The 118,940-nt window shown below is 42.1% G+C and overlaps 15 protein-coding genes, 4 non-coding genes and 2 pseudogenes across 21 annotated transcripts; 9 read left to right on the top strand and 12 right to left on the bottom strand.

Annotated features, from left to right (window-relative positions):
* Nucleotides 1-6,363: 6,363 nt before the first annotated feature.
* H4cl3 (histone H4C like 3) lies at nucleotides 6,364-11,269 on the top strand. 3 transcript variants are annotated; one of them, XM_087591853.1, is made up of 2 exons: nucleotides 6,364-6,848; nucleotides 9,327-11,269. In XM_087591853.1, exon 1 carries the CDS (start codon nucleotides 6,398-6,400, stop codon nucleotides 6,707-6,709), a length of 312 nt encoding a protein of 103 aa, XP_087447979.1. In that variant the 5' UTR covers nucleotides 6,364-6,397; the 3' UTR covers nucleotides 6,710-6,848; nucleotides 9,327-11,269. The 3 variants fall into 3 exon arrangements, with proteins under 3 accessions (XP_087447979.1, XP_087447981.1, XP_087447980.1); XM_087591855.1 differs by having other exon boundaries at nucleotides 6,364-6,772; nucleotides 9,327-11,268; XM_087591854.1 differs by having other exon boundaries at nucleotides 9,339-10,384.
* Nucleotides 11,270-23,574: 12,305 nt separating this feature from the next.
* LOC148000155 (histone H4) lies at nucleotides 23,575-24,476 on the bottom strand. Its single transcript, XM_087591856.1, has one exon. It carries the CDS (start codon nucleotides 24,440-24,442, stop codon nucleotides 24,131-24,133), a length of 312 nt encoding a protein of 103 aa, XP_087447982.1. The 5' UTR covers nucleotides 24,443-24,476; the 3' UTR covers nucleotides 23,575-24,130.
* A 959-nt stretch (nucleotides 24,477-25,435) lies between these two features.
* LOC148000154 (dolichyl-diphosphooligosaccharide--protein glycosyltransferase subunit 4-like) lies at nucleotides 25,436-25,688 on the top strand (annotated as a pseudogene).
* Nucleotides 25,689-27,720: 2,032 nt separating this feature from the next.
* hist1h2ail2 (histone cluster 1, H2ai-like2) lies at nucleotides 27,721-28,181 on the bottom strand. The gene is given in 1 exon segment (NM_001408761.1): nucleotides 27,721-28,181. A coding segment is annotated over 1 exon segment (393 nt). The 5' UTR covers nucleotides 28,150-28,181; the 3' UTR covers nucleotides 27,721-27,756.
* Nucleotides 28,182-28,399: 218 nt separating this feature from the next.
* Nucleotides 28,400-28,870, top strand: H2bcl1 (H2B clustered histone like 1). Its single transcript, NM_001409088.1, is given in 1 exon segment — nucleotides 28,400-28,870. A coding segment is annotated over 1 exon segment (381 nt). The 5' UTR covers nucleotides 28,400-28,442; the 3' UTR covers nucleotides 28,824-28,870.
* Nucleotides 28,871-54,155: 25,285 nt separating this feature from the next.
* On the bottom strand, nucleotides 54,156-55,186 carry H1f5 (H1.5 linker histone, cluster member). The gene has a single exon (NM_001109417.2). The coding sequence runs from the start codon at nucleotides 55,127-55,129 to the stop codon at nucleotides 54,461-54,463; it is 669 nt and encodes a 222-aa protein (NP_001102887.1). The 5' UTR covers nucleotides 55,130-55,186; the 3' UTR covers nucleotides 54,156-54,460.
* Nucleotides 55,187-57,392: 2,206 nt separating this feature from the next.
* Nucleotides 57,393-57,865, bottom strand: Hist1h3b (histone cluster 1, H3b). Its single transcript, NM_001408765.1, has one exon. It carries the CDS (start codon nucleotides 57,842-57,844, stop codon nucleotides 57,434-57,436), a length of 411 nt encoding a protein of 136 aa, NP_001395694.1. The 5' UTR covers nucleotides 57,845-57,865; the 3' UTR covers nucleotides 57,393-57,433.
* Nucleotides 57,866-60,981: 3,116 nt separating this feature from the next.
* LOC148000153 (histone H3) lies at nucleotides 60,982-61,412 on the bottom strand. The gene has a single exon (XM_087591849.1). It carries the CDS (start codon nucleotides 61,390-61,392, stop codon nucleotides 60,982-60,984), a length of 411 nt encoding a protein of 136 aa, XP_087447975.1. The 5' UTR covers nucleotides 61,393-61,412.
* A 1,114-nt stretch (nucleotides 61,413-62,526) lies between these two features.
* On the bottom strand, nucleotides 62,527-63,014 carry Hist1h2ai (histone cluster 1, H2ai). Its single transcript, NM_001408670.1, has one exon. The coding sequence runs from the start codon at nucleotides 62,986-62,988 to the stop codon at nucleotides 62,596-62,598; it is 393 nt and encodes a 130-aa protein (NP_001395599.1). The 5' UTR covers nucleotides 62,989-63,014; the 3' UTR covers nucleotides 62,527-62,595.
* Nucleotides 63,015-63,274: 260 nt separating this feature from the next.
* Hist1h2bo (histone cluster 1 H2B family member O) lies at nucleotides 63,275-64,889 on the top strand. The gene is made up of 2 exons (NM_001106114.1): nucleotides 63,275-63,651; nucleotides 64,702-64,889. The coding sequence occupies exons 1-2, from the start codon at nucleotides 63,275-63,277 to the stop codon at nucleotides 64,739-64,741; spliced, it is 417 nt and encodes a 138-aa protein (NP_001099584.1). The 3' UTR covers nucleotides 64,742-64,889.
* Nucleotides 64,890-71,911: 7,022 nt separating this feature from the next.
* On the bottom strand, nucleotides 71,912-72,662 carry H2bc8 (H2B clustered histone 8). The gene is given in 1 exon segment (NM_001408754.1): nucleotides 71,912-72,662. A coding segment is annotated over 1 exon segment (381 nt). The 5' UTR covers nucleotides 72,635-72,662; the 3' UTR covers nucleotides 71,912-72,253.
* Nucleotides 72,663-72,899: 237 nt separating this feature from the next.
* Hist1h2al1 (histone cluster 1 H2A family like 1) lies at nucleotides 72,900-73,366 on the top strand. The gene is given in 1 exon segment (NM_001409012.1): nucleotides 72,900-73,366. A coding segment is annotated over 1 exon segment (393 nt). The 5' UTR covers nucleotides 72,900-72,924; the 3' UTR covers nucleotides 73,318-73,366.
* Nucleotides 73,367-74,153: 787 nt separating this feature from the next.
* Nucleotides 74,154-74,981, top strand: Ung-ps1 (uracil-DNA glycosylase, pseudogene 1; annotated as a pseudogene).
* Nucleotides 74,982-76,176: 1,195 nt separating this feature from the next.
* On the top strand, nucleotides 76,177-76,567 carry Hist1h2ao (histone cluster 1, H2ao). Its single transcript, NM_001408759.1, is given in 1 exon segment — nucleotides 76,177-76,567. A coding segment is annotated over 1 exon segment (312 nt). The 5' UTR covers nucleotides 76,177-76,198; the 3' UTR covers nucleotides 76,511-76,567.
* A 6,330-nt stretch (nucleotides 76,568-82,897) lies between these two features.
* H4c1 (H4 clustered histone 1) lies at nucleotides 82,898-83,302 on the bottom strand. The gene has a single exon (NM_001271221.2). The coding sequence runs from the start codon at nucleotides 83,262-83,264 to the stop codon at nucleotides 82,953-82,955; it is 312 nt and encodes a 103-aa protein (NP_001258150.1). The 5' UTR covers nucleotides 83,265-83,302; the 3' UTR covers nucleotides 82,898-82,952.
* A 591-nt stretch (nucleotides 83,303-83,893) lies between these two features.
* LOC100910554 (histone H2A type 1-like) lies at nucleotides 83,894-84,476 on the bottom strand. Its single transcript, XM_087591851.1, has one exon. It carries the CDS (start codon nucleotides 84,444-84,446, stop codon nucleotides 84,054-84,056), a length of 393 nt encoding a protein of 130 aa, XP_087447977.1. The 5' UTR covers nucleotides 84,447-84,476; the 3' UTR covers nucleotides 83,894-84,053.
* Nucleotides 84,477-84,715: 239 nt separating this feature from the next.
* On the top strand, nucleotides 84,716-89,003 carry H2bc4 (H2B clustered histone 4). Its single transcript, NM_001408764.2, is given in 2 exon segments — nucleotides 84,716-85,135; nucleotides 86,529-89,003. Coding segments are annotated over 2 exon segments (405 nt in total). The 5' UTR covers nucleotides 84,716-84,758; the 3' UTR covers nucleotides 86,557-89,003.
* A 6,265-nt stretch (nucleotides 89,004-95,268) lies between these two features.
* Nucleotides 95,269-95,342, bottom strand: Trnai-aau11 (transfer RNA isoleucine (anticodon AAU) 11). Its single transcript has one exon. It is a non-coding gene; the product is annotated as a tRNA-Ile (tRNA).
* Nucleotides 95,343-96,044: 702 nt separating this feature from the next.
* On the top strand, nucleotides 96,045-96,118 carry Trnat-agu14 (transfer RNA threonine (anticodon AGU) 14). The gene has a single exon. It is a non-coding gene; the product is annotated as a tRNA-Thr (tRNA).
* A 19,457-nt stretch (nucleotides 96,119-115,575) lies between these two features.
* Nucleotides 115,576-115,649, bottom strand: Trnai-aau10 (transfer RNA isoleucine (anticodon AAU) 10). The gene has a single exon. It is a non-coding gene; the product is annotated as a tRNA-Ile (tRNA).
* Nucleotides 115,650-116,375: 726 nt separating this feature from the next.
* On the bottom strand, nucleotides 116,376-116,448 carry Trnaf-gaa6 (transfer RNA phenylalanine (anticodon GAA) 6). The gene has a single exon. It is a non-coding gene; the product is annotated as a tRNA-Phe (tRNA).
* Between the last annotated feature and the right edge of the window lie 2,492 nt (nucleotides 116,449-118,940).

Here is a 118,940-nt window from a genome sequence, read left to right as displayed (position 1 = left end):
CCTCAGGTCAAGATTAGGCCAAGTACCAGCTTCCTGCCTTGGGTCAAGGCTAGGCCAAGTTCCATTCTCCACCCATAGTTCTTGGGAGGAGCAGGGACATACTTGAAAAACTGCAGAATGTACTGACTTGATAGTCACCTGACCCTCTGGTCCTAGATAGAGTTCGAATGCATGTCATATGCTTGCTAGTCAATAGATTCAAAGGTCAATACGCTCAGCCAGTAAGTTTAAACTGTAACCTTGCAGATGTAACCTGTAGCCCTAAAATGTATAAAAACCAACTAGTTATAGCCATTCAGGGTCACCTTCTAGTCACTTGCCACGAGGGACTGATTGAAGGTCGACCCCAGCATGCCGGAAAATAACTCCATTCTCATGTCTCACTTGGGGGGTCTCTGGGTAGTTAAGACTCACTTTGAGCCTTACACCAGCATGAGCTTTAATATGGTTAGCCATAGGTAACCATAGATCCTGTTAGCATTCTGTCTAAGCTCTGCCCCACAGTTATCCGGCAATAGCCAGATGTGCCTGACTCACTATAAAAGGGGCTGCCTGTCCCCCACCCCCAGCTCTCTTCCTGTCTTACCAGCTTCCCCCTTTGTCCCTTCTCTCCCCATTATTTCTCTATTTTTCTATTTCTCTCCTCTCCTCTCCTCTTCTTCCTCTTCCTCTTCCTCTTCCTCTTCCTCTTCCTCCTCCTCCTCCTCCTCCTCCTCCTCCTCCTCCTCCTCCTCCTCCTCCTCCTCCTCCTCCTCCTCCTCCTCCTCCTCTTCTTCTTCTTCTTCTTCTTCTTCTTCTTCTTCTTCTTCTTCTTCTTCTTCTTCCTCTCTCTCTCTCTCTCTCTCTCTCTCTCTCTCTCTCTCTCTCTCTCTCTCCCTTCCTCTGCCTCTACTATCCTTCTAACTCCCCTCCTCTCCAGGCCCTGAATAAACTCTATTCTATACTATAGAGTATAGTATAGTGGCTGATCCCTTCCCCTATATCTCGCTACACCTCCATAGAACATATCCCTCCCTCTCTTTATCTTTTTAGAAACACATCAGGTCCCTTCTGCCAAAGGTAAGAAAAATGACTCCTTTTGGCCTTGGGAGCCAGTTTGACAAGTTCCTGAGAAATGTTGGTTTTTATCTAACCAATAAAATCCTCTTTAGGTTGGGCTCATTATGAGGTATGTGGACAAGCTATTGGAATTTTAAGTAATGGAGATTTTTTGAACCTGACAATGATTTCATATATACACTAATATATTTTTAAGTGCCTTGAGTTATAATTTTCTTAGTTCTGTTACTATAAAAAAAATTCAAGAAATAGCTACTTCATTGAATGTGGAATTTGGAGCAGCTAAAGCTACATTTTGGGAGTCACAGTCATTCATATTTGGCTCCATAATAAAGAATCTCTTCCCCACTGTGATGAAAAGTTGTTTTTTGGTCAAAAATACCAATTCTCCCAGTTAAAATATTTAAATTTGAGAGTATGGTCAGAAATACTTTATACTAGGAAAAGATTTCATTAACATGTTTTGATTAAATGTATGAGCTTTCTCAAAATATATCTTAAATAGTTGAGATGGAATATTAAGTGCACATCATCACTTTTTAATTTTTTTCCACACCAGTTTAAACTGTTTCACTGTAGGGTCCCTCTGCCAAGAAATATTGATTAAAGAATAGAATTTTCCTCGGTGTGACTGGTGATACTCAGCCTAGGACTGTCAAGAGAACTAAAATAAATTTTTTTAAATTTAAGTTGTTAATAATAGGTTTTCTGCAAATGCAATATGGGCCAGACTAGATGGAACTAAAAAATAAAGACAGGTTTATTAAACATAGTTCCCAAGCAGGTTCACAGAATCCAAGGAAGAGGGCCAGGGAAATCATGCACCCAGGCCAAGGCATGACTTATAGGTCTTAGGTGAGGGATGATGACTGTCAGCTGGAACTGCTATTGTGCCCTTATTTGATCCAAAGCTGAGCCCCAACACAGGCATACTTGAGTAGGTGACAGTTTAGCTCTAAGTCTTCTCCCTGCACGCAGGACTGAGGGAAAGAAAGCAGAAAACACAAGCAGGCTTCCCTACCAAACATCTTTGGTTATAGGGACGTTGATTCAGATGAGCTACTTCCTGTTGAAGAGAGATGGCCTGGAGTGGGAGAGTCAGGAGTCAGTGGACCCATGCTCAATCAGTTCCTGAAAAAAAAAGTGATGATGCAAAGTGCTAGGAGAAAAAATAGAAGATCACTACCAGCCCTATGAGCAGGGCTAGCCATGTGAAGACTGACAGAAGGAGTGGAGCAGGATGTGCCTTGCCTGTATTTGCTTCAGACAACTTGTGGAGCTCAATATAGTTTCTAACAGACCATCTACGCTGATAGAGTAACAGCAATCTTCTCCCAAGTACATGCAGGTGCTCCTTTGTCTGCTGTGGCAAGGTCCAATGCCCTCACATTTTACATGAGCACCTGGACCCCGAAAGTGATCTGACACTGGAGGGAGACCAATGACACCACTGAGTTGTCGATGACCCTTGAGAAACAGTCAGACACCCCTTTGATCCCAACCACCGAATATCCCATGGTGCCTGCTTCTGAGAAAGAATAAGGCCATCATCCATCTTTTCCCTTTGCCAAAGAATTTGTTTCTTTCCTCCATCTGGTACTGAGGTTTGTAGGAGGATATCAGAAAGAGGATGTGACTCCATGGGTCTGGAGGAACTGGCACCTGAATCAGTCCCGGAATTAGCCAGAGCCACTGGGTCCGTTGAGGTGCCCCTGGCATTGGATTATGTCCACTTCTGCTGGGAGATGGTGGACCTCTAAGACCCTGGCTGTAAGGACACCAGGGCACAACAGGAGTGCCCTTGTGGGTGAGGAAACCCATTTCCTTCCATAGGACAGAGTGGCTATGACCTATTATTAGAAAAGCATACTTCAAATCAGTGTAGATGTTACCGTGTTATTCTTTGGCAATATGGAACACCCTGGGTAGAGTCTTTTGTGAAGAGGTTGCCATTGGGAGGAAGTTTGCCTCAACCAGTTCAGCTGAGGTGACATAAGTTAACTGGGGTGTTCCTGAATTATCTAAGAGAGAACTTCCACAAAAAGAATGAGTTGTGAGTTTGTGAGAGGGTCTAGGAGGCCAGATCAGGGTGAATGTAGGGGCTCCATTCTTCTAGGAGTAAGAAGTGGAATTGGAAGAGAAGGGAACAGGAAGGGTGACCAGGTTTAAAGCAGGTCTATAGGCCAGGGTGACCTGGGAGTTTTCAGGGGATCAGAGAGGTGTTGGGGGGAGTATAAAGTAATAGGCTGGAGAAGTGTGATCTTGAGGGCCTCATGGGAGAATCAGCTATCACTGCTAGGGCCCGCAGAAATGGTTGCCACCTGGACACAGTAGGGTCCAATTGCTTACATGGAAAAGCAATAGCTCAATGGGAGGACATGACAGGTTGGGCCAGGACACCAATTGCTACCCCCTCCCCCAGACTCTCATCTACAAAGAGGTAGTAGGACCAAGAAGACTCTGAAAGAACTATATAGGTACATGAGTGAGAGTCCCTTTGGGGGTTTCCTTGGCCACTTGGTATAGTGGCTTAGCCATAATAGCAAAGTTGGGGATTCAATGTTTGAAGAACCCCACGATGAAAGAATCTAATCCACCATAGTTGGGGGCTGTGGGTCCCTTGGAGGCCCCACACAGTTGGAGATGAAGGTCTTAGAGTCCTGGCTAAGTTGAATGCCCAAGAATATTACTGCAGGAGAGCATAATTGAGCTTTAAAAGGAGATGCATTGTCTTAGGTTTTCTGCTCCTGTAAGCAAACAGGGTGACTGAAACACAAATTGAGGAGGAGAGGGTTTATTTGGTTTACACATCAAGATCATAATCAATCATTGGAGGAAGTCAAGATAGGAACTCAAGCAGGGCTGAGAGCAGGAGCTGATGTCGAGGCCATGGAGGGATGCTGCTTACTGGCTTGCTTCTCATGGGTTGCTCAGCCTGCTTTCTATAGAACCCAGGACCACCAGCCCGGAGATGACACCACCCACAATGAGCTGGGCCCTCCCCTACTGATCATTGAGAAAATGCCTTACAGCTAGATCTTATGGGGGCATTTTCTCAACTGAAGTCCCTTCCTCTCTGATGACTCTCACTTATGTCAAGTTAACACACCAAACCAGGTAATACAACTGCTCCTTGTCAACTTGACTCATAAACACACTATTAATCCAGAACTGTGGCTGAATCAAGGAGTGAGTATATTGGATCATAGTTCTCTTGCAATATAGAAAAATGGTGAAATTTTCTTCAGCTTGCTACATAATTTCACAGGATTTATCAAAGTTTGAGACCATTTCTGCTGTGTCATCCACAGGAACTATAATAGTTTTAACATGCTTGGACCAGGGAGTGGCACTATTTAGAGGTGTGGCCTTGTTGGAGTAGGTGTGTCACTGTGGGCATGGGCTTAAGACCCTTATCCTAGCTGCCTGGAAGTCACTATTCTGCTCCCAGCCTTCAGATGAAGATGTAGAACTCTCAGCAACCCCTGCACCATTCCTATCCGGATGCTGCCATGCTCCCGCCTTGATGATAATAGACTGAGCCTCTGAACCTAAAAGCCAGCCCCAATTAAATGTCGTCCTTATAAGACTTCCCTTGGCCATGGTGTCTGTTCACAGCAGTAAAAGCCTAAGACAGGGGGCATATCGTCTACTAAGAGAGTCTGGACTACGTACTGCCTGGCTGGTGCATGAACGCATCCAAGCTGTGTGAGGGTGAGAGTGGAGGCCTGGATGGCATAAAGGTCGTGCCATGTTAATGACAGGCAAATGGACCAGAATGCCTTAACATCGGCGGGTGGGTTAGCAGAGAAGAAGCCTATTGATTTTCCAGTCTGGGAGAGGTCTTAACTCCTCGAACAACACCCTCACTCTGACTGCTTCCTGGAGAAGGCAGAAGGGAGCATAGGTTTGTTGGGACCCTGTATGAGAGGCTGCAGGGGAGTATCCAGTATCCAGGAGTAGTAGGCCAGTGTGTGGAAGGGGCCAGGATGTGGATTGCAGCATTGCAGAAGAGGCTAGAGGCAAAGGCAAGGACGGTGGAGGCGGATAAAGGGTTTACCATTAGGTGGAGCCTGTAAGAATAAGGAGGGGCAGGAGGAGAGGGGAAGAAAAAGACTGGTAAGGGGAGGAGGCTGACTGCTCATGGCCTTTGTCACAGAGGGGAAGACCGAAGGCGTTGGTATAGGGAAGACTTTTCAGTAAGCGGAGCATGTAATAAGGTGGATTTTGGGGAGGGAGAGGAGAGTTAGTTGGAAAAGGAGGAAGGCTTGGGTACTAAACAAAGCTCGCAGCGTTGTAGGAGGGGGAGAGATAGACAAGGCTTGGAGGAGCGGTGGGGGACCCAGTGGTTCAAGCGGCTCAGTAAAGGATGATGGTGGCTCGAGGTCTGAGACCCTGTATGTCTGGAGGTGCTGCAACCTTGGCCAATGAGACCTGAGCCATCGAGTGCTGGCTATAGAGAGACAGGAATTCAATTCCCCAAAAACGTGGACAAAAGGGAGTTCAGACCATTTGTTCCTACAGCAGCAGTAGTTTTCAGGATCACGAAAGATGTTATAGTCAGGTGTGTCCTCTAGTGACCATCCAGACTAGTACGCGTGTACTGAGGCCAGGCCAAAGAACAAAGGAAAGTCAGGCATTTTGGATTTGAAAATCGGAGACTGCCCCACTTTGGGTACATTTTGCAGCAGGAACCCCAAGAGCGACTGAGGACAAAGCCTGTGTTGGTTACCAGAAACTTGGGCGAGGGTTAGCCAGGAATTTTCTCCAAGCATATGAGGTTGAGGAAAAGGAGGGTAGACTGGGTTTCCCAGCTTGTGTGGTGCTAACAGGGTTCCAACCTGTGAAGTCGACTTTAAAGTTTCTATGAACTCTTATGAACATTAAACTGGCCTCGTGAAAGTTTTAGCTAATGGAAATTATTTGAAATGTAATCACTGTAGAAAACGAGGTAATTCATAGCACGTTTTACATGTTAGGAAATGCACTGACGACCAACGCGCCTCAGCAGCCGCCTGCAGCGTCCACTGGAAGGAATAGGATAATGGGTTCTTAGGAGACCGCTTGGCGTTTTCTATCTTATACAACGTCAGTGTATTGTGCGCTCGATTATCCAAACTCTTAAATCATGGTGAGGAGCTAGTTCCCTTAGAAAGCACATAAAGGAAAACAAGAGGCGCATTTATTTTTTTTTAAGTCTTCCCTTCCCCCATGGCGGCGGGCGCAAATTCCCGCCTCCTCCTTGCAGGTTCTCATTTCGGTCCGCCCCCTGCCGTATAAAAGCGGGCGCCCAGGCTCGGTGTTAGCATAGCTGCTCTGGGCTCTTCAGAGTGCAGTCATGTCTGGCCGAGGCAAGGGCGGGAAGGGTCTGGGCAAAGGCGGCGCTAAGCGCCACCGCAAAGTCCTGCGCGACAACATCCAGGGCATCACCAAGCCCGCCATCCGCCGCCTGGCCCGGCGGGGAGGAGTGAAGCGCATCTCCGGCCTCATCTACGAGGAGACCCGCGGTGTGCTGAAGGTGTTCCTGGAGAACGTGATCCGCGACGCCGTCACCTACACGGAGCACGCCAAGCGCAAGACCGTCACCGCCATGGACGTGGTCTACGCGCTCAAGCGCCAGGGCCGTACCCTCTATGGCTTCGGTGGCTAAGGTGCTCAGAAGCAAACATCCCTAAAGGTCCTTTTCAGGACCACTACATGTTTTACTAAGGAGGTAACACTTGCGCAAACGTTGATCATCAAAAGTAAAGATTTAACTTCAGAGCCATTCGTAGGAATGACAGTGCCTAGTAAGTTGTCCAATGAGGGCGAACCTATGTATGCACTTAATTTGCAAGTGGGTTTTTTGAGTCAGGAAAGCTGCACAGTCTTGCAAACTATTGAGTTCACTTTTTGTTCAGATGTTCTCATGGTTTTCTTTTTCTAGGCTGTTCTTAGGCACTTCTATTTGCTTACATTTACATTATAGTAGTTACCCCCTCACCCAAATTTATCCAGTCACCTTCCCGCAGCATCTTAGGGTGCTTCCCTATCCTCCCAAGTCATTTCATACCTTGCCACACAGACCACTTATTAACACTCGGAATTTGTAAGTTCAGCTATGTAGAAGAGGTTCTGGCTTTGTAAACTACATTGCTACCTCAGATGCAGTAAAAGTTCTGAATGACACTCTGCCACGTTTTGGGAACGAATTTGTGAATTGGGTTTTTTAATAAGCTATAAATAAAACTTCAAATTAAAAATTCACATAACACGCCCAAGAGTTATGTGAAGATACACTGTTAGAATATACACTCAGAACAGAAGGATTACTTTTTACACTTCGATAGGAATATCAATAGACAATTAGTTTAACTTGTGCAGTGCCTGCATTGAGTCTATTCTACCATTTTCTTATCTACATCTTTACATATTTACATTGGTTACATTCCACCCACATGTGGGGATTTTTTTTAATTTCTGAGATTGTGTATTTTGCTTAATATACATTTTAATTCCATGGATTTTTCTGCATGTTTTATTGCTTCATTTTTCTTCAGATCTGAGTAATATTCAAATATGTTTGTTTACAAATTTTTCATTATCCATTTCTCTGTAAATGGGTAACCAGGTTGGTTCCGATTCTTTGTTATTGTGAATAAAGCAGTAATTAACACTGAGGTAAAAAAATACCTTAACAGTATGTATGGAGTTCTTTGAGTATATGCTCCGGTATAAATTAGCTTTGCCATATTGGAGTTCTATTTTTAATTTTTTAAGCAATCTCCAAACTTTTCCACAGTATCTGTATTGATTTGTACCCACCCCACCCCCACCCCCACTAACAGTGAATCAGAATTTCCTTCCACATCCTGCCACCATTTGTTGATGGTTTTCATCCTAACTGAAGTGGTATCTCAAAGCAGCTTTAATGTGTATATCCGGATGTCTCGGGTTCTTGAGCACTTCAAAATAGTTACTGGCCATTTTTTGCTTTGAGAACTATTGATTCAATTTATTTGCTGATTGGCAGCTTTATTTTTCTAGCATTCAATTCCTGAATTCTTTGTAAATCCTGGACATAGTCTTCAGTCCGAAATTTAGCTGGCACACATTTGATCCCACTTTGTAGGTTGTCTGTTTGCTGTTCTGATTGTTTGCTTTGCAACAAAGAAACTTTATTTTCATGTTGTTCCATCTGTTGTAACTTGACCTTAGTTCCTCTGCTGTTTGTGTTTTATTTGAGAGTTTACCTACCATAATATCTTCAAGGGCATCCCTGCATGTTCTTCTAAAAGTTTAAATGTTTCAGAGCTTTGATCCATTTTGCACAAAGTTTTGCACAAGACGAAAGATACAAATTCAATTTCATTCTTCTACAGTTAAAAATCCAGCTTTACCAGAACTATTGAACAGGCTTTTCCCGAAGTATGCTTTTCCCACTATGTCATAAATCAGGTGGGAATAGTTTTGCCTTTTTATTTCTAGGCCCTCTATTCTATTCCACTCTCTATTCCATTGGACTGTGTACATGTCTATTTTTATGCCAGCACCAAGCTGTCTTTTATCACCATAGCTTGTGGTCAGGTGATGACTCCAGCATTCTTCCTACTCACTACAATTGCTTTGGATCTTTTTTGTTCCATATGGATTTTTGCATTATTTTTTCTAAGCCTGTAAAATATGACATGGACATTTTCATAGGTATTTTATTAATTCTATATATTAATTTTGGTACTTGTAGATATTTTTACAATATTATTTCTGTATAAAAAGTTTTATTTTACACTTTCTGGTATCTTCTGTTGTATTTTAGGTGAGAAAGTTATAGACCACCATAATTATACATATAAGGCCAAATTAAAAGATTTTTTTTTAATTTTTGGCCAGCAACCAAGACTGGGGCTAGTGCCTAAGAAAGTCTCTTGGTGTTGGAAACTCAGGGAACTATGTTTTTAAAAGCAAAAAACCACACAGACCACCACAATTACATCAATCTTATGTGAGAGTCATAGTAGACTTACATCTGTTTGGGAAGAACAAACGTAATCATTTTGATTTATGTCTTAGCAGTTGTTTTGAGTTTGTGTTTAGTTTGTACAAACATTAATTATTTTGGTTAATACATCTGGATAGTGGTCAAGGTCATCAACAATGCAAATGTGTTCCCAAGCCAGAGAAGACCATAATGGAGGTAGAGGACTGAGAAGTGTCTACAGACAGAGTCATAACAAAAACAGCAGTACTCTACTCGCTTCACTGTGGTTTCCTTTTGCACTATCTTACAGTTTTTGTTGCAGAAGTCTTGGATTTTTGTTGTTCTTGCTGCTTCTGCTGCTGCTGCTGCTGCTGCTGCTGCTGCTGCTGCTGCTGCTGCTGATGATGATGATGATGATGGTGGTGATGGTGATGATGATGATGATGATGATGACAATGATGACAATGATGATAATGATGATGATGAAGAATAATGATGTATGAATACTTAATTGGGAGTGTTTTGAAGGAAATGTTTTTTCTTACTACCTGGGAGAGTGTGATGGCTATTCTTGATTGTCAGCTTGACTCTATGTGGAATGAACTAAAATCCAGAAATGGAGGACACATATGTAACCCTTTGATCCAGATATTGAGGCTGGACGACATAAGCTTTTGATCCAGGTCTTGAGGTGGGATGGCCCATACCCTTAATCCTGATCAACACAAACCTTTAATCCAAATCTTGAAGCAGTCTTTATCTGTGCTATACTTTCTGCCAGAAGCCTGCATAAGAACAACAGGAAAAGGAAGGGTTTTTTCTTCTATGCCTGCTTACACCTGGCCAGCACATCTGTTGGAGCCTACTTCATCAGGATTCCAGCTTATACAGAAGAACAGCTAAGACACCCAGCCTTGTGGGACTGAGCAACTACTAGATTCTTGGAATTTTTATTCACAGCTGGCCATTGTTAGGTTAGTTGAACTAAAGACTATAAGTCATTCATTCCAAAAAAATTTATATAGAGAGATATTCCATAAGTTCTGTGACTCTAGAGAACCCTGACTAATAGTACCAGGAGAAATTGGTACCAGGAGTATAAGGATGAATCTTTTAAGTATTTGGGATAGGCCTTTATTTTGCCAGCACCTTCTAACTCACCAGCACAGTCAGCTACTGAAGAAACCCATCACTCAGTCTTTCTCCTGGGAGCTTGGAGAGTATTGAAAGCCTACGGTAGAAACTATATTTCAAACTTGAAGAGGTAAAATTATCTTGAACCATGTTGTGTGTGGCAACAGATTTGGAGACCAGCTACACGAAGCTTTCTACAGTTTGGAGGGAAATAAAGAAAATGCTTTTGCTCTTTAGTTGTTCTTAGCATCTCTGGATAAATTGTTAAAGGGGAGGAATGGTCTCAAAGAGTTCCAGGTGCAAATAAACACTCTAAAGGTTTCTAAGAGTGCCCTTGGAGAGAATCTTCTCTCCAGCAGCCATAGAGCTCAGGTTGCAGAAAATCAAACCAAAGCTCTCATTATAAAGTTGCCTGGATTACAGCGAAAATTTGAGTCTCAGTCTCAGAGGGGTCAGCAGTTAAAGTAAGTGCATTAATTGGCAGAGTGGGATCCTATAACTTGGGGTGGTGATGTGTGGGAGGACCCTATTGAAGCTGAGAACTTTGAATCCTCAAATTCTCAGAGTTTACCTCACCTAAGGAAGTAGTACCCTCAGACCCCCTGCTTTTTACACCTGAGAAAATTAAGCCTTCATTGTCTGATTTTTCTCTGAAGGAAATATCAGGCAAGATAAATCTGATGTCTGCCAAGTCTTCCCTCTAGACCGAAAACCAAGGCAATGCCCCTAAATAGGATAAATAAGAAAGTAAGGGTTAGAACTTAACAGTGATACAATTGTGTGTCAAGCTGACAAGGGGTGCGTTGTATTGACTTGGTTTGTGTGTCAGCTTGACACAAGCTAAAGTCATCAGCCAGGAGGGAACCTCAGAAGAAGAAAAAAAATGCCTCCATGAGATCCAGCTGTAATGCATTTTCTCAATTAGCAAGCAATGAGGGCAGGCTCAGCTCATAGTAGATGATTCCATTCCTGGGCTTGTAATCCTGGTTTCTGTGAGAAAGCATCTGTCCAATGGCCTCTGCATCAGCCCCTGCTTCCAGGAACCCTGTCTGAGTTTCTGTCCTAACTTCTTTGGTGATAAACAGCAATGTGTAAGCTGAATAAATTCTTTCCTCCCCAACTTGCTGTTTGGTGGTTTGTTTTGTTGCAGCAGTAATAACCCTAAGACTCTCAAAAGCCATTGAGGATAGACTAAAGGCTAGTGGGTAAATTTCTGAAGGTGGGCCACCATATTTTTCATGGTGTGGGATGAGTGAGCTCTAAGAGGCAAGGCCCAAAAGAGACTTAATCTCAGGATTGATTCTTACCCCGAATATGCCTTTTCCTGTCATTATTAAACTAGTATAATACTCCCTGAACATTACTCTGAAAGAGCCAGAGCTGGGGTCAGTCTAAGGCCAGTGGGAAAATTCCACCACAAACCTCCGAACACAAAAGCCCCTCCCTCCCAGAAAGAAAAAAGAAAAGCTAGTTTAGTTCCTGGAACAGCTGTAGGCCAAACTATCGCACACCCAACCAACCCACCTTGGGAAAGTCTTGAACTGTACACTGCATCAATCTGAACATTGTTTTGCTCCATCACATGTGCATAGAACTCCGCCTAGTTACCATTGTGCAAATTCTGCCCCAATTGTTTGAATTTTGCCCCAATTGTTTGCAAGGTATATAACTCCCTTTTAGAGTCTGCTCAGGATCATCTCTCCCTTGAAGTGAGATGTCTCCAACATGTTGGAATGATTAAACTCCTCTTGCTTTTGTGAGTCTCATTTCAGGAGGTCCTGGTAGAGGTCCAATTCGAACCTCACAAGCCCACCCTACTGGGAAGATTTTCTGCAGATCAACAAAAATGTACTGTTTTGTAGTGATGTTATCTAGACAAATTGATGATTTCACAATTCCTAATAGTGATTCTATAGAATTCCTACCTTTATACAAGTAATTTTTGAGCCCTTTTTAATAAAACTGCAATTAGGACTCTATAATCTGTCGTGAGTCACGAACTATTTGTACTAGGACAGAAAGCAGGCATGAAACAGATTGACTATCAAGAAAAATATTCATTTTAGGCTGTAAAACCATTACCTGATAACTGAAGTCATAAAACAGAATGAACGATTTATTGTAGGTGCAAGGACAGAAGGTAAATTGTTGACTGGATTTAGCTATAAAAAGTTTGATACAAATGAGACATTGGGCAGATGATTCTCCCCTTAGCAAAATTGTGCAAATTTACACATATGGATTTGCCTAGGTCTATACAGGAAGAAGGACAAGTGACTTTAGAACTCATGGAATGCAGCCCACATGTTACCATAGCCATGTGGATGAGCCTCAGTGTGACACAGCCCCGATGACCATGTGTCCTGAGAACTTCACGCTTTTATGGAGTTCTGCTTGCTGCCCTCACATCTCTCTCAATCTAAGAATTATATGAAAACCTTAAAGGGGCCTCCAGTCACTCACTGGACAGTGTCTCTGGCATTCACAGTACTTGATCTCTTTCAGGCCCCGTGCTGAAGCAGACTCAATCACCAACCTAGGACAGAATTTAGAGACAGATTGTCAAGAATGACCACCACCCTTACAAAAATTTGGAAAAATAAAATTGTTAGTGAAGCTAGGTTAAGATGTTTTTGCTACTGACTCTGATGTAGAACTCTTAGGAACAATATGAAGTTCAGAAAGGCACACTCTTATTAGTTAAGTTAGGGACCTTTATGGTCAGGGAAAAAGAACAATGGCAGCGATGGCTGCCAATGGCACTGAGGCTGGATTGGTGAGGATTGATTTCTTTCTTTCTTTCTTTTTTTTTTTTAATTAACTTGAGTATTTCTTATTTACATTTCGAGTGTTATTCCCTTTCCCGGTTTCCGGGCCAACATCCCCCTAGCCCTTCCCCCTCCCCTTCTGTCTGGGTGTTCCCCTCCCCATCCTCCCCCCATTGCCGCCCTCCCCCCAACAGTCACGTTCACTGGGGGTTCAGTCTTAGCAGGACCCAGAGCTTCCCCTTCCACTGGTGATCTTACTAAGATATACAATGCTACCTATGAGGTCAGAGTTCAGGGTCAGTCCATGTATAGTCTTTAGGTAGTGGCTTAGTCCCTGGAAGCTCTGGTTGCTTGGCATTGTTGTTCATATGGGGTCTCGAGCCCCTTCAAGCTCTTCCAGTTCTTTCTCTGATTCCTTCAACGGGGGTCCTGTTCTCAGTTGAGTGGTTTGCTGCTGGCATTCGCCTCTGTATTTGCTGTATTCTGGCTGTGTCTCTCAGGAGAGGATTGATTTCTTATCCCCATTTTTGACCTCAGCTTCCTGATATGATTTAATAAGAATTGCTGATGAGTAGATATGCATTCTGAGGATTTACTGTAGATATGACTGATTTTTATATAAAAGTTTAGACTTGGGATTCTTTTAAGATTCTTCCAAGATTCCTCCTGAAGATAAATAAAATAATCACTTCTTTCTTTGTAAGTGGAAATTGCTGCCTGCCAGTAACAGAAAATGGCTGAAAAAACTACTTTGCTTGAAATTACACATTGTTAATCTGTAACATGTTGCTTGGTTACAAACGTATGTGAATTTTGGGGACTATCACTAGAAGAAAATTAAAATGTAATCACATAATTATATAATGGTTGAAACATTTTCCTGGGATATATAAGTTATGGAAGAAAGAATAAATTATGAGGATTGGGGCCATCAACCCTGTATACGTGTAAGGTTTGTTTGAGTGGTGGCTTGCTACATTGTTCCTTCCATCCATCAATTACATATGTATGTATATATGTAAAGTTTCCATGAATGGGGTGGAACACACTGCTCCTTCCACTCATCAACTGTGTGTGTGTGTGTGTGTATGTGTGTGTGTGTGTGTGTGTGTGTGTGTGTGTGTGTGTGTGTGTAGAGAGAGAGAGAGAGAGAGAGAGAAAGAGAGAACTTGTTTATGTGTGTCTTACAGGGAATGACAGCACTAGTAATTTAAGCTTTTTTCCCCACAGAAAAGTCTGCCAAGTAATTTCGCTAGTCCCTGTCTGTGTTTTGCAGCAGCCCCTGTAGTTGTCTGGATCCACCACCATCAGTGGCTCTAAGCACTGACCCCCCAATAACTGCCTGCCTCAGTTTACCCACCACATGGATGACAAAGCAAGGATAATTGTTCAAACTAAACTCTTAATGGACCTTTGTAGCTCATGGCAGATAATAACTGTTTCATTGGATAACTAGTATTTTACTTTTTTCTTTTCTCCATCTTTATTAAATTGGGTATTTCTTATTTACATTTCAATTGTTATTACCTTTCCCGGTTTCCAGGCAAACATCCCCCTGACCCCTCCCCCTCCCCTTCTATATGGGTGTTCTCCTCCCCATCCTCCCCCCATTACCGCCCGCCCCCCAACAATCCTGTTCACTGGGGGTTCAGTCTTGGCAGGACCAAGGGCTTCCCCTTCCACTGGTGCTCTTACTAGGCTATTCATTGCTACCTATGAGGTTGGAGCCCAGGGTCAGTCCATGTATATTCTTTGTGTAGTGGCTTAGTCCCTGGATGGATAACTAGTCTTAGTGGAAGCACATGTAAGCATCTCCGTTGTAACTCCTTATGCAACTTATGATTGGAATTTTTACATGAACTTATTGTGAACGTTTGAAAAAAAGATGCTTGGAACACCATGTATCCTAAAAAAGTACAAGAGCTAGGAACTATGACGATAAGAGCAGAGCAGGACAGCAGAGACAGCAGTCAGAGTTCTTCTTACTGTGCAACTACTTCCTTTTACTTAGGAGCCTTTTCTTTAGGATCTTTTTTACTCGCAGAAATAAAAAAGTATAAGTTTTTCATTCCCTGAGCAATAAAGGTTGGAGCATATTTTTCATCGAGAATGAGTGAGTTCTCTCTGCACTGGTGCTTGCTCAATGAAACCTGCTCATGGGAGCTTTTGCCCCATCCACCAAACTAAAAAGTGTGTGTGTGTCTGTGTGTGTGTGTGTTTGTGTGTGTGTGTGTGTGTGTGTGTGTGTGTGTTTGCTTGTATAAAAGTTTTTCTTTCTGTGAGAGAGATATGGTTCAATAAAAGTTAATTGCTTCAGGCCTCTCTCACACCTGGCAAGGTAAATCTCCTGACAAAAGAGAAAGAAACCCTAGCTCCTTTACTTAATTCCTCCACTCCTCACTCTTAAGCAACAGGTATTAATACTCGGAAGCCATCAGCTTCTGGGCCCAGACTAAAAAGAATCAAAGAGAGTCAATATTATGTAATACTACACAAGTAAGTATTAAGTAACATTACGCAAGTTTTACTTTCACAAAACCAAGTTTTGCCCCCCCCCCACTGATGCTCCACCCCCTCTGCTGGTATCCAGTGAGAAATGGTGTGCTGGGGGTCCAACCTCACTCAACTTAGGATCTGGGTTCTCAACAGGAATTTCTGGAAGGCACCTAATAAACACACAGAGAACTTTTCAGGTACAAACTGACATGTATTTTTTTTTTAAGGCTTAAAGTTCTCTCTCTCTCTCTCTCTCTCTCTCTCTCTCTCTCTCTCTCTCTGGTAGCTTGAAGCTACATGTACTTTTGCTCTCTCTTTGGGCTTCAGGTCATGCTATCTTTCATTCCTTTCTCACACTCACACACAGAGTGTGTTCTTTTTCTTCTTCTACAGACACAGTCCACAGACACTCATTCTCACTACATTCACTCACCTGGCTCTCCACACCACACACCTCACATTCTCACATCCACTCACTCACTCACTCACTCACTCACTCAACCCACACTCTCTCTTCTCACTCACTTTCCACACCACACACTCTACATGCACCTCCCACACACCTCATGTGTGCACTCTGTCACCTTTTTCTTGCTCCAGTCTTTTATTGTTACTCCAAAAGCAAGTAGAAAAAAAGACATTGTATAATTGTTGCCAAATCAAATTCAAAAGAATACCCACATCCCACAAAGAATTAAGAATTATAATCGTTCCCCAAAATTTCAAGCTTCTCCTATTCCCAGGCCTATGGGCAAAATAATAATAATTGCAAGCTTATCATTATTTAAACTTTCATATTTGACTTATTATAGAGCAAGTCAGCTACTTGCATTTTCCTGTGAAGCTCTAGTGATAAATGACCTGGGCAAAGCTGCCAGGCAGTGGCCAGAAAGAATCAAGTTAACCCTTAACTCAGCAGTTCCACTACTTTCTGCTTCTTTACACTGCACAGAATGGCTCTAAGAATCCCAGTGTATTGACTTAGCTTTACTAGTATATAACTTTATGCATTTTATACTTTATATCCATACATATCCAAAGGAGACCAGGAACGACTCTCAAACATTATGCAAAATTTATTTCATAGCATGAGTAGTTTTTTTTTTTCCTTTCTGAATTAAAGTATCCCATGTTTGTGTCTCTCATACTAATGCTTTTTCATGTTTCCAGCAAATTCCTTCAGTTTCTGGTAAAGGATCCTGTATGACTCTAGCAGTAGTGGCTCTGTTTCATTTTCTAAAATTTCTAAACATTATCTCTTCAAACTTTCTTTGCAAATCAGACATTAACCTAGAATGACCATTGTGCATTTATTACATTGTTTCAAAGGTGAGAGCTCACAGCATGCACCTGGGCCGTTAAGACTGTACTGTGCTGGGGTTGGGGATTTAGCTCAGTGGTAGAGCGCTTGCCTACCAAGCCCAAGGCCCTGGGTTCGGTCCCCAGCTCCGAAAAAAGAAAAAAAGAAAGGAAAAAAGAAAAAAAGACTGTACTGTGCTGTACAGTGCCCCTGTGCCTCAGTTTTTAATTGTTTAAGAAGCATTACATCAAGGATCATCTAGTTTCACAGAATTCGCCAGAGCAGAAGGAGAAGGGAAGAGGAAAGTCCCTCTTCCCTTACGCACACCAAGGCCAACTGAAAAGCAGTCATGTACAAATGAAACCTATACAGCCGTTGTCCAGGGCTAAGGTTAGGAGAAATGTTAACAACCCTGGGCTTCTGAGATGTCTCCATCCTGGCCTGTTGTGGGCAGTCCCTGTCACAGTATGCTGTCCCCAGCACTAGCATAAGACAGAGAATCAACCGTTAGTAACATGAAGACTACTGTTTTGTTTCTTTCTTTGTTTTTGTTTTTAATTGATTTTTGTATACTGCAACTTTACTATGTCTTTATTGGGCCCATGAGGTTTCTAGTAGACTCCACATAGTCTTTTAAGTAAAGAATCCTATCTTTAGATAGGAAGAGTTTTACTTCTTTGCTTTCTAGCATTATGTCTTATATGTCTCTCTCTTATGTGGTTGCTATAGGTAAGAAGACATTCACCATTATATTGATTAAGAGGGGAGAACTGTCCTCTTTGTTCCTGACTTTAAAGGAAATTCTCCAAGTTTGTCTCCATTTAATACAATGATAGCTATAGGTTTGTTGTATTTAGCCTTTAATATGTTGAGGTATGTTCCATCTATGCCCCAAATCCCCCAAACTTTTATCATGAAGGCATGTTGAACTTTAACAAATGCTTTTATAGAGTCAATCGAAATAATTATGTGTTTTCTGTCCTTGAGTTTATTTCCATCTCTTTTTTAGAATTTAATATTTCCTCAATATCCAATTACAGTTTAATATGCACTTGTGATAACTTTCCAATGAGTTATTGAATAACTTTTATTTTGAATATCTAAATAAAAAAAAGTCATTTACTGTGTAAAACTCAATTCATCATCTGATAGCCAGTTTTAATATCAGGAGCCAACATAGGACAAGCTAATTAAACTACTAAGTGAACTTCCGGAGATGAGTCTGCCTTGGATTTTTAATCCATGACAGATTTGCTGTCAATAGCCAATGCCCCTTAGAAATTCATTTTAGGAAAGATTCCTGCTACTAATATGTTTTCCTGTTATTATTAAATATATATAACGATCACTATGTATTAGCCCACTCCTTTGAGTAGGCTCTGTAGAACTACAAAGATGTACTGTCTTGTGCTGATGCTATATAGATAAATAGAGCACTTCTTAATTTTTAATGATGATCCTATAAGAATTCCTAAAACTATATCACTATTTATTAAGCTCTTTTACCCTGGAACTACTATCAGGTTCTTTCTGATAATCAAAACTGCAATGAGGGCTGAGGAGATGTCTCAGTGGTGAAGAGCACTGACTGCTCTTCCAGAGGTCCTGAGTTCAAATCCCAGCAACAACATGGTGGCTCACAACAATCTGTAATGAGATCTGATGCCCTCTTCTGGTGTGTCTGAAGATAGCTACAGTGTACTTATATATAATAAATAAATAAATCTTAAAAAAAAAAAAAACTGCAATGAGAACTCTGCCAGTCTGCAAGTGTCACCACTTAATTGCTTCTAAGATAGTAAGCAGTCCTTCTATTACTCAGAGCACATTCCAAAAGATTGTAAAACCATTTTCAAAGGTCTTGAAAGGGGAATTAATGATCTCTAATATGTTCTAGGACAGAAGATAAAATTTTGTTTGGGTTTATCTATATAAAACATCACTACTAACTTAGTTATGACTTTCCCTGAACTTGTGGAGCTGTGACAGGTGATGAATGTGTAGTCAGATAATTAGTCCTAGTGGATATGCAGGTAAACATTCTCTGTTGTAAACTTCTTGCTTGATTTATGATTGAAATTTATGTTTAAACTTGTGGTGAACGTTTTAGCATGCAATCAGGCATTCTGAAAGATGTATAAGTACTGAGGACAAAGAGAAGAGACAGAACTGAGCTGGTGGAGAACACTTTAGACAGGACACTTTATAGACAGATCTGAACAGAATTTTCTAGAACAGAACCAGATAATTTTTTAGTCAGGACACAAGAGAACTTTTTAGACAGAACTGAACTCAATAAGAACTTGAAGTAAAGGCTCTGAGAGAAAAGGCATTAAGAGTAAGAGCATTATTGTGACCTCAGAGCAGGAGAGGAGAACAAGATTAGAAGTAGAGTGCAGAGCAGAATAAGTTAGAAACTATAAGGAATAAAAAAAAAACTAAAAGAGCAATATGCTGAATGCAGAAAAGAGGGAAAAAGAAGAAACTGCAGAGAGCAGAAGGAGCAGGCAGTCTTCTCCTTACCATAGGACAGAACAGGTCCTTTCTTAATAACGAGGCAGGCTTAATCTTATTAAATGGAACAAAGCTTTCTTCTTGCAAACTCAGGTTTAATTCATTTAGCATTAAAAGGGTTTTAGCAGTAAAAGGGTATAAGCTTTTTCTTTCTCTATGCAATAAAAACTGGAGCTCATTTTTCATCCGGAATGAATGAGTTTTTTCTGCACTGGCACTTAGTCTTTTGCTCCAAATGCATATGTAAGTAAGTAAGAGTGTGTGTGTGTGTGTGTGTGTGTGTGTGTGTGTGTGTGTGTGTGTGTGAGAGAGAGAGAGAGAGAGAGAGAGAGAAAGAGAGAGAGAGAGAGGGAGGTAATTATGAGAATGCATACAAGGTGGACCCAACTGGTTTGAGTGGAATGGAATTGTATAAGTGGGTATGTGTGAATCTGTTTATGAATGCATATGAGTTTATGAGTATTTGCTTATGTAAAAGGTTTTTTTCCTCTTCTACCATCATGATTCCTTCTCCTGGTTCAATAGGTTATTGTTCCAAACTTCCCCCTAGTCTGACAAGTAAGGCATCTGGACAAAAGGCAAAAGGCAATTAATCCTTTAACTTGATAGCCTTTCTCATATTGATGTCAATTCATGCAAGGCATATTCTGTCTCATCAACAACAGTTTTATGATAAGGTGCTAAATGCCAGGGACTGCAGTTTCTGGTCTCAAAGGGACTCAGGCAGGTCAGCTAAAGTAACAAAGTGACTTCGAATTAGATAAGTAAATATTTGTATTATTGTACAACAACCCTAAATATCACAAAGCCAAGTCTTATTCCCATATCTCGTAAAACTAATAACTCTTAACCCCCGCTGACATTGACACTCTTCCCACTCCACTGCCTTACTTAGAGATACATGACTAAACTTTTTATTATTACTTCTTTTTCCAGTTAAAGGATACATTTTGAAAGAGGAAGCATTAAAGTGTTGGTTATAATTGATATTTTTAAAGTTTACCAAGTAAGCACAGGCCACATATTGTTTCATCATTTATAGAAGACAATTTGGAAATAGTCATATACATATGCTATATACATTGTGAAAACTGCTATTATACATTGTTTATAGAAAATTGAAGAGAAACTATACACCCCTCAATTAACAAATAGAATTTCATTAATATGAAGGTTTACCAACTCTTTTTAAAGATGTTTTAATATAAAACATATTTTATATTCTTCATTAAGAAGATGAAACATAAAAATGCCAAAAGATTAGTTTTGTCCCTATGTGTATTATGATTATTTGACTGCATTAATAGCCAACACATCTTGGACTTTAACATTATCCATAATATTGATTCTGGAATATCTAATAGACAACATTACCCTTTCTCATATTGATGTAAATTCATGAAAGGTATATTCTGTTTCATCAACAACAAACAGTTCTTTTCCATGTATTTGTCAAAGACCCATGAAACAAAGTTCAGACTGACAACCAATTTTTGCAGAGGCATCAGACCTTTAATTCAGCAGCATGAGAATACAGCCAAAGACTTCAGATGGTAGGTCGGGTTCCAGGGTAGAAAAAGTACAGATGTTGAGGGTAGGCCCAGATTTAAAGAGAGTTCCAACTACTTGTCTGTCTCTGAAGGTCATCTTCAACAAAGATCTGCAATGCCAGAGACCTGGGACTGAAACAGAAAGACTGAGGAAACACTAGAGTTTATCCTGAAGAACCCTACAACCTAAGAAAGAAGGACACTTGTCACACAGCACTTGGACTTGTTTTACATTTTCTATGCCCTAACAGAAGCCCAGTTCTTCACTCAAGACAACACAGCACTAATTATTTTGGACTGAAAATGCCAAGTCTATAGTGTTCTTCTATCAACAGATGCGCTCTTCTCTGCCACACTCCCACTTGCTTTTGACAATTATATTCTCAAACTTTACAAAAATATTTTATTAAGCATCTTCCAGTACTAGCAAGAACACTTAAGAATAACACTTAAGAATTTTTGTGGAAAATGTGATTCATATTTTTATCCCTGTTCACAAAACAACACAGAAGAGTAAGCACATTTTCTACAAAATGTTCTATTAAGTTCCATTTCACAGGGATAAAGTTATTGCCATTATTAAAACGAGCAAGTTGTTATCTTTTGATAACTTTATCATTGAAGCATGCAGAAGTAAACATTAGATGCATTAGACCATATCATTACAAATCTGTTCCAGAAGTGAACCATATTTGGAGAAATTCATGGTCTTAGTATCCTGGCATTATTAATGTGACTTCTTGGTACTATTTGAAACTACAAGTGTGATAGGTAAAACAAAATCCTAAAATGTGTTTGGTATAGATAAGGAGTAAGCTGTGCAATTGTGTTAATGCACATGAGATAAAGATCCAAGAGGTTGATGGTATCTGTGAAGTACTATTTAAACATAAAATACCTCAATGCTGAAATTCATGATACTCTAAATTTATCTGGTATATGGAATGCCCAAATCCAGTCATTCAGTGGTGCTATTCATTGTGGAACTATGTACACTTAGCTGCCAAACTACACATAAAACTTCAGAGTGTTCCAATATTTGTGTTGAGCCATAACAGTGACCAGGCCTATTTGTCTGCCTACTTGAGTCATTGGTGCAGCTACCGTCCACGTTGTCCAAATGGGGACCCTTGTCTTTATAACCAGTGAAGAAGCCTGATCCAGCAATAAGGAAAATAAGCCAGAGATGTTGTAAGTTGTAATTCAGGCACTCCAGAGATGAAATCAGGAAACTCAGTCAGGAGTTCAAGGCCAGCTGTGAGACCTCATCTCAGGAAGATAAAGAAAACAAGAAACAAAGACAAAACAAAATAAACAAAAAATTTAATAAAATCTCTTTGCTCCACTTCTTTTCCTTTGCTGTAGGATTTGCATTTAAAATGATTCAGTTTTTTTTCATTATTTATTTAATGAATGAGTGTGATGTGTACATCAGCAGTGTGGGATTCAGAAGGGGTAATCAGATATTCTTTAGTTGGATTGAGTTATGAGTTGCTCAAAGTGGGTACCGGGAAGTGAACTATTATTCTTTTTAAGAAAGTTGTATTTATATTATTTATTTAAATACACTGTAGCTGCCTTTAGACACACCAGAAGAGGACATCAGAGCCCATTACAGATGGTTGTGAGCCAACATGTGTTTACTGGGAATTGAACTCAGGACCTCTGGAAAAGCAGTCAGTGCTCTTAACCAATGAGCCATCTCTCCAGGAAGTGAATTCTTAACCTAAAAAATAGCAAGTGCTCTTAACCACTGAGCCATTGCTCCAGCCATAAATTGAATTAATAAACTATATTTGCATATAAATGTTATCCAAGTTGTTATATACCGTTGGAGTGCTTACTTTGCAGTGCATTTGGGTGATTATATACTGTTATGGAGAATAAGAGGTTGAGCTTTTTTGTTGGTGCTTAGTTATGTCTTCATTTTCAAGTAAAAATGAAAAACTGGTTAAGGTGTCCTGTTAGGATACTGTTGGGGGATACTGTGTTGTATTTACTAGCCTTAGGCTATTAAACATTCATGAAGAGTTAGATTATTTCAGAAGCTAGATAAGAAAACTTAAGCTGCAGATATAAAATTAGAAGTCATTAAGGAATAGATACTATTTAAGACCCCAGTGGATGGGATCTCCAAAGGACTGAGTGTGGGCAAAAATAGTTTGTTGCCTAAAAGTTCTGCAGTCACCTGATGTTTTAGTATTGACTGAAAAGGCACTGTCAGACATTGGGATTTCAATGTTGCCTGGAGGACCACAACCCACAGGAAGTGTTAATAAGTCATATTTGTGGTGAAACCGCTCAGCTATACACAAATGGTGCTTCCCTGTTGGAAGGGAAAAAGAATCAGCTCTGAAACCTGATCTGGTAGCTAATACCTGTAACCCTGGCCACTTCTGAGGCAGAGGCAGAAAGATCACAGGTTTGAGACCAGCCAAGACAAAGGGAAGGTTATGGGATGCTGGGATGTGGTGCCTAGATATGGTACTTCAATAGCCAGCTCTCCCACAAACGTATCAGACGTTTACTAACTGAAAACTATGACATATCTGTACTCCACAGCTGGACAACCAGCTGGGGTTTTTTTGGTTTGGGGCTTTTGGGGAGGGTGGGGGGTTAATCAATTATTATAACTTAATTTTTACTATCAATGAGATCGCAGAAAAGATTGTGTCCTAAGCACAAGTCAGAAAAATGGTGTTTACTAATTATGTAACATTTTCAAAAGCTCTCAGAAACTCCAATCTGTTCAAGTGAATATTAAGAAACATGGCATTTACCAAGTAGGACACCTTAATCTTTAATCTTTTGTCATAACCCAATGAAGACAAACAAACCAAAGTAACCATTGAAAACTTCATAAAAACTGCTCTTAGAAGCGCAGAAACGCTTTACGAGGGAGCAATGACTAAATGGTCACTGAAGGGACAAAAACTAACCTTAGGGGTCTATATTAGACTATAGAATATGAACTAGATGTATTCCTTCCCAGTCTTAAGACAAGACAAAACAAAAAACTCCACAAACTATAGGGACAAAATGAAAGCTTCTAAGTGAATCAAGACATTCAGTGTGGCAAACAGTAATCATGTAATTTTAGAATCTTGCTTTCAAATAACATTGGGCGTTTGACAACTACAGGAAATAAATTGCTGCACGTTAATTTAAACCATCTTTCGGTTTATCTTTATGCTTACCAAAAAAAAAAAGGCTACAAAGGACAAATCACATAGCAACTATTTCCCATCCTCACTGGATACTGCACATCAAAAACTACGCTACAGCGCTTCAGGGAGTTATGTGGGTGGCCCTGAAAAGGGCCTTTAGCAGTAATGGAGGAAAGCACTGGGGTTTAGCCGCCAAAGCCGTAGAGGGTGCGGCCCTGGCGTTTAAGCGCGTAGACCACGTCCATGGCGGTGACGGTCTTGCGCTTGGCGTGCTCCGTGTAGGTGACGGCGTCGCGGATCACGTTCTCCAGGAACACCTTCAGCACACCGCGGGTCTCCTCGTAGATGAGGCCGGAGATGCGCTTCACTCCTCCCCGCCGGGCCAGGCGGCGGATGGCGGGCTTGGTGATGCCCTGGATGTTGTCGCGCAGAACTTTGCGGTGGCGCTTAGCGCCGCCTTTGCCCAGACCCTTCCCGCCCTTGCCTCGGCCCGACATGACTGCACTCTGAGGAGCCCAGAGCAGCTATGCTAACACCGAGCCTGGGCGCCCGCTTTTATACGGCAGGGGGCGGACCGAAATGAGAACCTGCAAGGAGGAGGCGGCAATTTGCGCCCGCCGCCATGGGGGAAGGGAAGACTTAAAAAACAAAAAAAGGACTTTCTAACATGTAAAACGTGCTGTGAATTGCCTTGTGTTCTTTCTCTAACAGTGACCACATTTCAAATGATATTTTTAGTTAAAACTTTCAAAAAGCTATCGCATAAACCGGTGAATTATTCATCTGCATGACTTGGTGAGTCCTTTTAAATTTAAAGTCATTTTTCACATGTAAGTGAATTTTTCTTCACTATACTTAGGGTCGTTACTGAAATTCTATTGTGACCATATTAAATTAATTTTTATACTAAAATTTCATCGTCCCTATTGCCAACCTCATTTCTTCTCAAATATTTTCTATTTAATCAACTTTCACCAAATATTTTCAAGAAAATATCCAAGTGATAGTTTTGTGAAGTTTGAGCAAAATTTTTGAGGCTGGGGATTCAGCTGTGACTGCTACGCACAATACTGTATGTACAGTACAAGTAAAATGAACACTTTGTTTTTTAATCCCTGTAAAATTTTCCCCACAACTTCTAAATTAGTATCTATCAAGAAAATTCATGGAAAGAAACTGTATCTTCAAAGACTGGTTGACAAGAACTACATATATGAGAGGGATGCAAACTTAACAGTGAAACTGCAGTGTCATTTGTCCTGAGGCTGGTTGGCTTCTCTTTGGTACCTTTATGCTCCTGAATGTGATCCTCTATGTCTAACACTATGTGACTAATAGATAAAAACCGTTTGCAACCTCAACATAGCAGCCCAGTAGTTTCCACCAATCCAAAAGCCAAGAATGTCATCAGATAGTATCTGAGATCTATAGAAAATATTCTCCCACATGGCTGTAAATATCTCTCTGATGGGCTCAGGTCGCCTACCTCAAGTTAGTGTGGCAGTAGGGTCGGAGTCGGGTGGAGCTAGTCAGGATGATCACAAACGTGCAGCTCACCATCTTCCGCCAACAAGCTGGGCGTGTCGCTTTTCTTGCTTGTGGTCCTCTATCACTATGTGGCCGTAAATAACCCCAAGAAGCAGGAATGAAAGTGGCATTTTCTCCACCCCAGGCTTCCAGGGCAAGATGGAGGGTGTGAGGGGCCCTCACACTTCACTTCATCTCTCCTATCACAGCATACAAAGCAACTGCACCTGGATTTTTCCAAACAACTTTTATTTCCTCAAAGTCTTCCTTAACCCTATGGAACAAGAAGCTGCCACTGAATAGGGCCCAGTATAGAGGCTGCTTTCTTTTCTACTCCTTCCCCCAGTACAAATATTTATATATATATATATATATATATATATATATATATACATATATATATATATATATATACATATATATATATATATATATATATATATATATCTGATGTACCCATCAATGTGTTTAAACCCATCTTTACTCGTGGCATTGTTCTCTAACTTCATAAAACGTCCACGTTGGAGCATAAAATTTGGAGAAACCTCTAGAATACAGTGTTTCTTATTCCCTTTCAGGTGAGAGTTGTGTGGATTTTTGTTTTGTTTGTTGTTTTTCTGCCAGTCTCTCTGTCTCTGCCACCACCACCACCCCCCCCCCGTGTGTGTGTGTGTGTGTGTGTGTGTGTGTGTGTGTGTGTGTGTGTGTTTTCAACTATGCAGGCATTACGACCCAAAGTCACAGGGAGGTAGGAAGGGACAAACCATGAAGAGTCTTAGGGCTGTATCAGAGAGCAGTGAGGAGGCACATTAAGAGCCTGTCTTCTCCACTCAGTAGAGAAAACAAGGACTACACTGAAGACTGACTTTGGTGAGCCTGGAAGCAAGCAAATGGCTATTTTAGGAATCCAGGTAAAATGATGAGTTTGGCCTGAAAGCAAATGCTGGCACTTCTCCCTAGGTGTCCTGGAGGTAATATCATATCTCTGCTTTCTCTGAGGAAGACCAAGTCTCATGAGAAAAAGAAATTAACAATAAAAAGTGACAAAGCTAGAGTTTCTTACTCCTCTGAGTTTCAAATTTGTCATTTGAATACTATCAAACATGAAGATTTGATTATAGAATACCAAGCAAGCTGGGAGATGCAACAGGATATCTACATTTTTTGATTGGTGGTCTGATCATGTCTTCCATCAAGTTCCACATGTACAAGAATGATGTGTGTTCTATTTAGTCCATGTAACCGGAGTTTGGCTCAGGACATAACAGGTACTCAACATGTGAGATGACAGGAGATGGCCTTTGATTCTAGCTTCTCTCTGCCCTTTATTTCATTTTTTGATTTCATGTGCAAATTTGATGTCTCAGTGTCAGTGCCCAGGATGCCAAAACAGGATGTGTGACACCTAACTCTAACCCTGCAGGACTGGCCGCTTCTCTAGGCCCCCAAATGACTCTTTCAAAGTAACTACTATCCACATGTACTGAAAGTTGGCTTCAGATAAAATATAACTCTACTAATAAATTTAGTACATGATTTTAAAACATTTCCTTTCCAGAATTGCTAATTTCTACCTTTAGAAATACACTGAATTGTTTTTAAGTCCCTTGACAGCAGAGACTTTATTTTAAACTTTCTTTTCTTTAACCTCAGGCTCCTTAAAGCCTGTACCACCATAGTAAACTTTAACATGTGCATCCCAAGGTTCACTCAGTACCAACCCACGAAATACTTGCCCTAAACGCTTTACAAAACAAAGGCCAAGATGAAAAGGGGTAAAAGACTGAACAAAAGGCTGAGGCTAAAGGGTTGGAGATTTGGCTCAGTGGTAGAGCACTTGGCTAGCAAGCGCAAGGCCCTGGGTTCGGTCCCCAGCTCCGAAAAAAAGAAAAAAAAAAACGTTTTAAAATGGCTGAGGCTTAAAGAAATGACAGATTTTAACATAAGTCATTCTGTAAATGCTGAGTGAAAGAACAATCTATTAGATAACTTGCTATTCCTCCTAGAATGCTATACAAGAACAAACAATGATCTTTTAATAATACAGGGAACGTTCCTGGCCTGAAGCATTAGAACTTAAGAGGTACTAATACTTACTGGGCAGTAAATTAAAACTTGGCAGTTTGATTCATTAATCCTTGAGAATAAACCTAGGACTGGCTTAACTTAATGTTTCTCTGTCCATAGTGTTGCACTCATTGACCCAACTACCATTCTAATTAGCACAGCTCCTCCGTGTGTTCTTATAGGTGGCTCTGAAAAGAGCCTTTGGTGATCCCTGGTCTTACTTCCCCTTAGCCTTGTGGTGGCTCTCGGTCTTCTTGGGCAGCAGCACCGCCTGGATGTTTGGCAGAACGCCGCCCTGTGCGATGGTCACGCGGCCCAGCAGCTTGTTGAGCTCCTCGTCGTTGCGGATGGCCAGCTGCAGGTGGCGCGGGATGATGCGCGTCTTCTTGTTGTCCCTCGCTGCGTTGCCCGCCAGCTCCAGGATCTCGGCCGTCAGGTACTCCAGCACGGCCGCCAGGTACACCGGGGCGCCGGCGCCCACCCGCTCCGAATAGTTGCCCTTGCGCAGCAGACGGTGCACGCGGCCCACGGGAAACTGCAGGCCCGCCCGGGAGGACCGGGTCTTGGCCTTGGCGCGAGCCTTGCCGCCCTGCTTCCCACGTCCAGACATAGCAAAGAAACGAAAGCTAGAATCTACTCACTGAGAGAAGATACCGCTATGCTGTGGCACTTATACGCAACGCAGGGCGTGAAAAAGTAGCAATTTCATTGGTTACATGGAACTATTCGCCTAGACCAATAACACAGTTGGTTAGAAAAACCCTTGCTATGATTGGGTATTTAGTGGATGACGATTGTTAGTTCGCGCTAACCAAAGCCACAAGTTTCTTTAAAAGTCAGCCTGTGCAGAAACCGTACAGTTGTTCGGTCCTATTTTCCTTTGTTTGGTGGTTCATTTTCGCTATGCCTGAGCCCGCGAAGTCCGCTCCCGCCCCGAAGAAGGGCTCCAAGAAGGCCGTGACCAAGGCGCAGAAGAAGGACGGCAAGAAGCGCAAGCGCAGCCGCAAGGAGAGCTACTCGGTGTACGTGTACAAGGTGCTGAAGCAAGTGCACCCGGACACGGGCATCTCTTCTAAGGCCATGGGCATCATGAACTCGTTCGTGAACGACATCTTCGAGCGCATCGCGGGCGAGGCGTCGCGTCTAGCGCATTACAACAAGCGCTCGACCATCACGTCCCGGGAGATCCAGACGGCCGTGCGCCTGCTGCTGCCCGGGGAGCTGGCCAAGCACGCTGTGTCCGAGGGCACCAAGGCGGTCACCAAGTACACCAGCTCCAAGTGAGTTCATCTTAACTCACTCCTAACCCAAAGGCTCTTTTCAGAGCCACTCACCTTACTGAAAGAATGTTGCACTTCGAGTTTGCTTAGAAAGCTAAAGACTAAAGGAAGGTGACAATTGAAGAGGTTCGGTGAAATGCATGCCTAAGGGCCGAGTACAGACAACACTGCGTTTGAGTACAGTGCTCCGTAAACTTTTTCCTTTGGATTAATTTACCAAAACTGAAAGTTAGACTCATCTTTACAGTGTCCTGATTTGTGGCTTCGCTAGCCAATCGGCGTTTCGCGGGCAGTTTCAAAATTAAACGCCAGAGATAGTCGCGTTTGTTTCCCCATCATTCTTGGGGTTCTTCCTGCTCAGTGTTTCAACTGTTTCTGGTACTTAGGACAAATTTTAAAAAGGAAAAATCAGAAAGCCTTTCCCTGCTCATTCCGTAGTCTCACCTTGGATAATAAAAACGGGCTTTTCAGTTTAAAATATGCAATAGCTTAATTGAAACATTTTGAATCTTTTCTGGAATTTATATGAAAATGCTTCAAGTTTATTTTGCTCAATTCTTTTAGTAGTACATTTTTATATGGTTAATGTATTCTAGTGACTCCCAGATGTTCTCATTCTGAGCACATAAGCAATGGGAGATAATTTTGAATTTTTGTGCTTTTTTTTTTTTTTTTTTCCGGGGCTGGGGATTGAACCCAGGACCTTGCGCTTCCTAGGCAAGCGCTCTACCACTGAGCCAAATCCCCAACCCCATAATTTTGAATTTTTAAGGGATATGGCATTCTTTCAGACAAACTAGTAGAAATAGTTACATGTTCCTTTATTTTCTTTAAATGAATTAATCGGGGTAAATTAACAATGCATGTCATAAACAGAAGAAAACAGCTGAATAAATTATTTAATTTCAGAGTCGTGTTTCAGGAGGTCCACATAACAATAAATAGCATTTAATAAAATCAAAACCAAGTTAGTTTTGAAGTTCACTTAGATACGTCTGTGATTGCAAACTTTAATAATATTGATAAAGGAAAATGTAAAAATATTACGCGAAACTACTTTAACAAGTTCGGCTCAGATGACTGGGAAGCACAGAGCCTTTGAAATCTCTTTTTGGGAACAAATTTGCTTGTGGGTGTCTGACTTAATTTGTCATCTTTTTTGTCAGAAACGATATAGTATACATACAATAGAAAGGGAAAGAACCTGAGTAAAACTTCTAAGCTTCATATTTTTCATAAAGAAAAATTAATGAGAACCTAGTTTCTCTAAGTAGTCTTGTTTTCTTTTAGTAGGAGGAGGAAGAGAAGGTACTGATAGAGGCCAATAACATGGCTCATGGGTTCAGGTTTGAGCTAAAATTATGTGTGAAAGATCAGGATTAAGAAGAGGAAAGGACTCATCTTATGTGGGAAGCAGAGTACAAAGGCTTTATTTTTAACCATATTGTACCATTACAGTGCTGATTACAAAATAAATAGTACATAAGGTACCAAATATAGGGCTGGAGAGATGGCTCAGTGGTTAAGAGTACTGACTGCCCTTCCAGAGGTCCTGAGTGCAATTCCCAGCACATGGTGGTTTATAACCAGCTATTTGAGATCCGATGCCCTCTTCTGGTGTGTCTGAAGAGAACAACAGTGTAGTTGCATACATAAAATAAACAAGGACTTTAAAAAAAAAGGGTATCATGTCTTGTTTGTCTTTTGTTTTTCTTTTTTTTTTAACTGAACAAAAAGTAGTTTTTTCTATTACTAATTGATCCTTTTCCCAGAAAATAAATGAGAAAAACATGATGACTGGTCAAGGAAATACTTGCTGGAGTAGGAAGGTAGTAGACTTCCATAATTATACAAGCATCCTCCTTTTTTCCAGGGATGTCTGGCAAGTGTATTGTCCTGGCCTGATGTTAATTCAGCAAATCTTCATTTCCCCCTTTTCTGTTTAACGGTACTTTGTAATATAATGTTGAATAAAGACAATCGATGTTGAATTACTTTTTTGATGGTGGGAGAGGTTTTTTGGTCAGACTATTAAAAAAATAACAAAAACAAATATAACATAATCAATATAAACACTCTAAGATAGGAAGAGCTTGCAATCTTAAATCGATCCAATGCATTTGACTTAACCAAAGCACCAGTAATAAACACTTACCAATAATTTATCACCCGATAGTTTACACAATGTTGTACAAATATGTAATATCAGATTATAATTTAATATTTCCTGATCAAGGCTTCCATAAGTTAGTAAATGTTTTATAACCTTATCCCAGGGGATAAGGTCTCATTTCAATGCACAGGAGAAATAAAATTGCGCCACATTCCAATCATGTCTTAATAACAGTTGTCACCTAACATAATCATGGCTGACGCCAAGTCAGTGATTCCAGCATGCAGTGTACTGTCTAAATGTCTGTGCATGTTGCAGAAGTTTTCTGAGTCAGAATGAAGTCTTTGAATATAATGTGCATTCTGATTGCTTTGGTGTAGGTCTAGGCCAGCAGTGGTGGTGGTGGTAGAGATGTCAGTCATTCCCACCAGGATGACAATAATCAGTCCTTTCCTTCATTTGATCCAGTATGTGATAAACCATAGGCATGGAAGGAGGTCCTTGCCAAGCTCCAGCCATCTGTCCATCTGTCCATCTGTCCACACAGCCAAACACGAATCCAAGCTCAAAGGACAGAAATTCTCTGGGCACTCAAATTAACAATAGTTCCAGCATATAAACATGTTTATAAAGAACAACTGAAACAAGATACATATTTTTCAAACTGATTTCAAGTAGATTCTCCAGTCATGAACAAATAAGGAAGAGGAACACTTGCCACACTAAGATACATTTTTTTATACGTAAAAGAGAACATAGTCTTGTGGCTAATAGCATTTTTCCATATATTCCCTTTCAGGACCAAAAGTTATACAATGCCAATAATAATTTCCAAAGATATTCTTGAGTAGCTCCTCCCTCCATATGAGCAGAGGAAGGGGATATCCACCCCTATCATACTAAAACTTCAGACCAATTACTATGGATGGATGGTGTTATTATTGTTGTGAAGCTATCTTAATTCTTTGCCTTTCTGTTTGGTGTGAGAAAAACCTACAGGGCTCCAATCTATGAGCTGCCATAAGAACTCGCACCTCTGGTCCTCTACTTTGTTCCCAGTGTTTCTATTCACTTAACTCAGAGACAGACAACAGGAGTGTGGCAAGGGGGAAAATGAGGTGGGATGAAAAGTAGTAATGTTTCCTTTGAACCCTTCAGCTACTAAAATGAACAGCTTCTTCCCTTCAGTTTTTGTTCCAATTCAAATAATAGATAACCATCCCCTAGATATATTTTTCAAACAATGAGCCTCATGCCCAATATAAATATGAAGTATTTCAAGCCCTATTTCTTATGATGAATTCAAATCTGAATACACTTCAATGAGAAATAAAGAACCTCTACTGTCATGGGGTCCTGGAATTCAATTACAGACATTAATGTGGGTAGCCTTCCTGGGGGGTCTTACTCAGCACAGAGAGGAGAGCTTTCTTTCATTTCAGATAATGAACCATCTTTTCTCCTGCACTGACTAATTTTTTCAACTGCCCCCAGGTAGGAAACATCCACTATGGAAGGTAGTGGTTTCCCAATTTGTATTAGATGTCTGACCCAAAGTCAGATAAGCCGTTTGTTGAGAAGGCAAGTCAGGGACAAACTGGTCACATGTGGATTTCATCTGCCTTTCTGGAAATCAATGATCACCTGGATCTGTGTAAACATAAACAAACCCTTTCCCCATTTTATAACATTAATTTTTTCCATTTCTAAGTCTTCCTCATTATACCAAATAGATTGTAATATATTACCCGCAACACTTTCGCCAATAACAGTTGAATTTTAGCAAGCATAAAATCATCATTTTTACAATGCAAAAATTTTAAAGTAAATAATGAATCTAAAATGATGTTTGTAGAATTAAAGTCTATCTTTCTCCTTTTGTTTCACATCTCCTTTAATGTTCTGTTAGAAGTTTCAATGCTGGCCTGTCCTTGAGAGTCCTAAGGGATACTCATAATATATTTAATATTCCAATGTTGTAAAAATTCTTTAAGGTTCTGTGACATATAAACTAACATTCACCATTTTATTTTGTTAAGGAATACTAATAATATTAAAAGCTCCTTTTAAACATAATATAACTGATAAAGCCTTTTCATTATTTAATGCAGTAGTCTCTTGAAATGCTGAAAATGTATCTATAGAATTATGTATATATTGCAATTTCAAAAATTTTAATGTAGATTACATCCAATTGCTATATCTCATCTGATATTACCAGAAAGCAATCAGGGTCTATGAAATGTTTGACAAGTTTCACAATTTAAAGTTATTACTTACCATGCCTTGAGTTACAGGAAATGTTCTTTGTAAAGCTCACCAGTTAGCATGTGTATACAGGCATGAAACTTAGTAGCTTCAGGCAAAAAGTACAAGAATATAATTGAAATATATTAATTAAAAGAATCTGAGAATTGATTAGCATTGACCACAGAGCCCTGGAGATTGGTATATACTCTGATATGCATAATAAAATGTGGATTAATGTGATAAATTAGTAGTTGTTACAACTGTCAAAACAAATGTTTCTGTATCATCACGATAAAGAAAAAGAGTGTGAACATTTTGAAAAGTATATGATGCATATTGTGAGTCTGTAATAATGTTTAAGGGTTTCAAAAATCTGACAAGGAGGTAATAATAGCTGGAAACTTGGCCTTTTGCACAGATAAGGATGGGTTTATAATACTTTAGAAATATCTCTTCTTTTCATAAGAATATCCAATAATTCTAAATATATTAGCATCAGTAAATAAAATATATACTTCAATCAAAAGGTCTATGCTTAGTGATAGGACCAATAATAACACGTTTATTTTAAAAACTAAAGACATTTGTATTCGAATATTGATTATTTCTGGGTCCGGCATGGTCTTGGTGGGGACAGAATGACACAGTTCCTGCCCCTGGGACAGGGCCAGTGGAATGGACTCCAAGAGTGTGGATGGCAGACATGGACATAAAGCTTGTTCGTATAGTTTTGTACTTATTTTCACATTCCTCCGAGGAATGTCCTGTTAACGTTAATGAGTCCAGGAGGCAAAGGTGTGGCTAATATCTCAGCAAAATGGTAAACGCTGGGACCTTCAGGATAGCCCTTAAGGCTGTGAAAAAGAATTCTAAAAGCATGAGTTCAAAAATGTATAATTTCTCAACTATACAAAAAACATAAGGATGCAATATGTATTGTATAGGGAGCTTCACAGATCTAAAGGAACAAAGGCCACTACACTACAAACCAGCTTATCAGAAAGATACAAAGGCAAGGAGATTCCTGAGTTCAAGGTCAGCCTGGGACACAGCAAGGTTAGGCCTAGGTGTAGTAGAAATGGTAATTTCAAGACAGGGTCCCACCCAGCTATCTCACCACTTGTGTTTAACAGAGGAGCAGGCAGCTCTCTAAATTCTTTTGCAATATTAAAAGAAAATGTGTGTTTGCTATTCCCTATTCTTAGGATAATCAAAAGGAAAACCAGAGTAAATGACTGGATTGATATGTAAAAATAAGTAAAAGACTGGGCTTGTGACCTGTGGTAATGAGCTATCAAGAGAAAGTTTTTAGAATAGCAAAAGAGAACCACTTGGAGAACTGTGTCCAGCAGAATAAAACTAGAGTACTGTCTAGAAGTCTCCAGAGAAAAAGCAGGTCAGAGAGAAAGTAGAACAGAGAGGAAGCAAGCTGGAAAGCAGTCGTAGGCTGCCAGCTTGGACCCATGGCTTAACTTGAGTCGCTTGTCTCGCCGCTCCCAAACACTCCATGTCTCAGAACCCCTCTCCAGGACATGGCTAGTCTTTGTCAAATTATTAATTTTTTATATAATCACTTAAAGCAATCTGCTAATTTTCATTAATTTTCCAAAGAACCTGTTGTTACTTTCTTAGTTTAAATAAGAGATACGATTTTAAAAAGGAGCAGAGGATTTAACAGGGCTAATACGTTTTAAGTTAACTTTTTGTTATTGATTTTACAAACACTTTTAACCATACACAATAAGTTTACAAGTCCTTAGGTAAGTTTATATTTTTTAAAATGTTTCAGAGAGTTAAAGCCAAAAGTATGAGCAAAGCAAAGGTGATTTCCATGTAAGGGTCCGAACATCGCTGAAAGAAGCCCAGATAGTATACAAAACAAAGAGTGAATATTCTGTGAAAACAACCAACATTGGGGGGGTTGAAGGGTGGGAGGGGGGGTCAACTGATGAGAGAGGCTAACTCCATGACAGGCTTCAAATTGGCAGTTCAGGAGATTAGATAGACCTAAACCTCCAGGCTTCGGACATCTAGTCAGAAACTGCCCCACCACCTGGCCTACAGTAAGGACAATGGATCAGCAGTTTCCAGCCAGCCCTGAGCCTGGTAATAGAATATACTTAGGGATAAAGTAAGACAAAGTCTGCCTACCTCGGGATTCCCTAAAGGTGCTTTAAATTGGAACTGGGACCTCACTGGGGGGGGGGGGGGGGGGGGGTCTTGGTAATGGGAGACCCCAGCATGCTGGATACCCGCAGAATAAAACACTCATCGTGTTTATCTACTATTAGGGCATGGACCCTACACAACCATTCTTTAAATGGAGACACCAGACAAAGGCATGAAAGCCTTCTTATATGGAAGCGGAGAACTCTCTAGAAGGATAGGTAATCTAAAATTTCATTGGTGAGTGCTAGGGGTGGGGAGGTCACAGGTGATCAGTGGTCTACATTCCTATGTCATGAATGTTCAACCATGTTTTAAAAAAAAAATGGGGCTGCCCAGTCCAGATGTCCCATTGAGATAAGATATCTCCCCATTTTTGTGGTTATCCCCAGGCTGTTCTTTGGGAGAGAGTTTTATAATCTTGTTCTGGATTTTATGGTCTATTCCTGAAGCTGCTGCCTTACTGCCTTTTTTGAAATCAGGCCTGGTCCTCAAAATGGAGACAAATGGGGTTTATATTACCCTTTCATCTATTGAGAATAGTCTACCATTTGCTTGGTTTGATTTGGTTTGGTTTGGTTTTGGCTTTGGTTTTTGAGACAGGGTTTTCCTGTCCTGGAACTCACTCTGTAGACTAGGCTGGCCTGAAACTCAGAGATCCATCTGCCTCTGCTTCCCAAGTGATAAATAAAATTCTTTCCGGCTGTTGTGATGTTTTGTTTTGTTTTGTCTCAGTCCCAGAGTCAAATGACCTTTTGACCTATGACAGACATTTGAGGAAACTTTTTAAACTTGCTTAAGTCTGGAGAGGGGGAGCCATAACCCAACTCCAGAGCCAGCTGTTTAATAAAGTAGAACAGCATAAAACAATACTGTCCTCACCCAAAATACATCTGAATCCCTGCAAAATCAAGGGACCAGAAGGATGAACCAGTACAAAGAGAGAACAAAGGAGGCTGGGAAATGAGATTTTGTGGAACTTAAACAGTAGACTTGATTGAATGAACAAGCCAACTAGGGGACAGAGACTGAGCAAGCTCTAGGAAGCAGACAGAACTACAATAAAACTTATACATACAGACAAATACCAGACAACATAACTACATTTTAAGGGGTCCCAACTGGGATTCACTTGACCTTAACAAATATAAATAGTAATAATCAGACAATGTCAGGGCCCTCAACCAACATGGAACACTGATAAGCAAGGGCATCAAGAGATGCAGAGTTCCCCACTCTAGAGTCAACAGGGTGTCCCTGATTTAACCTACAGTGACAGTATCATCATTTCCTTGACTTTTCTCCAGCTGTAATACTAGCTTTTGCCACCATGCTCAGAATTATAAATAGCTCCAGCTTCTAGAAGTCATATGACGTTAAGCAGTAATTAGAGGTGAGTCTTTGTAACATTCTTTTAATGTAAATGAATGTATTCCATAAGTAACTACTAGATGTTTAAAATCTGTAAAAGTTTCATAAGTTAATAGAATATGGCTATAGTGTATTTATCCTTGAGAGCTTGGAGTAATTTGAGTCACAGTTACAGAAAATGTTTTTATATCTTTTTTGGGGGGAGGGGCTTCTTTTTATTGATTTTTTTTCATAAGGATTATAAGCAGGAGATCTGACATTACATTCCTTATTTATATCAGAAAATTAGGAGCTAATTGTTCAATTTTCATAATCCTTTATATTGACTTTTAGATGCTACTCTCCATTATCTGATTCATAACTTACAGATTTGTTATCAATTTCTATATTAAACTTCATTATTTGACTGCTTCATAATTACCACCCTATCCTTAAACTGATGCATATTTATTTTCTTTGTTCAGAAGAGGTTCTTGGTGTTTGGGGAAGGGAAGGTAATGGTTGAGATTACAACAGACACATAACCATCATTATTGTCTCTCTCTTGTTGTAACCATTTCAGGATTTGTCTGATTATTATTCCTTTCTATTATGTTATTTTATAATGGCTTTAAAGCCTAGAACATGTGAGCAAAGAGACCACTCAGGTATGGAAATGTCATGTACAGAGCCTGTTTAAAGGCTTTCAAAACCTAGTTCCATGTCTTACAATTAAGGACCACCCCCCTTCCATTCTGGATGAACCTGTAGCAATGTTTATGTACTTGCTGAAATAATTCTTTAGATATAGAATATTTTACCTTACCACCTAATCCTTTAATTGGGTCTTTTAATAAAACTATGTACTAGTTTTCAACAAAATTCCCCATAATTACCTTTGTTAGCATTCTAAGCTCCACCCCTCAGTTACTTAGCAACAGCCAGGTATGCCTGACACTATAAAAGGGGCTGCTCACTCCCTCCTCACTATTTTGCCCTCTTCTCCTCTTCCCCCTTTGTCCCTTCTCTCCCCATTCCCCTCCCTACTTTCTTTCTCTCCACATGTTCATGGCTGGCCTCTATTTCTCTTCTTCTCTCCTCTCCTCTCCTCTCCCCTCCCCTCCCCTCCGCTCTCCTCCCCTCCCCTCTCTTCTCTCTCTCTCTCTCTCTCTCTCTCTCTCTCTCTCTCTCTCTCTCTCCCCCTCTCTCCCTCTCTCTCTCTTTCTGCCTTTCTCTTCCCTACTACCCTCTTAACTCTCCTCCCCAAGCCCTGAATAAACTCTATTCTACACTATACCATCGTGTAGTTGATCCCTCAGGGGAAGAGATGTCTCAGCATAGGCCTACCGAGGCACCCCCTTCCCCATACCTCACCACACCTCCATAGAATATATCCCCCCGCCCCCGTTTATATAAACACATGAACCTGCCTTTTAAAAGCTTTTAAAACCTGATTCCATATTTTATCATTAAGACCCATCCTTCCATTCTGGTGGAGCCAATAGCAATGTTTCTTAACCTATTTAAAAAATTGTGGGAAAGTTTCATTTCTTACACATCCTCCATGTCCGTTAAATAGAGCATTGAACAGGTATACATACTGGTCTTCAATTGATGGAAAATTTCACATTTCTTTTCTTTTGATGCCGAAAGTTGTGATTACCTCTGAGCAGACTATTTCCCTTTGCTTTCTGGTGTTTTTCTCTCAGGCAGCATTGTTGGAGGTATTCTTGTTTTCTTTTAAAAGGAGGAAGAAAAGTAAAATTCTGGCAGAGGCCAGTAAAAAAAAAAAATGCTCATAGGCTCAGATTTCAGCTTAAAATAGGATTTAATGGCAATTCTAACATATCCTCCACAGTCTACAGACACTTAAGATGCCTTGACTAAGAATTCTGAGTCCCAGAAAGTGCTCTGATTATCCAAACATAGCTTAATTTCCATTGGTTTCTTCACAGTATTAGACGTGTGGGACTTATGCGTAGAGTATCAAGACATCTGTTCCTTTAGAGAATCCTAACACAGCTTCTATAGTCTGTGCCTGCTCCTACCCATCCCTGTCCTGCATATATTCTATCCTTTACAGCTCCATGAAACCTCATAAAACCTTCCAATACAATCATCATCTGTTCCTGTCAGTACCAGCTGGTTTCGTATGTCAACTTGACACAAGCTGGAGTTATCACAGAGAAAGGAGCCACCTTTGAGGAAATGCCTCTATGAGATCCAGCTGTAAAGCATTTTCTCAATTAGTAATTAAAGGTGGGTGGGCCCAGCCCATTGTGGGTGGTGCCATCTCTGGGCTGATAGTCTTGGGTTCCGTTAGAAAGCAGGCTGAGCAAACCAGGGGAAGCAAGCCAGTAAACAGCATCCCTCCATGGCCTCTGCATCAGCTCCTGCCTCCAAGGTCATGCCCTGTGTGAGTTCCTATCCTGACTTCCTTTGGTGATGAACAGCAACAGTGTAAGCTGAATAAACCCTTTCCTCCCCAACTTACTTCTTAGTCATGATGTTTTGTGCAGGAATACAAGTCCTGACTAAGACACTGTTTCAGACTTGCTGAACCCTTACAACCGCTTCTGAGGTTTTATGTGCTATGTCTCCTGTCCCTGGAGGTACCTTAAGCATGCTGTGCACCTCAAGCTTTGAGTCTTTCCCTGTGACTGAAATGCCTCTCTTCTTTTCCTCACTTCCTGCAGATTGTACCTAGATGACTACCCCACATAACCTAGCAAGCTTAATGGTAGCAATGAGTGAGTCTTCCTGTTGCAAAATTCCAAATTGTAACAACTTAGGGGGAGGGTTTATTTTCACTCCTGGTTTGAAGTGGTGTAATCCATCAGAGCAGAGGCGGCATGGTAACCATCCATCCCCATCCCGGCAGAAACACTCAAGACTTCCCTAGAGACCTCAGGCTACTGAAACTATGGGAAACTCCACCCCCAATTAAAACTGCCCTTTCGACCCCACCCTCCGGCCCCAAGGCTCATGCTGGGGAAAGGAAAGGTTAAAGTCCTTGTACCAGCTCTAGAAGAAACTTGGCTCCTTAGAAGAGGTTTTAAATAGTTCTGACAATGTATCAGCCACCTTATGGCAGCCAAGATAGTGATGGGCCCAGTGTTGACTAGGATACATTTTGATTAGGACTGCATATGTAGGTGAAAGGAAAATTATACAAATTTAAGGTTTAAAAATATAAAATTAAAAGAGTAAGCCCCAAAAGCCACAAACTCAGGAGTAGCAGGCCATAAAGATAAAGAAACGAAATACAAGAGAACTACTTTGCTTATCACCCGGTGTGAGTAACTGTTCTTTGTTCTGCCCCTGTGATGTTTATTTAAGCCCCTACTTGTGCTTTCCAGCCACTGCATCCTATAGAGAGCACTCCTGGAAACCGGCTGCCCAAGCCTAACCAGAGGTGTTTCAAATACAGATGCTTCATCAATTTTGACAAACTTTTAAAAATAATGAGGACCTGAAGACCCTACCCTTCTCCTGATTTAGTAACTCTGTTCCAGGAACCAGGGGGCCATAAAACCTTCTGGCGTCCCCTTAGCTCCTGGAGCCATAAAACAATCCTGTAACTTGTGGTGCCTTCCCCTTTGACATCCCCCATCCCCTGGGCTCACAGCCTCTGCCTTTAAATACTCTTTCTCCCAGCCTCTCAGGGTCGACACCTCTGTCTCCTGCGTGGGATATGTGTTGGCCCAGAGATCTCTGTAATAGGTCTCCGTAATAAACCTCGCCTTTGCTTATTACATCCAAAATGGTCTCTCTGTGTCTGGGGTCCGAGATTTCCCAAGACTTGAGTAAGGGTCTCTCTGCGTGGGATTTTTCATAGGCATATCCCTTCCCTTCTGTTTAAAACTTGCATCAGACAGGGGTTGGGGATTTAGCTCAGTGGTATAGCGCTTGCCTAGCAAGTGCAAGGCCCTGGGTTCGGTCCCCAGCTCTGAAAAAAAAGAAAAAAAAAAAAAAAAAAAAACTTGCATCAGACAATTTGAAAGGTTGCTGGACCTCCTCATTTGTTCCTCTTGCCAGTGTGGCCACAGTGAACAATCTTTCTCTGCAATTCTCTATGACAGTCCTTAATTATATGGAGAATGGATGGCCATGTCCACCTTGTTGTGGCCCAGGCTCTAACCATAAAGAGACAAATACTAAATAAACATAGTGTTCAAAATATGAAGTGTGTGTGGTATCGAAACTGGATAGGGCTCAGTGAACAACAAGGGAGGTTTCCATGCCACCACAATAGTAAAAGTGCCCATGTCCTCTGGCATACTGTGTGACACAAAATAGAAGTTCCTAGTAAACTAGTGGAAACTCAGAATGGTCCCAGGACAGGGTGGTGTCTGCTCTCCCACCACCACCACCACCCATCCCACCTGTCTTTATGAAAGTCCCCTCGAGTGCTGGCAGCCTGGCACACCCGCCCCCCATAGTGCCAGAGGGATGTTTGGCTACTCAAGAGCTCATGCTGATTCCCCAGTTGCCCAAAGGCTGTTAAAAAAAAAAAGGAAGGGGGGGGGGGAAATGAAGGAAAAGGAAAAAAAAGAAAAGAAAGAAGGAAGGAAGGAAGCTTGCTGCTTCGCAATAGAGTAGATCTGTGCCTCAATGCTGGTCTCCAGAGTCTGCTTCCTGGATTTGTGACTTTACATCCCAGGGCCCCTCCTGATCCCATTTCCCACAGTGAAGTAGCTGTCAGACTACATCCACACAGAAGCAGAAAGATTCATGCTAGTATTCACCTTGTTTTCTTGCTTTTATTTTTATTCAGTCTAAGACCCAGACCAAGCTTGGATTGGTACAACCCACATTCCAGATGTCACTATCCTCCTCAGACAAATGCTAGAAACCCAATCTCAGACACACATGGGGCAAGCCCCTTGGGTGATTCCAAATGCAGCCCTTCTGAAAATTAGCAGGAACCATAAGCATTGCATAGAAGTTTCCTTACATCCTTTAAACACAGCTTGCTGGAAGGCACTGAACAGAAAGTGGTTAGATAACCAAGCAGCTGCTTATTAAATCAACTTAAAACACAGATCAAGAATGGGGTTGAGGAGGGAGAATGAGCAAATTTACAGCTTCAGGCACAGATGGGTGAGATGGGTCAGCTCTCAGAATCAGGAGTTTGGAATTGTCCTGAATCTGCTGCTCTGCCATAATTTGCAGTTACCTTGAGGGAGACACAAGATGAATAGGCCTGACCACAGTTGTGCAATAGCTAGGGTGTTCTGTTGTACTACTCTTTTCCTCCTCCTTCTCCATCTTCCTCCTCCCTCTAGTTCCTGTTGTTGTAAAAATATAAAAATAAAAAAAAAAGTATGGTTGTCTTTTACCTCACTATAGGTCCCGCACCACAGTGCCCCAAGATTATCTGCTAGATATCTTGGCAGAAACACATCCCAACTCCTCGGCGACCCAGAGTCTCCTGCCACCGCACACTTTCCTACACTCAAACCGTCACATAAAAGAACACACAACACAATAATCTTTGACCCAACTGATAAGATATAATTGCCCACCTAAACATACAAAGCACAGTACCATCTATCCCTTAGGAACATTTGTAACAACCGGTAAAGGTACAGCATGGAATCTTAACGTCACCAGCCATCCCACCATATTGTCCTGCCATAGCTTCTCTCTCTCTCCTCTCCTGTCTCTTCCTTTCTGTTCTCATCTCCTCTTCCTTCAAACTTCTCTCCCACCCATCCTTCCTTCTCCTCCAATGACAGGCCTCCTTCTATCCTGTACCTGCCCCTCACCTGTACTTTACAAATTCAATGCAGAGAAGGTTCTGGTTAAGTCACCTGATTCCTGAGTACAAGACTAGGCAGCTGTCCTTGGGGCAGTGGAATTAGCATCAAAATACAGATAAGTTCAGGGCAAACCACAACATTTCCCCCTTTTTTGTCCAGTTAAAAAGCCTTTTCACTTACATATAAATTGAGCACAATTATTACCATTCTACAATTTATAAAGCATATGATATTCTCAACACCCAGTCTACCGCTATATCAGTTAAACAGAACATTTAGTTATTCATTCCAGCTTAAGAAAGGCTTAAAATCTGTATTATATCTTGGCTAGCTTGTATACTATCTGATAACTATCCAATAAAATATCTATATTCAGAGCTAACAGCCTGGTAGGCTATGAGACTATAATCAGTCCTCAACCCCATCAGAAATCTGAGAATGACCAAATATCTATACATATAGGAAGCCTAACATGGCTTCCAGAACTGAGAGGTTGTAGAGACAAATCTCCACTAGCACAGTCCCGTGTTAGCAACATGTGAGGACAAGTCTTCAGCCTTCTGGCCCAAAATCAACTGACAGACTCTTGAAATGCAGATTTTGAAGGGCTGATCACGAAGTCAAGGCAGAGTTTATCAGTCAACTATTCTGCATAATGTGTCTTTTTCTGGACAGTATTAGTCTGCAGATGAAACAGGCAGTTTTGTCTAGTGGCTGCCTAGCCACAAAGTATTGCCTCGCCTGGAGGTAGAGATGTTCAAATTCTTCGTTAAATCCTCCAAAGGGGAACTGTAGGGGCAGATATGTCTCAACAAAAGCTAAATAACTTTAAATCTCAAATTTTGTGGATTTCTGACATTTTTGAAAACCATCTATCCATATAAGATAATCTGGACCATTGTCTTTATATCTTAATAATATCTTGAAAGTTCTCTCACAAAGTCAGTAATATGTTTGCTATTTAGCCCTTAACTCACATGTATAATCAACTCAGAAGTTTGTAATGACATCAATAGAAGGATTGGCTCTAAACCTTGTACTTTTAAACTTTTAACAAATATATTCCATATCAAAGCAAAGATATGATTTTAGCTTAGTTAACAAATGAGATTACAACTGTATAACTCAATCTAGCTAATTCCTCCCTGTTAAATTACAACCATTATTAAATTCCTCATAAAAACAACTTTAGAATAACCACTTCCAGTCCCCCAAAAGTCCAGGGAATTGGGATGATGACTCCTCTATAACTTCTTCAAGCTGTACATGGGCATTGAGATATCCTTAAGGGTAAGGGGATAGGAAGAATGAAGCAAATGCTATAGCCAATGTAGAACTAGAGTTTCATAAAGGTTATTCATTGTCAGAGCCCGAATGTGCAGAACTAGAGTTTCATAAAGGTTGCTCATTGTCAGAGTCCGGATGTGCAGGGCCGGACGTGCCTGAGGGTGAGCCAGAGATAGGACTTGCCAAACCAGCTATCAGCCCCAAGGACATTGATCATCCGTAGCCACCCCCTCCCCTTCCTTCACTCCCCTGAGTGAGATGAGCCACCCTACCTGCCTGCTGAGCTGCTAGATAACACATACTCCTTGCTGATGTCATTTCGCACCGAAAGTAACCGTGCACCTTTTGAATTGACCAATCATGTGTAACCTCGAGAATGCCCCTTACCTCCCCTATATAAACCCCCGAGTTTGGAAGCTCGGGGTCGATTCCTCTGTCTCCTGTGTGAGATACGTGTCGACCCGGGATCCCGCTAAGACCCGGGATCTCGTTAATAAAGCTACCTCTTGCTGTTACATCAAGAATGGCTCCTCGTGATTCCTGGGGGCACCCCACCCTGCGATCAGAGCGAGAGACGCGGCTCCCCGTTTTGGGGTACGCTCTTTCACCAATGTGTCCTGACTGGACCCAGCTGAAAGTCCTTGAGACCAGGAATCCAAGTAGGCACATTCTGCAAAATACAACTCTCAAGACAAAAGTTTAGACTTGAGATATCTTTTTGTTTGAGTCTCCTGAATAAATTTTTCAGGTGGTCTACCTCTATCAAATCTGATCAGTATGACTCTGTAAGGTTTCCAGAGCCAAATCACACTTTTTAAAACCACAAAGACAAAATCTTTCTCCCAAAATACTGTGTTCCTTAGTCTGAAACCAGAAAAGCTTGTATCTTGCACTCTATCCCAGAGTAATAATATAACCATAAAATTCAAAGTCATACCCATCATGAAGACTAAACATTTTTTTAAAAAGGAAGTAAGCTAAACAATGAGCCTGGTAGACTTTTGTACTCTGTGATATCAGGAAATTAACCAAAAATTCCAGTGGAGCCCACGTTAAGAGAATCCGAGCTTCCTGTTGTGATAAATATCAAAAGTAACCACAAACCCTTGCTAGCCAGCATCAACGAGCCATATGGCCTTTAGCAGGGTAATTCATAAAACAAACCAAATACTTTCTATCAATTCCAATATCAATAAGCAGAATATTGAAAGACCCCCTGGATCGGGGAGACTCTCACTCAAGTCTCGGGATGACGTGACACCCCCCCCCCCAAGAACTCACACAAGACCATCCTTGCTGTAATCACATGAGGTTTATTGATAGGAACCAGTGCACTGGGGTCGAGACTCTTATCCCACGCAGGGGCAGTGGAGTTTGAGCCCAAGAGGCTGGGAGAAAGGGTATTTAAAGGGAGAAACCACAAGGAGGGGGCAAGGATGGCGTCATTGGAAAGTGTTGAGAATACCAGTGAAAAATCACAAGGAGGAGCTTCCTGTCTCTCAAAATTGCTTAATTTTGTGTTCCCTTTAGTTCCTAGGAGAAGCTCCCTGCTTCTCAAGGTTGTTTTTTAAGATTTTAATCTAACTTTACTGTCAGCTAGTTCCTGGGAGGAGAGGAGGAGGGCAGGGGAGGGGAGGGGAGGGGAGGGGAGGAGGAGGGGAGGGGAGGGGAGGAGGAGGGGAGGGGAGGAGGAGAGGAGAGGAGAGGAGAGGAGAGGAGAGGAGAGGAGAGGAGAGGAGAGGAGAGGAGAGGAGAGGAGAGGAGAGGAGAGGAGAGGAGAGGAGAGGAGAGGAGAGGAGAGAGAAGCTGTGGCAGGACAATGGAGGCTGATGTTAAGATTTCACTCTATATTTACAGGTTGTTACAAATGTTCCTAAGGGATGGATGGTACTGGGCTTTGTATGTTTAGGTGGGCAATTATATTTTACCAATTGGGTCAAAGATTATTGTGTTGTGTGTTCTTTTATGTGACAGTTTGAGTGTAAGAAAAGTGTGTGGCGTTGGAGTTGGGATGTGTTTCCGCCAAGACATCTAGCAGATATCTTGGGGCACTGTGGTGCTGGACCTAGAGCAAGGTAAAAGCCAACAATACTTTTTTTATTTTTTATATTTTTACAACAACAAGTTCCCTCCCCTCTTCCTCCTCCACATATAGTGCAGGATACCCTGAAGCTAGCTAGCTATGTAGCCCAGACTAGCCTCAATCACATAATCCAATTCAGACTCTGAATACAGGAAAGATAGGCCCTACTACCATGCCCTGATTGTATTATTTCTTGATTGCAGAATTATGGTATCCAGGTATGTGTATGTGTTTTAAAAGTCTATGAATTGTTAATGTTTAAGAGTGTCCTTTCTGTTAATTCTGACTATTTACTGTTTCCCATTTTGTGCAATGAACATTAGCTGTCGCTTGATATTAAGACCCTTCTTGCTACATTAGATTTACTGAGTACTTAACAGTATATAAAATATCATAAGTGACTTTGCCTATCGCTTACTAATTAAAAATATATTTATTTTTTTACAGCAAAATTGTGACAAGCCAAGCATAGTGGCACATACCTTTAATCCCTGTAGTTGACAGAGGGAGGTGTATCTCTATGAGTTGAAGGCCAGTCTGGACTACATAGTAAGAATGAAACAGAAAACAGACATAGTAATTTTTTTAATCTAAAGACATGCTGCAATATAAAAAGCACATGATGGTATGATTTGTCACATCACATTTTATTAATTGTACATATGTAAAAGTTTATAACTTAAATGAATAGCAAATTTTATTGTTGTCAATCACAGAATGAGTCAAAGCCATAAAATTCTGTGTCTTACATATATGAATATTCTGCAGATGGCTAAATGGCTATCTCTTCAGAGTCATTTTGAAACAGTGTCACATTGGAGAATTATAGAAATTTAAAAAAAAAATGCTGTTAGAAACTTGAATTCATTTTTGCTGTTTTTAAATTTACAGCCAAAACAAATGGGTTTCATAATGGCATTTTCATACATACAGGTCATTGTTCCAGTATGGTACCCTGCTTAGTGGGTACTTTTCCCCTGTCTCTGGGACTGTCTTAGTCACTATTCTCTTGCTGTGGAGAGACACCACAATCAAGACAAATACTTACCAAAGAAAGTATTTACTTGTAGGTTTGCTGTCACTTTCAGAGGATGAGTTCATGACCAGAATGGTGGGGAACATGGCAGCAGGCAGATAAGCATGGCCCTGGAGTGAGCTGAGAGCTCACTCACGTCTAATCAACAAGGGGGAGACAGAGAGAGATAGACAGACACAGACACACAGAGAGCGACAGAGACAGAGAGATAGAGAGACAGACAGACAGAGACACAGAGACACTCAGAGAGACAGAGAAAGACAGAGAGAGAATATTATTTCTCAAAGCCCACCCCTAAAGACACACCCCTCCAAACCCACATTGTCTAATCCTTCCCAAAACAGTTCCACCAAATAAGGACCAAACACTCGAATATATGAGCCTATGGGAGCCATTCTCCTTCAAACCACCACAAAGAGGAAATTTAATTATCACATTATTTTGACCAGAACACTATATAATCAAAATAATGTAAACTCAACATATTTTTAATGAAAAATGTTCACATAGAATATGGTTAAGATGTGGGAAAGGACTGTAAGAGTGAAAATTTTCTTCATTGTAAATTAATGTACAACAAATGATTAAATAAATCAATAATAATGGAACTGGGCATGGTGTCACATACCTATACTCCCAGCACTCAGGAGGCTGAGAAAGGAGTACCATGCTTGGCAGGCCTGCTAGTTACAAATACCAAGCAACAGGGGCTGGAGAGATGGGTCAGTGGTTGATTTAGAGCATATAATGTTCTTGTACTGAACCCAATTTCAATTGATCAGATCCCATTTTTTCTACTCGAAAGCACACACACACACACACACACACACACACACACACACACACACAGGAAGGGGGGAAAGGAGGGGCAGAGGGACAGAGACAGAGTAAATCTTTTTCTTAAAAACAAAACAAAAAGTAGTATATTAGTTACTTCCCTTCTGCTGTGATAAAACACCAAAATGAACTCAACTTATAGAAGAAAGTTCACTTTGGTCCACCATTCCAGGGGGCCAGAGTCCATGATAGAAGGACCATGCATGGCACTTGGAGCTGAAAGCTGGAAGCTGTGGCCTCATACATCAACCACAAGAATGAAACTAAGAGCAAACTATAGGTGGGGCTAGGCCTTAGGGTCTCAGACCTGGCCCCCAGGGACAACTCTCCCAGCAAGGCCTCACCTTCTAAACCTCTCCAAAGAACATCAGCAACAGAGAACAAGTATTTGAATACCAGTGACAGTGGAGGACACTTTCATTGAAAACTGCTATAAGTAGTAAGCTTTTTTTTCTTTGTCTCTCTAGCTCACATTTCTAACTTTTATATTTACCATTTCAACACTTATTAAACATGTCCTTAGAGTCATGTTCACAAGTCAGCAGTGGAATCAGTCTCATCCTCCTGCACCTGACGGTCTGAAGACTAAGGTGGATGCTGCAGGATATGAGCAGAAAGTGACAATGGCTGAGACAGAAATAAGCAGGTGCAAGGGAAAGTCTCCTTAGGGTCCCTACGTGGTGGCGCAGGTTTCGTGAAGTCAAGCACATAAGTTTTGAGGCAGGTCCTGAAGAGAAAGGAGAACTGGAAAACAGGAGGTAAAAGGTCTGCCAAGAAAGTTCTACTTTGTGAACTTGGTCACTTAGCTATCTTAGTGCTTCCATACTACTCACACTAACTGGTATTTCCATTGCTTTTTCTCATTCTTTATCAATTGCAATAAAATACCTGAAGAAGGATATTTGTAAAGGAAAGAAGTTTGACTGGCTTACGGTATTGGATACTAATAGTCTAAAGATAGTGAAGGCCCCATTATAAATGGTTGAGGAACCCTGAAAAAAAAATCACTTCTTCAAATAGAAGAGGCAGGGGAAGGCGGACCCTTCTTCTGTTTATGAGCCTTTCTTCAGAATTAACTTAGAGCTTTCCACAACTATTTTTATCACTTCCAAGTTCATGGTCCACAGTGCCCTATGAGCTTCCCAAAAGGTAGACGTCTGGACTGTCTCCCACATAACCGTACCGGGGAACAAATTCCCAACACAATGACAATTGTAAGCCAATCACAACAAAGCCAAACAACAGCACTATCCATTATCTACCCACACCTGTTGGGGACCAGACGGGACTGCCGGACTAGGCAAAGCTAGAGCCCTGCCCAGAGCAGATTCCTGAGAAGGGCTTGACCTTTTCAAAGAAAGAACAGGTTCCCACAAGACTGTTGCCTCATTGTCTAAGGAGAATATCTAGCCGTTTAATGATTCACCTAATGTCTTTGGGCACTTCCCAGTACTCCGCCCGCCCTATGCTTCAGTCCCTGCTTCAACTCCTGCTTCAGAGCTTTAAATGCTGTACACTCCTCTCAATAAACAGACCTCGACAAGGACACTGCTTGGTCTCCCTCCTTTTTCTTGCCCGTTCGCCCGCAGGTATGGGTCCCCCTCGACCCTCACAAATAACTGGGTCCCTGCTGGCAGGGGGCACACACCCAGCAATCCACCCATTCGTCCGTGATTCTACTCACTCATCTATCCATCCATGCCAAACATACATGGCAGTTCGTCCAATCACCATCCTCTCATCTATCCTTATTCTTTCATGGGTCTTCTGTATGACCATTTACCTAACCGCCACATATTCACTGATGTCTTTTGTACAACCAAGCTGGCCAGCTCTGATCTCCAGGCTCCAATTCTTTACAGTAACTGTGGCTGGATTGGTGAGAGGTTAGAGTCCATACACTGTGGATTGCTTACCCAAGTCACTCTAAAGGCAGGAAGAGGGGCCTACAGCCATTCACCCAGGGGCATCATTCTAGAGGCCATGCCCTAGTTTTCTCACTTGGATTTTCCCTTTTTCTATACTGCTTACACTCAAGCCTTTAGTCTTGATGGTGAGTGAAGTTGTAGGTTCTTTCAGTTTTGTTCTTTTTGGGAAATTTACACAGAAGATCAGCAGTTTACTGATCTGCCTTGCAGCCGCATGATGTAGTTAGTGTGAATGAATTCCAAGTACGAGTTAGGTGAAAGGGTCCCAGACACTGCATTTAAAAAACAGTTGGGGCTGGAGAGCTGGCTTCATAGTTTAAAAATGTTGCTGATCTTGCATAAGACCCTGGTTTCAGTTACCGGGATCTACAGAGTGGTTCACAACCATATTTAATTCTAGTTTGGGAGGATCTGCCTCCCCCTTCTGGTTTCCAGAGGTACTACATACAGATGGTTCACATACAGGCTGGCAGGACACTTACATATATAAAATAAAAATAAATATTTCATAGATTTTATTTTACAATTTAGTATGGATGTGTGTGTGTGTGTGTGTGTGTGTGTGTGTGTGTGTGTGTGTGTGTGTGTCTCCACACGTGTGTGTACATCCTTGGCAGCCAGAGTCATCAGATTCTCCCTGGAGCTGGAGTTCCAGATATGTTTGCTGGCTAATGGGAATACTGGAAACTGAATTTGGCTCCTCTGCAAGAGCAGTATCTGCTCAATAAACTACCAAATCATCTCTCTACAGCCCCATATAATAGGAGAACTCTTTTGTTCATTCTTTGTAATATTTTCTGTCTTTAGATGCAGATACAATGGCTGGAGGCAAAACAACTATTTTGGACACGACTTAGAGGTCAAGATAAAAAGAGCTTGACTCCCAAACCGTAAAACATATAAAAAGGTCTCTGCTGCATTTTAAGAACTTTCCAGGACTGGAGAAATGGTTCAGTGGTTAAGAACACTGACTGCTCTTCCAGAGGTCCTGAGTTCAAATCCCAGCAACCACATAGGGGCTCACGACAATGTGTAACGATATCTGATGCCCTCTTCTGGTGTGTATGAAAACTACAGTGTACTCATATGTAATAAGTAAATAAATCTTAAAAAGAAAAAAAAAATTAGGAGTTTTCCAGCAAGTTGGGCCAGAAATTCCAACTTTGATAAATGCATAATTCAAAGCTTTGAAGTGAAAAGACTGTGTCTCTATCTTAAGTGTCTCTATCTTGCAGCCCCATGCAAGATAGAAAGCTGTGGTTCTCCTGTTCCTGCTCCCAATCTCTGGCATTCTAGTAACATGCCTGCATGCAGCAGTTGAACCTGATCAAACCTGAGGTTTTCTATGATTATCTTTCTGGGTAAAAATGATTTCCAATTTTATTAATGCACAACACATTTTAAATGCTATCTGAAATCTAAGGGCACATATGATGACCAAAATAGTCTAGTCAGGAGAGTCAGAGAATGTGTCTAGATTTCTCTCAATTACTGTAGAATGATTCTATCAAGGTTTCAAATGGCATTTATCCCTTCCTGGATCTTAAACCCTTCTACCAAGAGACCCAGAGATACCAAACTCAGTTTACCTCAGCCCCAAAAGCTTTTAAGAAATATTGAGACATGGGTTGGTACAAGTCCATCCTCAAGAAAACTCCTGCTATGCAATTAGTCCCCAAAGAAGCAGAATGGAGTGTATCCCAGTACGTTTCAATCAAGGGCCCTCTCCTGACCCAATTGGGAAACTCTGAGTTACTCCATTTCCTTTATGTCTCATATTCTGCCCCTTCCCTCTCAGTCTGCTTCTCCTCTCTGTTGTATTTTGATGCTCTGATTTACTGTCTCCTGTGTCTCAGAGTCTGTCTGTCCTCTCAGAGCTAAGCCAAACTGTCCTACATAGCTTTCTGCAACACTACAACTTAGCACTGTAGATAATAGGCTTAACTCAGTCCTGAAGGAACTCTTAAGCAGCGTGCCTCCCATACTGCAACACACAAGACATGTGTCTGGAAATGTCACCTATGAACACACTTCGTGTAGATCACACCACACCCTATCAAAGCGCCCCCACCCATAATGGCAGGCATAGAAGGGCAGAGGGTAGACATGGTAGGCAAGCATGACAGCAGAGATTGCCTTTCCCAGCTGTACATGTTCCTGTGTCCCTTCAAACCCACAGGTTCATCAGGAGAGAAGCCGTGATTTAGCTTTTTCGTGGTCCTAGTTGGATTGATGAGAGTCGAAGGCCACCCAGGGCTTAGTGTTACAGGCTCAATGGTATTCATTGCAGAAGAGGCCCTGTAAACCTCAGTTGCCTACTGTCCATCCTTATCCCCTATCAAATATTAGATCACCACAGGCACTGGGGTGAAGAAATAGGCTCTTCTCCTGATTTGGGTCAAACTATAAATGAATCCATTTCTCTTAACCAATTTCTTTTCCATGATTTCTTTTACAATACAGCAAAACTAAGGCAGAGGTGGAGAGGGCAGACCTAAATGCCACATAATAGTTGTGGCAAGGACCAGAAAATGCCAGCACTGGGAGAGACAGCGGCAGGGATGCAGGTGAGCATGGGCATTAAGAGCGAAGGCTGTTCAGACTTGTATTAACCAGACTGGCCAAGAATTTCATCGCTAGGGTATTCTATCCTCTGCTCTGGGTCTCTGTGATGCATCTTAGGCCAAGCGTGTTCAAAACACTCTGAAGTCTCCTGTGTTGCCCATCACCATTGCTAGAGGGTCCCTGTCCAGATCCAAAGATGGAGGAAAGCTTCCCTGCAAGGTAAACGTGAATTCTACACATAGGAATCTACAGAAGATTAAAAATGCAAATACTGAAAGTGATAACAAAGTCAAAGCAATAAAATATTTACAAATATAATCACAAAACTTTTCAGAGTTCTCTTTTAAATTACTAAATAAATAGAATAGCATTCCTATGAAGAGATATCAATACAGAAGAATTCAGACATTCAACATTTGCCTATTTCCTGTCTCTCTAGCAAATTTATGAAATACCATTGTTACTGAAGAAAAAAAATACTATTTACCAATTACCTACTTGATGTCCAATTTTCTATTTGTTTAAAATATATATGGAAATGTGTGCAGACAACCTAAAGTATTTAGTTTGCAATTTGTGTTTAATTTGTACTCAAGCTGGTCATTTAACCTCTCAGGAATGAGGACTTGAGGTGGGAGTAAGAGGGCATTTTAAATCTTTGCTGAAGGCAGCTCATTCAGAAATATATAAAAATGAGACAGAGCTAATTCTAAGAGAATGAACTGCATTATAGATGAAGGAAAATCCGAACCCTGAGGAATTAATGACAATCAAGCAAGATGGTGTCTGCATTCTAACACACACTTATCCCAGCACTGAGACTCAGCAAACATTGCCTTCAGTAGAAGGGCACCCTGTGCTGGTCTGTGACACTATCTGAAAATAATTACAAATACTATTTTTTGGAAGAGGCAAAACATTAAGAGGCAAATAAAACCGAAGAGGCAAAATGAAGCTGCCATTTTCATTGTAGAAAAATCATAGAAAAGTCTGACTATGGGAATAAATACAGATACTTTGAGATATATAGATACTCCCAGATATACAGATTGACAGAGGGGGAAAAAAATCGAACTACCAACATAGTGTGTACACAAGAAGCCAATTCCACGTTAAGCCTGTGGGGTGTCTTAACTCTGTAATTTAACTTCTGGATAGCATTCAGGCATTCACACAAATTTAGCCTGCCGTGAGCAATACTTAATATTGCTAAAAATAAATAAATTAAATAAATAAATAAGTGGCTTAAAACTTCCCTTTAAAACTTTTCTCAGAGCATTCCTACCTGTGCCACTGGGAAGCTTGAAGTGACAGTGAAAACTAATTACCAATTAGTAATATTGGCAATAATCTAACCTTAAAGGTGAAAATGCTACACCATCTTTAACACTTAAAACTGATCTAATGTTAAACAAATACAGTGAAAGTCCTATGTAGGGGAGTGTCACACCCATTACTACATTAACAAACCTTTAACACAAAAGGACCGTTCATTAAGGGACTTCAGTGTCTGGGTGCTTCCAATGGAAGAACTGAGCAAAAAGGCTCCAAAAAAAGCGTAAATGACTTGAGAGTGGAAATTTGTACACAGCCTTTGGAAAAGATGCCCGTGTTGGGGGGCCTGCTTCAGGACCTTGCAGCTTTGGCTCCACCTCTTGCTGTTCTGCATACTTGTCCCTCGCCTTCTACGAGCCCTTCCAGTCGGACCGAGACTTCCACCAGCTCAAGCTCTGTTAAGGAAACTCTAAAGGAGGGGGAGGGAAGATGGTCTCCGCACTGGCTTCATTTTAAACAGACTATGGCGATGAATACCGCGTTATCTGTAAACGTCTTCTAATGACTGTCCAATCAAGTTTAAAGTCAGTAATAAACCAGAGTACCATTGGTTTAGGTAATACGACACAGCCAATGAGTTATTTTTCGCGCGAGGTCTCACTTAATCCTAAGTGAATGTTGGCTACTAACAACGCTTTTATTCCACACTGGGCAGTTATGGCCCACGTACAGGTCCCAAGTGACCATAGTGGGCCGCGAGACTACCAACAGCCAACATAACCAATTTATCCATAGGTAAGACTAAACCGTCTTACCTTGTAGATTGAGCACAGGGCCCAAATCAGGGCGGGAAGGTGTTCCAGTTGGTTGGCCCAATTGGGAGATAACAACCCGGGAGAGCTTAAAGTGTGTACAGCTACATTCACAGAGTTCTCTGGGTGGCTCTGAAAAGAGCCTTTGGGGCTTTGCTGCTGTTACAAGCAAGCTTACTTCTTCTTGGAAACAGCCTTCTTTACCTTGGCAGCCTTAGGCTTAGCTGCCTTGGGCTTGGTAACTTTAGGCTTGGACGCCTTAGATTTCACCGCCTTGGGCCTTGCCGGGCTCTTAGTCGCCTTTTTAGGCTTGGCAGCAGCCTTGGCCTTCTTAGGGCTCTTGGTAACTTTCTTTACTCCAGCCGCTGCAGGCTTCTTTGCTTTCTTTGGAGTTTTCTTCACGGTCTTCTTGGCCCCGGCAGTCTTCTTGGGCTTCTTCGGGGTGGCACCTGTAGGTTTCTTGGCCTTGGCAGCCCCAGTCTTCTTAGCCTTGGGCTTGGCTTCGCCGGAAGCCACCTTTTTGTTAAGCTTGAAGGAACCAGAGGCGCCAGTACCTTTTGTTTGCACCAGGGTACCTTTGCTCACCAAACTCTTGAGCCCAAGCTTGATGCGGCTGTTGTTCTTCTCCACATCGTAGCCACCAGCAGCCAATGCCTTCTTCAGAGCAGGCAGGGACACGCCGCCGCGCTCTTTAGAGGCAGAAACAGCCTTAGTTATGAGCTCAGATACCGGGGGGCCAGTGGCCTTGCGCTTTGCCGCGCCAGCTTTTTTTGTCTTCTTCTTGGCGGGAGACTTCTCTACAGGAGCGGGAGCCGTAGTCTCGGCGGGAGCAGTTTCAGACATGGCGAGAATAAAATCTGCAAGAAAAGGAAACCTAACGCGAAGAGCAAATTTTGCAATGCTCCTTTGCTCAGGCTCCGGGTTTATATAAGCCGGTGCTGGGCTGTGATTGGTGGAACGTCCAATCCACCGCCCTCTGGCCGCAGCGACTCAAGGTTACAATCCCAAATTGTGTTTGTTAGTCACCAAATTTTTACTTACTGCCGAAAATAATGCCACAGAAATTGGCAGTTTGGAGTTCCAAAGGAGAACAGCCTTCGGATTCACGTACCTGGTTGTGCTTTTTTGAATCCCACGCAACTGACCAAAGGTATTTTTAAAAATCCCTCCAGTGTTTACTAAAAATCCACCGAGCAGAGAGCATCCTGAGAGTTACTTGCATGTTTCCGTAAACTTATACGAAGGATGCAAGGAACATTACTTAAGAGGATTTGTACAAAGATACCGCCTTTAATTTTTTCAAGAGTAAAACTAATAGTTCTTTTGGTTTGGGCAAAAACGTTGTTTGTATCTGTAGCAAATAACACAGGCCTAGGGGCTACAAACTGAAATTAACCACTTTAAATATCTCTCTTTAAAATAGTTCAAACTCCTAGTACTTTGTACAGGGTTGATATCTTTAATGGAAAATGCAATATTTCTAGTGTGAGAGTGACTTCTTTGAAGTAGAGAGATTGAAAATCATTATATTTAGGAGCTGTAGAGACAGCCTAGCATTTAAGACCACTTGCTACTCTTGGAGATTTGGGTTTAGTTTCCAACACCCACAGGACAGCTTGCAACTGATTATAACTCCAGTCCCAGGGGATTTCAGGCTTCTGCTAGTATTAGACATATAAGTGATGCACATATATACATGTAGGCAAACCCTCATGTACATAAATAATTAAAACATATCTCAAACACATAAAAAGGAATCACTAACTTCAGATGCCAATCACCTTAATTCTAAGTAAAAATAAATTAGATATGGTTCTGATCAATGGGCTTTCACAATTTCCTAGGGATATTTGGAGACAGAAAATACTTACCTTAAAAAATATTTTACCTAAGAAAAATTCTAAAACTTTCAGAAGAATTTTCAAGGAGATTCTACCGCCCTTGAATGAGATAGATGGCCAGTGAGATTTTGAAAGTAAAACAACAGCACAATCACTCACACTCTTTATAAATAGCCAATAACAACATTGGTAGTTTTTGCATGTTTAAATGACAAGAAGGCCAGTATTTTAGAATACTGTTGAGGAACCTACATTTATACAAATTAAAAGATTTTGAGAAACTGGGAAGTGGTGGCACACAGCTTTAATCCAGGAATTCGGGAGGCAGAAGTAGGTGGATCTCTGTGAGTTCAAGACCAGTCTGGAGTCTATAGCTTAAGTTCTAGGACTTGTTTACACAGGATTACAGATAGGATTACACAGAGAAACCTTGTCTTGAATTAAGGAGAAAAAAAAAAAAGACTGAGGAAAATAAAAGGTAAAGAGAAAGTGAAATTTGCTAAGCTATGTGAGTGTTGCTTTGGTGAGGAAAAAAGTACAAGATTTGTAATTGTTTAATAAAGTCCATCAGAATGGTTCAGATGGATAGATCACAAAGAATATTGTTTTACACAGAGAAACCTTGTAAAAGAAACACAGTTTGGAGTTGTGTGTCTTTTGTTCCAAACAATAGTCTTTCTGGAGTAAGGTTTACTGGAGCATACCTATAATCCTATCAACTATGTAACTGGAGCAAGACTACTATTACAAGGTCTTTTATTGCTACTTATTCGTGAGTCCAACATGGAACACTGAGCTACTTTAGCCCTTATCTCGATAAAATAAAATGGAATAAAGGCCGTCTTACCAATGCAGAGGTCGGCAAGGACGCTAAAGAAGTCAACATTATTTGCTACAAATAATGTAGGAATGGTGTACAAAACAGCCAAACCTACCAACTATAATGGGTACTTCCATGAACTAGTAGCGTTACATAATGGTTATCAAAAAGGCATGGATTTACAGACTTACCATAGGATTTAATTTCCGCAGACTTTAGATGCCTGCCACCCTGGGGTCAGGAAGTTTAAGGCATATATGCCTCTGGAGGGTAAAACTACCTAGCAATGGCCTAAGCCTATGTTGGAGGCAACAAAAACTGGAGATAGGCTAGAAGGTTTATGGCTTCTGCAAAGCACAAGGGCTTCTCATGGGTTGCAGTTAGCATCCTAGATACTAACTTAGGATACGAGTGAGGTAAACAGCTCCTTTCTGGTGATAATGGAGGGGCTCTGAAAAGAGCCTTTTGTAGAAATGGGGAGGGGAACTACGCCCTCTCACCCCGGATGCGCCGGGCAAGCTGGATGTCCTTGGGCATGATGGTCACACGCTTGGCGTGGATGGCGCACAGGTTGGTGTCCTCAAATAGACCCACAAGGTAGGCCTCACAGGCCTCCTGCAGGGCCATGACCGCCGAGCTCTGGAAGCGCAAGTCGGTCTTGAAGTCCTGCGCGATCTCGCGCACCAGGCGCTGGAAAGGCAGCTTGCGGATCAGCAGCTCTGTCGACTTCTGGTAGCGCCGGATCTCGCGCAGAGCCACGGTGCCAGGACGGTAGCGGTGGGGCTTCTTCACGCCGCCGGTAGCCGGAGCGCTCTTGCGGGCAGCTTTGGTGGCCAGCTGCTTCCGCGGGGCTTTGCCACCGGTGGACTTGCGAGCGGTCTGCTTAGTACGGGCCATTTGAGAACGTTGAGAGGAATGTAGAATGAGGTGTGTGCAGAGAAAATTCAAGTATATATATAACAAGCCACCTTCTTGGATTGGACGGTAAGTTGATGATGTCATGTTCCAAACAGGGGATTGGTGCGCGTTTAAATCAAGGAATGAAAGGGAAAACATTGCCTACATTTTATATTAAATGTACAATTTTCGTTTTCTGCGGATAAAATACTCTAGCAACTCCCAGGAATTATCATCTCGAGAAGATGTTGGCTTTGGAGTCCAAAGGACCTCCTCGTTATTTATTTAAGCAAGGGCGTTGTTATTTGGAGCAAAAATTTAATGGAAAAAATCTGAAAGGAAAATTAACAAAAGAATTAGTTATTCCTGGAGTCGTCAACACTTCTTACATTTGATTTCACCCAAGAACCGCTGGAACAGTTTTATGACCGGAAACTTTTAGAAGTTGTAATTGATACTGCTGCGATTTTGGCGCGAAAAAAAATCAAAATGGGTGAACCCTCAACTTACTGGAGTTCCAACCCCAGAAGGCATTGAGATTCTACTACTATATCATAGCAACACTGTAAGGTACATGTGGTTCGTGGTTGGCATTCATTTACAAGTTACAAAGATATACCATTAAGGTAGGAAGGGAAGGTGGGAATTCGCAGAGACAGCAGGCTACACAAAAACAATGTATAAAGTTCTAGGAGACTAAGGCAGCCTCTGGAGTAGCTAAGCCAAGGATGGTCTTGCTGCTGCTGCTGCTGCTGCTGCTGCTGCTGCTGCTGCTGCTGCTGCTGCTGCTGCTGCTGCTGCTGCTATTGCGCCAGGCAGAAGATGGCAGGCTTGCTGATATTCAGTATGATGCACGTGACTATTGGGTAGTGTTTGACGCGGCTTTTGCCCAGGCCCCCACTTAATGTGGTCATATTTGCCAGCAATAAAAGTAGTAAGATCAGACAGTAGGCGCGTTGTTTTATGATCAGGCTTTTTGCCTAATTGGGAATATCTGGCACAAGCAATAATTACTTGGTGTTTACCAGAGAACCATATTAAGATTTTCAGAGAAAAAGAAAGAACTGCTGAAACTCCAGATTCTAAAGAGGCTTATTTGAAAATAGCTCCATCCACCTCACATTCAGAGCTACCCACTGCTACTGGGTCATCCTTGTTTATAAGTCAGGCTCCTAGCCTGCCTTCACTCACAGCATAGTCTTTGTGATTGGTTGATATGAAACTCACAACTTAAGAGGGCTGATGACAAATATTTCTGACAATGTCAGGTTATAAAGAATGCTTTCTTTATAACAGGAGCTAACCAGCCTGCAAATTAAGAGTGTTGCAGGTGTATCAGTGTAGTTGAAGCTTAGATGAATGTGCGCTGCGCGCGCACACACACACTTGCCAAAATGTGGTTCTTTGTGTTTTTTCCATATATAATTATTTGGGAAAGAGAGATTCAAACTCCAGCTCTGTGCTGCTTTCCTCTGTGCTTTCTCAGACTTGCCATATTTCTGCTGAAAAGTGATTCGAGTTTTCTTCATTCCAAAAACATTCAAGAATCAGAGCTGCTGCTCCATATTTCTTCACACTGGGAAGAGATTAAAAAGGGCTGTTCAGAATTCACTCCTGTCCTCTTTATTTACCCATGGAAATCAACTACACCCAGACATCCTCTTTCTTACATTTAGAAATAAGAGGTGCAACGCAGAAGCCAAAGATGACTTTATTGAAGAAAAGATCATTGGCAAGTCAACATAGTTACTTGGTTCTCAAGACTCCAGCTGTTTAAAAAGAGTTACCAAACGCCCTATACTATCTTCCAGAGCAAATTAGTTTTCTCCCACTCTCCTTCTCTCTTACCTGCAATGTCAGTGAAAAAACTTTAATTTTAATAGTTTGTGTAAGGACATCTTGAAGTGCACAAGCTCTTGTGAGGTAATGACTCTACTCTTCAGTGCTCGCTCATAGGTTGTGAGTGATCTTGGTCTCTTGCAGAAAACCCTCAACAATCTGCTTTCCTTGGAACAATTATTTTAAAACCAAGAATCATTCTACCTGGGGGAAAAGCACAGGCTCTGGGCACATTATTTGAAATTTTATAACACAAAACTCTTGGGTCCAATTCTCTCTTTAATGAAGAGTTGAAAACAGGAAAAAACCTTCATCTAACCTTAAGTTTGGTCCCTAGGGCCTCCAAATTGAGCTGACAAATGGTTTTTAACATGGAAAGTGATTAATGAAATATATAGAGAAATGCCTTGCAGCAAGCAAGCTCAAGAAAATTAAAACTAAAGTTTATCGGCTCTTTTAAGGATCTGGGGAATAAGTATATGGGAAGGAAAAGACATAGAGTAAATTAGTAATGGGAAGAGGCTAACCCAATAGGACTCCTCCGTGGTGGGCATTATTTTTTGGTATGTTAGAGCACAATAACAGGGAAATTCTCCTTTATGGCATTCTAAAGGGAAACTTCTGTCAGATGTGAAGTGTCATCTTCAGTTAATCCTTATACCCAAGTGACATACTTGGCATCAAACACTAAGTCCTATGTATGAGATGTTTTGAAATTCGGCTAGTTTGGTTGCTTTGGTCATGTCTTATCCTGCTAATAGTCTCCCTGATGATGCTCACTGATGGAGATTGTGCATGTGAAGGAAATCCCTGGCATACTCTCTCCTGGAGCCTTTTCTCCCAAAGATTAAATACTTAAGACAGAATTCAGCAAAGGGAGTAGAAACTACGACTACACTCCTGCAAACTTAAGTGATGTGGGAGCGCTCATTACCCTTTCAGTAGCCTTGTTCCATACTTGAGAATGCTTCTGCACACAGCTCAAGAAACTGGGCAGAGCAGGACTGTTGGAATTTGGCTTTTTGCTAGACCAAATAGGTCAAGCCCTGGAGCTTCCAGACTAATCTTAACCCAGAAGAGGTTCTTCATTTTGCCTATTTGCACACTCATGGCACTGTAAGTCGGCTCCAAACCTTCTGTATATTAGTTATGTATTGAAAAGAAAGGATACTTGAAGACCTAAAAACTAAGACTTCAGGTTTGCAACCTACTTGCAAGTCCAAAGCTAGTGAAACAGCCACTTATGTGAAAAGGTGTTGGCTCTAAAAAGAGCCTTTGAAAAAGAGATTAGTAGAGTATTAAGCCCTCTCTCCGCGGATACGGCGGGCCAGCTGGATGTCCTTGGGCATGATGGTCACACGCTTGGCGTGGATGGCGCACAGGTTGGTGTCCTCAAATAGACCCACAAGGTAGGCCTCACTCGCTTCCTGCAGGGCCATGACGGCCGAGCTCTGGAAGCGCAGGTCGGTCTTGAAGTCCTGAGCAATCTCACGCACCAAACGCTGGAAAGGCAACTTGCGGATCAGCAACTCTGTCGACTTCTGGTAGCGCCGGATCTCACGCAGAGCCACGGTGCCAGGACGGTAGCGGTGGGGTTTCTTCACGCCACCGGTTGCCGGAGCGCTCTTGCGGGCGGCCTTAGTGGCAAGCTGCTTGCGCGGGGCCTTACCACCAGTGGACTTGCGAGCGGTCTGCTTTGTGCGAGCCATAGCCTCACAGATAAGTGCTCGATGGTGTGGAACCGAAGGCCTATTTATAATAAGCATCTGAAGCTGATTGGACAAAACCACACCACGCCTCCCGAACTCTAAAGTTATTGGCCAACTATCCCTTCCGTATTGAGTTTTTGTTTTTTGTCTTTTTTAAATCTTTAAGTCATGCGGAACAGCTTCAGATTCATTTAAATCCTGCCTTTCCTTTTGAAATGTAGGTAGTACAATTGTAAGCCAAGCACTCTAGAAGCTGAGAAAGGAGAATTGCTACTTAGTGGCCAGCCTGGACTATATAACAACAGAATACATGTGCAACTTTGAGTCTTTTAGTAATCTACAGACTGAATTTTCTTTCCTCGGATAGATTGTTTAGTTCCTTTTTTTTCCCCCAGTACAGATAACAAGAAGTGGAATAATTTGTCGTAGGAAGTACACTGAAACAGGGTACATTGATATGCTAGGTAATGTGTCCACAGAAATGCATTTGGAAATTCTTTCATACATTTTAGTAATCTCCATGCTGTGTTTGCCTTCTCACATATGGGTTCTTCTATTTGTTTTTACCAGATAACGGCTAGTAACATTTCTCTTTATTCCAAAGTACACTAAAACAGGATAAAATGTCAGGTGATGTGTCCTTAATTATCACAAATATTTTACTACACCTTGAAAATTCAATGCGTTTTACATCAGTTGAGTCTAACAAAATTCGACATACGTAGAAATGAATAATGGCCACCACTGGTTCAATTCTGTAAACTTAGATATTTTATATTTCTACTCTATATCATTTATTTACAAAAGAAATTCAAAGAATGCCTTCTCTATGGAACCTAAATGATGCCAAATTTTCAATCCAAAGGAGTCACCTGGTGTTATCAATTCTCAACTTAAAAAAATCGAAGTACTAAGACAAAAGTTGTATCCTAGTTTTCCTTTTTGAATTTATGAAGACTATGAAATTTAAGGTAGTTAAAGCCTTCAAAACACAAAATTCATGAACCTCTAATCTACCAAACTGAAGACTTCTAGAATGTTACCAAAAACTGCATTATCAAGGACGACAGAAACTGAGATTACTTCTACAAATAAAGGACAAATTTTTAGTGACTAAAAATGGTCCAAAAAAACGTTTAAGCTCCTTAAGTGAAATGAGTGGTTGGCTCTGAAAAGAGCCTTTGTATCTAGGATGACTGATATTTACTTTCCCTTGGCCTTATGGTGGCTCTCTGTCTTCTTGGGCAGCAGCACCGCCTGGATGTTGGGCAGGACGCCGCCCTGTGCGATGGTCACGCGGCCCAGCAGCTTGTTGAGCTCCTCGTCGTTGCGGATGGCCAGCTGCAGGTGGCGCGGGATGATGCGCGTCTTCTTGTTGTCCCTCGCTGCGTTGCCCGCCAGCTCCAGGATCTCGGCCGTCAGGTACTCCAGCACGGCCGCCAGGTACACCGGGGCGCCGGCGCCCACCCGCTCCGAGTAGTTGCCCTTGCGCAGCAGACGGTGCACGCGGCCCACGGGGAACTGCAGGCCCGCCCGGGAGGACCGGGTCTTGGCCTTGGCGCGAGCCTTGCCGCCCTGCTTCCCACGTCCAGACATTCCGAAAGATACTCAAGTTATGACACTTATGCTGAAGTGTGAGGAGCTTGATTTTTATAGGATTCTCTGGTCGCGAAAAAGAGCCTATGCGATTGGCTGGTTTCTTCTTTTATTCTAGACCAATGAGAACCGTTTTTGCGGTGGGCAATGGAAATTTGAAATTTTTAACCAATTAGAAATGGGCTTGCTTAAGCCTCATTTGAATAACGCCTTATTAAAAAAAAAAAAAAAAAAAAACCAAAGAGTCACTGCCTAAGTTGTTGAGCGTTAGACTTCCTATCTAAAAATGCCTGATCCGGTTAAGTCCGCCCCCGCCCCGAAGAAGGGCTCCAAGAAGGCCGTGACCAAGGCGCAGAAGAAGGACGGCAAGAAGCGCAAGCGCAGCCGCAAAGAGAGCTACTCGGTGTACGTGTACAAGGTACTGAAGCAAGTGCACCCGGACACCGGCATCTCTTCCAAGGCCATGGGCATAATGAACTCGTTCGTGAACGACATCTTCGAGCGCATCGCGGGCGAGGCGTCGCGCCTGGCGCATTACAACAAGCGCTCGACCATCACGTCCCGGGAGATCCAGACGGCCGTGCGCCTGCTGCTGCCCGGGGAGCTGGCCAAGCACGCTGTGTCCGAGGGCACCAAGGCGGTCACCAAGTACACCAGCTCCAAGTGAGTTCCTTTAACTCACTAACCCAAAGGCTCTTTTCAGAGCCAAGCACATTCTCAAAACAGAGTTCAATTGCTTGTACTGGTTCCTGCTGAAACAGTTACTATTACTGATAACATTGTAGCAATGTTTCACTGACCCCCGGCTCTCCTTGAATTCTCTATGTGTAGGTCAGGTTAACTTCGGAGACTAAGGACTTCCTGAGTGCTGGGTTTTAACACCTCTACCCACACTGGCTTTAACATTCATTTTAGAATTCCAGAGTCTATGAGGAATGCTTAGTTGACATTTAGCCTATCTTGTTAGTGTTATAACCCAGTGTATTAAGTATGCTTTTGAACTCCTAAAGCTAAGACGTCACAGTAGCTTCTGTTCAATAAAACACCTTGTGTTCTTTCTGGAACTAGGGTATGGAACTAGGGTACGTACAAAAGTCACAAATCGTCTTTTGGATCCCGGAGCTCTACATGGTCAGGCGCAGCTTAACTTGATTGGGTCCCATTTTCTTGGTCGTTTAGTTTAAGTGTTTTGTTTTCGGAGCGAATTTCACTGATAATAGCAGTCTGTTCTCAAACTAATTCTAGCCAGGCTATCCTCAAGATGGGACTTACTGCCTCAGTTTCATGAGTCGCTGGATTCACAGGCCTATTGAACCAGACTTGTTCTTACAAGATAGAAAACTTATTTCCGTTTTTTCTAAATTCTGTTACACCGTCATGGTCTACTGGTATGGTGATGACAGAAAATAGATTGTGGGAGGGGGGAAAAAAGAAACTAAAGGACATATTGTATTTTACTGTGATTTTTTTTTTTTTACTTCGGATTGTCCTGGAATTTTTCAGAGGATAAACTACTAAGATTAAATCAAACAATTTTAAAGAAGTTTAAAGCCCTATTTCTGTAAGTCCTACAAGTTACTAAATGCAAATATTGTCGACTTAAGTGGAATATCAATGAGATGTTAGTATGCAGCCGCTAAAAGGAATGTATGACTAGTAAGGTCTTAATAAAGCCTAACTGTTTTCCTTAACCATCTCCATTAATCTCTATAGAATCCTGTGGAACAAATTCTATTATCTTCCTTCCTTTTAAAGTTGAGGAAATTAAAATGATTGAACTGAAGCTGCAACATAAATACAGACTTATCTGAGTGGAGACTGAACTGTGAACTACCCTCCAAAATATGATCCTGAAAAAGAAATATTTCATACATTATAAAATAAATGTTTTAATTTATCCCATTATATAATAGTCTCTTACTTTTTTCTTTTCTTTCTTTTTTTTTTTTTTTTTTTTAAGCCATTTGGGTTTTCCAGGGAGGGTTGGTAGCTTTGGTTTTTTGATGTTTTGTGTGCAAAAAACTTGAATCTTACTCTGTAGCAAGGCTTAAGTAGAAAGTCTCCTTCTTCAGCCTCACACTATGCTTACAAGGTTGTTCATCAGCTGTTTTTGAGTTAGAAGAATTTCAGACTGAATTCTTGTGAGGGAAAATAAGGTTTCGTCTCAGTGACCCATGATTAAGAATATGGTGGTAAACACATTAGCCAGAGAACTACATTGTTATTAAATCTCCATACCTTACAAGAGTTAAGTTTGTTTTCCATGCCTAATGTATCCTGCAAAACATGCCTTTCAGTTTACTAATCTTGTGACCCCATAATGTATGATGCCCACCCCTTTGTGTTGCTAAACTCCTGAACCTGTGATGTATGATTGCCTTCTAGCCTTACTAAAATGTGTCTTCCCAGATACCTTGATGTCATCCCCTGATGACATGATGTATTTTTACAACTTATCTACCTCACAGGCAGCCTTGAGCCCTGAGTCCCCCATTCTTCTGTCTTGGTGCTAACAGCACAACTCTTTTCTTTCAGCCCTCATGTTTCCTCATAAAATGTAACTCAAAACCCAGTGAGGGGGCTGCTCTCTGAAATCTTAATTTTGGGAGAGGCAGCAGACTTCCCAGTTCTAAATATAAAGCTTGCTTTAATCAAGACAGCTGTGGGTTTTGTCAGGTCTAACAAAGTGTGTAGGCATATTACATGAAAGAAAACCAAATACCCTGATCAGAGAAATCTTGAAATTTATATTCCTTTCTAGTGGAGAATGGAAGACTTACAGGCAAATTAGTAGAAGGAAGTGAGCTAGGCAACAGCCTTGAGGAAACAAACCACTTGTGCTAAGTCTGTAGGAGCAAGGAGTTGATGCAGTCTCTACTTACGACAATTTTTGGAAGAAAATCTTGATATTGCAGTAGTTTCTGGATATTTGTCTTTGGACAGTTTGTCTTATAAGAGAACGTCAAACCAAGTTTAGGATTGAGTTTAGGATTATGCAACAGGCATAATTGGGGTAGCATTTAGCTAATTCCTTTACCTTCTGTATGAATATAAAACAATGTGAATCCTCCTATTAGAACACATACTGTTAGTCTAGGGGCAGCAGAGAAACATTCTAGCCATGGTGTTTTATCACAGCAACAAAAGCATTCTGAAGTCTCAGGATGAATTTCCCTGGGATGTAGGGTTAGCAAATAGGCTATAACGCCAGCTTTTGAGGTTGAGATAGGATGAGTGCTGTGAGTGTCAGGACAGCCTGGGCTACACAGAGACCCCAGGAGTTCAGCTGGCACAGTGCTTTCTTAATACACAAGAAGCTGGATACCTAGTACCACATATAGTTCCCATAATGTTTTGGAGGGGCCAAATCATCTGCTATGAATTCCTTGGCTTTCTTGCAGGAAGGAATGTCAAGGTCACACAGAGAACACAAACCCAAAGGCAAAGCATCTCCTTAAGGCAATTTACTTTATGCAAAACAGTGCACCAGGCAGAAGACTTGGTCCCACCAGCTTTACTCTGAGCAGCTGGGAGGCAGGCAGATCCCTATGAGTGTGAAATTGGCCTGACCTCCAAGGCAGCAAGAGCTTCATGAAACCCTTTCTTGTCTCAAAACAAAACGGGGGGTTGGGGGGGACAGAAAGTAAACTGAGTAACCAGCATACAGGTACAGGAAATTCACTTGACTTTTACTGTAATGAAGTGGTTAATAGTAGCTTTTCTCCTTTGGCTGGACTCCCACCTCAAAATCTGTCAAGAATGTCTTGTTTAAAAGGAACTGGTGTAAAAGAATAGAAGAAAAAGGGAAATCTGCCTTCTTCAGGCAATCACCATATTCTGGAAATGTACTGGAGATGGGTGGATTCGATAGCTCTATGTAAACAAATTTTATTCCTGGTGACAGTAAAAGATTTGCATAAAAGTTATGCAAGGTCTGAGACATTAAAGGTATAATGTATTTATGGAATAGTGGTACATGACAAGCCAGGTACTTTCGATTAAAAAAAAAAAAATCACAATTGTTAGCCACCATTAAAAATGAGTTAAGATCGATTTAAAAAAAAATGTTATACAACTCTCACTTGTTTATTTTGTAGTAGGAGGGTTAAGAGAAGGAAACCTGGGAAATTGTAATACACTCAGAATCAGAATGTATGGGTAGACTTATGTCTTGAGAACAGTGTGCCTTGTTATGTTTGTCACTATTGCCATATGTTATGACTTCACAAGATGTGGTAGGTGTTGTTGTTGTTGTTGTTGTTGTTGCTGTTGTTGTATTTGGGTTTTTTGGTTGATTTGGTTTCTTTTACAGTTGTTGGTTTGGGACTTTGCTGTGGGGGGGGATGCGGGGCAGGGAGGTTGAGGGAAAGGTTGGTGGGAGGCGGGGGGGGGGTTGGCGGTGGGAGTGGGTGGGAGGTGTAGGCATGAGTACTTATGGGTTTGTTTGTTTTTTTGGTTCTTTTTTTTTTCTTTTGATTGCTTGGTTTGTTTGTTTGCTTGTTTGTTTGTTTGTAACAAGGTTTCTTACTCTGTGTAGCCCTAGCTGTTCTGGAACTAACTCCCTAGACCAGGCTGGCCTCAAACTCAGAGATCCTCCTGCCTCTGCCTCCAGAGTACTGGTATTAAAAGCATGGGCTACCACCACCTGGCCATATTCTTCAGTTTTCCTTTCTGGTATTAAATCATTCAGTCCTTAAACTATGTCTTTATAGCTAAATGGCATACTTATGCCCAAACAGTGGGAAGACTATGAATGCAAAGGCCATGATTTTTCTTTGTACATTCTGTAATAAATTTTGTTTTATAAGGCTGTCAGTCATGGTCATGTGCATTCACACAGCAGGGAAAAAAATGTGACAGTGGGCTAAGTTTGCAACATTGTCCTGGTTGGTTCTTTGTCAACCTAACAGGAACTGTAACCACCAGTACAAAAAGAGGAACTTCCAATGAGGAATGCCTCCATCAGATTAGTGTGAGGGGGCATCAGATTGATATAGGAGGGGCAAGCTCATTGTAGGCAGATGCCCTCAGAGGCCTGTATAATCTGGCTGAATATGAAGAATTGAAGAAAGCCATAAAGCAGCATGCCTCTATGGTCTTTGCTTTAGTTCCTGCCAGCAAGTTCCTACTTTGAATTCTAGACCAAACTTCCCTCAAGCTTGACCTACCTATAACCGGTAAGGTGAGAACAAGCCTTTTCCTTCCCAAGTTGCTTTGGTCATGGTGTTTTATCACAGCAACAAAAGCATTCTTAAGTCTCAGGATGAATTCTCCTAGGATGTAGGGTTAACAAATAGGCTATAACGCCAGCTTTTGAGGTTGAGATAGGATGAGTGCTGTGAGTTTCAGGACAGCCTGGGCTACAGAGAGACTCCAGGAGCTCAGCTGGCACAGTGTTTCTTAATACACAAGAAGCTGGATACCTAGTAACACATAAAACCCTGCACCATGGCTCAGGCCTATAACCTGGGACACAGAATCAAAGGCAGAAAATTGGAAGTTCAAGGCTGCCCAAGCTACCTGAGGTCCTCTCTCAAAAAGCAAACAGAAAAGCAAACACAAAGGCATGGCCATCTTTTTACCAGGAGTGACCACGTTCATAGGACTCCTGCTTCACAACCAAACCCACAGAGTGTACACGAATACATTGAGTACAGTCGCTTTTAACTTACTCATTGACAACATTCAGTGTGCAGTGTGGGTCGGTAAGGAATGTTTTCCAAGCAAGGATAAGAGATTCCCCCATCCTCCTGCAACCCACCCCCTAGTTTCTTCTTGGCTTAGAATGCATCTCAGCTGGCAGTGATTGTCTGTAGTGTTCTTGCTTTGCTTTGCTGAGGCCCTGTGCTTAATGCCCTGTACTGAGAGTAGAGGTGGGGTGAGCCAGCTGTCAGAATGCACGCCTGTAATTCCAGCACACAGAAGGCCAAGACAAGAGGATTGGTGAGAGTTAGAGGCCAGCCTGGGCTACAAAGCAAGACCATACCTCAAAACAGAAGGAAGCAACCTCACCCCAAACTAAAAACAAACAGAAAGAGGAGGGAGGAAAATTGAGGACATAAAAGAAGGGATCAAACTCTCCACCACTGAGTTTACAAACCTATTTACACGTGCTGAACTAAAGGAACACAGGAACAAAACTACATTGCTTTCTTATTTACCTGTGTTAGTAAAGTAATTTTGTTTTGTTTTGTTTTGTTGTGAGGGGGAAGCAGAGTTTTGCTGTGTAACCTTGAACACCTGCCTCAGTCTCCCAAAGGCTGACATGAGCCACCACAGCTGCCATTTCTTTTTTAAAATGTCCTTTTCGTTTATTTTTATTTCTGTATGTGTTTGTGTGCCTCAGTGAATGTATGTCTACCATGTGCTTCAGGGGCTCAGATGGCTCAAAATAGTGCATCTGATCCCCAAAACTGGAGTAACAAGATGTTGTGTGTCACTGTTGTGGAGGTCCACTTAAATCCAACATAACTCAAACACCAGGTAAATGCACATGAATTTATTGTAATCAGCCACTACTCACTGATCAGTGCCAAAGCCCAGACTTGGGACTGAAATGTGACCTTGAAAAAACATTGTGCGGCATACTTAAAGGATGAAGCCATAAAGCGAGGGAGAGCAGGGTGGTCTGTAGCATTGTCCAGTCATATTTTGACATAGAGTTTAAGCAAAGGAGTTTTCATCAGTCATGATAGAAATAGGTTCCTGGGCCTGAGAAAATAAACCTAGTTTATCCTACCAGGAAGATGAAGAAGCTGTCTTTGAAGGCTAGACTCAGACAACTGTTTCCTTCCTTATAATTGAAGCTGTTCAGCTATTAGAAAGCCCCCAGTATTCTAAAGCCTGGATCCTAGAATTTAGTTTCTCCCTATGATTAAATGGAGTCTAAAAATGAAGTGATAGCATTTAACATACATTTCTTTTGCTTGTTCCCAACAGTCACATGTGGGTTCTGGGAAATAAATGTGGGTCAAGGAGCAGTAAGTCATTCTCAGCTACAAAGACACTGTCTCAAAAGAACAAAAGAAAAAAGAAAAGGTAAACACATAATTTGAGCAATCAGCAGATCTCTCTGACTCCCAATATAACCTGGTAATGTAGTGAGTTCTAGGACACAAGGACTGCATAATGAACCTCTGGCAAAAGAAAGAAGAAATGTTTAAGTTTAAAAGCGGGGTTGTGTTCGCATCAGTCTGGCAGCTAGTGGAACAATAATACAAATAAGTGAGAGGAGGCAGTTATAGAATGTAGTACTTTAAAGACACATTCCAGTATCAAATGAAAGAGTATTCCAATTGTTCTCTGACTGCTCACATAGGCCATACAACACTTGTGTGTATACAGACACACACACACACACACACACACACACACAGAAAGAGAGAGAGAGAGAGAGAGAGAGAGAGAGAGAGAGAGAGTCACTAAACATCTGAACCCTTTGTCAGCCCCTGCGGGTTAATTATAGAGGACTTCCTTGGGATTTTGGAGCAAGGCTCTACTATCATCTGCAGAAAACTGTTCTTTCTAGAAACAGCTCTTAGCCTGCTATTGAACCTTAATGGAAACTGAATACTTGACAATGGGACACCAAGTTACCAAGTGACTGAATTGCCCATCAGCAACTGGGTATTATCTGACTGATGAGGCCATGAAGGTGGATGTGCACAGGACAATTCTTGCCAACTACAAATTGAATGTATGTTTGTGACTGAGCCTAAGCAGGTCCTGCAGGCTTAAGCAAGTCACATGAAGTAGTTTGCCAAAGGCCTATGGTTTCTACTTCTCAAACATGCAGGTGTAACCTTGTGGGATTCGCTCTATAATGGACTGAGAAAAAACCAGGGCCTGGCTTACTGATGGTTCTGAATGTTAAGTAGAACACATCCAGAAGTGGACAGCTACAGCGCTCCAACCTCCTTTTAAGTCAGCTTTCAAAGACCCTGGTGAAGGGAAACCATCAGGATGGGTAGAACATGACATGGTACACATGGTCATATATCTTGCTAGGAGAGAGATGTGGCCATAAGTAAGACTTTTTTAACTGACTCCTGAGTCACACAGCCAGTGAATTGGCTAGATAGATTCATTTTTTTTTTTTTAATAAAAAGTGTGAATGGAAATTTGTTCAGAAAGACCTTTGGGCAAGATGTATTGAGCAATGGATGTGAAGAGACTGTGTCCCATGATAATGCTCATTGAAAGGTGACTTTAGCAGAGGAGAAGCTAATAATCAAGTTAGATAGGAGTGCCCGTTCTTTGAACAGTACTGGAGAATGACATTCTGTTGATAACAACAAACTGTTTCAAATTTTGTGAAAAAAAATTTTCCTTTGGGTCAGGAATAGGCTCCAGATTTCACCACTCTGTATCTTAGAGACACTCATCACTCCTCGGTGTTTAGACAGGCTGTGCCAATACTCTGTGGTTACAGCCATACATTCTGAAACTCCTTATAAAGGAGTTACTATTTACTAACTGAGGAAATTCAGGAAATTTGTTAATGGCCACTGACATGTGCCTTGTGATCTGTAGTATAGGCACAAATGTAATTTGTATTGTAAGGTTGCTACAAAATAACATGACATAAACTGGATGTGTCCCTACACATCTTTAATCCCACAACGCCAGACAGGCAGACTTCTGAGTTCCAAGCCAGCCTGGAATAGCATAAGTTCCAGGACAGACAGGGCTACAGACTGTCAAGAAAAACTAAAACAAAAAGAAAAACGACTTAATATAAAGTTCTTTAAAAATACTTAGCACTGTTACTGTGGTTACCTTTAGGTTTTTCCATACAGAATGTGACATTGTAATTAGCTCCTGATCAGATGGCTTCTAGTCTTTTGCATTACAAACTACACTGCTAAAAGAAAATAAAACCTTAACACACATTATATACTCAAAAACAGTAATATCTACAGGTTTAATTCCAGGTTGATATTTACATACTTAAGTCAAAGAGATGTTAAATTGTCATTCATAAAAATATCCCTGTATACAATAAAGCCAAAGGAATAACCGAAAACCCAAAACATGATTGGCTGTCCCAATAGCATTCGACTTAGGAATGACACTAGGAGCTGCTTGTAAAGTACCTGGAGAGGGAAGGGTCCACAAAAAGAAAACGCTGAGCGGCAAAAACTAGATGTCCACATCCACCACCCCAAATTGACTACATGGGAGGACGCATGTGCAACAGACTTTTTGACTGAAAGTGTAGGTGGCTCTGAAAAGAGCCTTTGGGTTAGGAGTGAGTTAGAGGAACTCACTTGGAGCTGGTGTACTTGGTGACCGCCTTGGTGCCCTCGGACACAGCGTGCTTGGCCAGCTCCCCGGGAAGCAGCAGGCGCACGGCCGTCTGGATCTCCCGGGACGTGATGGTCGAGCGCTTGTTGTAATGCGCCAGGCGCGACGCCTCGCCCGCGATGCGCTCGAAGATGTCGTTCACGAACGAGTTCATTATGCCCATGGCCTTGGAAGAGATGCCCGTGTCCGGATGCACTTGCTTAAGGACCTTGTACACGTACACCGAGTAGCTCTCCTTGCGGCTGCGCTTGCGCTTCTTGCCATCCTTCTTCTGCGCCTTGGTTACGGCCTTCTTGGAGCCCTTCTTCGGGGCGGGAGCGGACTTCGCAGTTTCAGGCATGTTAAGACTGGAACACTATGATTCTAGCAACCAGGACCCTGGGCCCGTCTATTTTTTATGAGTTCTCATTCAAATAGGGCATAAAAACTCGCACCTATGATTGGTTTATGATGTCTATGCTGTCACCAACTCTTGCCCAATCGAAACGCGCTCTGGAATGTTTCCTATTGGCCTAGAAGAAAAGAAGATATCAGCCAATTGCATAGGCTCGTTTTCGCGCCCATAGACAACTATAAGAACCAAGCTCTTGCTCTTTTTCGCGTTGTAGTTGTGACAACTTGCTGTTTGTCGTGTCTGGACGCGGCAAGCAGGGCGGCAAGGCTCGCGCCAAGGCGAAGACGCGCTCTTCCCGAGCTGGCCTGCAGTTCCCCGTGGGCCGCGTGCACCGGCTGCTTCGCAAGGGCAACTACGCGGAGCGGGTGGGAGCCGGCGCCCCGGTGTACCTGGCGGCCGTGCTGGAGTACCTGACGGCCGAGATCTTGGAGCTCGCAGGCAACGCGGCGAGGGACAACAAAAAGACACGCATCATTCCGCGTCACCTGCAGCTGGCCATCCGCAACGACGAGGAGCTCAACAAGCTGCTGGGCCGCGTGACTATTGCGCAGGGTGGCGTCCTGCCCAACATCCAAGCCGTGCTGCTGCCCAAGAAGACCGAGAGCCACCACAAGGCCAAGGGGAAATAAGACCAGCCGTTCACTCATCCAGAACCAAAGGCTCTTTTCAGAGCCATCCACAATGTCTTTTAAGAAGCTGTTGACTCAATACCAAACCAAGGCACGCGGCCGCGTAATCCTGACACAAAAGTGGCCTGGAAGGGCTGCATCTAGGTGTAGGTGTTTGAAAGCTATTGTTGAATCTTCACCATCCGGGTTTCTACATTTATATCATCATTTGCACTCTTAACTCTTTCTTGTACTTAAGTTGTACCTACTTTAACTGAGATTGAAATTTAAATACTGCCAATATTGATAACTATCTAGATACTCCCTTTAATTTTAAGGTTCAGAAGCTTTTTGTTTTGGATTTTTGTGTTTCTGGTCACCGTGTCCTGACAGCCCTGTCCGCCTTTCAACTCATTTTGTAAAAACAAGCTGACCTTGAACTCGGTGTGCCAGGCCGAGTCTGGAGTGCTGAGGATTAAGAGTGTGCACGATCACCCAGCTGTGTAGTTCAATCCTTTTTTTCAGCATCAAATCATTCAGTTTAAAACTTAACTTTACAGCTTAAAATGCATACTTAGTCCCAAGTAGTGAAAATAGTATAAATGCAAATGGTGCAATTTTCCTTTGTATATAGTTTTAATTTATAAGGACATGGTAGGAATCACAGTAACTGAAGCCCGCACGCATTAAGAATGAGCAACATTACTTATGCTGTTCTGGTCCTATACGAATAGGGCTAAAGAAAACTGGAAGTGTGGGGAGTTGATGGAATTCGCTTCCTTTCCATTTAAGAACTGTAGCATTAAACGAGCCCCTGTAGGCTGGCGAAGTGCGTCCCCGGCTTGGATGGACCATAGATGTCTTCCGGCCTAGGCCTTAGGTTGGCTCGGAGCCTGAGCACGCGGACTCCTGGCAGGCCAGCCCCGCCCAAGAAGGCCGGGGTGGAGCAGAATGAGCAGGCCACGCCGCCCTCTTCGCCGCTCAATGCGGAGCAGCCAGAAGAAAAAGGCCGAAGTGTTGCTCAGGCTCGCCACCTGCAACGTGGCCCCCGGCCTCCGCAAAAGCTGGAAGCAGCAGTTGTATGGAGAGTTCGAGAAGCCTTACTTCGTCAAGATGCTGGGATTTGTTGCTTTAGAAAGGAAACACCACAAGGTCTATCCACCCCCGGAGCAGGTGTTCACGTGGACCCAGATGGGCGAGGCGACATAGGTGATGTGGGACAAGAGCCCTATCACGGACCTAATCAAGCTCACAGGCTCTGCTTCGGTGTCCAAAAAGCAGTTCCACCTCCGCCAGTTTGGAAAACATTTTTAAAGAGCTGTCTACAGACATTGATGTTTTTGTTCACCCTAGCCAAAAAAAAATTTGTCAGGGTGGGCCAGACAAGGAGTCCTCCTCCTCACCGCCATCCTCACTTTCCGGGCACACCAAGTCAATTCCCATAAGGAGAGAGGCTGGGAGCAGTTCACGGACACAGTCGTGTACTGATTAAATGAGAAGCTTCTATGGAGCGCTCATGCTCAGAAAGGCAGTGCCATGACAGGAAGCATCACCATGTCCTGCAAACAGTTCATCCCTCCCCGTTGTCGGTGAACAGGGGATTCTTTGGAGGTAGACATTTTTCTAAAGCCAATGAACTGCTCCAGAAGTCTGGCAAGAAACCCATCAACTGGAAGGAGCTGTGACCCTGCGGGACAGTGTCTATCTACAGAGGTGCTTTCAGATGCTGCTGCTGCTGAAGCATTTGCCAGTTAGGAAGTCACAGCAAATGTCCCTGCTCTTAAGTTGCTTGTGTGAGCAGAGCAAGATCTATGTAGAACCACCATGAGCCAGCCAGGACCCAGAAACTGCAGTTTTACCACGCAGAACCTCTTGACTGGCACTAGGTTTGTACTCTCCAGGCCTGGCAAAATGGCGGTCGAAACACACCTACTTCTCAGAGACCAGCGGCCACATTCTCCCCCGTGAAGTCGGGGGAGAGCTCTGCAAATTTGACCAGCAGTTCAGTGCCTGCTGCTGTTCTATTTATCCTTTAGAATTGGAGATTACTAAGTGTCCGGGTGCGTGTCTCGAAAGGAACCCTTGTGTGTGCCGAATTCACAGATTATGTTCTTCTGCAACAATGGATAATGTTGGATCTTTTACAAGGTAGGCAGGTACTGATGTGTTTATAAGAAGATAAACAGAATATTGGTCCTGGGTTTCAGCACCAATGTTGTGTTTATAGAAAGGTAAGGAGGTGGGGGGGAATGTTCTATGGGAGTCTGGGGGCAGGGAATGCCTCAGCTTAGGCTGAGACATTCCTTCCTCCTGAGGGACCAGATACACGACAGCTATAGTATAGAATAGTTTATTCAGGGTTTGGGGAGGTAGTAGGGCAAAGAGAGAAGTAGAGAAAGAGGAGAGTAGAGGCCTGCAATGAGCACTTGGAAAGACTAGGAGAGGGGAATGAGAGAAAAAGACAAAGGGGGGAAGGGAATAAGAGCAAGAAAGAACAAGAGGGAGCAAGAGAGTGAGGAGGGGCAAGCAGCCCCTTTTATAGTGTCAGGCATACCTGGTTGTTGCCAGATAACTGTAAGTGTGGAGCTTACACAGAATGCTAACAGGTACTTTTTTTTTTTTTTTTTTTTTTTTGGCCCTTTTTAAGAGACAACCTACTGAGTTTACACCTGGATTCCGTGGACCCAGCTGGTTAGAGAAGTGGCCTGCCTGAGCAGGATAATGGATGGTTGAAGCTTAGCGTTGTGCAAACCAAAAAAAAAAAAAAAAATTGAGCTGAGTGTCCCTCCCCTCAAAATACCCAGTTCCGCCCCAGCACTTCCTGTTTTCACTCCGGTCCGCAAATTCCCTATAAGTGGGAACTGCTTTTCCAGAGAGGTCATCTGCTCCTTTGTAGGACATCATGTCTGGACGTGGTAAAGGTGGGAAGGGTCTGGGCAAAGGCGGCGCTAAGCGCCACCGCAAAGTCCTGCGCGACAACATCCAGGGCATCACTAAGCCCGCCATCCGCCGCCTGGCCCGGCGCGGAGGAGTGAAGCGCATCTCCGGCCTCATCTACGAGGAGACCCGCGGTGTGCTGAAGGTGTTCCTGGAGAACGTGATCCGCGACGCCGTCACCTACACGGAGCACGCCAAGCGCAAGACCGTCACCGCCATGGATGTGGTCTACGCACTGAAACGCCAGGGCCGCACCCTCTACGGCTTCGGCGGCTAAGCTGCTCAATTACATAAACATCCGGATCATCCTTAAAGGTCCTTTTCAGGGCCACTACATGTTTTGTGAAGGAGGTAACGCTTGTTCAGATTTTACTCATCAGAATGTACATTTAACTTTAACAGAACTAGTCACAGTACTGATAAAGCTTAGTACGTTGTCCAATCAGGGCAAACCTACGTATGCACCTAGTTTGCATGTCGGTTTTCGATTCGCGAAAGCCTACAGTCCTGCCAACTGGTGTATAGATGTTCTCTCGGGTATCTTGTCTTAAGCTGTTAGGCAAATATATGTGCTTACATTTACACTACAGTAGTTACCATTCATGTAACTTTAAAGGACTGCAACATTAGTTTCCAGTATTGGTAATATGTCCAATATTTTTGTATAAACAAGAGAGGAACTGGCCGGTGATCCTTTCTCTCCTCTTACCTCTGGGAAGTCTTCGTAAAAATTTAATGTTCCTTTATGCCCTCTGATAATATAAGGGCAACTTACAACATAACTGGCTTTAAAAGAACTCAGCCTGAAGAGTTCCAATTGAGCTGTCCTATGGGTACTGCGAATTGAACTCTGAGAAAGCAGCCTGTCTGGCCGCTTTGTACTACTTTTTCCCTCTAAAACGGATCACTTCAGGACTACCACGCGTTTCGGAAAGCTCGTCTTCTGTGGTTCGGATATACCTTGCTCTGTAGTTTATATGGCTGTGATGATAAACTTAACCCTTGGCCCTGTTACTAATCACAATTTGTCACCACAGTCGATATATAATAAGCCTATTAGCCCTATGTCTTAGTCTCTCACTTGGTTCAATAGTAATGCATGGTATACTTCCTATCTATTTTATTAGAAGTGTTTCATGCATAAAACATGCATACGTATCACATGGAAGAATTTAAGAAGTCGCCTAGGGTTTTGAATTTCAGTTTTTGAGCTTCAGTTCTAACTTCATAAAAATACCATTGTGAGTTTCAAGCTAGTGAAGGAAACATAGTAAGGCCTGGTCTCAAAAAACAAAACAACCCCCAAACAAAAAAACTGTTTCTCCTCAACCCAACAACCTCTGCACTCAAGAGACAGGCATGTGGATTTGTGGGTTGAAGGCCAGCCTGGTCAGCCAGAGCTACGCAGCAGTAAGACCCAGTTTTAAACCAAAATAAAGAAAAGAACCTAGAGAAATATCATTACCAATGTAGCAAAGGAAAAATTAAAGTTTTATTTTTATTTACTGTTAGCTGGGCACTTGGGAGGCAGATCAGGAGGAGGATCTCCAAATTTGAGATTTAGGTAATGAATATCAGGACAGCCAGAGCAAAATAAGGGAGCTTGTCTCAAAACAGACTTATTTTTTAATGTATATGTATCTGTATACAGGTGTCCAGAGAGACAAGAAAGGGGTGTCAGGTCCCTTAGAACTCAAGTTACAGAAGGTTATGAGTACCTGACAGGGGTGCTGGGAACTGAACTCAGGTAGCTCTTCAGCCCCTTCATAAATGGGGGGGGGGGGGGGGGTTTAATATAAACTCATCAATAAGAATGCTTACCCATTTTTATAACACATAACAAAGTACTCATTCGTTCATTTATTAAAAACATCTCAAGCTAGCCTTGAATCCATAGGTAGCCAAGGATCACCTTGAAGTTTTAAGCTTTTTTTATGTTTGTGTTTATAGGCTAATGGTGGTGGTGCAAGATCCCTTGGTTGCTAGAGCCGCTGGATCTCCTGGAACTAGAGTTGCAGGCAGTTGTGAGATCCTCCTTCCTCTCCAAAGGTGCTGGGGATTTAACTTGGGTCATGTGAAAGAACAAGTTCTTAACTACTACAGGCCACAACCTTAAAATCTTGACCCTCCTGCCTCATCAGAATGCCAGGATTACCACTGTGTGCCACCCACCATTCCTGGCTTATGTAGTTCTGAATGTCAAGCTCAGAACTTCATGCTAGGCAGACACTGCCACTGGAGCCTGAGACACATACATACCCACAATAAAAAGGAACATAAAAGTGCAAGCAGATTAAATTTGCTCTTGTGTGGTTTGGGCTTTGTTATTGTTGTTTGTTTGCTGTGGTTGCAATACATTTTGGGAATAATCAGAAGCTCTGTCTGCGCCGCTGATCCTGTGTTACCTAGAGATCGCTACTTCACAATGATAAAACAAGAATGCAGTAAATTAACAAGACAAATTCTGCTGTTATCAATAAATGACTCTTCTTTTCCATGTACTTATCAAAAGGCCCATACCACAAATTACTGACCACTAGTTGAGTTTTCCTGAGACATCAGAATAAGACTGTCAACGATACTTATGAAACTCAACCTATGCCATAGTTTTAAATTTTGTGGGTCATAAGAGAGACAGTGCTTCACCCAAAATCATTTTATGTATTTAGGAATGAACAGATTCTTCCATAACTGAGCTCACCGTGATAGCACAGACCTTCTCATCCAACACACTTTCCATTGCTTTCAATTCCAAACTGTCCTCTCAAACTTTAGAAAAATATTCTGTGAAATTTTGTCCAATATGTCAGGGATTTTAGAACAATGACTGTGGCTGGAAGTGATGATTATGTACCTTAATTCCAGCCCGTGGGAGACAAAGGCAGCCAAACTTCTGAGTTTGCAGCTACCCTGGTCTAAAAATATAGTAAGTTCAAGGCTAGCCAAGGCTACATAATAGGAAACTTATTCGGAAAGAAAAAAAAAGGAAGGAAGGAAGGAAGGCAGGCAGGCAGGCAGGAAGGAAGGAAGGAAAAGAAAAGAAAAGAATAGAAAAGAAAAGAAAAGAAAAGAAAAGAAAAGAAAAGAAAAGAGAAAAGAGAAGAAAAGAAAAGAAAGGGAGGTGTTGTGGGATGTTCACCAGAGAAGACTAAATCAGACATGGGTTTAAGCCAATAGAAAGTCTTTATTAGGCACCACATTGGGCATTTGGTATAACAGTAGAGTCCCAACCCTTTCTCAAGTGGGCTTTTCAACACACAAAAAAAAAAACATATCCTGGGTTGATAGACTTCACTTAACAAAAACAGCTGGGCAGAGAACTACAGAAGCTGAAAAGCAAAGTTGCTACCTTTAGAGGCTTTCCCAGCCTTGTGGGCTTTGTTGGATTAGGCCCTTGCTTTAGTTTCAGCAGGTGGTGCTGTCTATGTGCTGAGTTTTACAGCCTGAATGGCGTTTCTACCATGGAGTCATTTGTGCTAAGGTCTCTGGGCCTACTAAGGTCTGGAGGCCCATTACAGAAGGAAAAGAAAGAAAGAATATTTGTAGAAAATATATAATTTAGGAGCCGGAGAAACAGCTCAGTGTTTTAAGAGCATTTTCTGTTCCTCTGGAGAATCCCAAGTTCAGTAATCAGTGACCCACATGGCAGCTCACAACCTTCTGTAAGTCTAGTTCAGAACCTCTAGTAACCCCCTTCTCCCTAACAGCAAGCACATACACATGTGGCAGACACACAATCACAGAAAATACTCATTGGCCCGGTCCACACAAAAATACAGAACGGTAGTAAGTAGATTTTACACAAAAAGTTTTATTAGGTCTCATTACTTTTCACAGGGATGAATTTGTTCCCATGGATACAACGTGAATGAATGAACGTCAAGTTCCAGGCTAGTGAGGCAACAGTGGCAAACACCTTTAATCTCAGCTATTGAAACTCAGAGGCCAGCCTGGTTTGCATTGTGAGGTCCATGACAGTCTGAGCTATATAGTGAGACCTTGTGCTCAAAAAAATGTGCTTACTACACAAGATGATGATGTGTGTTCGGTCCCTGAAACCTACTGAAAGGTGAAAGGAAAAAAGTGATTCCTTAAGGTTGCCTTCATCCATGAGCTCACCACATATATGATACACAAAAATTAATGCTTTCAAACAAACAAGCTATCTATCATTTGATAACCGCATCGTTAAAATAGAGTAGATCAAAAGATTAGATTTAGCCTACCATATTGTTATACACCTGTTCCAGGACTGGATCATATTTGGAACAATTTATGGTCTTGGTTTCCTAATATTTTGAAATATACCTTCCTGGTACTGTTTGAAATCCTATAGTTCTGTTATTGAGAAATATGTGACAGATGCAGCAAGGAGAGGAACAAAATACATGAACACTGTCACCCACGAGCTTACTGCTGTGTGTGGTGCAGCTGCATACACTCTGACCTCAAGTGCTAAGTTGCCCCATGTCTTTCTCTTTGACATGTGCTTTGTGTTTGAATTGACTTAATGGACAGGAACTTATGGAATGATCTTATGAGCAAATTCTTTATTTGGGCAATTATCAATGCTATCTATAGTACAGTTGAAAATCAAGAGTGGAAGCAGGGTAACAAGTAAATTTGAAAAACCAGCAGTATAGAAGAGTGAGATTATATATACATGGAGGTACTGAGAATTTGTCAGTCCATGTTACTCTTTTTTTTTTTTTAAAGATAAATCAAGGGAGTTTCGTAAGTGTAGCTAGCATAGTTTTGTGTGTGTGTGTGTGTGTGTGTGTGTGTGTGTGTGTGTGTGTGTGTGCGCGCGCGCGTGCGTGCGCGTGTGCTCACATGTGTTTGCTTGACAGGGTTTCTCTCTGTAGCCCTGGCTGGCCTGGAACTCAGGGATCTTCCTACCCAAGTGCTAGGATTAAAGATGTTGCAGGGCAAGATCTTATCAACTCAGCAGGATAGTTTGGTTGTTTATTTAACAATTGCCCTGGATACTATTTTATGTCTACTTGACAGGAGTGTAGTCATTAGATAGGAGGGAGTCTCAATTGAGAAAATGCCTCCATTTGTATGCAAGCCTATAAGGCATTTTCTCAATTAGTGATTAATGGGGGAAGGCATGGACCATTGTGAGTGGTACCAGCCCTAGGTTGGTTGTCCTAGGTTCTACAAAGAAAAAAAAAAAAAAAAATTGGGATGATGTGGGAGGGTGTCTACATGAACCTGGATTCTTCAGGGTCTCCAGCACCCCTACATACAAAGCAAAAACAAAAACAAAAATAAAGGGGGCTGGAAGATGGTTTAGTGGATAAGAGCACTGACTGCTCTTCCAATAGGACATGGGTTCAATTCCCAGCACCCACATGGCAGCTCATTAACTGTGTAACTCCCAATCCAGGGGTCTGACACTCACATGGACATACATGTGGGCAAAACACTAATATACATTAAGTAAAAATATATAAATCACCTAAAAAAAAAAAGCAAAACCAAGTTTTGATATTTAAACAAGAAAACTAGCTAAACTTCACATTTTCAGCCCAAATAAGACACATCTGCACTCCATATTTTGGACTACAAGCTTTCTCTTTTAGATGTATCTTATCCACATTACAGTAAATAACTCCTTTTTTTGGCAAAGCACCAAAAGCATTCATAACCAGTAAGGAATCTCTTTTATGCTCAAAATAAAAATCAGTTAAGTATTTACTAATTTTACATAGTAATTTAACTAGCTTCCATGAAGACAATGTATTACCAGAATAAACTGATTTTTTTTTAATGTGTTACTATACATTTTACAAGATTACACTTCCCACTAAGGAAATCCTACTTTACTATAACCTTAATGAACCAAAATAAAATACCAAGTAAACCAGGCACAGGGTGAGGGTTGGGACAGATAACTAATAATATCAAATACTTCTGCATGCTGGGGCAGATTTGAGGGTTAGGGGTGGTTAGCCAAAAGCACATGTTCTTGACATCTGTTGTACAGTAAGGTGATATAAGCCACACCTTAATACTTGAGCAGTGTAGATCTCACTTTTATATCCCATATACATGCAAAATGTGATGAGCTGTTAAGACAAAATTAACATGAATCATTGAAAGGTATTCAGCCATGCTTGTGTTCACTTTGTCAAAAGGCAGGAAAAGTCCTCAGGTAGCAGGCGAAAACCCCTAAATCCTGAATGCAGCAGAATCAAGCGCCTTAAACAGGAGCTTACAGGGAGCAGAAGAGGAAAACACTTTAAACTGATGCAGAAAAAAAATTCTTGGAGGGTTGGGGGTTGGACACTGGGAAGCCTCACAATCTACGTTCCCAGGGATTCGATTTCCGTCTCCGAATTTATAGCTGCACCACGTACACAAGGCCTGCCTGTTAATTTGTTGCCAAGTTCACTGGAGGAACGAAAATAGCTAAAGGAAGTCACGCTGCTAAGTTCATCTAAGTTAAGTGATCAGCCAAAGATTCCACTAATTGTATATTGAAGGTACCTCACCTCCAGACGTAGCATAAAATACTTGCACGGGTAAGAACACGAGACGGGAGTCTCAGCACTTAGGCAAGAAAGCACTATATACACAATCAGTAATTCCCAGACTGCTAACATGACAAATGTGCAAATTCCAACTATAGCAATAACGGTACAGCCCTTTAGAAAAGTGGGTGGCCCTGAAAAGGGCCTTTATATACTTGTGTTGTGAAGGTGTGGATGCCATCAACCACCGAAGCCGTAGAGAGTGCGGCCCTGGCGCTTAAGCGCATAGACAACATCCATGGCAGTGACAGTCTTGCGCTTGGCGTGCTCTGTGTAGGTGACGGCGTCGCGGATCACGTTCTCCAGGAACACCTTCAGCACACCGCGGGTCTCCTCGTAGATGAGGCCGGAGATGCGCTTCACTCCTCCCCGCCGAGCCAAGCGGCGGATGGCGGGCTTAGTGATGCCCTGGATGTTGTCGCGCAGGACTTTGCGGTGGCGCTTAGCGCCGCCTTTGCCCAGACCCTTCCCGCCCTTACCTCGGCCAGACATGATGACACAAAACACGTTCTGCTCTAAAGAGAAACAGATAGCGTCTCCAAGAAGCAGTTCCCTCTTATAGGGAACTTGCGGACCGGAGTGAAAACAGGAGCGCAGTGAAAGTGGGTGTGGCAAGGGGAGGGGCTTAGAGCAAATTTAATACAACAAATTCTCAAATAGAAAGGACCCTAATTCCATCACCCCCTGCATCACCCATCCATTCTCACACTCAAACACTTCGGTTTTTCCTTAGCACTTTTTTTTTACTTAGGTACATCAAACAACGCAAGATGCAGATGCACACTCATAACTACAGGTTTTCACCTTATTCAATGTGATCTTCGTTCTTATGAAACAAAATTCACTATAGTACACTATGTTTAAAGACAAGGTTCCGGGTCTGAATAATTTATGTCCCTTCGCTCCTACACACATACAAAATGTGCATAGCGCTGGGCAGTGGTGGTGACACATACCTTTCAACTCTGCAGTAAGAGTTCAAGGCTGGACTGGCATACAGGAGTTCCAGGACACCTAGGGAACGTAGAAACCCTGTCTCGTAAAGGGGCGGGGTTACAATGGCCAATTGTCAATACGTACCACCACCTAGTTTAGGGGGAAACTAGTTTATACTTAGGGTCATACGTGCAAGTCTCTTTTAATTAAAACTTACAGAACGCTGGTTTACTTTCACCATTAAACCGCACATGACACTTTTTGCTTAAAGTGTTCGGTTCTTTAAAAGACACTGTGGATGGCTCTGAAAAGAGCCTTTGTTCTCGGATGAGTGAACCGCTGGTCTTACTTCCCCTTAGCCTTGTGGTAGCTCTCCGTCTTCTTGGGCAGCAGCACCGCCTGGATGTTGGGCAGGACGCCGCCCTGCGCGATGGTCACACGGCCCAGCAGTTTGTTGAGCTCCTCGTCGTTGCGGATGGCCAGCTGCAGGTGGCGCGGGATGATGCGCGTCTTCTTGTTGTCCCTCGCAGCGTTGCCCGCCAGCTCCAGGATCTCGGCCGTCAGGTACTCCATCACGGCCGCCAGGTACACCGGGGCGCCGGCGCCCACGCGCTCAGAGTAGCTGCCCTTTCGGAGCAGACGGTGCACGCGACCCACCGGGAACTGCAGGCCGGCCCGTGAAGAACGGGTCTTGGCTTTGGCGCGAGCCTTGCCGCCCTGCTTGCCGCGTCCAGACATACTTAAATATGACTAGCCTCTGACAACTGAACAGAAAGTGGGTAAAAAAGGGCTTTTTGTCTCATAGTTTTCTCTGGGCGCGAAAACGGGCCTATGCAATTGGCTGACTTTTCTTCTAGACCAATGGGAAACATTCCGGAACGCGCTTCGATTGGGCAAGAGTTTGGGTGACAGCATAGACATCATAAACCAATCATAAGTGTGCGTTTCTATGCCTCATTTGAATGAGTACTCATAAAATAGACAGGACCTGTGGCTTCAGTGCTAGAGATCTAGAGTTCGGAACTGCAGGTCAAGAGTCCCAGTGACAACATGCCTGAGCCTGCGAAGTCCGCTCCCGCCCCGAAGAAGGGCTCCAAGAAGGCCGTGACCAAGGCGCAGAAGAAGGACGGCAAAAAGCGCAAGCGCAGCCGCAAGGAGAGCTACTCGGTGTACGTGTACAAGGTGCTGAAGCAAGTACACCCGGACACGGGCATCTCTTCCAAGGCCATGGGCATCATGAACTCGTTCGTGAACGACATCTTCGAGCGCATCGCGGGCGAGGCGTCGCGCCTGGCGCATTACAACAAGCGCTCGACCATCACGTCCCGGGAGATCCAGACGGCCGTGCGCCTGCTGCTTCCCGGGGAGTTGGCCAAGCACGCGGTGTCCGAGGGCACCAAGGCGGTCACCAAGTACACCAGCTCCAAGTGAGTTCTCTAACTCACTCCTACCTAACCCAAAGGCTCTTTTCAGAGCCACCTATACTTTCAGTGGAAAAGGCTGTTGCATATGCATCCTCCTCCCATGTAGCCAATTTGGGGTGCTGGACGTGGAGATCTTTAGTTTTAGCCACTCACGGGTATTTTGAATGGGCTCTGCCCACCGAGAGCCTCTTCTGCCAAGAAGGGAAAGAAAACAATAAGGAGAAAGCAGGTAAGTTCCTGGTCTTCCGTTTAGCTGTTGAACCAAATTGAAAACATCCTCCAAATTAAAGGGTAGAGCAAAGAAGGCAATTGTCATTTTAGTGGGGATGCTTTTGGGCCCTGCAAAGTCCCGTGCCAGGAGAGGGCATCAAAATTAATATGCAGGCACTTAATAAATAATCCGTCCTGAAGGATCAGTACTTTAGCTCAAAAGCATTGAGTATTTGTCTGGCTTTCTTGAGCATACGGGGACATACTATCTGGGCATTCCTGTCCTAATTTGTTCTAGAGCTCGACTAGGGAATGTAGATGAGTTGGCCCCCGAATGTCTATTTCTAGGGTAAGAACATGCTTGATGTAGGCTCAGAGATGTCAGTGTTAGCCAAGAAAAGATCCATCAAGATGTTTTTTTCGATTGCTACCTATCAAGTTGCATATGCTAACTGAAATTTTCAGTTTACAACTTAGGTTGGGTTAAAGGAAAGACTAATTTTAGGCCTCAGCTTTAGTATCGACTGGACATTCATCTGTAGAACGAATATGCTGTTAGCACATCACACACCATCACAGGTTTTTTTGTTTTTGTTTTGTTTTTTTCCCAAAAGGACCAATAAAGTTAACATCTCACTTTCTTACAACTAATGATTTTTCAAGATACTAAAGCAAAAAATTTAATTTTTCCCTCACAAGCACCAAAGCCACCTGTTTTCCTAAACCATTTCAATATCTTATTCACCTAGTAAGCTTGGTAGGATGAGACTGGAAAACCGTGACTAGGCCTCCCTGACCTTAGTCACTTAGTCACTGCCCGTAGCCTGTAAATTGGGAAAACTTTGAAGGAAGATTTAGTATATTACTGTTGGGAGTTACATATATAAATATCTTTTCTAAACTGAAATTCTACATATAGAAATGTACTGTCTCTGGAAAAGTGTGTAAGACATATGTTCAATGTTAGGATTCCTTCTAGGCTCGGTCCCACCTGTTTTGTTTCTTTCAGCAGCAGTTTAAAATTCAAAGGCAAATACAATAGCAATTTACAATACAACATTGTGTTTGGTGGGAAAAGACACAAAAGTAACTTTTCACAATAAAGATTAATTCTTATGCTAGATGATGCTTTTTAAAGCCCTTTATAAGAATTAAATCGTTTCTTTTTCTTTGTGTTTTGTTTTAGTTCTTCAAGACAAAGTTTCTCTGTGTAGCCCTGGCTCAAACTGCTTTCTGGAGAACTCTGACATGACCTTGCAGGCTCTCGACACCTAACTGATACTGTAATTGTGTTTTCAAAAGGCTATTCCAAACTAGCTCCTTTAGGGTCATGGAAAACTTGGTAAGACCAGTTGGTTCCATGAGTGTGGGCCCACTGTTTCACTTCTCCGGCCTTGCTTCTTGGTCAGAAACAATGCTGTGTAGACCATCATGATAGTGTGTAAGGCATTCTATAGGTCAGTGGATGGAGGTTTGGGCAAATGCCTTACATGAGGGAAAGGCAAATCCATAACTAGAATAAATACCTAGTCCAATAAAGACAAACTACTGTCGTTTGCCTGGAGAATGTGGTACAATGCAGTCAACCTGCCACCAGCTCTCTGATGGTCATCCTTTGTATCAGTACTGTATCAACAACTGGTCAGGTCAGCCTTGTTGTGTGGGAGTACAGGTTTTGAAGCCATATGTAACCTCCATCTCTGCCACCATAGCACTTTTTTTATAAGTCCAGGATGCTCTAGCACTAGTTTTCTGCAGATGATGGCAGAGCCTTGCTCCAAAATCCCAAGGGTGTCCTCTGTGATTAACACCACAAGGGACTGCCAAAGGTTCCAAACAGTGTCCATATGTGTCCCTGACACCTCCAGAACCACTGGGTATGCTGGATCATACGGCCCAAATGCTAGAGCAGCCAGGACAGCAGCCAAGATCTGTTGAAGAGACTTCTCCTATGCCAGATCCCACTGAGGGATAGCAGCTTTCCCAATCACTTAATATGTAGGCTGGAGTAACATACCCAAATGAAAAGAGTGTGCTGTCTCCAGAATCCAAATCAGGCAGTAACTGTTGTGCTTTCTGCATGCCCCATATCACCAATTCCTAGAAATTTCACTGAGGTAGAAGGAAGGCCTGTGGATTTTGAGTTTTATCTCCTATCCTTTCACATGCATATGTATTCCTAACAAATCCTCCTATGCACTTAGTCCAGTCAGCAGAACACCATCTACCATTATGATTTTGTGGAAGAGACAGACGATCAAGATCCTTTCTAACTAAATTACAACACAGGCTGGAAAGTTAATACAGCTTGGGGGAAGTCTATATAGGCCTTCTGCTGGCCTTGCCAACCAAAAGCAAATTGCTTCTGGTGGTCCTTGTGGAGAGGTACAAGAAAAGGGAATTTTCTAGAACAATAGCTGCATGTCACTTACCAGGAGATGTGCTGACCTACTGAAGTAAGGATATAGCATCTGGTATAGCAGCTGCAATCGGAGTCACTATTCGATTAAGTGTGTGATTAGTCAACTGTCATTTCTTCAGGATCCACCTGTCTTCTGCACAAGACAGATAGAGTTAAAGACAGATATGCTGGAAACCACCACCCCTACATTTTTCAAGTTCTTGATGTAGGCACTAACTTCTTTAATCCTTCCAGGGATGCAATATTGGTTTTTGAGGTGCTGTTTTCCTTGGTAAAGGCAACTCCAATGGCTTCTACTTAACCTTTCCAACCACAATAGCTTTCACTCTAAAAGTTATGGACCCACTGTCAAGATTCTGCCAACTTCTAAGCACATATATATATATATATATATATATATATATATATATATATATATATATATATATATAGAGAGAGAGAGAGAGAGAGAGAGAGAGAGAGAGAGAGAGAAATGATTGAGGATGAGTAAGTTGGACTTCAGCCAAAGCTCCATTAACCATTTGGCCTCTCTAAGTCCCTGCTGTAACTGAAGGAGTACATGCTTCATGTCGATTCAGAACCAGTATTAAATAGCTCCTAGAAAGTTCAGTTGTTTCTTTCCCCAATATACAGTTACACTAATATAGGGACATAGATTCCCTGTGAGGAAGAATGAGGGAAAAGCTAACAGTAAAATGTTTATTAAATATTTTAGCAAGGTCCCATTTTAGCACAGGGCCTGGCCTTTTCTTTCATTCTGGGAATCCTGGGTCTGCAAACTTCAGAGAACCAGAGTTTATTTCCATAAAGACAAAAGGTATAAAGGTTTGGCCAATCCTCTTGGAATGTTAAAAGCTCAGGCAAAATGGTGGATAGATTTTCCTCTTGTTGGAAACCTGAGACTTGTTGAAAACTATCGACAAACCACTGCCTGTGAAGACAGAGCCACTATTTCCCAATGCAGCCTGTGCTACCAGGTTGTGTTGTAAAGTAAATAAACACAAAAAATATTCCCTTGTGGGGTGGGTATGTAATTGTATTTCAAAACTACTTTGAAAACCCTCACAAACCCTCCAGCTACTGGGAGTGTGGTTCGAACCCACAAAGGCCATTGAATCTTAAGTCCAATGCCTTAATCACTTGACCGTCCCAGTCCTGTTGATTACTCTCCTAAGATCATTCTATATTCAAATGCATAAACCTACGCTGAACTATTAAAGATTTCTTGAAATATGGTGATCTTGATAGTGAAAATTTTCTCTATGCTTTAAGAAATCACTTTTTATGATTACCTCTAATATTCCAAAGAAATCTTTGTTTTTCCTTGATATGCAAAGGAAAGCACTGGTGTGGGGTTGGGGGGGGGAGTGTGAGCCTCCTGCTCCACATGACTGGTATTTCAGGAGGGTTCTACCACATGCTACATGTACACCAGGTTGACCTCAATTTTAGAGGTCCCCTGCCTTTGCTTCTCTAGTGTTGGCACAAAAGTGTGCCAGCAGGCCATGATCAAACCCAGGGCTTTGAGCAAGCTAGGCAAAGACGATGTTAGGTCATCTCAAAATTGAATTCTTTACTGTTTCCAGGTGTTGGGATTATAGGTGTACCATTACTATAAACCATTTTTGCTTGTTCATTTGTTTTGCTTCATTTTGTTTTGTTTTTTTATGATTCATCTCCTTTTGTTGGGGACTTGAACTTTCGTCTTAAATATTTGGATATTCAGAAGAATCGTATTTGACATTTCCTACCCAAGAAATTTAACTCAAGGAAACCCACCTGTTAATCTGGCTTAAATAATGTCATCCCAATACCAAATCTGAGTTAGGGAGGATCAAAGACCCAGTTGGAGGTGAGATAGCATCTACGTCTTTGTCTGTGTCTTTGTGTTTTGTGCCAGCTAAACTCTGGGTCTGTATTTGCTTGGGAGTTCTGGAGTTCTGGTTTTGCAGTCGCTCCCATCTCGGGCTGAGAGGGAGGCTCATGTCTCAGGAGAGACGTGAATGTGAGCGGTAGATGTGCCAGGGGCTCACCGATTGCGCTGCCCTGGGAGACATCCCAGGAGGTGAGAAGGGACCCCAGGGACACCTAGGAGATTCTGGTCTGGGTGCTGGTGAGGATTCGGTGATTCTCCTGGATTGGAGAAAAGACCCGCCCTCCTGGCCGTCTGTATTTTCAGAGTAGTCTTTGTCTGTGTGTCTTAGGTCTTGTTTTGTGTTACTGAAGTTAGGGCTAGAACACACAACTTGTTAGTTGAGATTCTAGTTGAGAAGGAGGAGTGATGTGGAATCTGCTCCCCTTCACCTGTTTTTGGTGAGCTCACCGAAGCTCCCATCTGAATCAGTTCGGTTTTGTGGTGATCTCTCGGCGGCTGCTTGTTTTTTGTTTTTATGCACACTTCTATTTTTTTGTCTGTTAATCTTTTGATTGTCTTTCTATGTGACTGAATGCTTTTGTCCTTTTCGGCGGACCTCTATTTTCTCTTCTTATTTTCTCACCATCCCACTTGAGATGCTTGTTAGTAGCTGTTACAGGAAATACAGAATCCTACTAGAGGCCAGAAAAAATGTTCCAGACACGGATGGAAGGCCCTCACTTCTGCCTGTTGACTTCAATATGCCTGAAGGTAGGGAATGCTACAAGTCTTATACCAGGCTCCAATGGTGGGTCTCTGAGGGGCTGAAAAAACACCCCACCAATTTGACTAAAGTAAGAAAAATATATAAAGAAAAAGTTGAAGAAACTTGAAGGGTTAAGCTAAGTCGCTGAGAGAGTTAGTGTAAGTTGCAGAGAAAATCTGTGCACATAAATGGACAGCATCAGTAGCTGTAAAAAAAGAGATTAAAAAAAAAAAGCTAGAGAGCTAACGAGAGATAAAAAGCAGGGGAAAAACTTATACTGGCCACAGTAGTTAGAGAGACTAGGAAGACAGTACCTGGCAACAGAAGAGAATTCCTGGCTAAAAATCAGAATGCCTATTGTAAAAAAAAAAAAAAAAAAAAAAAGGACACTGGGTCAGGGACTGCCCCAGGATAGATGGGAAGTCCAATCAGTGTTTTGTGGATACAGGAACCCAACACTCTGTGCTCCTATGCCCCAGTGGGCCAGTATCCATCAAAGACCTTGGGTACAGGGGGCTACCAGCAACAAACAATACTCATGGACTACCCGAAGAACAGTGGACCTTAGCATGGGCCAGGTAACCCACTAGTTCATGGTCATCCCTGACTGCCCCTATCCCTTGCTCATGAGAAATTTGCTCTCCAAAATGGCTTGTGTGGGCTGAAATGGCTGGGTGAGGCCATGTATATACATATCTGCAGACTGTGTATATGGAGCTTAAGACCTGTCTCAGTGCACCAGTACCTGATGCTGGGAGATGTGAGATGTGTGGTTTAGTGTCATTCTGCCTGGAACACACCACTCCTGCCAGCCAGGCACTAACAATTATCACCCAATCCAGAACTTAAACTGTGGTAGAGTGGCTGATGTTTTGTATCATACTTTAGGAGGACAAAAAAAAATCAATATTATAAAGATACAGAAATTTAGTTCTATGATTAGAACTAGCCAGGGTTGGGGATTTAGCTCAGTGGTAGAGCACTTGCCTAGCAAGCACAAGGCCCTGGGTTCGGTCCCCAGCTCCAAAAAAAAAGAAAAAAAAAAGAACTAGCCACTAGAAGAAGTGGGGAATGAAAGGTAAAAGTTTGAAAGTTGCCCCCCTAGACACAAAGTTTAGAGCAGAAGAAAGAAACCGGTTAGGCCCTGGGATTGTATGTTCCAGGAAGCTTCTCCTAGGACCATAGAATGGGTAATTACATCAGCCGGTTCAACAGCTTTCTCCCAAGAACTAGCTGACCATGAAGTTAGATTAGAATCTTAGCGAACAATCTTGAGAAGCAGGAAGCAGCTTCTCCCAGGAACTAGCAGACCATAAAGTTGAACAATCTTGAGAAACAGGGAGTTTCTCCTTGTGATTTTTCACTGGTATTCTTCACACTTTTCCAATAATGCCATCCCTGCCCCCTCGGGTTGTGGTTTCTCCCTTTAAATACCCTTTCTCCCAGCCTCTCGGGGTCGAACTCTACTGCCCCTGCGTGGGATATGAGTCTCGACCCCAGAGCACTGGTTCCTATCTATAAACCTCATGTGATTACAAGGACGGTCTTGTGTGAGTTCTTGAGGGGTCGTGTCACCCCGAGATTTGAGTGAGGGTCTCCCCACTCTGGGGGTCTTTCACAGCTAGCATACATTTTCCTCCACTATCCCTGGCTTAACACCTTGTAAACTCTATATTTCATTCTGCTACCCTGTTACCTTTTGGAACCAACACACATACACACACACACACACACACACACACACACACACTTCCACATTCCCTTTCTATGTTGCTGGATGGTTTCTCTCCTGCAGCTCTTAAATTTGATCCTTCTCCCTCAAGTCATGGTGATTCCTCTTCCCTCCCCCCCCCCCCCCCCCCCCCGCTCCTCAGTCTCTTGCCCAAGCAATTTAAAACTCCGCTCCAAGCAATTTAAAAGTCTGCTCCATCTCCCTGCTGACTGGCAATTCTTTATTATCAATCGAAGCCAGCTGGTGACAGGGACCTTCAGGTCTGGAAGCTCAGCTTTTTGGGAGACAAAGCATTAGAACCAGTTCCTAATATTCTGTGACTCTAGAAAACTCTGAGTAATACACAGGCCTATCATGTAATCCTCCATCTCAGGGAATTTAACCCTGAGACTCAAGTTTGCTTTTGTTGCTGTGATAAAACACCACAACCAAAAACAACTTGAGGGAGGAAACGAGCTTGTTCTCACCTTATAGGTTATACATAGGTCATGCTTGCAGGATGACGGCCCTGGAATTCAAAGTAGGAACTTGCTGGCAGGACCTAGAGCAAAGACCATAGAGGCATGCTGCTTTCTGGCTTGCTTCAATTCTTTGTGCTCAGCCAGCTTTCTTATACAGCCTAGAGCCACCTGTCCAAGATGGCGTTGCCCACAGTGAACTTGGCCCTCCCACATCATAAACCAATCTAAAGTCCCTACAGACCAATCTAATGGAAGCAATTCCTCAACTGAAATTCCCTTTGTTTCAAGTGATTACAGTTAGTGTCAAGTTGACAAGAACTAACCAGTACAAGATTGGAACCGTCAAGCTGTTTCCCTGCTGCGTGAATACAAATGACCATGACTGACAGCTCAATTGTATATATAATTTCAGTGCAGTCAAGTATTACTTTATGGACGTATTTACATTTCTTCTCTGGATTTTACTTCATACACAAATAAAATATAATGAGGACTTCAACCTTTTTTATTTTTATGTATATGGGTGTTTTGCCTGCATGTGTGTCTAGTGCCCTTCATACAGCAAAAACATATGGACTCTACCTATTATACATCAGCACTAAAGATCTAACACTTAAAACATGAGAATGACCCAAAGCTTCACTTCTCAAGAAATAAATTATTACCTTACTGGTATGAAGATGAAAGCAAAAATAAGAGGAAGGGATGATGCTCGAGGTGATGCTCGAGGTTTGGAGCTATCAGGCAGGAGAGCATTCTAAAGCAATAACGAACAAACATACTGATGTCCAGGTCCAGTGGACAAGAAGACAGTCAAGTGCCAATAATGAGTACAGATAAAGAGGCAGTAAATGAAGTAGAAATTTTAGCTTAAGAAAGACTGAGGTATGGGATCTCATAAAACTGCAAAGCTTCTGTAAGGCAAAGGACACTGTGGTTAGGACAAAACGGCAACCAACGGATTGGGAAAAGATCTTTACCAATCCTACAACAGATAGAGGCCTTATATCCAAAATATACAAAGAACTCAAGAAGTTAGACCGCAGGGAGACAAATAACCCTACTAAAAAATGGGGTTCAGAACTAAACAAAGAATTCACAGCTGAGGAATGCCAAATGGCTGAGAAACACCTAAAGAAATGTTCAACATCTTTAGTCATAAGGGAAATGCAAATCAAAACAACCCTGAGATTTCACCTCACACCAGTGAGAATGGCTAAGATCAAAAACTCAGGTGACAACAAATGCTGGCGAGGATGTGGAGAAGGAGGAACGCTCCTCCATTGTTGGTGGGATTGCGGACTGGTACAACCATTCTGGAAATCAGTCTGGAGGTTCCTCAGAAAATTGGACATTGGACTACCTGAGGATCCAGCTATACCTCTCTTGGGCATATACCCAAAAGATGCCCCAACATATAAAAAAGACACGTGCTCCACTATGTTCATAGCAGCCTTATTTATAATAGCCAGAAGCTGGAAAGAACCCAGATGCCCTTCAACAGAGAAATGGATACAGAAAATGTGGTACATCTACACAATGGAATATTACTCAGCTATCAAAAACAATGCCTTTATGAAATTCATAGACAAATGGTTGGAACTGGAAAATATCATCCTGAGTGAGGTAACCCAATCACAGAAAAACACACATGGTATGCACTCATTGATAAGTGGCTATTAGCCCAAATGCTTGAATTACCCTAGATGCCTAGAACACATGAAACTCAAGACAGATGATCAAAATGTGAATGCTTCACTCCTTCTTTAAAAGGGGAACAAGAATACCCTTGGCAGGGAAGAGAGAGGCAAAGATTAAAACAGACACAGGAGGAACACCCATTCAGAGCCTGCCCCACATGTGGCCCACACATATACAGCCACCCAATTAGACAAGATGGATGAAGCAAAGAAGTGCAGACCGACAGGAGCCGGATGTAGATCGCTCCTGAGAGACACAGCCAGAATACAGCAAATACATAGGCGAATGCCAGCAGCAAACCACTGAACTGATAATAGGACCCCCGTTGAAGGAATCAGAGAAAGAACTGGAAGAGCTTGAAGGGGCTCGAGACCCCTTATGAACAACAATTCCAAGCAACCAGAGCTTCCAGGGACTAAGCCACTACCTAAAGACTATACATGGACTGACCCTGGACTCTGACCTCATAGGTAGCAATGAATATCCTAGTAAGATCACCAGTGAAAGGGGAAGCCCTTGGTCCTGCTAGGACTGAACCCCCAGTGAACGTGATTGTTGGGGGGAGGGCGGCAATGGGGGGAGGATGGGGAGGGGAACACCCATAAAGAAGGGGAGGGGGAGGGATTGGGGGGATGTTTGCCCGGAGGCCGGGAAAGGGAATGGCACTCGAAATGTAAATGGGAAATACTCGGGTTGATAAAGAAGGGGAAAAAAGAAAGAAAAAAGAAAGAAAGAAAGAAAGAAAGAAAGAAAGAAAGAAAGAAAGAAAGAAAGAAAGAAAGAAAAAAGAGAGACTGAGGTGATCAGAAAGGCATGGCAGTTGCCTAGCATATATAAGGACCATACTTGATAATCAGTACAAAAGTGGTGAGTGAACATGTGTCACTTATCCAAGGTTCAGATAACAAAGCATTGGTAGGATGAACTATGCTTTATTTAGAGAGAATAGACCTGTCCAAGCCAGGGGTTGTAAAATTTGGATACCTTACTGGCCCGTACGGGGTTCGAACCCGCGACCTTGGCGTTATTAGCACCACGCTCTAACCAGCTGAGCTAACCGGCCATATATTATAGAGTTGCTTTCCTCACTTCTTACAAAAGATTTCAAACAGGCATTTTTCTTTTTTTTTTTTTTCTTTTCTTTTCTTTCCTTTCCTCTTCTTTTCTTTTCTTTTTCTCTTTTCTTTTCTCTTCTCTTTTTCTTTTATTGGATATTTTTTAAATTTACATCTCAAATATTATCTCCTTTCCCGTTTTTCCCCTCCAGGAAGCCTGCCCATCCCCCACTCTCCCCTTCTTTTCTTTCCTTCTTTCTTCTTTGACCTTTCTTTTTTAGAATAAGAAATCGCATTGATTTATCTTGTTTGGGATTCTGCCTCAAGGAGCGCTATGTCATCCGAAGAAATATTTGGGGTTTGTTTTATTTTCCCTTAAACCAGGTGAACCGCGCCCAGGAAAGGGCTTTCTTCGCTCCTCCTGGGACGCCCACGTAAACTACACTGCCGCATGTGCGGCTCCTGTATATTGCGATGCACCCATCGCAGACAAGATTCTTTTCTCTGGCTTTAGCAAAAGCCTTTGCCAACGGAAAGTCGCTCCTTCAATCCAGCTACGATATACAGCCATTTTAAGAGAAAGTTCTTCTTTGGCTGTGATTGGTATTTCTGATCTTTTTCATTTCTAAACTAATTTCCAGGATGGCTGAGCCGTACAAACATGTTAGATCGTATTCAAATAATGTATAACTACACTATCCCTCAGTTCTGGCTCCGTGGCTTAGCTGGTTAAAGCGCCTGTCTAGTAAACAGGAGATCCTGGGTTCAAATCCCAGCGGGGCCTTTTTTTTTTTTTTTTTTAACTCTTTCACTTGTTTCTACTCAATCCCACCAGTTATTTGCACTAATTAAGTGGGAGCGTTTTTTATTCACATCTTATGAGTTGGAACATATCCCGTCTATTAAACTTTGCTGAGAAACGGAACAGCCTTGAGTTGGAATATGTAGATAGGAAATGAAGTAGTTTGACAAAAACTTTCCAGTAACTTATATAAAACACTACAGAACTTTAGTTTTGAGATCATGAGATTAGAGATGCAGTCGGTCTAGACTAGTGTGCTCCTTTGCACACTGTGTGTAGACACTGAAAAGAAGCGATAATAATTTATGAACTTTAAACATGTTAGGAATGATGGTGCACATTTGCAATGATTTGAGTTTGGGATGAGGCAGAGGCTAGACAACTCTGATGAATAGTGAGATACTATTTTTTAAAATGATTAGTAACAAAACATATATAATCTAACTGACAGACTGACCACAGGTAATTGAAAAAACATTATCCTATGACTTGATGTCTTTGAGTTTTTTTCTACCAGATTTTTCATAGAATAACTGCAAAAGACATCGAACTCCAAAAAATTATTCATTCATGTTTTGTTTTCTATTTCTTTTCCTACTTTTGATATTCTAAAATGTATTTTCGGATTGTGCTAGACTCTGTAAAAGTCTAACCTCCCTTCTTCAATAAAGTTCACAGAATTCTACAGAGAACTAGATTTTATGAAGTTTGGAAGGTTTTTTTTTTTCCTTTGTTTTTTGTTTTGGGGGGGGATTTGAGGGGAGTTTGTTTTTGTTTTTGTTTTGTTTTTTTTTCGGAGCTGGGGACTGAACACAGGGCCTTGTGTTTGCTAGGCAAGCGCTCTATCACTGAGCCAAATCCCCAACCCCGGGAGTTTGTTTTTGTTTTTGTTTTTGTTTTTTCGTATTTTGTTTTGGGGAGTTTTTTTTGGTTTGGGGGGTTTTTTTGGGTTTTTGTTTTTTTTTTTTTGTTTTTTTGTTTTTTTGTTTTTTTGTTTTTTTTTTTTTTTTTTTTGGTTGGTTGGTTAGTTGGTTTTTGGGGGTTTTTTGTTTTGTTTTTTGTTTTTTGGGTTTTTTGTTGTTGTTTTGTTTTGTTTTTTGGGTTTTTTGTTGTTGTTTTGTTTTGTTTTTTTGGTTTTGTTTGTTTGTCTTCTCTCTCTGAGACTTATGTTATAGCTGAGGCTAGTCTCTGGAGCCCAGGCTGACTCTGCATTTGTTAGAGTTCTCCTACCTCAGCCTCTAAGAAGCTGAGATTACAGGCACATACCACCAGGTCTGCTTCTCCTCAGTGTCTTTCCGTTGTGTTTGTCCCTCCTCACTTCCTTCTTTCTTTCTTTCCCCTATGTCTCTTTGGAGACAGGGTCCGATTCTGTAGCCTAGATTTGCCTGGAACTGGCAGCAGCCCTGTCTCTGTCTGCTGGGATTTGAGATGAACATGCATACTATTATGGGATTCTGATCCAAGAGACAGAACTTTAAGGCTTCTTCAGGAAAACAGATATAATGTTCATTTTCAGTCTCAGGTGAAGTATTGTTTGTAAACAAACAATGGTGCTTTTGTATGTGGCTTTTGCTTCTTTATCTCTAAATTTGGTAAGTTATTAGTTGTTTTAAAACCTTAAAGTAGGATTCTAAAGATGGCTTGGATGTGGAGGAAGGGAGGGCTGCTTGGAGTATGTAGGAAGATCTCACAGCATTTTGGCAGAGACTAAATCACGAAGCAGCCTCCCTGTTCCTCCTTCAAGGTCTCTGAAAAGCCGTACTAAGGAAGGAGGGAGGTGTAAGAAAGGTTTGCTCAAGGACCCTGCCTAGCCTAGGCAGCTATTTCTGTTTTTCTATTCTGTGAATCTTACAGGCCCCAACCATACCACCTCATCTGGGCTCTTAGGGTGCTTCCTGAAGCAAGCTGTAACTGGCTCCTTCCTTTTGCTTTATTAGAATCCAGCCCAACAATCTCTGGGTTTGAATTCCCTGTCTCATTTACATTTGACTTAATTATTCATAGGACTGTATTGTGAGTAGTTCATTTTTCGTATCCCATTCAGAAACTAAGCCATGGACCATTTAGACCATTCACTATCTATCCTGGGTGAAAGGTATTCTGCTTCTGCCGCTCTACTGCTGATCCACCTGACCAAGTCATTTTAAGGCTGGCTTCTGCAGCCTTCAGTTAGAACTCAAAGTGGCACAGCAGGAGGCTAGGCAAAGCCTGGCAGGGTGTTGCTCTTCTCTGAGTCATCACTGTCACCATGAGGAAAGGGGAGGGAGACTTACCTCTGCCCTTTTTCTCAGTATTTGTAAGACTGAGAACATGTGTTCACATGGTAAAAAAGCTCACTGCAGGTCTGCACATAAAGTCAATCCTAGATTGAATAAGAGGTTATAACAGACAATACCTTTGTGCATGCACACTAGGAGCAATTTCTTGGCTTACCTTTCACCATTTGCTACTAGCTTGCAGGATCATGGAAGAGATTTAGACTCTAACTAAGCTGTCCTTGAAGTTCTGACAAACTCAATCAATAACTAATCTCCTGGATTTTGTTGTTGTTTTGTTTGGTTTGGTTTTTGTTTCTTTGTTTGTTGGTACCTGGAGTCCTGTAGTATATGTCTTCTTTATGACCTTCCGTTAGAGATTTCTGTAACCCCTTGGAATGTGCCCTAAGTTTTAGAAGTCTGCTGTGATCTCAGAAGCAATTAAGCAGTCCTGTTACAAAAGGAACTCGATGCACTTGGAAACAATGGAAACCCTGTCATGCTAGCTGTTTCTGCAGATTAAACCCTTTTTGTCTTTGTATACTATCTGAGTCTGGGGTCTTCCTTCATCGATTTTTAGACCCTTACAACTTAACCTATCGTTTCTACTGGTCTTTCCTGCTCATGTTTCCTGTTGAATTTTATGTGTCCTTTGTTCCTTCCATCTTCTTTTGAATTAATGTTTATTTTTCATTTTAACCTAATTTTTTTCTTTGCATCCACTTTTTTTTAAAAAGAGAGGTATTTATTTGTTTTTTTATGTAAGTACACTGTTGCGGTCTTCAGACACACCAGAAAAGGGCATCTGACTCCATTACAGATGGTTGTGAGCCACAATGCAGTTGCTGGGAATTGAACTCAGGACCTTTGAAGAATAGTCTGTGCTTTTAACTGCTGAGCCATCTCTCCAGCCCCTGCATCCACTTCTTTAAAGATTTATTTTGTTTTTAATCATGCATATGGGTGGGTGGTATGTGTGTGCATATGAGTGTGGGTATATAGGAGACCAGAAGAGGACATTAGATCCCCTAGACTAGAGTAACGAGAGAGAGTTACTGAACATTGATTTTGGGAACTGAAATCAGGCCCTCTGCAAGAACAGTATATGCTCTTAACCACTGTTCCACTGTTTCATCTCTCTGGTCCCTCCATCCACTTTATTAAAAAAAAAAAAAAAGGGTATCACTAAGTTTCTCAGGCTCTCTTGAACTCACTCCATGACTTAGGCAAGCCTCAAACTATTGATCCTCTTCTCTTGACTTCCTGAGTAGCTATGATTATGGGCCAGAGCTGCAAGACCCAGCCAGCTTCTGCCTTTAATATTGTCATATACATCTTTAGTTTCAACTAAGGGTGAGTGTTGGGGGTGGAGTCCTGATTGTTAATTGATACAGGAGGGCTTATCCCATTGTGGGTGTAGTCATTCCCTCAGCCCGTGGGTCTGATTTTGTAGATGGTTAGTTAGACTGGAGCCAGAAGCAGTCAAGTGTTCCTTCCTGGCTTCTGCTGGGTAAGGGCATGTGACCTTCAGTTATGAACTGAAAGAAGACCTTTCCTCTACTAACTTGCTTTCGGTCACAGGATATGTCACAGCAACAGAATGACACTAAGACAGAATTTAATCTGAAAGCTGTCAGAAATCATATCTTGGTTGATTGTTGCTTTCTAGAATTGAAAGTTGGTCTTTGACCATGCCAATTTTTCTCCCCACTATCAGAATAAAAAGTACTGTGGCTTCTATAGATTTCCTTTCTCTATGAGGCAATTCATAAATTCCCATTTAAACTATTTCTTTCTGTGTCCTGCTTCCAAACAACAGTTCCTCCTGTTATAGTCAGTGACACATTCCTTTTCTGACAACACACTCTTCTTTTTGAAGACTCAGATCCAAAATTGTTTTTCTCCTGGACCCTGTAAGGCTCGAAGTGAGTCTTAACTACCAGGAGACGCCGCAAGTGAGACACGAGAACGGAGGTCGATGCAAATGCAAGAGGTTTATTTTCTGTCATGTCAGGGTCAACCTTCAATCAGCCCCTCATGGCAAGTGACTAGAAGGCAACTCCGAATGGCTACAACAAACAGTTCTTATACTTTTTAGGGGTACAGGTTACATCAGCAAGGTTACAGTTTAAAAATATTGGCTAAGCATATTGACCTTTAAATCTATTGGCTAGCAAGATCTGACATACATTTGAACTGTTTCTGGGACCAGAGGGTCAGGTGACTGTCAGTCAGTACATTCTGCAGTTTTTCAGGGTGGAGAATGGCCTAGCCTTGACCAGAGGCGGGAAACTGGTACTTGTCCTAATCTTGACCTGAGGAAGTGGGTGTAAGGCTGGTGAAAGCCCTCAGAGTCCTTCATAGGAACTCCATAACCTAATTACCTTCTACCAGGCCAAACCTCTTAACAGCTCTTACACTTCAGTAAGAACTAGGGTCCTTCAACACCAGGATTATTTCCCAGTTTACTAACTATGGACACGCTGCTCTGAACAGTCCACACATTTCATTGGACACTCTTGGTTAAGGCATTTCTGCCAGTGACTGTCCAGCCTTTGTTTGGAGACAGGGTGGCAGAAGTCCTGGCTGCCCTGGAACTCTTCAGGTAGACCAAGCTAGGCTCAAACTTAAACAAATCTACTACCTCTGCCTCCCACACACTGGGATTAAAGTCAAGAGCTGCTATAGCCTGAAGTGGAAACTTAACGTTTCTTTGAAAAAGAACCCGTTGGATGGTGTTTTGCTGGGAATATTTTATTAAAGTAGACACAGGTGTGAAAGGCTAAGGCCGACTCTTGGAGGAATGCATCACTGAAGCAGACACAGGAGAGAGGATGTTCTGCTAAGGCAAGCACATGAAAGGACACATGATGAAAGATTCTTTGCTAACAACACACATGTATTAGTCCGCTGTAGGATTGTGGTCCCCACGTCTGCTCCAACACAGAGCTCCACCGCTCAGAGGTGGGACTCCGGGAGTTTGACTGCATAACCCGCATTAGGCAGGTGCTGGGCCATAGGAAAGCTCGGAGGCACCGCTGGGGGGTTGGGGGAGGGGTGTCTCAAGCTGGTTCTCAGGCTCTCTGACTCTCCTATACCCCAGTGCTGCTGGAAGTGGTGGAAGAGCTGAGAGAGAATGGAGTTGAGACCCTCAGACAGACAGTGGAGCAGGGGGCTGGGGGGAAGTTTCGGGGGAGCTCCGGCTGGTCCCACAACGATTCTCCTTGGCTTGATGATCCCAGGCTTAGTGGTGGTTATGGCTGGGAGTGCAGAGAGGCCTTCTACAGAAGATGAGACAGAGGCTTTGTAGATAAAGGCCTTCTCCATAGCTCCCCATGGCAGATCCCAATGAAAAGAGACAGTTCATGGTTCTGAATTATTTATTGCCATAATGGAAAGTGAATGTGTAAAACCATACACCCTTCCCCACTCAGGGTGGACCTGAGATTAAATACCTTTGTCCGGGAGGAATGTCTGAGAAGTGAAGTTTATTGGCTATGCCCTCCAGGCCTCTATGTACCTCATTAGCATGGAGATCTCTGGCCATGTCTTTTTTCCTATTGTCTTAGTCTGGCATGTTAGGAATGCCTCATCTACACATAGAAGGCTTGAGGCATTGCCCTTACTTGACTGATGGCCAAGCCGGGACTGTGGCTAGTGACAGGGGCCTGGTGCCTGCGAGCAGGCGAAGCTCCTATGTGGGGACTAAGTTACCTCTCATGGTCCACTTCCCCATAGTCCACCTTATATTGCATAGTTGTGCTGCTTTTGTCAGGACACCACAGAGAGAACACACCAAAAAAACTGGTGGTGTGCTGCAGCTTGTTGCTGCTTCCAAGGACTCGGACTGATTGGATGGATGTACTCGTGCTGAGGCAAGAGCTGAGCTGAGGCAAGGCACATGGAAGACACATGATGTTTGGAGGGTATAAATAGGACTCCAGAGTGAGAGAGACAGACCTTGGTTTGCTGGTACAGCTAGCTGTACAACACTTGTGGGTTTCACATCTTCCCTGATCTTTGATTCTCTGAGACAGGCACGGCTGAGAACCTCTCCTGGTGTCCATCAGGGTCCTTTCTGTTGATTCCAGCTGAGGTTGAGACCTGGCTGTCTCTGATAGGTCATTGTCACCACTATTACTAACCTGACTCTACCAAACTGGGCTGCTAGTGTATCTGTGAGGTGTTTGTGAATAGATCAAGCTGCAGCTGCCTGCTAACCTGTGAACTGAACTGCTGATTTCCAGGCAACACAGACTGGAGTTGCTCCAAAGAACCTTTCTAAACAGTCCTACTTCCCCCATAATCCCACCCCCCCATTATCCTTTCTTTTCCACTACTTCTGGTGGGTGGTGGGTTACAAGGAAGGTTAAAGAGTTTAAGAACCATCGTTAAAAATAGAATTTAAAAAATTAAAGTTACAATACCGGGTACCCAAGGCTGTACATTTTTAAATCCATTCAATTTCTGCAACAATCATTAAATACAACAGCCCTGGATGGCCTGGAATAGCTGGACTTGTGACTCACCCTTGAAATATCAGCACTTGGGATGGCAAAGGCAGGGGGATCACAGCCTAGCTTGAGCTTCAGAATGAGACCCTGTATCTCCCTCTCTCTGGAGTCTGGTATGTACTGCTATATACCTGGCCACAGACCACAAGTCACAGGACACTGTCTCTTGAAGCTTGTACCTGGAGATGGGGCCCTGAACTGAGCTCTTCCTGCCAATAGGCTTCACACATTCCACAAGTCCTTTCTTCCTCTCTCTGTCTCTCTGGAGAAAAACAAAAACAAACAAACAAATAAAAAAAACCAGAAAAACTGTGCTTTGCCTAGTTTTCTCTGGGTGCACTTAGATTTCTTGGGAGAATTCCATAAGCATAAGTGAGAGTCCATGCCCTCACAGGAACATGTTTTCTTTTGCTCCTCTGCTGGAGACAGCATACCATAACAGAGACTGCCAGCAGTTGGTCGGGATGGAGACATCTCAGAAGCCCACAACAGCTCTTTGTAAAAATCAGTTGCTCCAATTTCTCCTACTAACCTTAGCTCTGGACAACAGCTGTATAAATTTCATTTGTGCATGACTGCTTTTCAGTTGGCCTTGGTGTGCATAATTATTCTATTATATCTGACTTTCCTACTTCTTTCTCCTTCTGCTCTGGTGAATTCTGTGAAAGTGGATGTTCTGTGAAACTAATGATTCTTAAACAATTGGAAATTGAACCATACGGGCACAACACAGCACAGTCCTAATGGCCCAGGTGCATGCTGTGTGTTCTCATTTAGGAAACAATGTAATCATTGCACAATGGTAGTTCCAGATTAATGCTTGACTTGCAAAGAAAGTTTGAAGAAATTATTAGAAAATTAATTAGAGCCAACATTGGGACCCCAAAAAAGGAAAAAGTTATTGAAGTTATGAAATAAGTTTTGCATAACATTTGAGAGTGGTTCCTGGATAAGGAAATACAGAATGCATAAAACTATATACTAGTAAAACTAAGTCAAACTACTGGGACTCTTATGAGAGTCATTGTGTGCAAGGAACAGAAAGCTAGCGGAATTAGTGAGTTAAGGGTTAACTTGATTCTTTCTGGCCACTACCTAGCAGCTTTGTCCATGTCATTTTTCACTAAAGCTTCACAGGAAAATGCAGGTAGCTGACCTCAGAGCTCTGAGCTCTGAAGTATAATAAGTCAAAAGTTAAAGTTTACATAATGATAAGTTAGCAATTATTATTATTTTGGCCACAGGCCTGGGAATAAGGGAAGCTTGAAACTTTGGGGAACAATTGTAATTCTTTTTTTTTTCTTTCCGGAGCTGGGGACTGAACCCAGGGTCTTGCGGTTGCTAGGCAAGTGTTCTACCACTGAGCTAAATCCCCAACCCCTAATTGTAATTCTTAATTCTGTGTGGGATATGGTTATTCTTTTGAATTTGATTTGGCAATGATTATACAATGTCTTTTTTCTACCTGCTTTTGGAGTATCAATTAAAGACTGGGGAAAGAGAAAGGCTAGAGAGAAAGTTGAGAGCATGTGTGAACATGTGTGAGCATGTAAAAAGCAAGTGGAGAGTGAGTGAAGAGAGGGTGAGGTGTACATGAGATTGTGTGTGTGAGAGAGAGAGAGAGAAAGAGACAGAGAGCATGAGAAGAGTATGTGAAGAGTGAGTGAAGAAAGAATAAGGGGTGCATATGAAGATTGTATGTGTGAGTGAAAGGAGAGTACATGTGGTGTGTGTGAGCTATGTGTGAGGTGTGTATAAAGAGTGTGTATGAGAATGAAAAGGTAATGAACAGAGGTGTGCATGAGTGTGGGAGTTCCAGAAAACAAAAGTGCAATGGAGAAAAGCAGAGTGCATAAGAGAATGTACAGTGTGTGCAGCCTCAAGCTGCAGGCGAGGGTGCAAGAGAGAAAGAGAGCAAAGAGGAGAGAGCAGAGAAGAGGGGGGGGGAGAGAGAAAGAGAGAGAGAGAGAGAGAGAGAGAGAGAGAGAGAGAGAGAGAGAGAAACTTTAAGCCTTGAAAAATTGCCTGTCAGTTTGTACCCAAAGAGTAGTCTGTGTTTATTATGGGCCTTCCAGATATCCCTGCTTCCAGTTTGAGAACTCTGACCCTGAGTCATGACTGGATCCCGACATATTTCTATGTTTATCGGTGTTTAACTACCTATCTCCTGAAGGGTGGATTGCATGAGGACAGAACAACATCTGTCCTCTATCTGTGATGAATTCACAGTACTTTGTATTGTCATGCACAGCCAATACATGTTAAGTACACTTGCCAAACATAATGCTAAGGCTCCAATGCACTCTCTGAGGCTTGCAAAGGAATGGAGCTGGCACACAAGGGTATTCCTGATATACATTCTTTAAGGCTTTTTCTTTTTAGTTTCTATAACATGTTGAAACTAATAACAGAAAGCCAAGTGTGATGGCACACGCCTGTAATCCCAGCACTGAGGGGGCCAAGAGACCAGCCAGAACTACTACAAGTCTTTTATTTTATTTTTTTTTTTTTTGAGACAGGGTCCCTGGACAGCCTACTGGCTTGAAACTCACTGTAGACTGGCCTCAAACTCACAGAGATCTGCCTGCCTCTACTTTCTTAGTTCTGGGACTAAATTCATGAGCTACTATGCCCAACAAGACCTTGTATTAAGAGAGAGAGAGAGAGAGAGAGAGAGAGAGAGAGAGAGAGAGAGAGAAAGGAAGGAAGGAGAAAAGAGCTCATTTATTCTAGCTATTAAATCAAATGCTTAGTGATCTTTCCATAAACTAACAAAGTAAGTTTATGGGCAACTGTCATTGTTAGTTGCAATCAATCCTGATTTATAGTAGCAGAAGTAATTATACATAGATAATTACCTTGTCCAAAATCATAAAAATTGTAGATTTTGAAGGCAGTGTTTTCATCAATTCAGTATCATCAATGTAAGACAGGGGCTTACAGTTCCTGGAGAAGGAAGAGTCTATGATGGGAATTAGGTAGTAAGATAATGAAAGTGAATGAAAGTGACTAAAAAAATGAATGGAGAAGCAGAGAAAGCCTGAATCCAGAGACTCTAGGTGCTGGATCCAGCATGACTTTGGTAGGGGTGGAATGACATGGTTCTTATCCCTGCAACAGGGTCAGCAGAAATAGGCTTCCAAATAGTATCAATGGCTGCTGTAGATATAAGGCTTAATTGTACAATAATGTACATATTTTTGTTCCTCCTTTAAGGAATATCCTCCCTGTTAATGTTAATGATTCCATCATAATCAGAGACAGCATGAGTTCAGGAGGGGAAGGTGTGGCTAATGATCCAGCAAAATGGTAAATGCTGGAACCTTCTGGACAGCACTTAGGAAAAGATCTCTGAAAACATGAGTTCAAAAACATATAATTTAAGGATGCAATATGAATTATATGAGGGGCTTCAGGAATCTAAAGGGACAAAAGCAGCTGCTCTGTTAGCCAACTTCTCAGAAAAATACTAAGAAAGGAGATAAAAAAATTTAGGGAGTGGTGATAACGGGAGATCCCAAACACTTAAGTTTTTTGTTTTTGTTTTTGTTTTGTGTGTGTGTGGTGTGGTGTGTGTGTGTGTGTGTGTGTGTGTGTGTGTGTGTGTGTGTGCTTACAAAGGCAGACAGATTCCTGAGTTCAAGGTTCACATGGGACAGAGCAAATTTAGGTACATTCATGGTATGATATTTCTAGGGCAGGGTTCCACCCAGCTTTCTTACTGTCTGTGCTTGTGCTTGTTGTCTTTTCCTTAGAGTCAAGGGGCCAAGGTTATGAATGCTAACTTGTGGGATAGTCAAGAAGGAACCTGGAGGGAGGGGGAAAGGAATCTGGAATAAATAACTGAATTGATATGTAATAAAAATCTGGGCTTTTGGTCTGTATCTGAGGTAAGCTAGCAAAAAGTAATACTACTTCCTTCTTTAAAATTTTTCTCTAGAGAGCTGAGCTATCTAGAAATCTCTGGAGAGCAAACACAGTTCTTCAAGAATTTTTTTAAATGTGATTTCTAATTTTGATTGGAAAATCCATGGAGAGTGAGCACAACCCTTTTAGAATTTTTTTTCTAATAGGATTTCTGACCTTGGTCAGAAAAATCCAAGAATTTCTTATAGCAGCTTTTCTAACTTTAATTTGAAAACCCATGAGCTATCCAGAGAGCTTTAGATTTTTTCACTAGCAAAGAGAGCTGTCGTAAGCAGAAAGCTAATTGTCTCAACCAGAGAGTTTTTCAGAATAGCAAAGGAAAGGCTGTCTCAAGGAGAACAGAGAGATAGCAGTCTGAGAAGCTGTCTTAAGCAGACTACAGAGCCGTGAGCTATCTACAGAGAGCTATCTAGGGAGCCATCTTGAGCAGAACATAGGCCTCTAGCTTGGACCTACAATTTGACTTTGAGTTGTTTTTACCTCTTCCAGACATCTTTTCTCTCAGGAATCTGGAGCAAGCCAAGGCTGGCCCTTGGCATCTAAGAAGTTAACTAACTGGGCCTAGTGTCACAGATCTTTAATGTCAGACATTCAAGAGGCTGAGGCAGGATTTTAAATCCAAGGCTACCCAGAGGGCTGGGGACATAGCATAATGGTAAATGTTCACCTAGCATACAGGAGGCCTAGGCAAAAACAAAGGGGGTAGAATGACAAAAGTAAGCTCTCACAAATACTGCGCTCCCTTGAAGGAAATAGAGAAGGCCTATTTCAAGATTAAAGAAATTTCAAAATGCTCAAGCTAAATAGCTACTGTGCATTAATACTGCCTCTGGTTTATTACAGGAATAACTTCCCCAAAACATTACTCACAGAAGGACTGAAAGAGTATTTGAGAATGTAGCAATGTGGTTTACATAAATATACCTATGATATTACAAGTCTATTGGCAACCCTAAGTAATTTGCTTTTGTGGAGTTTAGAACAAACCAGGCAATAGCTACGGAGGGAAGTTGGGTCCTGGCAGAAACAAACCTATACTTAGCAACAGTAAAATAGTTTACAAGTGGGACTGAAGCAATGGTTTAGCCATCAAGAGGACCCAAGTTCAGTTCCCAGCATCCACATGGTGGCTCAGAACCATACATAACTCCAGTTCCAGGAGATCTGGCACACTCTTCTGACCTCTGTGGGCTCAGCATATATATGGTACTCATACATACTCATACACATAAAATAAATACATCTAATAAGTATTTTTTAAAATATATTTTACAATCATTTCAGTTTTTTAAATGTATTTTGATTTTAATTATTTTTTTGTTTCAGTTTCTTAACTGTCCAGAAGAAGCATTATGAAAACCTAGCATACCAGGTATGGTGGTACACACCTTTAGTCCCAGAAGGCAGAGGCTAGCAAATCTCTGAGTTTGAGGACAGCCTGGTTTACAGAGAGACATCCAGGACAGCCAGTACTACACAGAGCAAAATCTAGTGTATTTCACAGGTAGTGAAAAAAAACCCATTCCAAGAATACATTTTAATATTGAAGCATTAAAATTTTGTAGTTCAGTGAAACTATAATGAATGCTAACATTATTACTGAAGAATAGAAAAAAGAAAATGCAGGGTAAAGAGGAAAGGTAGTGTCCAGACCAAAGCGTTAAACACAGACATATGCAACATGGACACCTATAAAATTAAACATTTAAGGGCTGCTCCTGGAACTCAAAAGCAGAAACTCCTGAACTCCAAAAGCAACTCTCAAAGAAAAAGAAAAGTGAAAAAGGGTTGGAACATCTGTGGTACCCAAGGCCCAGGGTAAGGGAGAGAAGTATCAGTGAGAAAGTCAACTACCTCCCAGGTCAAAAGCAAATGGAAGGATTCTGATGGATGGTGTTAAAAATGAAGCCTTCGAAGTCTCCAAAGAAAACTGGGTATGGTGGTTGTCTTAGTTAGGGTTTTGCTGCTGTGAACAGACACCATGACCAAGGCAACTCTTATAAGAACAACATTTAATTGGGGCTGGCTTATTGACTCAGAGGTTCAGTCCATTATCATCAAGGCAAGAACATGACAGCGTCCAGGCTGGCATGGTTCAAAAGGAAATAAGAGTTCTTCATCTTCATCTGAAGGCTGCTAGCAGAATGCTGACTTCTAGGCAGTTAGAGTGAGGGTCTTAAAGCCCATGCCCACAGTAACACACCTACTCCAACAAGGCCCCACCTTCAATTAGTGCCACTCTCTGGGCATATTCAAACCATGACAGCATGCCTTCTATACCTGCACTTAGGAGGCTGATGCAGGATGATCATTTTGAGTTCCAGGACAGCCAGGGCTACATAGTGAGACTATATCTCAATAAAAACTGAGAGGTTTAGTATTAAGACTGTGATTAAACGATGCAAAAATGTTTCAACTATGTTCCAACCACAGTTCTTTTAAGGGGATTTCTTCTTTTTCTAAATAGAATTCTACTCTGTAGGAGAGACATATTCCAGTAAAATAAAAAGTGGCTGTCTCTTTAAAAGCAAGAGGGAAGCATAAGAAAAAAACATTAAAGAGAGACATGAGGTGAGAAAAAAGATTACATCATTGAGACTACTGTCCAAGTAAGTACCTTGTCATAGGCAACTTGTTAACATTCTAGATTTGGGGGACTTGAAAGATTGGGTCTCATTATAGACTAGACTGCCCTCAAACTTGCTGAGTATTAAAGGTTTACCTTTAACTCCTGATCTGCCCTATCTGCCCAGTGCTAGAACTGCAGACACAGACCATACGTATGTTGAGAAAACCTGTTTCCACTGCCACTAACTTCCCTCCCTTCCCATCCTCCCATCCCTAAAAATAAGAGACACAATTTTGCCTTGTAGAAATTCTTGATTGAAATGGAGAGATAAGTATATAAATGGAAGGAAGGTAGATAGATAGATAGATAGATAGATAGATAGATAGATAGATAGATAGATAGATAGATAGATAGAAGCAATAGACACAGGTACATGGGATAATAACCTAAGGAGTGAAAGAGGTAGGAAGAAAAGGAAGAGGCTAGCAGGACTGCCTTTATACTGGTGCACCAAGTCTCAAAGACTCTACAGGGCTCAGCAAGGAGCTTGAAAAGCTTTTTTTTTCCTTTCCTGTCAAACATAGTTCATTCAACAGAGGCTCAATATTTCCTGAGCCTTCCCCTTCTCCTTTGTAAGGTTTAGCAATCAATTAGTGGTGGACAGCAAGCAAGGGGAGCAGCAGTGGGCAAGTAAGCTTCCTGGAGATGGTCTGACTTGTTTTTTCTCAGCTGCTATGGGTGTATCTTGGAGAGGTTCAGCCGCAGGGGCATTGCTGTATTCCTCATATATCTAGCATGGCGTGATTGGGCGCTAGGGAGACTCTCACTGCCTATAATTTGGTGTGCCTGCCTCTTGGGAGATAGCCCACTCTCTCGGGCAATTTTCCTGTAGATCAATATGAAGATGAAACTTTCATAAAATAATAATTTAGGTGAGTTAATGATTTTGTGGAAATCCAGACTTGATTTAAATAGTTTTAAGAAGATAAGGTAGTTGATAGAAAGTTTAAGGAGATGGTTTAAGTTGATTTTCCAGAAAGATATAATAAAGTTAGAATCAAGAATAGAATGTTGTTGTTGTAAAACTGTAAAAAATAAAATGCTGTCTTTTACCCCCACTAGATCCAGCACCACAGTACCCCAAGATATCTGCTAGATATCTTGCCTGAAACACACATCCCAACTCCAAGGCGGCCCTCTGCTGCCACACACTCTCCCAAACTCAATTCTCCACAAGAAAGACCACACAACACAATAACCTTTGATCCAATTGATAAGATATAATTGCCCACCTACACATGCAACACCCAGTACACATCCACCCCTTAAGAACATTCATAACAACCTGTAAAGGTACAGCGTGGAATCTTAACGTCAGCCTCCGTGTTGTCCCCAGCTACTATCTCTCTGCTCCTCTTCCATTCAGGTCTCCTCCTCCTCCTTCAAACTTTTCTCCTGCCCATCCTTCCTTCTCGTCCAATGACAGGCCTTGTTCTATCTTGTACCTGCCTCACCTGTGACATCATCCCACAGAATGTGCCCCTCCTTGTAGAATAGAAAGGGCTGCATGTGTTAGAAAAGGAGGACCGTGAGCATTAATACACTGCAAGCACATACTAGGAAGAAAAATAGGCTTAAGGCAAGTTAGTGATCAAAGAATACATTTATTCCAGGTTGTCTGAGGTCCTTGATCTTGTGGTCTAGGATGTGGTCACAGGTTTCAATGTGCACCATGAAAAGGAGGGCCACGGACAAAGAGTAGGTAATTAATTGTATTAGTAGTATAAGAACAAAGGACAGATGATTAGCCAGTTTAGCTGAACAAGATTTCAAAAATACGATGTAAAATAGATGACCTGTTTCTTGGTAAATACAGAGTGTCACCAGCTAAGCACAGGGAAAACCCTGTTACTACAAACTTGGCTTGCTTAAACTTTGTTAATCAATGACATAAAAATTATTTCCCAATGTAGTTGTGGAAAGATAGATGAGAAATATTTAGTTAGGTGTGAGTTTCAAAAGAAGAATAGGTAATCAATAATCCTATTGTAATTTCCTTCTGTGTAGTGATTTTAATCTGTTTTTTTGAAGAATATGGCTTTGTGGTGACTGTTTTTAGAAACTTTGTAACTTGCGGCTATGAGGTAAATTTTCTCTTACATAGAAAACTTTGTTTTAGGTGGTATAAAAGGGTTAAGGGGGGAAATAAAGTTGTTGGTGCTTGTCTTGCTTCATCCACTCAGTGTGTGTGTGTGCGTGTGTGCGTGTGTGCGTGTGTGTGTGTGTGTGTGTGTGTGTGTGTGTGTGTGTGTGTGTAATTTTACCCCCTTTTTATCTTCTCTTTCTCGCCAGCTCTCAAAGAATGTGGAGTTTAGAGATTCTCTCACCAGTCACAGGGAGTGCTGGCCTAGTGAGTCAAGCTTTATTCCCTCACAGAAAAGTCTGCTGAGTTATCAGTAGCTGGTTCCACACATTATCCTCCTGGATGATTTGAATATGCTCGACCCAGGAAGTAGCACTATTAGGAGGTGTGGCCTTGTTGGAGTAAGTGTGTCATTGTGGGCATGGTCTTAAGACTCTCACTCTAGCTGCCTGGAAGTGAGTCTTCCTCTAGCAGCCTTCAGATGAAGATGTAGAACTCTCAGCTCTGCCTGCCCCATGACTGCCTGGGTGCTGCCATGTTCCTGCCCTGATAATAGTGGACTGAACCTCTGAACTTGTGAGCCAGCCCCCATTAAATGTTGTCTTTTATAAGACTTGCTTTGGTCATGGTGTCTATTCACGGCAGCAAAACCCTAACTAAGATACCTCCCTAGTTTACCTGACCTGTTGAAGCTGACCTTTGGCAAATTAGATTGCAAAGTCAAGCCCCCCACTCACAGGGTGAAATGAAGTCACTACACATATTATAGACGAAAGACTGAGCCAGTTTTGATGGTACACATAGGTAGGATTTGCTGAAAGAGGTAGAGGCAGAAGGGTCACAAATGAAAGACAGAATACTTTGCCAAATTGGCCAAGTATTCTTGCTAGCCTAGTTTGAATTCTGGCACAGCCTCTTTGCAACCTACTTTCACGTTGTCCATGTGTTTCTTTGTGTGACATGAAGTTATTCTTTGTTCATTTCTAACAGAAGTAAGTAGGAAACCTATAGAGAGATGCTTGGAGATGAGGATGGTGCTACCATGTTCACTTGACTGACAATCACTGTCATTTCACATCCTCCTAAGGAAGAAGGCTCAGCAGCCAGCTGAATTTGACCCCACGGCTGTTGCACAAATTCAGTAACTGTAGGCACACTACCATTTCCACAGCACAATGGATTATACTCGGTGTGTATTCTAAAACTCCAGACAAACTAAGTACAGGGTTCTATTTTAAAATGAGCCATGCCTGTTTTGTAAACACTTACATACCTTACATACTAAAACAGAAAAAAAAAAAAAAAACCAACACAGGGTGGTGGTTTGAATATGCTTGACCCACAGGGAGTAGCACCATTTGGAGGTGTGGCCTTGTTGGAGGAAGTGTGTCACTGTTGGGATGGGTATTGAGAACCTTCTCCTGGCAGCCTTCAGATCAGGATATAGAACTCTCAGCTCCCCCTGCACCATGCCTGCCTGGACACTGCCATGTTCCTGCCTTGATGATAATGGACTGAACCTCTGAACCTGTAAGCCAGCCCCAGTTAAATGTTGTCCTTTATAAGAGCTGTCTTGGGGGCTGGAGATCAAATCCCAGCAACTACATGGTAGCTCATAACCATCTGTAATAAGATCTGATGCCCTTTTAGGGCATTTCTGCAGACAGATACAGTGCACTTATATAGATTTAATTAATTAATTTTAAAAAGTTGTCTTAGTCATGGTGTCTCTTTACAGCAATGAAAACCCTAACTGAGAGACACAGATTATACATTTAGAGATGGTCTACCTGCTGCCTTGGCTTGAGGAACATGGAGGTGTTCTGCTGTGGTACAAGGTGCATGGAGTTGAATGGAGTTGAAGAGAGTGTCCTCTGGGCTGGAGAGATGGCTCAGCCGTTAAAGGCTAGGCTCACAACCAAAAATATAAGAGAGTGTCCTCTGAAACGTGCCTGTCAAATGGAGATCAGTCTCCTCTCTAGCAAATAATACATGTTAATTTTTACATGAATAAGTCTTTTAGGTTTCGATGAGTGAGTAGTTAAGACACTGGACTTTGAGTCCAGTGAGGCTTAGATTTTCCTGTTTGATTTCTGAAAAATAGTTGGTGGTCTGGTGGTGGGATCAGCATCCTACCCTGACAAACCCTTTCCAACCTGAAATCATCCAGGGAGCTGGATTCTGTTTTGCATTTTAGTGCCTTTAGGTTTCTTTGAGTTATAATAATGCTTTACAATAAACTTACCTATAGTGAGTAATTACACTTTTTACCTATTTGGACATGAGGAAAAGGCTATTGTCAATATCTTCTGAAATGTATGAAAGGACACCTCATCTTTACAATAACTACATTTCCAACAATAATGTTCACCAATGGTAAATGGTATGCCTCACTGTCTCTCTTGGAAACTCAATGTAAGCACACAACAGAGTTGAACCAAGCAGAAAGCTCAAAACTAGGCACAGAAAAGAGATACAATTTGTTTAAATCTGAACAAATTGATCTTCTCTCTAAAGCATAACTAACATTTCAGAGGTAAAAGTGGTGTTTATAAAAGTAAGAAGGAGACTGACTGTACCAGGGTGAAAGAGGTCGACCCAGAAAGAGAGAGGGAAGGGAGCATGAAAAGGAGGCCTCATAGTGTGCCCTAAGCAAGAAGTTTTTATTTCAGGAAGAGTGGAGAGAGTGGAGAGAGAGGCTAGAAGCTGAGAAACTGTCAAGAGGGAGGAATTTTCTCAAGTTATACCAGAGCATCTTAGTTTAGGAATGGATCTATCTTTCCTCTCACAGAGAGTTTGGGGATTACAAAAAAAAAAAAAAAAAAAAAACTAAAGAAGCCAAGTGTGACCTCCAGCTTATGGCGTTTACTGCTTGGTGTTGCCGTCCCTGCTCCGGTACAGGCGCAAAAGGGGTGCATTTAATAATGGGTTCTGTACCAAAAGCTAACACTTAATCAGCCTTTCACATGTCACAGGGCACCTCACAGTCTATATAAGTGCACTGTAACTGTCTGCAGATATTAATTCACTATTGGTGTGTCTGAGTAGATGAGGCTATGCAAGAAATATTTACACCAGAGAAATCTCCAAACACAGGGGAGTCTTGAAACACCCTGCTGCTCCTATGTGAAACCCTTGCACCTCAGCTGGGTCTCTGTGCAGGATACTCACCTCCAAGTCTAAAGGTCCAGCAGCCTCCGCAATTCAGAGGATCCCACAGAGCCCTGCAAACCATATCAGCCCAATCAACTTTCAGCAAGCCCCGGCCATTACTACAGCTACCAAGGATCTTAGCGGGAGCCACCTGGAAGCCTCGCCTGGGTGGGCTTTATTTACCCCAGTGCTTACTTACCCCAGAAAAATTAAAAAGGTAGGCCCAGCTGAGAGGCTAAAGCAGGAAGATCAAAGATTCAAGGCCAGATTTGCATACACTCCAGTTTAAGACCAGCCTGGACTACATGAGACCCTGTTTCAAAACAAACACCACAGAGTTAAGACTGCTCAGAAAACAAAGACAAAAACTTTCTTGCTGTTATTATTGCCTCGCTCTCACCAACTTACTCATTGACTCATTGAGTCTGCCCTTCTCTCAATATACTGAAAAAGAATTTTGTTCCTTCTCCTAATTTCCTCTAAAATACACCTAAGCTCTCATACTACAGGCAAAGTTTCGTGAGACAGGGTTTTACACTGTAGCCCAACCAACGTAGGCTTCAAACCCGCTAGCATCAACTCCTTCTGCCTTGCAAGAGAGAGAATTGCAGACCTAGGCAATCACCCCTAGCTTTTCTTTTCTTTCTTGAATTTTTTTAAAAGACGGGTTAGTACTTGACTGTGCATGCAGGATTGACTCTCCTGGAACTTGGAGATCTGCCTGACTCTGCCTCTCTAGTGCTGGAATTTAAGCAGCGCACTCGTCCTTTTAATGTAGTGACTTCCTTGGAGGAATTTTAAACCTTGGAGCAAACGGAAATCTGGCTCTCAGTTGTTAGAGACTTGAAAGAAAGAAGGAAAATGGAGACTTCAACTAGTGGCCCGTACGGGGATCGAACCCGCGACCTTGGCGTTATTAGCACCACGCTCTAACCAACTGAGCTAACCGGCCAACTGTATCAAGTGGTCCAAGTAAAGCAACAGGAGGAGATTTTTTTTATTTAATTTATATTCATAGTTTTAAACAAGAGAATTTGGAATACTTAGACATCACACTCAGAACAAAACCTTTAACGTTGACGAAGTTTTCCTGTAAAAGCTCTCATGACCCCATGTTTCACTTTTAGAAGCACGCCTAATCACTAGACAGCAAATTGTAAACTTCTCGATAACTCGTTAATTATTGCCAAGAGATAACTCGAATTTCAAGTTGGTTCAAAGTAAATCCTCAGAGACTGGTGGTATTGAGGAACGGAGTCTCTAAACATTCGCTCACATTAGCATCTAGGTTTGGGTTACTCCACAGCACATAGCTGTGGCTTTACTTCTTGGTACGAAGAGACCCAGGGAACCAAGATGTTACTAGGAACAGAACTCAGAGTCTAGCATATAGAACCACTACTCCTGAACTACACTTCCTTCCTGAATCTTATACATACAGACTTTTAATAAAAGCTACTTTCAAACGAATAATGCGCTGTATAATTTTTTCTTATTTTCATTCCGGGAACTATTGGAAACTGAAGAACAACTTAGCTTCGTGTAAACAAAAAGATTTTCAAGTCTTACTCTGTGATAACAGTGAAATTATGTAACCTCTTATCATACAACAGAGGCTAAATAAAGGAGCAATGGATGACGTGAAACCTCCACCAACTAGGTGTGAAAAGTAAACCTCTGCCGAAACCCGGGATCGAACCAGGGACCTTTAGATCTTCAGTCTAACGCTCTCCCAACTGAGCTATTTCGGCTTACTGGTTCTTTCCTGACCAGCCATGTCAGGGCTCTAGACCGTCCCCGGCGGAGGGGAGAAGAGGAAGGGACGGGGGTGGTGGGAGAGGAAGGGGAAAAAGAGAGACAGAGACAGAGACAGAGACAGAGACAGAGACAGAGACAGAGACAGACACAGACACAGACACAGACACAGACACAGACACAGACACAGACACAGACACAGACACAGACACAGACACAGACACAGACACAGACACAGACACACAGACACACAGACACACAGAGACACAGAGAGAGGGAGGGAGGGAGAGAGGGAGAGAGGGAGAAAGAGAGTGTTAGTTTAGCCTGAACACTGAACCCAAACGCAATGAGAGAACAAATGTCAAGTGGGAAATTTTTAAAAGTTTAAAATAACGGACATGGTTCCAGATGTGACCCAATTTGAACAACTTCTCTAAATAGATGTTATCTCCTTCCTTACAGCACACTGAACCTGGATACAGAACGATTTAATCCTTGGGCTACTTTTTCTTTTGGAGATTTTGTTTCTCCTAGGTCACATGACAGGGAGCTCAAGGTATCTCAATTTCCCTTTAGCAAAGTACATTCTGGAATGGCAAACAAAGCATTGTACATCTAAATGTCTGAAATATTTGACCACATACATAGGGGGGTAATATCAAGTGCCAGTTCCCAGGCTACTGTCCCGCCGGAAGCTCTGCCAGTCCATAACTGACCTTGCCTGGCTTGACCATGGCTTGGTGAGGGGGAAAAAGTACTTTAAAAAAAGTCTTCAGTTGAAAATTCCTCATTAACAACTTCTTTCTTTCTGCTTTGTGTTGCTTTAGGGACCATACCCACATTCTGACCTTATGCAGGATTTTCCCTCTCTTGTTTTTAAATAATATTTCTGCTTAAATGTTGATTGTTTAGAGAAGACTTCTATAACAGCCTTATACAAAGTAGCACCTCAGGACTGGATGTGGTGACACACACCTTTAATTCCAGCACTTAAGAGCCGGTAGATCTCTGTGAGTCCCAGGTGAGCCTGGTCTAAATAGCAAGTTCCAAAACAGATAGCAAGAACTACATAAAGATCCCATCTCAAAAGAAAAGAGAGGAAAGAAGTAGCACTTCATACATATTCTACGTTTTATTAATCTACTTCTATTTTTTCCCTACAGAAATTGTCTTATTTAAGGACTCATCTAGATAAACATCTAATTGTATCTACATGGCACCTGTTCTCCTGTTCTAACCGTGTGTGTGTGTGTGTGTGTGTGTGTGTGTGTGTGTGTGTGTGTGTGTAGGCACAATATATACTTTTAATATAGGATCCTACTACATAGCTCCAAGGCTCCCCTGAAACTCTGGATTTTCCTACCTAGGTCTTTTAAGTGCTGGAATATGCACAGGTGTTTCACTGTTTATGTTTTCTGTCTTCCTTATAGAATTTGGGTTCCAGAGAGCAAAGGCTTCTTGTTTTCCTTTCCTGTTACATCATCTAGAAAACACATGGGGAGTACTCACTGTGTATTTGTGTAATGACTATATTAAGAGACTCAGGAGGGAGACTTGATTTGAGTGTAATATACTGTGGGAATTTCTGTTAGATATGTCTACCCAGCAGCAATATGCTTGCCTTTGTGTTCATTTCAAAGAACACAAAGTTTGCAGAGTTGTTCTAATCAAAGAATTTTTTTTTTAAAAAATGACATGATAGTTCTATTGCAGCTAGATTGAGAAATACCTGGAGCACCAGTGAAGCACAGCATTGAATCTATGACAAATTTTATAAAGAAGATGAGCTGAGGGGAGAAGACTCCCCTCATGTGAGCACCACTGTATCATGGGCTGTGGTTCCTGACAGACTAAAATGGGGAAAAGAAAGGAGCCAGATGACAACATCCTTCTCTGCTTCCTGACAAACAAAATGTGAGCAAGCAATGTCCTGCTGCCAGGGTCATGAGCAGGAGCTGGTCCACCACTATATCTCCCCAACACAGTAAACTGTTTGTCCTGAACTGTATGCCAAAACCAACTTTTCTTCCATTAAGCTTCTTCCTGTGAGGTATTTGATCAGAGCAAGGAGAAGTATGTGTGTGTGTGTGTGTGTGTGTGTGTGTGTGTGTGTTGTGTATGTGTATTATGACAGTATATGAACATAGCAGGTAAGTGAGAAATATACCTTCGTCAAAGATATTTTGTTTCAGACATGGGAAAATACAGCCAACTAAAACTTAGCAACCTTTTACCTAGGGAATCCTGTTAGGAATCCAATAGTATGATACATGTTGGGAAAATCTAGAGATGTGAGTAAATTACTGCACCTATCCTCCTAGAACCAAAAAAGAAGCCCAATATCAACTTTTGCATTTGGGAGGCAGCACATTCCTTACTTAGGTGTGCCATTCTAGCCACAATCTAGTGACTTAGAAAACTGCTCATTGGAATGACACCCAGAAAAGAAGGGTCTGCAACAGATCCAGTAAGGTATGGTATTGGGGGT

The sequence above is a fragment of the Rattus norvegicus genome, chromosome 17 (assembly GCF_021556685.1).
Source record: "Rattus norvegicus strain SHRSP/BbbUtx chromosome 17, alternate assembly SHRSP_T2T, whole genome shotgun sequence".
In the NCBI taxonomy this organism is placed as follows: domain Eukaryota; kingdom Metazoa; phylum Chordata; class Mammalia; order Rodentia; family Muridae; genus Rattus; species Rattus norvegicus.
This window is presented reverse-complemented; position numbering and strand designations above follow the sequence as displayed.

Bases quoted from the DNA above. Each gene is read 5' to 3' on its own strand.
- Hist1h2bo (NM_001106114.1), top strand. From the start codon at position 63,275: ATGCCTGATCCGGTTAAGTCCGCCCCCGCCCCGAAGAAGGGCTCCAAG. The intron at 63,652-64,701 runs GTGAGTTCCTTT...TAATCTCTATAG, and splicing joins ACCAAGTACACCAGCTCCAA to AATCCTGTGGAACAAATTCT.
- LOC148000153 (XM_087591849.1), bottom strand. From the start codon at position 61,392: ATGGCTCGCACAAAGCAGACCGCTCGCAAGTCCACTGGTGGTAAGGCC.
- Hist1h2ai (NM_001408670.1), bottom strand. From the start codon at position 62,988: ATGTCTGGACGTGGGAAGCAGGGCGGCAAGGCTCGCGCCAAGGCCAAG.
- LOC100910554 (XM_087591851.1), bottom strand. From the start codon at position 84,446: ATGTCTGGACGCGGCAAGCAGGGCGGCAAGGCTCGCGCCAAAGCCAAG.
- Hist1h3b (NM_001408765.1), bottom strand. From the start codon at position 57,844: ATGGCCCGTACTAAGCAGACCGCTCGCAAGTCCACCGGTGGCAAAGCC.
- H4c1 (NM_001271221.2), bottom strand. From the start codon at position 83,264: ATGTCTGGCCGAGGTAAGGGCGGGAAGGGTCTGGGCAAAGGCGGCGCT.
- H1f5 (NM_001109417.2), bottom strand. From the start codon at position 55,129: ATGTCTGAAACTGCTCCCGCCGAGACTACGGCTCCCGCTCCTGTAGAG.
- H4cl3 (XM_087591853.1), top strand. From the start codon at position 6,398: ATGTCTGGCCGAGGCAAGGGCGGGAAGGGTCTGGGCAAAGGCGGCGCT.
- LOC148000155 (XM_087591856.1), bottom strand. From the start codon at position 24,442: ATGTCGGGCCGAGGCAAGGGCGGGAAGGGTCTGGGCAAAGGCGGCGCT.